Source organism: Oncorhynchus mykiss, chromosome 20 (genome assembly GCF_057628025.1).
Source record: "Oncorhynchus mykiss isolate SJ-2025 chromosome 20, ASM5762802v1, whole genome shotgun sequence".
NCBI classification, from domain to species: domain Eukaryota; kingdom Metazoa; phylum Chordata; class Actinopteri; order Salmoniformes; family Salmonidae; genus Oncorhynchus; species Oncorhynchus mykiss.
In genome coordinates, this window is record NC_143041.1 from 30,146,018 (window position 1) to 30,290,196 (window position 144,179).

Here is a 144,179-nt window from a genome sequence, read left to right on the forward strand (position 1 = left end):
TGGCTTCGGGACAAGTCTCTGAATGTCCTTGAGTGGCCCAGCCAGAGTACGGACTTGAACCCGATCTAACATCTTTGGAGAGACCTGAAAATAGCTTTGCATCTACGCTCCCCATCCAACCTGACAGAGCTTGAGAGGATCTGCAGAGAAGAATGTGAGAATCTCCCAAAATACAGTTTTGCCAAGTTTGTATTATCATACCTAAGAAGACTCAAGGCTGTAAGGCTGAAAGACTCTGCCAAAGGTGCTTCAACAAAGTACTGAATAAAGGGTCTGAATATTTATGTAATAAATGTGATATTTCAGAATTATATTTTTAATACATTTGCAAACATTTCTAAAAACCTGTTTTTGCTTTGTCATTATGGGATATTGTGTGTAGATTATAATATTATCAATTTTAGAACCTAAGCCATGTCCATCTTCATCCTGCCTCAGAGAAAACCCCAGAACAGGCCTGATGTCCATGCCAGGGCCGTTAGAAGGAGGGCTTGGGAGTTTACACCACTAAACCACCTCAAACAGACCCACACCCAAGCTTCGCCCCAGGGACAGGGGAAGGGGCAGAGGGAGGCAGGCCCTATAAGCCATGCAGGGCTGCTCTCATCAAGCTTGATTGGACTCAGTGTGGGTCCTGGATGGGCTAGAGGAAGTGGGAAGGCAGGGTGATGATTTCCAGACTTGAGGAGAGGATAGTGTCTGTTCACTGTTCAGTGAAGAGGTCTGTAGTAGAAGAAGACTGGAGGGTCATCTCACTCTGACATCACCCAAACATGGAAGGAAAGATGGTCTATTTCCCCCAGGGATTCGATACAGAATATTATCATGGAACACGCACTCACATACACACATAGACATACATAGACACCCACATGGACACACACAGACACACAAACACACACAGACTCACACAGACAGACACACAGGAGAGGAGTAGAGAGCTTGAGACGATAAATTAATTGAGAAAGAAGGTACAGCCTAAACACTCCCAGAGACTTAGGGAACCTTACTTCAAAATGTTATTTTGTCTATCTTCTACCAAATTTGATGATACTCTAATGCCTGGTGACAGAATAATAACCATTGGACAAAAACCACTGTTGGAGCTGAAATTAACTGATGAAATTGAAATAGAGGGAGAGAGATGAAATTGAAATAGAGGGAGAGAGATGTTTTTTTCTCTGACTGTCTCTCACACACATACTCGTAACAGCTGGACTGAACCCCCATTGACGAAGCATGAGATATTGCCTCATCTGTATGTGAATGTTTTAACCATTAGGCTAGATACCCTCTGTTTCTCCCTCACATACACATACAGACTCATGCAGGGGTCTAATGCTAATAATCACACATTATATTAGATGATACTCGCTCATGTGCCACACTAGGCTACAATCAACTGTTCTCAGGGAGGGTTTCTCATCAGATTGAAGATTGAAGCCATCCATCCATCTGTGGAAGATGTGGCATCCAACAGGGAGAGACAGTAGATTGTCTATCCCTGGTGATAGTGTGTGTGTGTGTGTGTGTGTGTGTGTGTGTGTGTGTGTGTGTGTGTGTGTGTGTGTGTGTGTGTGTGTGTGTGTGTGTGTGTGTGTGTGTGTGTGTGTGTGTGTGTGTGCGTGCGTGCGTGCGTGCGTGCGTGTGTGTGTGTGTGTGTGTGTGTGCTGGTGCGTGTATGTGTGTGGCTAGATCCTTGTGCATTCTACATTATTGATGGACGTCAGTCAGTGTGTCTCTGACCACATTTAAGTGTCTCCACGGGGGGTCTCACAGGAATCACAACACATACACATACTTATCCACACTCTTCACCCACGCTGACTCTCATCAAACACACACACACACACACACACACACACCACAGGCAGGTGGTGGCTCAACGACTCCTACTGTTTATCTTCTTTCCAGTATGTACTACGTGTTTATTGTCTGGGTTTGTTCTGTCTTCTATCTCAGTAACCTGTGATGGCTCAAAGCCTTGTTCTGTCTTCTGTCTCAGTAACCTGTGATGGCTCAAAGCCTTGTTCTGTCTTCTATCTCAGTAACCTGTGATGGCTCAAAGCCTTCTTCTGTCTTCTATCTCAGTAACCTGTGATGGCTCAAAGCCTTGTTCTGTCTTCTGTCTCAGTATCCTGTGATGGCTCAAAGCCTTGTTCTGTCTTCTATCTCAGTAACCTGTGATGGCTCAAAGCCTTGTTCTGTCTTCTGTCTCAGTAACCTGTGATGGCTCAAAGCCTTGTTCTGTCTTCTATCTCAGTAACCTGTGATGGCTCAAAGCCTTGTTCTGTCTTCTGTCTCAGTATCCTGTGATGGCTCAAAGCCTTGTTCTGTCTTCTATCTCAGTAACCTGTGATGGCTCAAAGCCTTGTTCTGTCTTCTGTCTCAGTAACCTGTGATGGCTCAAAGCCTTGTTCTGTCTTCTATCTCAGTAACCTGTGATGGCTCAAAGCCTTGTTCTATCTTCTATCTCAGTAACCTGTGATGGCTCAAAGCTTTGTGGAGCTTACAGCTCCTGTGCTCGACATTGACCAAGTACCTTCATCTATTCAGCTATTCAGCCAACCATCACCACTGAGACGTACACTTACGGTTCACTGGAGGAAACATGGGAAAGTATTATATGGACACACACATGCAGTACACACTTACTTACACACACAAACACACACTAACACAGACACACATGAAAAGAACACTGATGTTCTGATCACACTAGCAGCTGAAGACAGGACTGGCAGGTGTATCAACAGCTAAGTTTGACGTCCTGTAAGTGTCCACTTTGACCTATCTTTTCTTCAAACCCTTTTTTCTCCTAAAGCCTTCTCTTTGTTCAGCAGTGCCCACCTGGCACAAACTTATATTTATGTTTCCTCTAATGTCCCCCTCTAAAGGATGATGGGACGGCTTCACTTTGCCACCATGTGAAAGGCAGCTGCGTGATGGGGCTTGCCACTTCCTGAGTCTGAGTGTAACAGAGACACATCCTTTCATATCAGCAGGCTGCACCAGTGGGTACAGTAACAATATAGTACACTACATCTTTCAGTACACGTGTCAGACTGACTGACTGACTGACAAACAGACAGACGGACAGAGGGGGAAGGAGAATACCTGGAAGAGGGACAAGACCAGGGGTTAGCTGGGGCTTGAGGCCAGCGGAGGCAAAGTGTAATTGAATTATCTTGTAGATGCCAAACTGGATACGGTGTTGTTCATTAACCCTGCATGGCAGGTGTGCCAGCTAATCTCCTCCAATACCTGCGGTGATAAGATGATAAAATAGACTTCCTCTCCTCCTGCTCCCTCCGTGTCCTCTTTTCCTGTTAGTCTACCTGTTTCTCTGACAGCTGTGGACCAGCCGGTCCCAGCATGTTTGACATCTGTCAGCCTGAAAAGGGGCCACTGGAAGGGTGGAGGAGTAGAGGGGGCTCAGTGTGCCAATGAGGCCTCCAGATATAAAGGGTGTTTTAGTAAATAGTGAGGAAACTGTCTGTATGGGTGCCTGCATGGCTGGTGGGTAGATTCGCAGTGAGCAGGTATCATTCAGCCTGTTTGTTCCTAGAGAGCAAGAAGCTTGTTCTTCCAGGAAGAGGCGGAACCCAACATCATACAGATGTTTCTGTCTCATTGGATATGACTCTCCCTTTCTTTCTCTTCACCCATTCACTCTATAACAGCCTCTCTATCACTTTTCTCTCTCTCATTCACTCTCCCGCAATTGAAATGGAAATGCATTTATTTATAATCATAACGTGTATCACATCTGAAAAACGATTTAAAAATGTAATGGTAGACAATACCAATCCACTCTTTCTTTACCAAAGGAGGCGCAAATGCTTCCAAGCAAGCAGTTGAGGTGGGCTTGCCTTGCATGTGTGTGAGGAAAACCATCCCCCTTCCAGCCCCCATTTCCCTTCGTATGGATAGTGGCTCCATGTTGAGCTCTAAAAGGATAGCGGGGCCAGTGGGCTAAATTATTGATGGCCCCCCTGTAGCCCCATGGCCGTGTTCCATCCATTGTGACAAGACTGTTTGGATATTGTGCAATTGCTTTGCAGCTTGAAGTTAATAAGATCAAACACAGAGCATATACTAACCCGCTCTGGAGACGAGTTGGGGTGGTGTGGAGGGGATAAGAGATTGAGGGAGGGGGACAGGGAGGGGGGAAGGCGGGAGTGAGGGAATTGGGAAAGGGGGAGGAGGGGTTTGAGAGAGAAGTGAGAAAAATGGACAAAAAAAGACAGTGGAGAGAGGTAGAGAGACAATGGGGGCTTGGCTTGTCTAGCTGAGCGCTTAAGATCCAAACCTCCAAACCTCACAACAACAGCAGCAGCAGCAGCAGCAGCCTATCAGCAGAACCCTGGAGGGATACAGCCCAGAGGGCAGCGGTGACAACAGCAAGCTAGTATCAGCCATCAGCCGCCAGAGGAACACAGCAATTACACACACTGCGTTTTCTGCTGCTCCAGCGCCAACGTTAATTACACCAGTCAAACCGTTTCCTTTACAAAGATGATGACCTGGCAGCCTGCCCTGCCCTGATGATGTCTGACATTCCCAGGCCAAGTCTGAAATAAATATCCACTTTATAGTCCACTACTTTTGGTATTGTATTGCTTTTATAGTCCACTACTTTTGGTATTCTATTGCTTTTATAGTCCACTACTTTTGGTATTCTATTGCTTTTATAGTCCACTACTTTTGTCCAAGATGGGACTCTATAGGGAATATAGGGAAGAAGTCCCTGTCCAAAGTTCTCACTCTCTCTGTCACCTGTGAACAACAGGTTAATCAGGTTGGTAACCATTTGTTTAATCATACTGACGGCTGTGATTCAGCTGGAGGATACTGGTTGCGTGCCAACAAACAGACAGAGCTCTATTGCTGCTCCACTCCAACACCCCCCACATCCTGTTTCTCTTTCTCACCTCTCTCTCTCTCTCAAGTCTTTCACTGCTCCCCTTGTCAGCCCGAGCAATTATCCAGATCCAGACTTGTTAGTGTTTATGATGGTGTTGATGAGAGGTCTAGCTCTGCTTGTGACATGTCACTACTTGGGGACTGGGGGAGAAGAGGAGGGGAGGAGGGGAGGAGAAGAGGAGGAGAGGAGAGGAAGAGGGGAGGAGAGGATGAGAGGAGGAGGAGGAGGAGGAGGAAGAGGAGGAGGAGGAGGAGGAGATGAGGAGGAGATGAGGAGGGGAGGAGGAGGGGGAGGAGGAGGAGAGGAGTAGGAAAAGGAGGAGGAGAAGGAGAAGGAGGAGGAGATGAGGAGTGGAGGAGAGGAGGAGGAGGAGGAGGAGGAGATGAGGAGGAGATGAGGAGGGGAGGGGGAGGAGGAGGAGAGGAGTAGGAAAATGAGGAGGAGAAGGAGAAGGAGTAGGAGATGAGGAGTGGAGGAGAGGAGGAGGAAGAGGAGGAGGAGGGGGGAGGATGGGGAGGAGGAGATGAGGAGGGGAGGAGAGGAGGAGGAAGAGGAGGAGGAGGGGGGAGGATGGGGAGGAGGAGATGAGGAGGGGAGGAGGAGATGAGGAGTGGAGGAGAGGAGGAGGAGGAGGAGGAGATGAGTAGGGGGGGGATAAGGGGTTGGGAAAGCAGTGCTGCTGCTTTGCTCCTAGATTGGTTTACATTGTGTCACCTACTGTTGGTTTATATGCTACTCATCTGAATATGTTTTCCAGTGAGACTAAGTGCTTCAGTGGAACAGTGCAGAGGAAAGTACAGTTTTGTTCCACCATGGTGGGTAATATGGGTTTAGCTTTCCATGTGGAACAATAGCCTGAAGCGATGCAACTCTCCTGAGCAAAGAGGAGCTGTGATTGTTGCCACCTGCTCTTCAGCAGGTGGTCTGTGTCCCAAATGGCACCTTATTCCTTATGGGCGCTGGTCAAAAGAAGTGCACTAAATATGGAATATGGTGCATTTGGGATGCAGAATTGGCATCCATATTCCACCTGACCCAAACAAGAACACCATCATTGTCTACCTGTAAGGTCTTGGGCAAGGTTGACTCATCCACACATCCCTGGGCTAGACCTGTACAGTACATATTCTAGGTGCCCACATGAAAAAATAGTATAGTCTACTATAGTATACTCAAGTGTAGTATTCACTGTAGTGTTTTTGCGGAATAAAGTCAGAAAAAAACTACAGTGAATACTGTAAATACTGTAGTAAAAGAAAACTGTACTATATACTATAGTAATTATTGTAGTGTTTTTGCAGATTGCAGTATACTGTAGTATTTACCGTAGTTTTATTAAATTTGATATACGTAGAAGTGGTGGCTTTCTCCTTGAGGAAACTTACTGGAGAAATATAAAAGAGCCAATTTTTCATAACCTGTTGGTAGGTAGGACTGGGATCTGAACAGATAGTTTAGAGCTTCTGCTCATTTCTATATCCTGTAGGGTGCACAATATATGTATGGTCTATACTTGGCATGTAGTTTCTCACTTATGGGTGTCACAAATTGGAATATGGGGGTAGGGTAATGGGCAGTGTCTATGCAAATGAAGTACTGTAATAGCTAAAAAGAAAAATGTAGTGAATTTTGCGGACTGTAGTATTTCTGCAGACATTACTGTATTATTTACAGTGTTTTCAGTAGTGAATTACTTTGTTTTGCTATGTACCAGTGTAGCTAACTACTGGAACTACACACTACTTTTTTTGCTAAAATAAAATTTTGGTGAAGTAGGCAATAATGTTCTTTCTTTTTCGGCATCAGACCTACCTAATTTTCACTTGAAACATTGTTTTTGTGTTTAATGGGCTAAATTACACATTCTGTTAACATATGACCCCAAAGTGATCTGTCTTGCAATTTGTAGTCCTTGACATTTGAGATTTACATACAGTATAACACTTTTTCATGAAGTAGTTTGGATGTATGTAGTGAACTCATTTTTCAATGTAACTTTAGATAACTAAACTCAGTGCTGCAAAGTAACGAATAAAAATACTTTTGCAGTTGTCACACCCTGATCTGTTTCACCTGTCTTTGTGCTTGTCTTCACCCCCTTCCAGGCGTCGCCCACCTTCCCCATTATCCCCTGTGTATTTATACCTGTGTTGTCTGTTTGTTGCCAATTAGTTTTGTGTCATGAAACCTACCAGCATTTGTTCCCCTGCTCCTGTCTGTGTCTTGCTCCTGTTTTCTAGTCCTTCCCGGTCCTTCCCTGCCTGTCGTTCTATATCTTGCCCCACCTCACTGGATGATTGACCCCTGCCTGCCCTGACCCTGAGACTGCCTGCCATTCTGGACCTTTTACACCCTCTCTGAATTACTGACCTCTGCCTGCCTTTGACCTGTCGTTTGCCTGCCACTGTTTTAGAAAATAACTTTTGTTTCTTCGACACTGTCTGCATCTGGCTCATACCTCAAACCTGATAGAAGTACTACTTAAGCAGTATTTTGGGTATCTGTACTTTACTATTTACATTTTTGACAACTTTTACTTTTACTCCACTACATTCCTGAAGAAAATACTGTATGTACTTTTTACTCCCATACATTTTCCCTGACACCCAAAAGTACTTGTTATATTTCAAATGCCTAGCAGGACAGGAAAATGGTCCAACTGACACACTTAACACGTGGTCATCCCTACTGCCTCTGATCTGGTGGATTCACAAAACACAAATGCTTTGTTTGTAAATTATGTCTGAATGTTGGGTATCCGTAATTTTAAAAACAAGAAAATCATGCTGTCTGGTTTGCTTAATATAAGGAATTTTAAATGATTTATAGTATTTACTTTTGATACATAAGTATATTTAAAAGCAAATGCGTTTAGACTTTTACTCAAGTAGTATTTTATTGGGTGACTTTCACTTTTACGAAGGTATCTTTACTTTTACTCAAGTATGACAATTGGGCACTTTTTCCACCACTGAGTGAACTATATTTTTCTTAAGGATAGTTTTAGTGTAGCTGAACTTCTTTCAGTGTGAAGTAATTAGTAGCTTGGAGAACTATATTTTCAGAGTAGCTTCCCCAGATTATTTAGTAGACAATACTGTCGTACTACACCATTGTATAGTAAATTATACACATGTTAGAGGGATACTACAGTGTTTAGTACAGTATTGTACAGTATACTACAGTTTACTGCATAATTCTATAGTAAGTATAGTAGTATTCTATAGTAAACTGCAGTATGTTTCTATGTGGGATTTCATGGGAAAGTGTGACGGAGCGTAAAGAACACTCCTGGTTTGGAACATAGTTCCAGCATGTCAGCATCCCCGTCAGAACACAGCACCTCTGAAAGGGTAAATAGGGCCCTGTTAAAACATGGAGCTGTTCCATACACACGCACACACGCGCGTAGATAAACAGTCAGGGAGGTAGAGGTGTATCTCATTAGTCCACACTAGGAACTAGGACACAGTGTGTCTCTTTTACAGGGGGTGGGGGTGTGGAAGAGGGGGGCATTTCCGACATCAGGAATAAGACCCACCACTATACCCAAACCTCCCACGCTGCTCTGTGTCAACCCACAACCACAAAACAGAATAACATACACACACAAATTCACACCCACACAAAAACACACATTCTCATGTACACACACCCCACACGCTGATGCACGTACACATACACACACACACCTCCCAACCATTGTGGATGACACAGCATGCCCTTGGTCTGCTTCAGACCTCCTCTGACTACCAGTAATGAGACATTTCCCAGAAAGCCTCCATTTTAGAGAAAAGGTACACCACAGGAAAAGTACCATTGATCCAATTGTGCAATGTCTGAGTGCTCTAGGAACAACTATTTACTGTCTGAGTGCACTACTAACAAGTATTTACTAGCATATTTACTCTAATTGCTAGACAGCTAGACGAGCACTTTTTGCATTTCGTGTGGCGAGAAATACAGATCATTACTTTCTTGTGTGTTCTTTTGATGTGCAAAGATTCCATATTGTAAATGTTTTACATTTTACATTTTCATACTCTGACATTGACAATTCCATATTATTTTCATGTTTTCACATTGAAATTCAAAAGATGGAACTAAGAACGTGGTAAAATATATACTTTTTTATTTATTTCTTCATACAAAGAAATAGTATGAATGTTCAGTATTGAATTATCTAGAAACATCTGTTCCATTTTGCTCTTTCACTGTGTAAAATTAATTCATTTGATGTACATGATACCACAAAATACTTGATTTACATGTTCTTTTTCATTTTTTATACATACACAATCTGCTAAACGTCTAAGTTTTAACCATATTATATGCGGATGGGAATAAGACAAACATCACTAACATTTGTAGAGCTCTAAAAGGGTTGAATAAAAGTCAACCAGAATGGATGCAGCCGCGTGGACCATGAACATGAGTGCACATTTTTAAGATAGAATGCGTCCCAAGTGGAACCCTATTCCCAATAAAAGTGCACTACTTTTGACCAGATCCCTAAAGGCCCTGGTCAAAAGTAGTGCAGTAAATAGGGAATAGAGCGCCATTTGGGACGTAGCCCCTTTTCTCTTAGTAACATGACCAAGATCAGAATTCAAGTGCATTAGGGGAGACCGGAGGCAAATCTAACAGGGGGTAACTGCCCCAGCCTCCCCTAATCCAGCCATTACAGGGAGAAAGATCAACATTATTCCAATTCAGAATGTGATAGCTTGTATTCACATGGTTTCCCTGCTCTATATAAAGACCATTTTAAATGCTTTCCACAACCATTGCACTATAAGGAGAGAAGGAGAGATTGAGGCGTTATCCATATAGGCATGATAATTGAAAATAAGTGTCAATTCCTTGGTGGAAAAAAGCCACTATATGTGAATAAGGGACAGTACAATGTTAGGACAAGCCCTACCATCCACCTACCAAAGTATGCTACCATCCACTAGTTTGAGGTAAACACCATGGGCCCTGGTCACAAGTAATACACTATGGGGTGTAGGGTACCATTTGAGAAGCAGAATCAGCCCTCTTATCCTCTAAAGAGCATAGTATGACTTTGAAGTAGACACTACCTGCGAGGGTATGGGCCAGCATGTACATCGCTGAATGATAACGCCAGACTGTCTCTTGCATATCAAGAATTCAGACAGAAAGACAAACAATAACAAAGAAGCATTGAGAAAAACAAAGAACAAAAAAAAGAAAAGCTCAAAAGATAAAGATAGTGACTCAAGCTAGAGTGTAGCCTAGGTAACTTGTTATCTGAGCTCCATACTCTGAAAAAGTATTTTTTTGGCAACAAGTAGGAGCGAATTGAGATCCAATATGAAACTATGAAAGAAACAATGTTAGGATGAAGGGTTGAATAAGGCAAACTATATAGACCATAGACTTTCCATAATGAACAGTGATGTTCTGTATCTTCGCCCGAGGCCGTTCCCGCAGAGAGTACTTCAGAAACTCTCCCTTTGATCTGTGTAGGCGCTCCAAACGGCACCCTACTCCCTACATAGTCCACTACTTTAGACCAAAGGCCCAAAAGTATTGTCATTTGACATCTGGTAAAAAGCAGTGCACCATATAGGGAATAGGGTGCCATTTGGGACGCATTTCAAGATCTGATCTGAGGCCTGACGATCCTGTTTGAGGATGATGTGTTCCAGTGAAGCAGAGCGCTCAGTGGTTTTTCTATCATCTCTATCGTTATGCTCTGTATCAGACAGATGTATAGGCCACTGCTAGCTCCTACCTCAACTCAGGCCAAGCGCATGCACTGTGTCCCAGATGGCACCATATTTCCTGTATATTGCACCCTATTTCCTGTATATTGCGTTACTTTTGAGCAAGGGTCACTGGGCTCTGGTCAAAAGCAGTGCACTATATAGGGAATGAGTGTGCCAATTGGGATGCATTCAAGGACAATACTACAGTCCTCCCCTGACCCAGAGTGTCCTCCCCTCTCTGTCTCTTCGACAAATCAAACGTCTCTCAGAGCTAATTTAATTGGGACTTTGTATGACCTTTGGCTCTGAGCCAACAGTGTCTTGTAATGAGAGCAAGAGTATAGTGTAGAGGAGACCTGAATCGATGGACCTCAGTAACGTTATTCCATTAGCATCATGTCAACATGGAGCCCTATCAAAGTGATGCTGTCAGAAATAGGATTTAGGCCTTTGGTGGATTCATTAGAACAGGCTGTAGGAGCCCTACAAGAGGGAGGCCAGACGTACCCTTTAACCATGTCTGACACAATGAGGAGCAATTAGGCCAATTGATCCACCTGTTATTGAATGAAAGGGACATCAGATCAGCTGGTTAGGCCAATGACAGGGCAGGAGATCAGCTGGTTTGACCAATGGGACGGTAGAATAATGGGATGTGGATGGGGGTAACTCACAATTTGAAGCACAACATTTTGAATGGATGGAACAGAAACTCATAGGGGTAACTAGACAAGGAACAATGTGTGTGGGGGGGGGGAGGTTAATTATGGCTATTGAACGTGAAAGTGATTATGAATGTTTAAATCAGAATGCACATGAATGGGTTTTTCATCACTGTTCTGTGAACACTATACCTGTGAAATGGTGCCTTTATCAATATCCTTATATTCTTATTTCAGTTACCAATTATTACTTATCTGCTTTTTAATTCTACTGAGTTGACATGAGGGACCATTTTAACTCTACTGAGTTGACATGAGGGACCATTTGAACTCTGCTGAGTTGACATGAGGGACCATTTTAACTCTGCTGAGTTGACATGAGGGACCATTTTAACTGTGCTGAGTTGACATGTTAACTCTACTGAGTTGACATGAGGGACCATTTTAACTCTACTGAGTTGACATGAGGGACCATTTTAACTCTGCTGAGTTGACTTGAGGGACCATTTTAACTGTGCTGAGTTGACATGAGGGACCATTTTAACTCTGCTGAGTTGACATGAGGGACCATTTTAACTCTACTGAGTTGACATGAGGGACCATTTTAACTCTACTGAGTTGACATGAGGGACCATTTTAACTGTGCTGAGTTGACATGAGGGACCATTTTAACTCTACTGAGTTGACATGAGGGACCATTTTAACTCTGCTGAGTTGACATGAGGGACCATTTTAACTCTGCTGAATTGACATGAGGGACCATTAAGGGAAGAATAAAGAAACAAAATAAAATGTGGAATGTAAAAAAAAAAACAAGGAAATAAATGTGGGCCAGATGCTATGTATGTACAATATGGTTAGGCAGCTTAGTGAATTAATTGCTTAGAAATAAAAATAAATTATTATAAAATAGATTTCTGTACATTTTACATATATATATAGCAATATCTCGCATGTCTTTTTTTTGCCATTCATTGAATTACAGAGAGAGAAAAAAAAACAAGGTGTCTTCCCAAATTCACATCCATCAATCCCAACCAAAGTTATGTCCTGTCATCTGGTAGAACTTCATGTTGAAAGGTCTGTAGAAGTCCCGTAGCCTCTGCACCACCTCTGGGTGGATGTTGGGGTGGGTCCGCCCTTTGGTTTTGCCCAGGCAGTGGGGCTTGCTGCTGCCCTCAGCCTTCTTGAGGCAGGGGAAGCCCTTGGTCTGGTTGAAGTAGAAGTGTTTGTCTGTGATGATCCTCTTGAGTCCCAGGAAGTCCTGCACCCGGCCCAGCTCTCCGGCCGGGTCGCTTATCAGACGCTCTCCGCTCACAAACAGGATCTGACCCATGGGGAAGTACTGCAGCCAGTTGTCCAGGTGCTTGGCATAGATGCCGATCTGGATGGCGCTCCAGGATGTGTCGATGAGCCCCGTAGTCCTGTTTTTGAAGGTCAGGCTCTCGAAGGTGGGAATATCGGGGTTCTTAGACAGCGTCTGTGTGTAGTCAGAGATGGCCCTGGTGACGGGGTCCCGCACCACGACAATAAGCTTGGTGTCCCGGGACATGGCGGAGATCCGGGCCGGGGCCTCTCTGGTCACAAAGTAGCTGGGGGTCTTCTCCATGGTGATCTGGCCCTCCAGGGTCTTGGGCATCAGCTCCCTGAGGAGAAGAAAAGAGGACCGTGTTAGAAGAAAATCTATCACTCATGACTCTTAGAACTAGGAACTATTACATTTTTAAAGCAGCCAGAAATACACTTTGCTTGAGAGAGAGGGGGGGGACTAGGAGAGAGAGAGAAAGAGAGAGAGAGGGGGTAGGAGAGAGAAAGGAAAAGAGAGAGAGGGAGGGAGAGAGGGGGAGGAGAGAGAGAGAGAGAGAAAGAGAGAGGGGAGGGAGGGAGAGAGTGGTTAGGAGGAGAAACTTGCATAATGTAATCTATCTTGCATAATGTAATCAACCAGATGGAGAGCATTGTGTTCTACAATCAATAAGTCAGTCAGTCAGTTAGTGTAGGCCGCTTGGCCTTATTACAGGGCTCCCAACCTATTACTATAGGCAGCCTTCCAACATAAACACCACTCACTAAAAACATACACACAGGCTAGAGGCCCTCACATTGCTTGTAGTCATACAGCTATATTCCTCAGTAAATATCCACCTACAAGAAAATTCTGTGTAGCGTAGAATTTACAATCAAATTCTATGAAGAACCATTTTTTTCTATTAAACCTGGGCTATTTCATCATCTGATCAACAACACAGAGAAGTGCACTGTCTCATCCCTTCTGTCTGTCTCTTCTGGCTCTGCCAACCACCCTAATGGTCCAGTGAGGCTGGGCTTAAATCTTAATCCACCCTGCCTCTTTACACCATTAACCGCTTAGGCAGCAAAGCACAGCCTAATTTGCCTTTCACTGATTTAGCTAGAGCTCTCTGTGGCGTGCCCATGGCGGAGTGCTTCAACAATAAGCCCTCGAGCTGTCTGAAAGGAGACTCAACATGTTTCACTTTACCCAATGTTTCTAACAGGACCAGGGCCAACCAGTACGGCTGTGGTAGAGGGAGTGAGACGTATCAGTTACATACAGAACCTATGATCAAGAGGCATTTGAATGAAAAGTGAACATGTTCTCCGCTGCCAAGACGGTTTCGGGTTTCAGAAATGGTGGACAATCATAGAGAGTGGATTATGGCGAGGCAATAAGAGGGGCTTTGACGGACACCGGGACACGGATCCCCTTTCCCTCCCTGGCGGAGAGCCCCTGGAGCCTCTGGCAGGAAACCCTGTACGTCTCTGATGTCTTCATGTGATTCTGGTTCTGATACTCGCTAGCTGGAGGTGAGGGGTACTATTATAAACTGAAGATTACAGGAACTTGCACTCGTCTGTGCTTAGGCACACTCCTTAACACACACATGCACACACAGTCTTGATACATACAACCCTGCAGGACACATGTAGAAATACACACTAGAATACTGATACTATCTTGCTTGAACCCCAGTGCAAACAAGGCAGACAGTTAGTGAGAAAGCAAGGAGGAGGAAGATAGTAAGAGAGGGAGAGAAAAAAGACAGATAGAGGAAGGAGAGAGAGAGAGAGAGAGAGAGAGAGAGAGAGAGAGAGAGAGAGAGAGAGAGAGAGAGAGAGAGAGAGAGAGAGATAACCCAGGCAGACAGGCTATCAGGGTGCACACGGAGATAAGGGTTCCCGTTAGCCTATTGTCCCCTATGTAGGAGGCTGTGTTGTTGTGCAGGGCCAGAGTTACACAACCATTGTAAAAGACCCTGTCCAGACACTGTGTAATCCCACCGTGAGTGTTTACACACCATGTCTGCTGTAAGAGGCACTGGGGCTGCCATATAGACCTAGGCTTACCATTCTTTGTCCTACAGTTCCTTCAGTTCTATGTCCTCCTCAGTTCTGCTCTAGAATCTAGTTCATGTAAAACTACTGAACCTCATGGTTAATTCATTGACATGTACTACTGGCTGGCTCTCCTTTAATGCACTAGTGGTCACGTTTTATAGTGGAAATTGTGAGTAAAAAATAACTTTCTGGGAGAGAGAAAGAGAGAGAGAGTGAAAGAGAGAGAGAGAGAGAGAGAGCGAGAGAGTGAAAGAGAGAGAGAGAGAGAGAGAGAGAGAGAGAGAGAGAGAGAGAGAGAGAGAGAGAGAGAGAGAGAGAGAGGAAATGAAAGAGAGAAAGCCCAGGGTGATGTGAGGTAACTAATGAAATGGTTCATGGACATTTCTTGACAGATATGTATGTGTAGTATCAACAGAGTCTTTCAAGAGCCAGCCAGTGATCTAATTAGGATCATATCAGCTTGATTGCTGACACAGAAGAGGAGAAGGGAGCAGGGGAAAGAGAACCAAGGCTTCTTCCAAAAGCTCATTAACTGCCTATTGAAATCAAAACAGGGAGATGCACCGAATATCTCTGCAAGAGCATGACAGATCTCTCCTTAAGCAAAACCATTATTAGATAGAGAAGAAAGGAGTGTAAGCCAAACAGACTGATTATACACACACACACACACACACAAGCACACACACATACACACGGAGGCACGCATGCAGGAAGAAAGCAGTGCAAGCAAACACATGCACACACACACACGCACAAGCATTTGCACACAAACACACGCATGCTCACACACATACTACTGTTTCTTCAAGAGCGTTGATCCCACTTAAAGTGTTTACACAGGCTTCTCGAATGTCTTCAAGGAATATAAACCAAACATGTCAGCCTTAAAATACAAAGCATTAGTCACTAATTCTCTCTAGAAATAATGGTGATACTGCAGGCAACCTTTTTGTATTAGATAGTGCTAACATGCTGCATAAACTCCCTAGAAGCAAACCAACACAGAACCAGCACACAGCTCTCCTTCTAATCCGATTTCTAAGTGACAATGGGGCCTGGCGATAGGGAGGGATAGGGAGGGAGATCGAGGTAGAATGTGCATGCTGATAGATTATGGTGATCCTAGCTCAGGGAATCCCTCTTGTGAATCAAGTGTAGGGGGTTGGGATGGAGGGAGGGAGAGGGTAAAAGGAGGGTAGAGCTGGACAGAGAGAGAGGGAGCGGGAAGACGAGACCCTCTAAACAGACCTGCCAAATCCACCACAAGAGAAGAAGAGAAGGCCTTCAATAAAAACCTCCCCCTCTGACTTTACCCACTTCTCTCTGAGAAGGGTGCCAAAGAAGCAGAAAAGGGGGGAGTAGAATAAAAGAGAAGAGGAGGAGGGGGGCTCAGTTCAGTGGGAAGAGTAGGTCTTGGGAGGAACAATGCCTATTATGCTCTGTTTTGATTTATGAGGTAGTGCTTTTAAAGGTTCTGTCAGCAAACAGGCAATTCTGTGACAACGAGACCCTCTTTTTCCCTGCTTTCCTTTCAAATCGAGAGCATTGTCCTTTGGCGGCGGGGTGAACGAGGCAGTGGCCGGGCCATCGGGGCGGGGGTAAGGACTGGGGTAAGGGTGGAGGGGTGAGGTGGGGGGCTAGGTGCCTATTGAGGACTGATTGGAAGCACTTCTCGATCACTCTCAGCTTTGAGTGAGAGGAGCTTTTGGAGAGCTCTAGAGTGGAACGTGTGCCTAGAGATTGTCCCCTGGAACACTCAGCTGCCCCCCCTAAAGACTCCAGAAGTTCCACAAGCTCTAGGGGCCTTCCACTGCCTCCGCTTCTCTCTGCTCAATGACACATGGGACAAATGTCTTCACTCTAAGAAACCAACATCCATCTACGTTGTTGGTTCCTTACAATACATAACGACTTAAAGATGCACTCCAGGACCTTAAGCACAACAAATTCGTAACATACAGTACGAATTTGATTCGTAACATACCATACAAATAAAAATAAACATATCATACGAAATGAATGACGTAGTACTCAATTTGATGACGTAGTACTCAATTTGATGACGTAGTACTCAAAACAGGGACACTTCTGGCTCATGAGCACCACTTTCAAAACTACTGGCTGAAATTATGCAAACGTTTGAGAGTGCATTACGATATTCCAAAAATATTAGATATCTTAAAATTGCATGACAGACATTTACCATTAGGGTGAACTGCCCTTGTTCTTCACATCGGAACACACAACAAAACACCAGGTTTGTATGGGTTTTCCTTTCTAGAGCTGAGGATGTTCACTTTACAAAGCGGTTCAGCTGCTGGTTCTACTCCTTTCTTTCTCCCCCTCTCTTTTTCTCCCCTTTCCCTATCTCTCCCCTCTCTCTATCTCTCCCCTTTCTCTCTCTCTCTGTCCTCCGTCGAAGGGTTTTCTTTCCAAGTTGAAAGGGACGCCAAACAGTGATAAGACACAAAGCAGAAGCCCTCTTTGCATGCCAACTTCAAACGGGGGACTGGAGTGGCCCTGTGGCCTGCGTTTAACGGCCCACAACCCATCACAGATACAGTAAACACACTCGCACTCGCACTCGCACGCGCGCGCACACACACACACACACACACACACACACACACACACACACACACACACACACACACACACACACACACACACACACACACACACACACACACACACACACACACACACACACACACACACACACACACACACAGATAAATGCAGACAAGACAGGGGTTATTTCTGTCTCTCTATCTTCTGTCACGTTTGATTGGACGATAAGAGGCTGCCTCTGTTTCCATTGAACGAGTGCATCTGTAACAGCCGCAACAAAATGACCACCGGTCTGTTTAATTGACAGAAGAGAGAAAAGTTGCCCTGTCTTGGTGTTCCCTATTTGGTGTCTATATGATACAGGTGGCATTGGTTGTATGTCACTGCATGTGAAGTCTTTGTTAGTCAAGGTGTCCATCCCTTGTAGGATCATTTGTGTGAAGGCAAATCAAGAGAGATAGTTCTCGTCCACTAAGGACAGGAGAGACTGATGCACACCTTAAGTTGTTGATTAGACCTGCTCCCCATAGAGATAACACCAACACAAGACACACACAAACAGCTTAGGCTCTAAGTAGCTGTAGAGCTGTTTAAATTAACCCGAAGACCCGAAGTCAAAACAAATCAAAGCTAATCGCCCAATCATTTCCAGACTTTGAGTACTAAAGCTAGGTGATAGCTAAAACCAAAGACAGTCTACTCTCCATGTGATTCACCTCAAGATGGCTCACCAACGCTGAGTCACCTATCCAGGCTGTATCACATCCGGCCGTGATTGGGAGTCCCATAGGGTGGTACACAATTGGCCCAGTGTCGTCCGGGTTTGGTCGGGGAAGGCCGTCAATGTAAATAACAATTTGTTCTTAACTGACTTGCCTAGTTAAAGAAAATAACATTTTAAAAAATATATATAATCAAATAATTATAATTATTCTCAGAATTCTACTGTTGCAGCTTATCAGGTGAAAAACTTCTGCCCATTTAGAGCACTGAGTCCTCCCACTTGGTAATACTTCCTTGTAATGCTTTCTGAACTTATTAATTACTTCCTGGATAGCCACTACAAACACTTACCTCCTCTCCCAATACTCTATAGGCTATTGATCAGTAGCAGTCCCCAAACCGCTCAGAGACCAGCCTGGAGATCTGAGAGAAGCTAAGTGACACTTCACAGGAGGAGACAGAGAGAGATGGAGAAAATGAAGGAAAGAAGCACTTGAAAGACTCTCCTTCTTTTCTTCCAACCTCTCACCCAAGGTCTTCAGATGAACGGGAGTAGAGGAGAGATGTGGCTACAAAGTCGTCGGCTAAAAAACAAAGACTCTTCTGCGGTGTAAGATAGACATCTTGAGGCCCACTTGTTCCTTGACTGGCCACAAAGTTTGGAGGTTTAACCCCTGTTCTCGACAACTGGCTGACTAGCAATTAAGTCTACGCTTAAAGTGGTCTATTGAGTACTCTGTTGGAGCCCCTCCCTCTGTTCTGAATGCATACCAGATACTCATTCTGCATAGTTAGACTGGTTGTTTTCAAAAACACCATTTATCAATGCAAGGATGATGAAGGATCCATTCAACAATGGAAAGTATATTTTCTTCCAAGTCTAATTTGAACAAATTCAACAGCTTGTGAATCTCTGACTGGTAAATAAGCACATTATGAAGCCTCTATAGGGTGCTGAAAGTAATGTACTACAGTCTGTTTGTAATTGTCCAGCAGGAGAAGCTAGTCTGTCTATGAAATGAGATTGAAATATAAACACACACACACACACATACTGTGGATGCCACAGACTGAGCAGACAGGCAGGCATGCACAACACTCCTGGCCCACTACATACATATTCCCAAAGCAGTGTTGAGACACACACACAGAAGCCAGACGTTATGAAATATACCCCACTGAGCCCAGAGTATTTAACCGCAGAGCAAGGCTTTGGCTATAAATTCAAAATAATAAAGTGACGGTTTATGGCAGAGGCACTAGATCCATACTGAGAGAGTGAGAGGAGAGGAGAGGAGAGTAGGGGAGAGGCGTGGATGGTAGGTTCTGGTATGTGGCCACTTAGAGTTTCTTGACAGCTCATTTCCTGTATGAAAAGATCCAGGGATCTCCTCTTAACCTAAGGGCCAGGAGTGAATGTGCATGTGTGCATTCTCTTGATTGTGTGTGTGTGCATGTGTGCATTCTCTTGATTGTGTGTGTGTGTGCTGTCTCTATTTGTGACTGTTTGTTAGTAAATAACTCATGCTGACTGTGGGATGAATCCTATTTGATACTAAAGGACCATTAAGCCTTGAGAAGAAGCCCCTCTTCAGATTGTCAAGGTGCTTTCCATCCAGGCCTGGAGTTACACATTAACAGACCTCACTGAATAAATGGAGCCACTGGATCCCTGTGAGATGTCGGGTTGGATACACACATACACACACACAAACACACAGACACACACACTGATGGAGCGTGGAAGCCCCTGGAAGAGGCCGTCTGAGCTGTCTACTGAAGAGGGGAGATGAATAATGTAGATAGGCGAATCGTCCCAGACACACTGACCTGGGTGGCTGAGCCCAGCCTCTCTCAACCCTCTTTCGTCTTTCAGGAGTCAGACTCTCAGAGCATCCCATATAAATAATATCATTTTGGCTTCAACGTTAACAAACAGTTAACCTAAATGGCCCCATACATCACTGTACTCACTGGGAGAAATATGCCAACAAAGTTGCAATCTTATAAAAAAATGTTTTACTGCTAGTGTGTGTGTGAGTTTGGCCCAGGCCATGCGGTTTGGTTTGGTCCAACTCCATGGTTTTAGTTTAGGCTAAGGACCAGCCTGGTTCTTGGAGGGAACATCGGACACCAGCAGAGAAGAGTAAATAAACAGAAACTAAACGACCCATACAGAGTTAGGTATTGTATGTCAGGCAAAGTGTCAAAACGACACGCCAACACTGTACTACTGTAACCGCCAGCTTCAGATACTTGGTTGCATTCCAAATGGCACCCTATTCCCTTTATAATGCACCTCTTTTGATCATGGACTGCTCAGAAGCAGTGCACTATAAAGGGAATAGTGTGCCATTTGGAATCTCTGTTTTTGAACTGAAAACACTTAAATGAGGTTAGAGTGCTCCAGAAACCTCTCTCACAACCACAGTGGTTCCTTTGTGATGGGTTACCATCCCTGCAGCATGACACACACAAATCACTCAATTCTATAACTCAAGATTTGCTACCCGGTCTGTTTTGGGTTTATTTGTTGCTATTCAGTACCTCTGAAAGGACAAATAACAGTGAGAATGTGACATCTTTCTGCTTGGAGGGCCCGCATCGAGGTACATGCCTGTGGCCATGCAGGCTGAGCGGAATTACTGAGTGTTAATAACAAGACCATGGTGCAAGGAGAGGCAGCTCTCCATGTGGTATAAATAAAACAGTTAAGATGGTGGGGGAACAGGGTGGCGGGGGGGTGGGGGTAGAAAGTGCTGCCTTCACTTCCTCCTCTCATGCTTTACACATTCTGCCCACCGAGGTTATGTACCAAATAGCATTCTATTTCCAATGTAGGGCACTTCTTTTGACCAGGGGCCATAGGGCTCTGGTCAAATACGTAGTGCACTACATTGGGAATATTATTGACCCTGGTCATAAGTAGTGAACTACATAGGGAATAGGATGCCATAGGGAATAGGATGCCACTTGGGATGCAACCCTAGTCCCTACCCTGAGCTGCTGCCATTTTCAGTAGTACTTTCCACTGAAGAGGGAGGAATGAAGACTAGCTATGCCAAAAGGGTCATTGTATTTCACAATTCCTTTTAGAATGGCAACGCGACACCTCAACACTTGGATTGACGAGATACAACACAAGGTGTACACTTCGGGAGTGGGCCATGACAACAAGTACATCTACTCTGGGCACACAGGGTTCCACTGCAGGTACACACACACAAACACTAGCTGTAATCCAGTGCTGGGTCTGTATTATTATTTTTTTAATTTAACCTTTATTCAAGTCAGTTAAGAACAAATTCTTATTTACAATGACGCTGGGCCAATTGTGCGCCGCCCTAATGTACTCCCAATCACGGCCAGATGTGATACAGCCTGGATTCGAACCAGGGACTGTAGTGATGTCTCTTGCACTGAGATGCAGTGCCTTAGACCGCTGCAGCCACTCAGGAGCCCGACCCCGAGTTTGCTTAGTGCTGGTAATCCTCTGTGATCAGTGTGTTATGTTGTGTTTGCTGTGGGTGTTTGTTAAAGGTGTTAGCAGACCCGCTGGTGACCCCTGAGGCAGCCACAAACTCCAGCATCACCATCACCAGTCACCTTGTAGACTCAGGCCTCATCAGTATCATGGGGTCGTTCAGATGTGTGTTTGCGTGCGTGCCGCACCAGAAGCAGTTTTTGAAGGTATTTGACATGCTCCAAAGAACATTTTACTCTCTGATCTAGATACAGATAAGACTCTCTGATCTAGATACAGATATGACTCTCTGATCTAGATACAGATATGACTCTCTGATCTAGATACAGCTAGGATGAACAAAAGATGAAACGGACTATAGAAGAACATACATGTCACCACCACCATCCCCTAGAGACACACACACATATATACAATACACATATAAACAGTTCCAGACAAAGGTTTGGACACACCTACTTATTCAAGGGTTCTACACTTTAGAATACACTTTAGAATAATAGTGAAGACATCAACACTATGAAATAACACATAGGGAATCATGTAGTAACCAAAAATCTATTTTTGATTTTTGATTCTTCAAAGTAGCCACCCTTTGCATTGATGGCAGCTTTGCCCACTCTTGGCATTCTCTCAACCAGCTTCACCTGGAATGCTTTTCCAACAGTCTTAAAGGAGTTACCACACATGTTGAGCACTTGTTGGGTGCTTTTCCTTCAATCTGTGGTCCAACTCATCCCAAACCATCTCAATTGGGTTGAGGTCAGGTGATTGTGGAGGAGAGGTCAACTGATGCAGCACTCCATCACTCTTTTTCTTGGTCAAATAGCCACTACTAAGCCTGGAGATGTGTTTCGGGTCACTGTCCTGTTGAAAAACAAATGATAGTCCAACTATGCACAAACCAGATGGGGTGGCGTATCGCTGCAGAATGCTGTGGTAGCCATTCTGATTGTGTGCCTTGAATTCTAAATAAATCACTGACCGTGTCACCAGCAAAGCATCCCCACACCATCACACCTCCTCCTCCATGCTTCACGGTGGGAACCACACATGCAGAGATCATCTGTTCACTTACTCTGTGTCTCACAAAGGCACGGCGGTTGGAACCAAAATGTTCAAATTTGGACTCATCAGACCAAAGGACAGATTTCCACCGGTCTAATGACAGTTGCTCGTGTTTCTTGGCCCAAGCAAGTCTCTCCTTTAGTAGTGGTTTCTTTGCAGGAATTCGACCATGGGCTAATTCATGCAATATTCTCTGAACAGTTGATGATGAGATGTGTCTGTTACTTGAACTCTGTGAAACAATTATTGGTCTGCAATTTCTGAGGCTGGTAACTCTAATTAACTTATCCTCTATGGCAGAAGTGCTGGTCTTCCAATCCTGTGGGGATCTTCATGAGAGACATTTTCATCATAGCGCTTGATGGCTTTTGTGACTGCACTTGAAGAAATTTTCCACATTGACTGACCTTCATGTCTTAAAGGAATGATGGATTGTCGTTTCTCTTTGCTTAAAACTGATTGGCTTAAACGCATTAAGACGGAAAGAAATTCCACAAATTAACAAGGCACACCTGTTAATTGAAATGCTTTCCAGGTGACTACCTCATGAAGCTGGTTGGGAAAATGTCAAGAGTGTGCAAAGCTGTCATCAAGGCAAAGGGTGGCTACTTTGAAGACTCTCAGATATAAAATATATTTTTATTTAACATTTTTTTGGTTACAACATTATTCCATTTGTGTTATTTCATAGTTTTAATGTCTTCACTATCAGTGTACAATGTATACAATTGTAAAAGAAAAACCCTTGAATGAAAAGGTGTGTCCAAACTTTTGACTGTTACTATATATATATATATATATAGTAACAGTCAAAAGTATAGTATATATATATATATATATATATATATATATATATATATATATACACACAAAGCTACTTTGCATCTTGTTTGAATTGCCTGTCATCCGTAACTGCCTGAGGACTTTTTGAAGGCAGGTGAGCTACAAAGAGGGGATTTCCTCCCGTCAGTCAGTGTACACGGATCTATATTCGTGTTTGTGTGTTTGTGTGTGTGTGTGTGTGTGCGTGCTTGCATGCGTGCGTGTGTGTGTGCGTGTGTGTGTGTGCGTGCGTGCGTGTGTGCGTGTGTGTGCGTGCTTGTGCGTGTGTGTGTGTGCGTGTGTGCGTGTGTGCGTGTGTGTGTGTACCATTACATGTCTCTCCTCCCTTATTCCCAGACAGTACAGCTGTGGTGTAGGTTAATGGTTTACAAAATCCTTAAGACAAGCCGTCTTTCTGGCTAACGTATAATTAGCAAAATTGTGTAGCGATAGTTCCAGTAGTGAAATTAAACTGTTCATTTGTGAGGAGAAGAATGACAGCAGTGTTGTTGTGCTCCTGCATCCTCAGGCAATTCTAAAGCTCTGTCTTGGATGATAGCCTAGATATTGTCTGCTTTGATATCTCAGTGCATCTCGAAGACAAGATAATTGCTGAAAGTACAGTGAGCGAGCCGGGACCCACGTTGTTAACCCTTTCTACTGCTGCTAGTTCAAGTTACCGCCCAGCATTGATGTCCAAGGTGGAGTGCAATTTCAAGGTTTCATTATTTCATTTGGATGTCGGAGAAACGTTGGGAGCAAGATGACAAATGTTTTCATTTTTGGCCCTCCGCTGTCTCTAGCGAGGGCCTCATGGTTTGCAACGAAACTCTATCCACTCGCTCTCCACTCGCCAGAAAGACAAGTCGTTTGAGAGAAAAAAAGAGAAAGAGGCAGATTTTAAAAAGACATTTGAGAAATGGGCCCAGCCAGGGAAATATGTCAGCCTTAGCCAGAACACTTCGTTATTCTCCTCTTTGCTACTGTAGATATGAAAATCCAAATGTGTTGATTCTGTTGTTGCTAGCTATATTCATTAAAACATTTAAATAAATACATATACAGTACCAGTCAAAAGTTTGGAGACACCTACTCATTCAAAGGCTTTTCTTTATTTTTTCATTTTCTACACTGTAGAATAAAATTGAAGACATCAAAACTATGAAATAACACACATGGAATCATGTAGTAACCAAAAAAGTCTTAAACAAATCAAAATCTATTTTAGATTTTTGATTCTTCAAAGTAGCCAACCTTTACATTGATGACAGCATTGTACACTCTTTGCATTCTCTCAACCAGCTTCACCTGGAATGCTTTTCCAACAGTCTTGAAGGAGTTCCCACATATGCTGAGCACTTGTTGGCTGCTTTTCCTTCACTCTGCAGTCCAGCTCATCCCAAACCATCTTGATTGGGTTGAGGTCGAGGGATTGTGGAGGCCAGGTCATCTGATGCAGTACTCCATCACTCTCAGTGGTCAAATAGCCATTACACAGCCTGGAGGTGTGTTTTGGGTCATTGTCCTGTTGAAAAACGATGATAGTCCCACTAAGCGCACACCAGATGGGATGGCGTATCGCTGCCTAATGCTGTGGTAGCCATACTGGTTAAGTGCGCCTTGAATTCTAAATAAATTACTGACAGTGTCACCAGCAAAGCACCTCCACACCATCACACCTCCTCCTCCATGCTTCACGGTGGGAACCATACATGTGGAGATCATCTGTTCACTTACTCTGCGTCTCCCAAAGACACGGTGGTTGGAACCAAAAATCTCAAATTTGGACTCATCAGACCAAAGGACTGAGTTCCATCAGCCTAATGTCCATTTCTCGTGTTTCTTGACTCAAGCACGTCTCTTCTTCTTATGGTGTCCTTTAGTAGTGGTTTCTTTGCAGCAATTTGATCATGAAGGCCTGATTCACACATTCTCCTCTGAACAGTTGATGTTGAGATGCATTCGTTACTTGAACTCTGTGAAGCATTTATTTGGCCTGCAATCTGAGGTGCAGTTAACTCTAATGAACTTATCCTCTGCTCCAGAGGTAACTGTAGGTATTCCTTTCCTGTGGCAGTCCTCATGAGAGCCAGTTGTATCATAGCGCTTGACTGCACTTGAAGAAACATTCAAAGTTCTTGAAATTTCTCAGATTGACTGACCTTCATGTCTTAAAGTAATGATGGATTGTCATTTCTCTTTGCTTATTTGAGCTGTTCTTGCCATAATACGGACTTGGTCTTTTTCCAAATAGGGCTATCTTATGTATACCAACCCTACCTTGTCACAACACAACTCATTGGCTCAAACGCATTAAGAAAGACATAAATTCCACAAATCCACTTTTAACAAGGCACACCTGTTAATTGAAATGCATTCCAGGTGACTACCTCGTGAAGCTGGTTGAGAAAATGCCAAGAGTGTGCAAAGCTGTCATCAAGGCAAAGGGTGGCTACTTTGAAGAATCTAAGATATAAAATATATTTTTATTTTACACTTTTTTGGTTACAACATGATTCCATTTGTGTTATTTAGTAAAAATAAAAGAAGTAAAAATAAAGAAAAACCCTGGAATAAGTAGGTGTGTCCAAACTTTTAACTGGTACTGTATAAATATATATATATATATATATATATATATATATATATATATATATATATATATATAAATTGCGGACCCCCTGCAATATCTAAGCGGACCCCCGGTTTAATACCCATGCCATATCTTATTTGTGTATTTCTTTAACACATAATCTGTAACGACTTCTACAGAACTCGATGCCTCTCCTTGTTTGGCCGATGCTCGGCGGTCGACGTCGACGGTCTTCTAGCCATAGCTGAACAATTTTTCATTTTCCATTTGTCTTGTCTTGTTTTCCCACACACCTGGTTCTCATTTCCCTCATTATGTGTTGTGTATTTAACCCTCTGTTTCCCTCATGTCTTTGTGTGCTATTGTTTATTCTGTTTCATGTATTGCGCAGGTTAGTCTGTTGCGCTGGGTTATGTTAACCCATATTGTTATTCCGTGTTCACTTTGCCGTGTGTTTTTGGTTCGCCTAAATAAAAGGCTACACCACATCTGCTCTCCTGCACCTGACTCCTTTACAGCCATTTATGCATAGCTGACATAATCAAATTGTTCTGGTGGAGATTTGCAGATAAAAGGTGCACACCTGGCTGCAGCGTAAAATGATTTCTCTGAACTTTTTACGTGAAATGTTCAGTTTGGACAACTGCTATTGTATAGCTTTATAATTCCACAAGCGAAGAGTACAAGCTCCAAACACCCAGTACCTTCGATCAGTAGGAAAGACAAGATAGAGACAAAATAGACAGAGTGGAAAAGAATGAGAGAGAGCCAGAGGGAGTTTGTCCCCTGGGTTTGGCTTGCTGGGTTGCCTTGGAGCTGAGCTATTCTCACTGTTCTCCTCTGAGGCCCATTGACATACAGAGAGAGTGAGAGTGAGAGAGAGTGAGAGAGAGGGAGACCACTCAGGGCTCCTAATGAGCTGTGCTCTTTTATGGCCAAGGGTTAATAGAACACCTCAGGGGGCCTCCTAGTCTCCACTACCCAACTCTTACTTTCTCTCTCACAGCCCCAGCCCTGGTTTGAGCACCACACGCAGCCCCATCCACTGCCACACCTACCCACACCTTAATGGGGACAACCGAGACTTAATACCTGGGACAAGTCCAGGTCTAATGTCATCGCTTTCTCCTTCTCCTCACCCTCCTCCACTTTACGCCCACCCCTTTCTCACCTACCACTCTCTCATCTCTCAATATCTGGGGGAGCGATACCAACAGAACACTGACTGACCATGGTGTTGGAAGGAAAATTGAGTAAGAAGGAGGCTAATGATTAACAACGCATAGGAACGCTTGTGTGTGTTTTTTCTCTAATTCCAAGCCCCTGGGCTCTTTTAATGTGCCAAACAGTGTTTATTTAGCAGCAATGAATGAGCGTTAACTCAGGAGGGAGGTCTGGTATTGCTCTGACATGTGTTCCCACATCCAAATTATCACCTCGTTAAATAGGACCCAATTCACTAGTGGCACAGAAGGAGGGTCAGTACACAAGGGCCTATAGGAGAGAGAAAGAGAGAGGGGGAAAACATCACTATCTCAGAAGACCATAGCTTCTTTTCTTCTTCTTTTTTGATTATTTCTTCTTCTCCCAACTCTTTTCATCATTGCCTTCCTTGTCTTGCTTTGACTCCAGCTCTGGGGGGAATACATAAATTATTTCTCAAAAGGGAGAACAAAAATGGCATCAACAGACAGACACACAAGTGTCTCCTCTCCTCCGCCAGAGTGAATGAATGAGCGTATACAATAGTCAGAGTTTTTCAAACTTAATTTTGTGTGTGTGTGTGTGTGTGTGTGTGTGTGTGTGTGTGTGTGTGTGTGTGTGTGTGTGTGTGTGTGTGTGTGTGTGTGTGTGTGTGTGTGTGTGTGTGTGTGTGACACTGAGTTCCTGTATCCATAGTTCTAGCAGTAGGTTCCTGCTGCGGCGGCCATCTTCCCCCCACTTTTGTGGGAAGTGCTGAATGGGCCACTCACATGGGCCACTAGGCCACCACAGTGCTGCGCTAGCTAGCTGCCACTCCCCTTTCCACAGGTCACCCCTTTCACAATTAGCTGGTGGTAATTTGGGGATGAATGCTCAAAGCTGCCTTTCTCCAGCATCCAGCCCCCACCTCCACCTCATCCACCCCCAGTCTCTCCCTATTCTCCCCTCCATTCGGTAGGGCCATGCCAGCTTAGGCAGCGGGGAGCGAGGGCCTCTTCTCCCCTTCCGTGCTGACCACTCGTGGTCACTGAGGCCTGCAGGGAGACCCGCCCAGGATCGGGCGAACAGAGCACGACATGTGACACTATTCTTATTTGCCAATAGGCGGAGCGCACAGCTGAAGAATGGAGAAAGGAGGTTCATAAAAGAGGTTGTTTTGGGGTGGTGGGGGAGAAGAACGGGGGGGTGGGCAGCCAGGGCTGAGGGTTGAAGCCTGACCATAAAGAAAATAATCTGCTCTCATTTGGGACCGCTGGGGAAGCTTACCCAACACAGAGGAATGGTTTCGAGCGACTTGTTTTTATGTTTGCGGCTCCCGCTCTTTGAGGAGGGGATGTCAACCTGCTGTCAGCGGTACGGTTGGCTGGTCGGCCATGTTGGCCCCTGAAGAGGGGAGCTGTGGAGGTAGGGAAGGCCAGGGCAAGGATACAGGAAGCCATCACAGCGCCAAAGTATCAGATCGCCACAGAGTCAACATTCCTCTCTAGCTATAACTACAACATAATAGCATCCATCTCCAGTTGGGAGGTTTCACAGAAGATTTCAGATATTGTACTGTCTGTCAATGACTTTATCAGACAAAACTCTTATAGTGAATATATTTCCTATCTCACAGTTGGACAGTTGAAAAGTCGGGTTCCTTAAATCAGCATGTTGGTTTATACATCGACATAACAAATCATGTTTTCCTGTGTTGACAGGGGATGCTCTTAGCAGGTTAGTCTCTAAATCAACATAACTAACTGTATTTCCCTGTGTGGACCTGTAGCCCTGTAGGGTCCAGTAGCCCTGTAGGGTACAGAAGCGTTTTCCTGCTCTGCAGATGGTCAGCACACAGACCCTGTCAGTCAGCACACAGCCACACTAAACCCCAGTCAAAGGCCCTTAACCCATCTAACCTTTCCACACGCTTTACCTCCAATCAGGCCTGACTAATCAATACACACCACTCCCTAAGGACCCAGGGACAAGGCTCTGTGTCATCTGTGTGTGTATGGTGTCCATCTCTGTGTGTGTTGAGCATTCTTTTGACTTGAGAAGAAGAGTATACAGCTGAATATAAAAGCCCTACTGTAAGTCATTACAGGAGAAGACTCTGTGAAACTGGTTGACTCCTTCATTCTCCATTTAGTCTTTATTTTTTGGACAGCACACATTCAATTGACATTTTGTTGTTGATGATGTTATTTTGAACTTTGCCAGTGTGGCACTACAACCAGGTGGCCTTTCTTACATTCTGCCTGCCAGTGAGAGGAAGGAGGGAAAGGTCAGTGGAGAGCAGATGTGTAGGGTCACGTCACCTATATGGAAACAGGGGTGCTCCTGGGGTGAGGAGTTAAAAAGAAGAGGCATCCAACCAGAACTGTCGTTGACACGGACAGAAGCCCCTGTCTGGTCTCTGGAAGCAGGGAGCTGGGGGGGGGGGGGGGGGGGGGACCGGCAGGCCCATAGATAACAACTTTACACTGACTGACTTCCTTTCGCAGCCATCTCCAGTTTGATAGCGCAACAGGATTTTTTGACCCCCTCTGAAACTCCCCTTTTGAACAATGCTCCACTTGTCCATTTGTTGTGGTGGAGCTTCTAAGCAGGCCCTAGCTAGCTAACCGACACTAGCTGCCATTAAGTGCGTTTTTTTCTTTGGTTCTTTATCACAGGGTGGAGGGATACAAAGGTTCACCGGCCCACAAAGACACCCCACTCAGGGATGGCGCCATTTCAGTCCAACTACTCCTTTAACAGAAGACTGAAGCATAACCTTTGATCAACCACTGCAAACAAAACAGCAGCCAGATTAACTTGGCATGGCTGAGAAAGCCCATCCATGTTGGTGATCTTTTGCGGTCTCAAGGATCAACTATTTCAGCTTATATATCACATTAAACAGCCCTAATTTCATAATGTGCAATAATAAAAGTGACATTTTACAAGCACACTACATAGCCAAAAGTAATGTGGACACCTCGTCGAACAGCTAATTCCAAAACCATGGGCATTAATATGGAGTTGGTACCCCCTTTGCTGCGATAACAGCCTCCACTCTTCTGGGAAGGCTTTCCACTAGTTGGAACATTGATGCAGGGACTTGCTTCCATTCAGCCACAAGAGCCTTAGTGAGGTCGTGCACTGATGTTAGGCGATTAGGCCTGGCTCGCAGTCGGCATTCCAATTCATCCCAAAGGTGTTCAATGATGTTGAGGTCAAGGCTCTGTTCAAGCCAGTCAAGTTCTTCCACACTGATCTCGACAAACCATTTCTGTATGGACATCGTTTTGTGCACGGCGGCATTGTAATACTGAAACAGGAAAGGTCCTTCCCCAAACTGTTGCCACAAAGATGGAAACACATAATCATGTAGAATGTCATGCTGTGGCATTAAGATTTCCCTTCACTGGAACTAAGGGGCCTAGCCCAAACCATGAAAAACAGCCCCAGACCATTATTCCTCCACCAAACTTTACAGTTGGCACTATGCATAGGGGCAGGTAGCATTCTCCTGGTGTCCGCCAAACCCAGATGTGTCCATCGGACTGTCAGATGGTGAAGCTTGATTCATCACTCCAGAGAATGCATTTCCACTGCTCCAGAGTCCAATGGCGGCGAGCTTTACACCACTCCATCTGACGCTTGGCATTGCGTATGATGATCTTAGGCTTGTGTGTGGCTGCTTTCATGAAGCTCCCGACTGACTGTTCTTGTGCTGACATTGCTTCCAGAGGCAGTTTGGAACTCTGTAGTAAGTGTGGCGACCAAGGACAGGTGATTTTTACACCATACACGCTTCAGCACTCTGTTCCCATTTTGTGAGTTTGTATACCCCACCCCTTTGTGACTGAGCTGTTGTTGCTCCTAGTCATTTCCACATCACAATAACAGCACCGACAGTTGACCGGGGCAGCTCGAGCAGGGCAGAAATTTGACGAACTGACTTGATGGAAAGGTGGCATCCTATGAAGGTGCCACGTTGAAAGTCACTGAGCTCATCAATGCAGGCCATTCTACAACCAATGTTTGTCTATGGAGATTGCATGGGCGTGTGCTCAAATGTATACACCTGTCAGCAATGGGTGTGGCTGAAATAGCCTAATCCACTAATTTGAAGGGGCGTTCACATACTTTTGACCATGTAGTGTATCATAAGCACAATCATTAACCAAATATAGTACATGTCAACAAAGGAGTGCTGAACTTTCCCCAAGCACTTCAGTTCAAGGCAAGGCTCCACATTTCTTCATGACAAAAAGTTTGCCAGAAACTCAAGAGAAAATCTTGTTCAAACAAAGCTCAACAATTATCTTTCTCATGGGGAGATTCTGGGGAGAATGGTGATTATGTAGTGAACAAGCACAGATCGATCATTCCTCAGTTATTCACACAAGAGTGACAGACTCCAAATAGAGAGCGTGAAAGTTAGGAGCCTTGCGACCAGAAGTGTTCAGAACTACTCCTTAAACCATAAAAACACTCTTAGGGAGGAGCAGTGAACGAGCACAGTACATTACTGCATGGATCTGACAGGCAGCTGAGACGAAAGCCCATCACCCATAAGCAAACCACAGAACCATAAATGATATATCAGAGCCCCATCATGACCAATACATCTATATGGAATATGAACACAGAAAGGGAGGTAACACCACCGCAAACTGTCAGAATGACGGAGATTTAAAATCAACTCGACAAAAAGGCTGTTGTAAATAACAAAATATGTAAAAACGTTGACATGATGGAGGCAACAGGGAGTTCAGTGCAGTAAAATGGCAAGAAATAGAGACTGAAAAAGTGTGAAGAATTCATTGAGTAGCTAATGAAAACAGTCCAACTGAAAGGACCGGCCAACTCATCGGCATTCCGATCACACTGTAGCAGGTGCTAACAGTACCTTTGGAACTAATAAGGCAGAACCATAGAATTAGGAATGAAGGATATCTATGGGTAGAACAACAATGAGTGATCCATGTTCTATTCCAGAAAGTATAACACTGATACTTTCAACTGACAGGGCATACAGTATCTTCGTTCTCAATTGAACTGGTTGGTCCACACAGCACAGACTGCCCTGACCTGCTCTCTCTCTCTCTCACAAACACTCCTTAGGGGCTGTTCATGCATGACCTCACAGTGGAAATGTGTACCTCCTGATACAAAGCGCCCCCCTTGCACAAGCCTTGTGTTTTGTCTTTGACACCAAATAAAAACTGTCAAAGTACATCAGAGAATCACAATAATCCTGTTATCACTGCTCTATTCTCTTTTACTTTTGCAGCGCCCTCTCCTTCCCACTCTCTTTCCTTTTCTATTCTCTCCCGGGCTGCATTTAGTTGGTGAATTCCAAGGCTACGTTTGTGTGACCATTAGCCCGCGGAGACAAAGATGGTGCAAACTAGCCAGAGAAGAAGAGTGGAAGGCACAGTAGTACTGTGTCAATAAACATCGTGGCGTCAGAAGATCGCTTTACACTATTGCAAAAGACTTTGTAAATGGCCCACACATAACGCAACAATAAACTACGATTTAACGGAAAACTCCACCCAAAAACTATTTTTTTTGGTATGTGTTTCATTAGTCCATTGTTGATATATGTCAGCAATCAAGTTTTCAAGATCTATGACTTTCAAAATACATCCGGTGTGAGCTCTCTCTCATTTGGAAAGTCCAGTATGTGACACTAATGGGAAAGTTAGGAGTAGTAATCATGAAGTATGATTTCATTTATTTAGTTGATCTTCTCCTTGAAGACAAAAAAAGAAAGCTTATCAAAACGCTCCATGAGCAGCATGCAGGGAGAACTACATTCAGAACTACAGCCAGCCGGTTCACTCTGACACACACTCTCCTTTACTTCAGTAGGGGTTGGGTCAGTTTTACTGACCCTGCTTATCTTACTGTTAAAGCATCCACATGTGTGTGAGTTTCACATAATAAAGTTATATAAGAGCAGGACAGACAGAGGGAAAGCAACAAAACAACTCTTCACTTTGTTTGCGTGGCGTTTGTGTCTCGGGCAAAAACACCAGTGCCCAGATATAGAATTTGAGCGTGGCATGGTGTGTTTGACACACAACATGTGTGACTGCATGAGAGGGGAAGTCAGTACAGCTTACTAAAACATGAGATGCTTTCTGACAAACTGGGTTAGATGGAAAAGCTCAGCTGAACAGTGTGTGTGTGTGTGTGTGTGTGTGTGTGTGTGTGTGTGTGTGTGTGTGTGTGTGTGTGTGTGTGTGTGTGTGTGTGTGTGTGTGTGTGTGTGTGTGTGTGTGTGTGTGTGTGTGTGTGTGTGTGTGTGTGTGTGTTGGCCGATATATTAAACATACATTTGTCCACAGATCAAACTACACTGTGTTCCAATATTGTTACTCTTGTCCCATCAAATGATAAGCCAAAAGAGAGGCTTGGCTGGAGGGTATGATTTCTTGAGCAGATTTGAAGGATAACCGGAGGCCTGAGAAAAGCCTGGAGAATACTAAATTAAGAACCAGCCTCATTCTAGGTACAGATACGGGTTTATGGGCCACACAGCCAGAACCGCAGATAAAACGCTGGGTCATGTGTGTTTATTCTATCCGTTCCTCACACGGTGCCCGCCAGCAGGCAACCTTCGCGTCGTGTTTTCTCTGTAAACAACGGCCAGAGAGAGGGTTGAAACATCGACCCAAAGGAATTCACCGCAGCTATTTTCCTCATTACCATTATCATTAACTGCTCAATGTTCCGTTTTGCTCGTGTTTGTTCTTTCTAAAAGTATGCAATGATGAAGAGGAAATTGGGTTCATGGGAAATCTAAATAAAATGAGCTAGAATTAGCGCTTACCATTTGGATAACTTATTTCAAAGTGTGCAAAGTTTAATAAATAATTGTAGGCTATCAAAGCCAATTCAAATGCTCATGTTGGATCTCTGAATAATAAATTCAACATAAAGACAGTGTCTTTATTTGAATCAAATCCATATAGCCGGACACCCACTCCATACACACAGGTTTCTCATTCCGCTTTTCTTTCATTTCACTGCTCTACTTTAGTTGGGGGCCCTCAACTGCCTCGCATATTTAACAGCCCGGCTCTTTACACACAGCACCAAATCCGATTATTCAGAGGGGCATGCAATTGTTTTTATCAACTTGTCAGATGAGCTATTAGTTCTGCTCGCCGTCCAGGGAAAAGAGATGGAGAAACTCTCCTTAAACTAAAGCAATGTCCCCGGGGTTTAAGCAAGGAGAAAACCAACCACTATGCATGGTCCCTGATTTTCCTGCAAAGACCTTCAACAGCTACGCTATTTTCGGCATTTTACTGCGATGTTAAACTGGAATTAAAAACGCACATAGGCTGGCTGCATTTCATGCACTGACTTCATTATTTTAAAGTTTTCATTTGACTAATTCATTCAGGTAAACGGATTAGGCTACATAATGTTCCACTCATATGAATTCGATATGAGTTGCCATTGCTCAGTCGTCGTTGCTGAATATGATACTGAATATGACATCTAAATTATGTTAATAGGCCCTATTACTTTTCTAGGCTAAGTTAAGAGAATCCAACGTGAGGTAGAGCACGTTGTTTATAACGTTTAATTATGCATGACTTATATAGGAGGGGGTTTGTCATGTATTTCCAAATGTTGATCAAGGAATAGCTCATATACTGTTGGTGGGATTTTGTTTGATTTACTTTTGAATTAATTCTGGGGTACGTTTTTCTTTCATTATCCTACAGTAGCCTACTTAGCCTAGTGTATTAGTCCTCCTCCCACTCATTATCCGTTCAAAATGTAAATGACTGGTATAAAGGTTAGTTGGTAGTATACCCTCTTAAGAAACGTTTGAATCGTTTTTTTTTTGTACTGTTGTTCTCCGAGTAGCCCAGCGCTATTGTGTTGTAGATTACTGTTACTTTCGAGTGCATTTATTATGTATACATTTTGAAGGAGAGTGCTAGGACAAATCCGCTTAGCTTAGAATGTATTTAAGCTTAACATCATTTTTTTCCAACTCAAATAGGCCTAATTATAATAGTAAGTTCGTTGCATATTTATTTACATTTGAAAGTTTGAAATATACAAACAAATTTAATTGATCATTAAAGTAATCAAGCACATCTTATTTCTAATATATTAGGGCCTATATGGCATCCAATAAAAGGCTAATAATAATTAATCGATCTCGAATTCACAACTTGCACATTACCTGACCTTTTCAGACTGTAGTATAATAGACATATTAGTAACTTATATTCAGTTTATAATCACTAATTATTTAATTAATTATTTATGAAAAGTAACCCGTTAACTTGCAGTATTGCACTGTGTCCAATAGAGACCACTGTACGACGTGGAAACGGCTCAGCCCAGGCGATACTAAGACAGTGCATGTTCATTCAGGTATATTCTAGCCTACTACTGGATCATAAACTGAAGAAATAAAAATACAAACATATGCATTTGTTATCTCTTAATGCTATTCAATGACCCCACAGTTTTACGCATGTTTGAATATTCGATTATATGTCCACGTTGACCCCAAAACTGATTGGAGTTTGGAAAAGCACCATACCATTATACATAACTAAAAATCTATTAGAATAATAGTCTGTACTGTAGATTATAGATATCATATTTTCTATTGACCTTACCGTAAATATGGTCACTGACATTACCTCTAAACATTTATGCAGAATAAACGCATGTGGCAAATAGCGAATAGGATATGATCTAGGCATATTAATATGCATTATGGAACTAACTAAAATGACTTTTTGAACATATTTCGTTTTATTTGATATGTGATTAATACAAATCGTATTATAAAAACGTAGAGATATAATTATCCTGAATTATACTATCGAATAATTTTACATACACTGCATTGTTTAATTATGTACTGGTTTTAGCTTTATGATATATAAGATGATACAACTTTTCCTGTGATTTTAATATGATCAACTATGCTAGTCTAAGTGCATTTTAGACTGTTATAATGCAAAGAAACCCTCCACCGTTTGCCATCCAATATAATGTTTGTGGAAGATATAGACAACGAAACGAAAGGAATAGGCTGCTATGGACAACTATTGGAACGTCAACGTCTAGTAACTGGATGAGTAGCTTTGACTGTCATACATATTCTCTCACCGTTTCTTGTATAGCGCTGGTTCATCTATGGGAATCATTGATGTATGTATGATAACCTATCATCTTTAATGCACATTGAATGTGAGAGCATATAATGTAGATTAATTTACCTGTACCACTCCAGTCCATTCTCGTAGTTGCGGTCGAAGAAGTGCGGTTCGGCTCCCACAGCTCGGATGTCTGGATGCACGCGGAGGAACTCGAGCAGCGCGCGCGTCCCTCCTTTCTTTACACCGATGATGATCGCCTGGGGAAGCTTCTTGCTCCCTGATCCGTTGGAGAAACTTGACATCGCACCGGGCTCAGGAGCTCTCTGCCCCTCGCCCCTCATCTCGTCCCAGTCCTCCGCTCCTCTGTACGCGTCTATATCGTTATTGAGCAAGTCTCTGGAGGAGGTCCGGACAGAGGGTTCGTCGTAATCGGATTCTATATCCACCCAGGGTTGGGGTCTAGGGAGCAGTCTGGACATGAGGTCCACTCTGCCGTTATTCTCTATCCTTTTGCCGACCACAGACCCTGTCTCCTTTCCCCGGTAATTGTCCACGACCAAACTTGGCATGGTGGCACAGTAGCCCACGCAGGAGTAGAGCATATATACCCAGAGTAAAAACATGATGCCGAGCAGAAAGAGTTTATTTTTCACCGGGCTGAATGAGAACGCATACAGATTGTGACAAACCAGGCTATATTCCATAAGCCCTGCGAGTGCATACCATATTCCAGCGACACATATTGCCAAAACCACTCACTCCCGATGGCACATCAAGGAGCCTCGCAAAATGCACATGCCATTCATTTAAAGCGGACAATTTTATAAAGCAAGCAAATAAACTAAAGCGGATGTATCCACTGGTGCAAAGTCATTGCATGCTATAATCGTCATTCACCAGAGCCACAGTAAAGAATTCGGAAAATGATACGAACGACTGGTGCACTTCAGTGGTGCTACTCCACACCCTAGCCGTCTCTCTTCACACGCATCGCGGTTGCCAAACCTTCGAACAACTGCTAGTTTTGAGCCTTCTCTCGAGGACTAGACCTTTTACAGCACGAGGGGGCGTACCGATACATCTGATTGACAATCACCATGGCCAATTGACTCACGCACGCTAAATAATCAGTTGTTTGTTCGTAGAAACGGACCTATCACAGGTGAGTGTGGGAGGGCGCTCGCGTTGGGATTCTCGCCATAAAGATGAAACGCTCTTATTGGATGAAGAGACGAACGGTATTCTATATAATCACTAGGGAAATTCTATAGTTAAAACTGTATTTTTGGTGAGGCAGCTGCGAAGTCCACCTGCTGTGCTATTCCCTTTTTATCTTTGAGCATTATTTAATGTGTATACTAACTAACACAATGGATTGGGTAGGGGACTATTTTCTGCTTCTGTGTCATATAGCCTATAGGCCTACGAGAATAAATGATTTATTATGCATATCACTGAAGCGCATATCTGTGAAGTTATAGGCCTATTTATAACCTTTGTGGTCATCTCAAACTCATTATGACCAAATATAATTTTTGCTGTTAGAGATCTTCTGCTTTGCCAAACATATGGGGCGGGGCCATCGATTGTGCCAAGCACGGTATATAGGCTGCATTAGAAGTGAAACATTTTCTTCCATATTTTCAAGGAGAAAAAAATATTTTCGATGATTTAGCTTTTCCAAGAAAGATGTTTCGAGATATAGGCTACAAATTAGTATTCATAACAAAAAACAGTTTTAACAATGTCGTTTCCCAATTGTTTTGGCAGAGAACTTGGAGAAGATATTAGCTATATGCTTGACAATAATGAAGTTGAACCGTTGGTGAAATCAACTTGCAAGTCATTTTAGATGGAGAAATGAGCGGTTGTTATCAAAGGAATAGTAGACTTCGCCACTTAATTTTTTTACAGTGAACGTAAGTTGTCATTAATGAATAATAATGATTCATACCTTTATTATTGATAATAACACATTAATTATTAGCAGTTGTATTACAAAAACGACAAGATGATTATTATTATTATTACTAGCCTATCATTATTATTATTATCATCGAAAACAACAACAAAATGATGCCAATTAGATTTTTGAGTTATATTTTTTTCTTGCAAGAATTGCATGTCTTCATTCAATTGAAGAGGACTTTGGCCTATCAGTATATTATTTGTTAATATTATTATTTGTTAATATTAAACTATTTGTATGCCATCGGAAATGACCACGTTGTCCTAAATTCAATGTAAATATGCAGAAAAATGTCGACTTTAAACGAAAACAGTGTGTGCTGGAACTTTCGAACCAGTTTGACAAAAAGTCCCCAAACTGTCTGTTCGCGCTGAAGATGGCTGACTATTCATGAGGAAAGAAACGCATTTGTATATTTGAGAACTTTTTCACTCTCACATGGATATGAATGTTATGTGTATAATGTGTTATTTCTTCATGAATATGAACTACTCATACTCTACCCCATGAACTTGTGAACATTTTATTCATAAATAAGTCAATTAGACAAATATTTGGTCAATCAATCAAGTCTTTTTTCGTTAATTGCAAGGGCAACTGGTGTAGCCTAGTAACCCACAGACCGCCGCACCGCCCAACAGCCTACAAACTCTGTGATGCATGGTACAAGAAAACTAAACCCATTCTCCGAGGACAATAAACTACTTTAGGCTATTCTATATCAGGCTTTTATCATGATCTTTGTTAAAAAATATATTTTAAAAAGATCTTAACATGTCTAAATTACAGCAATATTTTAACAACTTTGCACGGCAGATATCAAGTCAATGACAACCCTAAAATGGATCAATTTAACTTCAAAGGACATCTACATTCGATCCAAAATCACACTAATTAGAGGTCCTAGCACCGAAGGTACTGGAAACCTTATTGTATAAGTTATATTTCTTAGTCTGAAAAATAACTGATAAACCTAACCTACTTTAGCCTGAACAATTTTGTCAAATACACATCCCATTGCAAAGGATACAGAGATGAGTATGCTAGATCATTTACAGGCCACTATAAACATATACAGGCATAAGCCTAGCTATACAATTTCATACTTTCGAGTCACTGAAATCTTTTCAACACTTAGTGTTTTTGTGTCTTGAGACAATCTCACAAGCCCCAAAAACATTTCGTAGAAGATCAAGTAATGTGCTCAGGATCTGTTAAAAGGCCCAAACGTGACTTCAAAATGATGCTACATTACCGAGGCATTGGAGGTAAATCCACGACAACAGAGGTAGGCCACTTTACATGACTGACCAGACACACTAAGGCAGCGCGGGGGGAGTCAGCCAGATGATACCGTCAAGAATCAACTCGGTCCTCCTTCGGGAGTCGGGAGTGCATCTCTGTAGGGCTGTATCTTCTGTTAATGGGAGCCTGTAGACGCTAAATTGACTCGGGTTCATTCTTTCGTATGTGTTTAACATTGGGCCATATAGACTAGCCCTACTAGACTATATTCAAATCAAGAAATCTTTTAAATATTTTTGCACATGCACATTTTTATTTAGGCTATACAATTCTAAAAAGCCGAATAATTCCAGAGCCCCTGAATCATGCGGAACCACTACATCCTGTTTAGACTACGCTACTACAGGCCTAGCAACCGACGGTAGGCTAGTGAACTTGATCGACCAAATAACATTGAGGGATCGACCCCATCCACGTTAGAAATGTACAGAACACGAAGAGCCTCGATCTCCTCCGATAGTAAAGTGGAAGACAAAAGGCAACTATTAGGCAACGTCTTTATGTGATCCATCAACTAGGTTGTCGTGAAATGTGAGCCATTTTCTCGTTTAATTCTCTGAGATCAGAGCCCAGATGTCGGGTCACTATGGACATAAAAGCCAGCATGCGTTCACAGTGGATGTCTGGATGGAAAGTTCCTTCCGCGTGTTTATCAATATTTCACTCTTTGTTGTTGACTCTGGCAAAGGCCCTGCTGCCTGACACTCTGGTGCCTTCAGTTGACGGTGATTTAAAGGGTGCATGTCAATGCGCTGTATAGAAGTTTTAAGTTCCAAATGGCACAACTCCCAATGCAGTGCACTAAATAGGGTGCCATTTGGGACGCCAGTAGAAGATACTTCTTTTAAATTAATGATTATGAATACATAACTTTGGGATAAAATATAGGAATTATTCTTACGATTAAATACTTCTAGTTCATGAACTCAAACCAAAACCACATTTTGATACATTTCCCCCGCCTCATTCCAAATAAAGGGAATAAATAGCGCTGAAATATTTATGACATAAAACACGCACGAGGAAAATAAGAACTTTTATGTTTAAGACTATTACTCAAATATAAAACTAGGCTACTTTATTAAAGATGGAACAATTGCCATCTTCATAGGATGATATCATTTACCTGTTAACAAGACAGCAGGTGAGGAATCAAGGCTTCTGTTTGACAAGGTCCATCAGCGAAGGGAGCTCCAGGACTGTAGAAATCTCAGAGTGGAGGCCTGGTAATACGAGTCATAGTCGCTATACACTTGTCATAGAGGCAACAGGTGAGAGCTGTATTAAATGCCTATGAAGTTTGTACAGCATCTGAGATAGGAAGGGAGAGCGAAGTAGAGGTCTGTGTCTACGTCCAAAATGGTACCATATTCCCTACATAGTGCACTGGTCAGCAGTTGTGCACTATTTAAGGAATAGGGTGCCATTCAGAAGGAACCGAGGGGCGAGAGGAAACCCCAGCAGGGGAAAGAGAGGGAGCCGCAGGGGCAAGGCAGACCCCCTTGCCTCCCCGTGGATGGAATCGAGTGAGGTCCAGTCTACCACACTGCTTTCACAGCCTCCTCTGAGCGGATGTTGTAAACGTGACAGGCAGGCAATCACACTGACTGAGCCCTCAGAAGGTTGGCAACTGACATTTCATCTACACACAGAGAGTGAGACACAGAGAAACACACAGACACACATAGGTTGCGGTGGTGTTTTTTCAGCCGATACAGTAACAGCTGTGCTGATATGGAACACTGTATCCATTCTGAGCCCTTTCGGAGGATATTACAGTTCTGTTCCTCTGCAGCATGCTTGGGACGAATCACACAGCCCACTTCAACTAAGGAAGGGGAGGTAAAGAGAATATGTCCCAAATTGCACACCATTCCCTAAATGGGTCCTGGTCAAAAGTAGTGCACTGTATAGGGAATAGGGTGCCATTTGGAACACCAGGATTGTTTAATGGAGGTGGGTGATGTTTAACGTAAACAAGCTAAGGGTAAAGAGTGGAAGGGGAGCATGTGTTGGGACTAAGTGACAGGTGCAGCAGTGGGTTGAGTTTTGCTAAATAGGTGTTGGTGATATTAATATTCATGTGACTAACAGGACATATGTATCTACTGAGGCTACGATTAACCTGAATCTTGACATTACCGAAGTTTTTATGCCCATGCCAACACAATTATCTAGCTGGCATGTGGTGGTGGTGTGTGTGTGTGGGTGATGAATATCTACACAAATGTGTAAGACTCATCCCTTTTATGTCAGATAGCACAATGACATCATCTGCACTGATAGGAATGACGCCCCCTGTGGGAAGGACTTGGTGTCACTAATGAAACCCCCTCTAAATTTGCTTTAATATGGATAACAATGACAACACACTTTTGACACAGTATAATGAAATTAGACAATCAACTGACTCAAAAGTAAATCAAACAAATTGGTTAAATCATAAGACATTTATTGTAAGAGAACATTTGTAATGATTTTTGTGTCTTACAAAAATGGTTTACAAGTTAACTTTTCTCTTTTGTTTTGGTGCAGGTGAACCGTGTAGAGTTAAAGCAGTGTGTTGCAGACAGAAGAATACCCTCCACTGAGATTGCTGAACAGCTAAAACCAAGAGGCATAGGCAATCGTTACAGTCAAGTAACATATAGGCAAGTAATAACTTATCATTGCATTTCAGTGCAGTGGCTAGGTTTCTTTAAAACGTATTTCCTTAATCGATTATTTAAAAAAAAATGGAACAAATATTGACGTAACTCAATGTACTGTTGTCTCATTTATCTTACAAGTCTTCATGTCCATCACAGTTCACTCTCGATTCTTTCTTGACTTCATCTTGTGTTGATACAATGCATGGGTTTTATTCAAGATTGGGGCCCAATTGCGAATCCATAGGAGCAATTTACACTGTACAACGTTCTTATTAACAACAGTCATATACAACATGGACAGGGACTAGAGGGCAGCCTTCCATTATAAATACATATATACACACACACTGAAATGATTCCTTACACTCTGAAGTTATTTCAGGAATTCACAATGTGTGGTTTTCATTGATCAACCATTTCAGCCATGTTGCTTCCACCCCGTCCCCTTGTCTTGAGGGCATGGAGAGTGCAGTTGGTGACCACCACAAGTCCACAGACATACATACACACAGTCCCTAGTACTCCCCTCTCTCAGGGTGCAGAGGCAGAGGGAGGAAGACATGGTAAGGTAATACCTCCATTTGTACGAAGGGTGGGTGGAGAAGTAATGGCCAGTGTGTTGGAGGTTGGATGTGGTGGTGGGGTCTAACGGGCTATCCTAGTTCTGCACGGCGAGGGGCAGGGGTGCTGGGGCTAGGCTCGAGGTCTTGGCCACGCCCTCTTTGTCGGTCCGGGACTTCTTACAGGTGAGCGCCAGCAGCAACAACATAGGCAGGTGCCACAGACTGCAGAAGAAGAGCTTGCGGGCGGAGCTGCGGTCTCCCTTCTGGTAGAAGCGGAAGGCCAGATAACTGATGTAGAGGTTGATGGGCAGGGAGACTAGAGGAAAGGTCCAGGTGGTGACGTCCAGCACAGGGCCCAGGGCCGAGAGACCGATCAGACCCAGGCTGTGGCGCAGGGCCACCCTCTTACACATGCCCGGGTGGGTGACGGACATCATACGGTAGCCTCCCCGGGAGTAGTCCTCACGCAGGTTCCAGCTCAAAGCGTTGAAGTGGGGAAACTGCCAGCAGTACAGGAAGCCACCCAGCAGCAGAGCACCTAGAGAGGGGGAGGGAGAAGAGAAGATATTGACAATGACTAGATAGAGAATTCACAAATCTCTTGGTGTTGAATTTCCCAGTCCCTCTCGCAGGGATTTGTAGGCAAAAATGCTTGATTTTGCTGCAGCAATTCTGACATTTTGGACAGCAATATGCAATGATTCTGTCCAATTTGTCACAAAAATGCACTGAGGGAAGAAGTTCATTGACATGTGGCTTGATTGAACCATATTACCCTCTTGTTTTGCTGCGGTGATGGGTCTGTTGTATGCCACAGAATTGGGATGATTTGACGTAAAATAGTGCGTTGCATAATATGCAGGAAACTGTTGACTTTGCACATTTGTTTTTTTGCCAACGCAGTATCCTGGAGGGACTGATTCCTTTTTGACTGAATCTACGTCTTTTTTCAATCAACTAATCCTTCCTGGACATTTCACTGCCCTGACCCCTATGACACAGCCTCTGTAGACGATACAGGAGATGTTGTGAGGTGAGAGAGTGAATGGGTAACTGAAAACGAGAACATGAATGTTGTAGACACTAGAGTCAGAGAGGAGGAATACCCCCAGTCATTCTGTCTGTTCTGTTCCTCTCAGACCTGTGGTTAAACAGAGCGAAAGAGACCAATTCATCAGCTCGCCTTGCACATCCTGTGTGTGTGTGGGGGCAACAAACAGCCCGGGGCCACGTGTACGGTGTGGCGTTGTAAACGTTCCACCAGAGAGCAAGAAGCAGTAGAGAGAGAAACAGGAGACCCGCCCCGGCCGCCGAGGCACAAAGACTTACTCGGCAGCGCTGCAGAGGCACCCGAGCGTTACATACAGGGTTTCCTTTTGTTTCACTCCGCTGTTCTTGCGTTTTGTAAACACAAAAGAAGCCTAAATCCCGTAGGAAAACAGGGCCTTAAGGCACCTTTACTGCAAACCTCTCCGATCTCACCAAATACAGTGATCAAACAGGACTATAGTGCAGCCTGTAGTTAACAGGACAGATGATGGTAACTATTGTCACTTTAGACTTACTTCTGTTCTATTATTTTATTACTTTATTTTTTGAACGTTTAAATGACCCCCAATTGACCTGGTTAAAATGCCAATGTCCAAGTCATACTTATAGCCGAAACTGAGGGGGTCCTTCTTACATAAAGGGCATGAATGTCATTGTATAGCATGAGAGCAGTCATTGAATCAAGAGGGCCACCAAGGGAAGAGAAAACCCCCAGCGGAAGTTCAATGGGAATAAAACACATTCACTCCCACGTGAAAAGCCCCATAGATTCATGATTAACATTTTGTTGAGAGCAAGTCCCAAGATCTTGGCTTGGTGAGTGTAAACTAGTGTGTGTACCCTACGGAGAGACCCCGGTGACAAGCTGCAACACAGTTCACAGTTGCCATAACAGAACACTTAACATGTCTGCCAAACAATCTGGAGAGGAGAGAGGAGACCCCCCTCTGCTCTGCCTTCCTCATCCACTAGAGATGTGCACGCACGCGCACACACACAGCTAGCCGAACATAAACACACACAATACTGTGTGTGTGTTAGCAACATGGGACTCTGGGTTATGGAGTATGTAAATAAAAGGCTGGTCGTAATGGGGGGGAGGGGGGGGGTCAGGCCTGGTCACAGAGGTCCTCGTCAACCCAGTGAAATACATACAAACTCTGTTGTGTTGAATGTCAGTTGTGAAAGAGGCCTCACGGAGTCAAGCAGAGACTAATTGTGTTGGAATGACAAGACAAACTGTAGAAATAGAATTGAACCTATAGAATAGCTGCAGTTCAGTGGAGACATGGATATACAACATGCAGAAATTCCCTCTAGTCTACACTACAGCCTAGCTCCTAAGTCTCCTGGGAGTGACCACACAGTAGGTTCATTTAGGCTGTGATAAACCGTGTATTTCCCACTAGCTGGATATCTAGTTTGGAAAATAATAAAATCGCTCTGAAGTGTCAGATTTGAACCACTTTATCAGAGTTTAACATATGTAACTTTAGGAATGAACACCAATGTATTATCATGAGTCTACACAGAGTCTAATATGGACATATGAACTTTAACACAACACAGCTGCTCTTTGACCCAATGTTGGAAGAACAAGTATGGTGTATCCTTTTCTCTCCTCAATCCCCCATTTACCAACATATTCAGTTTGAACAGCTCGTCATACACCGGCTGCTTCATCGTGAAACATAAGATGGGGTGTATCATTACTGTGTGTGTGTGTGTGAGGGAGACCCATAGGACCAAGTATCATGACTGTGTGTGTGGGAGAGGACACTAGGACCCAGCAGAGAGAGGCGTACAGTGGGTGCGTGTCCTCCAGTTCAGTACCTGGGTCCAGAGCACCTGTAGCGGCCGTCCAGCCCATGATGGGGGGAATGGCCCCCACCACCGCCCCCACCCAGGTGTTGATGATGCTGAGCCTCTTCAGGGGTGTGTAACAGCAGGTGTAGAGGAAGATGTTGAGGGCCCCCAAGGCCCCTGTTAGCGGGTTCACAGCCAGGGTCAACAAAGTGATACCAGGGACACCACAGACTAGGGCAAAGCCCACCGCATGGAGTGGACTGTGCGACGGAGGAAGAAAGGGAGGGAAGGAGAGGGAGAGAGGATAAGGAGGGAGAGATCAGGAGGGAGATAGAGACATCTCTTAATATAACTTCCCCACACTATTTCACCAACAACAAATTCAGCATACAATAGAGAGCTAAGCTTTCTTCAAAATACTGAACACCTGAAAGACACAGAATACTGAACACCTGGCTTAAAGACACAGAATACTGAACACCTGGCTTAAAGACACAGAATACTGAACACCTGGCTTAAAGACACAGAATACTGAACACCTGGCTTAAAGACACAGAATACTGAACACCTGGCTTAAAGACACAGAATACTGAACACCTGGCTTAAAGACACAGAATACCGAACACCTGGCTTAAAGACACAGAATACTGAACACCTGGCTTAAAGACACAGAATACTGAACACCTGGCTTAAAGACACAGAAAGACAGAATAGAACAACAATTGTTATCATGCTCTGATTGAGATATGTGGACTTGTGGAGATTATAGGAGAAGATGACAATAGTCCCATGTAAAGACACACACACAGCAAGTGCCACACGGCCGGGCCACACACTCGGAGACAGTTAGTGGCGGTCCGGCACTCAGTCTGAAAACATGGGCTTAGAGGAGAGCTCATGTGATCAGCGTTTGTCAGGGATAAAAGTGGCCCTGCAAGACAATGAGCATGTGGCTACGAGGCTGTACGCATTACGCACGCCCAGAGATCAAACCATCCTCAGCCCTAACCACAGAGGCTCCCGCTTTTAACCGGATGAAGACCTCCTCCTCCTCCTCCTCCCGCTGTCTTTTATTGAAAGCAGCTAGCTAGCGACTGACTCCAGGGCTGGTTCAAGTAAATATGCTGTAAATTAGAGGGAGGAGATTTGGAGATTAAAATCTTGAACAAACGCAGCAGGCCTTCTGAAGCGAAAACAGGCTTTTATTTTGGGAGATGGGGTATTAATGTGATTAGTGTGTTATGTCTGTTTTATGTGGCAGTGGTGTGTGTAAGTGTGTGTGTGTGTGCGCGCTGAGTTTGGGTAATCTCTGTGGGGGTCGAATTGAGGACTGCGTCTCCCGGCCTGTGGGGAGGGGGTTGTCTGGCCTTAGTTTACAGTTGGACACTGTCCCAGTCATAACGCTGTCAGCCGGGGTGGGGGGGTAGTCAGCACTTAGCCCATGTAGCTGGCTGGTTGGCTATAAGAGGGAACTTACCTTCCACAACTGGTGGCTAAGACAAGTTCTTGACCCAGGTTTACAAGTTCTTCACCCAGGTTTACAAGTTCTTCACCCAGGTCTAAAATAGGGGTACTAAACTCATTTCAGGGAGGGCTTAGTGTCTAGGAGGTTTTTGGTTTTCCTTTCAATTAAGACCTAAAACAACAACCAGGTGAGGGAAGTTCTTTACTAATTAGTGACCTTAACTCTTCAATCAAGTACAAGGGAGGAGTGAAAACCCACAGACACTCGGCCCTCCGTGGAATGAGTTTGACACGTGCTCTAAAAGTTCTTCAAGCTCGAGTGAGAGAATGAAGAGAGAATGAGGACTTAGACAAGAGCATACGTTGGGGGGTTGAAGGGGTGTCTTCAGCGTGATGAGAGGGTGGTTGGTGGCAGGCTGGCAAGAAGAAAGTGTCTGGAAGAGAGTGTCATGGCTTCTCCATTTAGATCAATGAGGGCTACACGAAGGAATGGCTCAGTGTTCAATTGAAATGAGATCCACACAAGAGTGTGATGTGCTAGAGGAGACGGTGGTGAGCCGAGTCCTCTCTCTCTCTCTCTCATCCATCTTACCAAAGGTCCAAAATCGCCACATGCTGCAACCTCAATGTCTTCAACCTCACACCACAATAGAGAATGAGTTCATCTCATTGAGATTTCAACAAGAGATTAGAGGGAGAGCTCTGCAAAGTTGTCCAAACAGATGATCAAAAAGACATCCACCAGTATGCTCTGCTATACATCTAGCTGTCTAAGGACGGTCTTCTAGAAGACCCAGATTAAACTAGACTAAAAATCACTTTCAATCAACTTTTCTTTATTGGACATACTTTGTGATCTAGGCTTGAGCTGGGTCCAGGGAGCCTCATGGAGAGGGTGGAGCGAGGATGGAGCGAGAGAGAGAGAGGATAGAGAGAGAGGATGGAGAGAGAGAGAAAGGATGGAGGGTGAGAATGTGAGATACTGAGGGCTTGCTTGACAGGGACTGTAAGTGTTGTCTGCGTCACAAATGGCACCTCATTCCCTATATAGTACACTACGTAGGCTATGGTCATATTCCCTACGTAGGAAATGGGGTGCCATTTGGGATGCTGCCGTAGCCATCCAGCTGGTCCACATCGGGCCACAGGTTGTGTGTGTGTCACACACAGTCCTCAGTCACGTCAACACCAGGATGTACGGACAAAGCCAGGCAGCGGCAGCACCCTGGGTCTGTTTGGAGAACAGTTTACATCCTAAATCTCCAACTCAACAAGAGGAGTGTCCCTTTAAACAACACATCACATGAGGATTCCACTGTGGACAGGAGGAGATGGGGCCAGGTCAGGGTTCAACACCAGCGCTTCAGCATCTCACAGTTGTTATGGTAGGAGTCTTCTCATTTACCCTGGAGTTCCCTATGCCAGGGATCATCAACTAGATTCAGCCCCGGGACCTTTTTCTTCTTTAATGGATGGTCATGGGGCCGGAACATAATTACAAATCATTTTATACTACAGATTGACTGCAAGAAGCCTAAACATGTATATTTGACTAAAGCATAGTCATTTCAAAACTTGCTTCGATTTGTATACAATCACATATCTCTATTATGAGTGGGAATATTTCAAAACAGATTTCTAAAATTAAAATCAACTGGAGCTGATTTGCTGGTGTTTTTACAGTCTTATGCCAAACAAAGAAAAACATTGTTGTATTTATTTTGCTGGCTAGAGCGAGAGTGAGTGAGAAAGAGAGGAGAGAGAAAGAGAGGAGAGAGAAAGAGAGGAGAGAGAAAGAGAGGAGAGAGAAAAAGAAGAGAGAGAAGAGAGAGAAAGAAAGAGAGCAGGTACAGGTAGCCTACACCCTCCTCCCAGCCTGCCAATAAATAGTATCAGGTTACACCTGGCAGGTGTGGAAGGGGAGGACTGGTTGGTCCTGCAGGCATACTATTTCTGATCTGATATTGGCAGCAACCTTCCTGGCTCCTGGCTGTACTCTGCTACTCTGTATAGACAGCCTGTAGCCTGTCCCAGGCTTGGCACCATAACTAATTGGGAAAAGAGTGTAAATGGATCTGTGATATGGGTGGTGTTGCTGTGCTCTGCAGCACTATTGTCTAATTGAAGGTGTGCTCCCTAACTCCCCTCGTTATCACGAGACATGCAATAACACAGAGCTGTTATTACGCCAAGTGGCAGGATCCAGTTTCTCCACTGGTAATACACTTGATCAGATAACCTACTCAATATGGAGACGGCATGATAAGGGAAGTGGCAATGTATTTGGTGATGGCAGCAAGGTATCAAAGTCAAGGGATTTTATCCGTGTGAAATAAAGGTCGAATGATTGTGAAAAATATATTTTATGCAAAATTGTTGTGAGACAGAAACAGAAGTAGACACAAAAAAACATCTCCCAAATAGCACCCTATTCCATATGTAGTGCATTACCTTTTGACAATGGCCCATTGAACTCTGGCCAAAAGAAGGACACTATATAGGGAATAGGGTGCCATTTGGGATAGAGATAACAATTGTAAGTTTACCTTATCTGTCCCCTGACCAGGGGCCGGTTCTTTGTGCGGTTCATGTTGGAGTCAAAGGGCACCTCAAAGTACTGTGGAGAGAGAAAGAGAGAGAGAACAGAGTATGGGTTAATGGAGAAGTCAAGGAAGGAAGGAAGGATGGAAGGAAGGAAGGATGGAAGGAAAGGAAGGAAGGACGAACATACAGCTCATATTCAGAGGCCTTTCAAGTTCTTCTTTGTAACCATTCATCCTGTCAACCCACCATTCCCTAAACTGCCTGGCTATGTCACCCATCACCACATACACCTGGTCAGTGGCACTTTCATAACCCTATCTCTCTGGCATAGTTTTGGTCTTAACCAATATCATCTTCTATGGGAGCATGAGAGGCTTTGCTACAAAACTTTTAGGGAAAAGTTTTCTGATATTGTTCATGACCAAAATGAGGCTAAATTGTGGTAAACATACAGGGGAAGATACACAGCAATGTATTCGTCGGACATCTGCAGTGAAAGAACGTGAGGGGAGCAGCTCAAGACAAATCTCTGAGCAGAACAGCGGCCCTTCACGTCGCAGAACGGGGACTGAGGTGGGATGTGGTTAGGAGGAGGTTGCTGGGGTCTAGGGTACATAGGGGGAGGATTATGTGAAAAACAACATTTTTCTGTTTTATGATCTACTCTGCTTCAAAGTGGCCCCAAGAGATCAGCTATGTGTGACTAAAACGCAAACACATGGGGCGCTTAAATGCAGGAACCAACTAGTATGTGTACGTGTGTACATGTGTGTAGGCCTATGTGTGTGTGTACATAAATCTGAGCCAGCACACTAATGATGAAAACAGACAGAGCACTCAGACCAGAGTCCAGACAACCAGAGAATATTAAGATCCATTACTTCTGAAATATGGCTGGAATAAAATAAATAAACAGATAATACACTTCTCTCCTCCATCTCCCCCTTCCTTAATTTACGGTCCTTTTGACATAGAAAAGCCTCTATATTTAAAAACACCCGTGGTGGGTAATACGTTTCATATAGAGTACATTTATATTTCGCTAGAGGCCTTCGGAGAGTTGGGTCATACCACTTTAGTTGCAAAGCGGGGGGGGGGGGGGGGGGGGGACACTTCTTTGCATTATCTATGACAGGGAAGTCTGTCAGCTTGGCCTGTCGGTGTGTCCCCTCTGGAGACCTAAAGGAATGGATCGTCTTGACCTGATATGCTGCTTTCTCAGGAAAGGAAAACCTTTTTGGATAGATGAGAGGTTGCATAGCAACTTGCAGGATTCACCCGTGTTCTGTGTCTGCCTACGAAATACGTTATAAAAGGGGAAGGCACACTGAATTGTTCCTCAAAAGAATCACTTGTACTACAGATATGACTAAAACATTCCTGACTACTTCATGACCAGTCTAGCAGGTAGGTGTAACGAGGCCCTCAACAAAACTTGTAGCGTACGCATAGCAGTGTTTTAGAATACTGGACCGTTGGCCTTCATACTTTTTGAATTCTCCGTGCAGCTTAAGCAATTTCTCCAACTGTTAACACATTCAAATAAATAGAGGACGCGTCCCGGAACCGCGTTGGCTGGGAATTATGGCGAGGTGCACGGTCAGACTTCGTATCCTCAGCCCCCGCGGATGGTGTTCTCAGAGCCGCGTAGCTATGTCACAATGGGATGCTGGACTATCACGTCTCAGTGTCTGTGGACTACGATATACGCTTGAAACAGGTGGGCAACTGGTCAGGCCTAGGCTTCATACAGAGTGTGGGGTTGATAATTGATGCATTTCATTTTGTTTCAGTGGCAGGTTGTGTAACATAAGCTCACAGCCACCCAAAGGGATAAAGTTAGTGGTGGGATAAGCTAAGCTCCATATAAAGTCAGTCTTCCCCTTCCCTCTTGAGCTGAAGTCTGCTGTGCTGGGGCTGATGACGGGCTGGCCTGGGTTGGGAACAGCTGTGGCTGCGGCTATGGGACCCAGGACTCAGGCTGAGGTGTTAATTCTATTTCCTGGGTCAGGAAACGCGTCAGGGGGTCAGGGGCCGCGAGAGAGAGGGAGAAGAGAGGTCTGTATTGCAGTTGGAGCGGCAGCCAGGGCGAGAGCAGAACTGTCCCTCGTGCAGACCGAGAGCTCACATGCAGGACTGTCCCTCGTGCAGACCAAGAGCTCACATGCAGGACTGTCCCTCGTGCAGACCGAGAGCTCACATGCAGAACTGTCCCTCGTGCAGACCAAGAGCTCACATGCAGGACTGTCCGTCGTGCAGACCAAGAGCTCACATGCAGAACTGTCCCTCGTGCAGACCGAGAGCTCACATGCAGAACTGTCCCTCGTCATGCAGAACTGTCCCTCGTGCAGACCGAGAGCTCACATGCAGAACTGTCCCTCGTGCAGACCAAGAGCTCACATGCAGGACTGTCCCTCGTGCAGACCAAGAGCTCACATGCAGGACTGTCCCTCGTGCAGACCAAGAGCTCACATGCAGGACTGTCCCTCGTGCAGACCAAGAGCTCACATGCAGGACTGTCCCTCGTGCAGACCAAGAGCTCACATGCAGGACTGTCCCTCGTGCAGACCAAGAGCTCACATGCAGAACTGTCCCTCGTGCAGACCGAGAGCTCACATGCAGAACTGTCCCTCGTCATGCAGAACTGTCCCTCGTGCAGACCGAGAGCTCACATGCAGAACTGTCCCTCGTGCAGACCAAGAGCTCACATGCAGGACTGTCCCTCGTGCAGACCGAGAGCTCACATGCAGAACTGTCCCTCGTGCAGACCGAGAGCTCACATGCAGAACTGTCCCTCGTGCAGACCAAGAGCTCACATGCAGAACTGTCCCTCGTGCAGACCAAGAGCTCACATGCAGGACTGCTCGTTGGTCACATAAAATCACAATCGTTTCAGTTTCCAATAACGACGTCATTCTGACCTGCACATAAAACTCTGACACCCACATAACTGTACCTCTGCTTTGCTCCCCCTTCCCTACAGGCCTGTGTGCAAAAATACCAGGAGTGCAGAAGAGAGGAGTGTATCCTGGAATACAGCCCTAGCGTTTGGAGCAGGGTTGGGGTCAATTCAGATTTTTTTATTTATTCACTACAATTCAACTCATTAATTGAAATTCAAAATTGGCCACAATCCCACAGGATGTAGAATTGTAATTTGTGTTTGAGTGACAGGAAGTATAATTTAATTCCACTCAGTCAGTCATAGAACATGAGTTTCTATGACTTCCAGTTACCAAAGAATAAATCACTTCGAGCCCGACCGATAAAAATCGGTTGATCTTTTCACAGACACACTTGTATCGGCCTTTATTCCACAGATAAAGCGCCTATATTATATACATAGAATAAACAAATGACGGTCAATTTTTGACATTTTCAATGGTAGCCTGAAGAGGGCACTCTACGAGCTGTTCATTGAACATCATTCAGCCCGAGGTCACAACGTGAAAGAACGTAGGCATGGTGAGTAGCTTGCCACAGCCAACATATTAGAATATGTAAATAATCAAAAGTAAACATCACCAAGCAAGCAGCCCTGTCCTCATCACATTCTCACTTGGTTAACATTAGCTGGCTAGCTAGCCGGCAAGGAGGTTAACTTAGCTAGTTAGCAATCGGTGCTACTTATGTGCCAAAACTGGACAGGCGCCAAAGTGAAAACTGTTAGTGTCTGGGCCTAATACCTTAGCTAGTGGGGCTTATTTTGTTAGTTTTCCGAAATATGAAATAATCAAAAAGCAAGACAGTTGGCGCAGATCTATCCTTCAGGCCATGTGCACTAGCTAAATCAGAATGTGTGACAAACCAGTGCGGCAAGCATTTGCCTGCATAAATGTTCTGCCATCAACGCATTCCATTTGCAATTGAAATGTATAGCCAATACCTTTTGTATTGAATAACAGTGTAAAATAGATATGGTTCCTGTAAGACAAAATTGTCGTAATGACCAGCTAGCTTTTGCTTGTTATAACCAAAGACTATGTTATGGATAGACTGACAAGATATTTGTCTCTCTGCCCTAACAATGGGTGTCGCTGTCCACAAAGCGGTACGGTGGGCGGGCTAGCTCCCACCTATCCTTTCTTTGGATTGGTGGATACATCTCATTATTGTTACCATTTTTTGAATATTTGATGAGGGTTGTTGACGTCAAACGCCTGTATTCAATGGAGAGAGATGGTATGCTACTAGCCTCATGCCAATAATATGCATAGCCATCGAGACAACAATATATTTTTTTTTGCCGGGATGTCACGTACACTAGTTATATCAGTACACTCGTAACAACTTAAGCGTAACAAAACTTATATTTGATCAAATCAACCATACGTAGCAAATAAGCCATTCATTTTTTGGACCAAATTCAACACTCATTGACCTCCATACAAAAACTCCTTGCGTGGTGGGTGAAACAAAAAACGCCACCTGCTGGAGGGAGACAGATTTTCCACTGAGTTGAATGGTTGCCATAAAGTGTTTGTTTACATGACCTTTGTTGTAAACACTGTAGTAAATCTACTCAAGACAAATGCTGATACTGACATCTAGTGGTGACATTATGAAAAGCATGTTAGTGCATTTCAATACTTATTTGTGAGCTTGTTAAATTCCTTCAACAAGCCACCCCTTGTGGTGGTTTAGTACAAACACTTCTACATACTGCTTATCCACTGCCACAGACAGGTACAACTTAAATATGTGTCCAAGGCAAAATAAACAAGTTTTGTATTTACTGTCGTCTTTATAAAGGATATACACTGAACAAAAATATAAACGCAACACGTAAAGTGTTGGTCCCATGTTTCATGAGCTGAAAGATTCCATACATTTTCCATATGCACAAAAAGCTTATTTCTCTCAAATTCTGCACCTTGTACTGAGGACAATAAAAGGCCACTAAAATGTGCAGTTTTGTCAAACAACACAATGCCACAGATGTCTCAAGTGTTGAGGGAGCGTGCAATTGGCATGCTGAATGCAGGAATGTCCACCAGAGCTGTTGCCAGATAATTTAACGTTTATTTCTCTACAATAAGCCACTTCCAACGTTGTTTTAGATATTTTAGCAGTACGTCCAATCGGCCTCAGAAATGCAAACGACGTGTACCCACACCAGCCCAGGACCTCTACATGAACCCAGCAGAAAAATAAACATTATTTTTTCAGGACCCAGTCTTTCAAAGAAAATTCATAAAACTCCACATAACTTTAACCTCTTTACAATGAAGATCTGTAAACACAGTTTCCATGACACTAATAGCTTACAGATGGTAGGCAATTAAGGTCACAGTTATGAAAACTTAGGACACTAAAGAGGCCTTTCTACTGACTCTGAAAAACACCAAAAGAAAGATACCCAGGGTCCCTGCTCATCTGTGTGAACGTGCCTTAGGCATGCTGCAAGGAGGCAAGAGGACTGCAGATGTGGCCAGGGAAAAATTGCAATGTCTGTACTGTGAGACACCTAAGACAGCGCTACAGGGAGACAGGACGGATAGCTGATCGTCCTCGCAGCAGCAGATCACGTGTAACACCTGCACAGGATCGGTACATCCGCACATCATAACTGGGGGACAGGTACAACAACAACAACTGCCCGAGTTACACCAGGAATGCACAATCCCTCCATCAGTGCTCAGACTGTGCGCAATAGGCTGAAAGAGGCTGGACTGAGGGCTTGTAGGCCTGTTGTAAGGCAGGTCCAACACCAGACATCACCGGCAACAACTTTGCCTATGGGCACAAACCCACCGTCGCTGGACCAGACAGGACTGGCAAAAAGTGCTCTTCACTGATGAGTTGAGGTTTTGTCTCACCAGGGCTGATGGTCGGATTCGCGTTTATCGTCAAAGGAATGAGCTTTACACCGAGACCTGTACTCTGGAGTTGGATAGATTTTAAGGTGGAGGGTCCATCATGGTCTGGGGCGGTGTGTCACAGCATCATGGGACTGAGCTTATTGTCATTGCAGGCAATCTCAATGCTGTGCGTTATAGGGAAGACATCCTCCTCCTTCATGTGGTACCCTTCCTGCAGGCTCATCCTGACACCTGACATGACCCTCCAGCATGACAATGCCACCAGCTATACTGCTCGTTCTGTGCGTGATTTCCAGCAAGACAGGAATGTCAGCGTTCTACCATGGCCAGCAAAGAGCCCGGATCTCAATCCCGTTGAGCACGTCTGGGACCCGTTGGATCGGAGGGTGAGGGGTAGGGCCATTCCCCCCAGAAATATACGGGAACTTGCAGGTGCCTTGGTGGAAGAGTGGGGTAACATCTCACAGCAAGAACTGGCAAATCTGGTGCAGTCCATGAGGAGGAGACACACTGCCGTACTTAACGCAGCTGGTGGCCACACCAGAAACAAACTGTTACTTTTGATTTTGACACCCCCCCCCCCTTTGTTCAGGGACACATTATTTCTGTTAGTCACGTTAGACAAACTGAACTTGTTCAGTTTATGTCTCAGTTGTTGAATCTTATGTTCATACAAATATTTACACATGTTAAGTTTGCTGAAAACAAACCGTTGACAGTGAGAGGACGTTTCTTTTTTGCTGAGTTTATATATAGCAACATGTTTGATGTATTATGTACAAGATACACTATATATTAAAAAAGTATATATTTCAACCACACCCGTTGCAAACAGGTGTTTCAAATCGAGCACACAGCCATGCAATCTCCATAGACAAACATTGACAGCAGAATGGCCTTACTGAAGGGGCTAGTGACTTTCAACATGGTACCATCATAGGATGCCACTTTTCCATCAAGTCAGTTTGTCAAATTTCTGCCGTGCTAGAGTTGCCCCGTCAACTGAAAGTGCTGTTACTGTGAAGTGGAAACGTCTAGGAGCAACAACCGCTCAGCCGCAAAGTGGTAGGCCACACAAGATGACAAAACGGGAACAGAGTGCTGAAGCTTGTATGGTGTAAAAATCGTCTGTTGTCGGTTGCAACACTCACTACAGTGTTCCAAACTGCCTCTGGAAGCAACGTCAGCACAAGAACAGTCAGTCGGGAGCTTCATGAAAAGGGTTTCCGTGGCTGAGCAGCCACACAAAAGCCATCATGAATCATGCTTCACCATCTGGCAGTCCGATGGACGATTCTGAGTTTGGCGCATAGCAGGAGAATGCTACCTGCTCAAATGCAGTGCAAACTGTAACGTTTGGTGGAGGAGAAATAATCGCCTGGGGCTGTTTTTCCATGGCTAGGGCTAGACCTCTTCGTTCCAGTGAAGGGACATCTTAACGCTACAGCATACAATGACATTCTAGCTGATTCTGTGCTTCCATCTTTGTGGCAACAGTTTGGGGAATACCCTTTCCTGTTTCAGCATGACAATTCCCCCGTGCACAAAGCGAGGTCCATACAGAAATGGTTTGTCGAGATTGGTGTGGAAGAACTTGACTGGCCTGCACAGAGCCCTGACCTCAACCCCATAAACACCTTTGGGATTAATTGGAATGCCGACTGCGAGCCTGGCCTCATCTCCCAACATCAGTGCCAGACCTCACTAATGCTCGTGGGTGAATGGAAGCCAAGCCCCAGCAGCAATGTTCCAACATCTAGTGGAAAGCCTTCCCTGAAGAATGTAGGGTGTAAAAACAGCAAATGGGGGGAAAAAACTACAGTAACGTCCATGATTTTGGAATTAGATGTTCGACGAGCAGCTGTCCACATACAAATATACAGTTGAAGTCAGAAGTTTACATGCACTCAGGTTGGAGTCATTAAAACTCGTTTTTCAACCACTCCACAAATTTCTTGTTAACAAATTATTGTCTTGGCAAGTCGGTTAGGACATCTACTTTGTGCATGACAAGTCATTTTTCCAGCAATTTTTTACAGAGATTATTTCACATAATCTCAATTCCAGTGGGTCAGAAGTTTACATACACTAAATTGACTGTGCCTTTAAACAGCTTGGAAAATTCCAGAAAATGATGTCATGGCTTCAGAAGCTTCTGATAGGCCAATTGACATCATTTGAGCCCATTGCCGGTGTACCTGTGGATATATTTCAAGGTCTACCTTCAACTCAGTGCCTCGTAGCTTGATATCATGGGAGAAAAAAATAAATAAAAATCAGCCAAGACCTCAGAAAAACAATTGTAGACCTCCACAAGTCTGGTTCATCCTTGGGAGCAATTTCCAAACGTCTGAAGGTACCACGTTCATCTGTACAAACAATAGTATGCACGTATAAACACCATGGGACCACGCAGCGGTCATACCGCTCAGGAAGGAAACGCTTTCTGTCTCCTAGAGATGAATGTACATTGGTGCGAAAAATGCAAATCAATCCCAGAACAGCAAAGGACCTTGAAGATGCTGGAAGAAACATGGCCAAAAGTATCGATATCCACAGTAAAACGAGTCCTATATTGACATAACCTGAAAGGAAGTAGCCACGGGTCCAAAACCGCCATAAAAAAGCCAGACTACGGTTTGTAACTGCACATGGGGAGAAAGATCGTACTTTTTGGAGAAATATCCTCTGGTCTGATGAAACAAAATAGAACTGGGGGAAAAAGGGGGAGGCTTGCAAGCCAAAGAATACCATCCCAACCGTGAAGCACGAGGGTGGCAGCATCATGTTGTGGGGGTGCTTTTACTGCAGGAAGTACTGGTGCACTTCACAAAATAAATGGCATCATGAGCAAGGAAAATTTCCCTGGATATATTGAAGCAACATCTCAAGACATCAGTCAGGAAGTTAAAGCTTGGTCGCAAATGGCTCTTCCAAATGGACAATGATCCCAAGCACACTTCCAAAGTTGTGGCAAAATGGCTTAACCTCTCTTGGGTAGGGGGCAGTATTTTGATGTCCGTATGAAAAGCGTGCCCAAAGTAAACTGACTGTTAATTAATCAGGCCCAGTAGCTAGGATATGCATATAATTGGTAGATTTGGATAGAAAACACTCTGAAGTTTCTAAAACTGTTAAAATTGTCTGAGTATACAGTACTGATATGGCAGGCGAAACCCCGAGGACTTCCACTAGATGTCAACAGTTTTAGAAAGTTTCAGGCTGTTTTTGGAAAAAAATAAGCCAGAAATTGTAGTTTTTCTAGGTGGCTCCCATTTTGGCTGTAGTGTTTCCAAGCGCGTGAAAGAGAGCGCGTTCTTTGGTATTTTTCTCCGGTAAAGACAATAACGATTCTCCATCTAAAATTTGATAGTTTATTTACGTATTAGGGTACCTAAGGTTTGATTATAAACGTTGTTTGACTTGTTTGGAAAAGTTTATTAGTAACGTTTGGGATTCATTTTGTATGCATTTCGACGGAGGGAATCTGGATGGATTATTGACTGAAGCGCGCCAGCTAAACTGAGTTCTTATGGATATAAAGAAGGACATTATCGAACAAAAGGACCATTTGTGACGTAACTGGGACCATTTGAAGAGCCAACAGAAGAAGATCATCAAAGGTAAGGTATTTTTTATATCGCTATTTCTGACTTTCGTGTTGCACCTGCCTGGTTCAAATATGTTTTTCATGTATTTGTACGCGGGGCGCTGTCCTCAGATAATCGCATGGTTTGCTTTCGCCGTAAAGCCTTTTTGAAATCTGACACAGCGGCTGGATTAACAAGAAGTTAAGTTTTATTTTGAAGCATTACACTTGTGATTGTATGAAAGTTAAATATTTATAATACTGTCGTTTGAATTTCGCGCTCTGCAATTTCACTGGATGTTGGCCAGGTGGGACGATACCGTCCCACCTGCCCATAAGAAGGACAACAAAGTCAAGGTATTGGAGTGGACATCACAAAGCCCTGACCTCAATCCTATAGAAAATTTGTGGGAAGAACTGAAAAGTGTGTGCGAGTGAGGAGGCCTACAAACCTATGCTCTCTCTAATTCTCTTTCTTTCTCTCTCTCGGAGGACCTGAGCCCTAGGACCATGCCCCAGGAATACCTGACATGATGACTCCTTGCTGTCCCCAGTCCACTTGACTGTGCTGCTGCTCCAGTTTCAACTGTTCTGCCTTATTATTATTCGACCATGCTGGTCATTTATGAACATTTGAACATCTTGACCATGTTCTGTTATAATCTCCACCCGGCACAGCCAGAAGAGGACTGGCCACCCCACATAGCCTGGTTCCTCTCTAGGTTTCTTCCTAGGTTTTGGCCTTTCTAGGGAGTTTTTCCTAGCCACCGTGCTTCGACACCTGCATTGCTTGCTGTTTGGGGTTTTAGGCTGGGTTTCTGTACAGCACTTTGAGATATCAGCTGATGTACGAAGGGCTATATAAATACATTTGATTTGATTTTGATTTGTCAGGAGGAATGGGTTAAAATTCACCCAACTTATTGTGGGAAGCTTGTGGAAGGCTACACGAAACGTTTGACCCAAGTTAAACAATTTAAAGGCAATGCTACCAAATACTAATTGAGTGTATGTTAACTTCTGACCCAGTGGGAATGTGATGAAAGAAATAAAGCTAAAATAAATCACTACTATTATTTTAATAGTAGTTATTCTTAAAATAAAGTGGTAATCATAACTGACCTAAGACAGGGAATTTTTACTAGGTTTAAATGTCAGGAATTGTGAAAAACTGATTTTAAATATATTTGGCTAATTTGTATGTAAACCTCCGACTTCAACTGTACACTACATGACCAAAAGTATGACTACACCTAATATAGATTAGAAGAGGCATTTGAATTTTATTGAATGCAACTATATTTCCTTTCATTAAAACTAATTGCAATTCTGTATCCTGCTTACTACTTAAATTCAAATTCTAGAATTGAAATAGATGAGGTATTCTCAATTGATTTCTGAATGAGCTGACTGGTTTGACTTTGTGCTGGTCCTCCGTGGAGCCCTGGTTTGATGTGGGTGTCCTATTCTAGCTACTCAGTGAGCCCACTGTGTGCTGACAGTGTGTGTCGTCATTTCACAGCGTCCCCCCTCTATTAGCCTTCCTCCTCTCTGCCTTTTAAGTTGGATCATCTGGATCACATCACTACCAGCCCTCTCCTCTCAGCCCCTTGTCATTACTTCCCTACAACCACACAGTCCCATATGCTCCAAACATGGGTCCACGGCTTTAAACAATTATGCCATTCCATTCTACTGTGTGTGTGAACACACGTTTGTGTAGGTGCAGGTAAAGAGAGCCGGAGCAGTTCAAATCTGTTTAAAGTAATGGAGTATCAAATCAGCTCTTTAAATCTGATTGGCACAAAAACATGACCACCTGACAACTTAATCACTTCCTGTTCTCCTAGTCTCTTCCTGTAAAACAGAATGCTCGGAGGGAGAGACTACGTCCTACTGGCCTAAATCACATCACCAGTGCCATGAATGTCAAACTGATATCATAATGAACAAGTCATTCTACCTCAAAAAGTACAAGAGAATTGACACCCACCATCTCAGATTATTCCAAATACATTGTTGTACATAAAATAAATAAGATTAGCATTTCTAAAAACATTTGGTGAAATATAATTTGATTTCTGAGAAATTAAGCCAATTGATTGTACCCAAATTGGCCATTTTAATTTATAGGATTCATATAATCTACAATATAGTACCTAACATCCGATTTGGACCTTCATTCTCACTAACAATAAGACACAAGGTATCCCCAAAAATGATCAAAAGCCACCCATGGACCCCCACGCCAAGCCCACCCCAGCATATAGTATCGGTTCTCTATGTTGACAAGTCCAATGGAGCTGCTGCTTGTTGTATTGTTTCTTCATATTTTTTATGTATTCCCTGTGAATCTGGTGATGTTTTTTTTCTCCCTATTCAGAGAAATTAGCCATTGAAGTGATAAGTCGCTTGCAATATTTACCATAAATTAGTGTGGAATGTGCCCACTAGATGACGCTCTTCCTGTTACTTTTATACATATTGCAGTTTCCTGTGTTCATTAAAAATGGATCACATCATTTTTTTGCAACTTTGGGTAGAAAACCAATACCTTTTGCTCATGGTGAAAACAGATTGTATGGTCATCCTCACAACTCAATCCAGCCCTCCATGAGAGCAATTTAGTTTGTCATTCTCTTAGGCTTAATTTGTGTCCAGGAAACGGTCACAAAGGTGTATGAATCATACACAAAGGTGTATGATTTATCCCCTTCAATTTTTTTTTTCTTTACAAATAGTTAGTCCATTCCTGGTGAACAAGCAAACCACATGGCAACAGCAGTTCTAATGGTTTCAATGTTTTGGGCTGCGTTTTAAACCCAAAGTAGACAGCCCTCGGCCCTCAGCAGAATCCCCGTGGCCATGTTTGTCATCTGTCCAACGTAAAGCCCCTCAGCCGTAGTTTTTAATGGAGTGTGCGAGTGTACAATTATGTTCACTTCGGGGCCTGAAACGCCCCAGAATTCAATTCGCAATGATTGTACATACGCTAAGAAAAGCCAGCCAAAACTTAAAACCTCAACGTCAATATGGAGTCAACATTCAAGTGTAAGTAAGAACAAATGTAAATAAGTTCGAAATTGTGCTACTAATGCACAAACACGTCTTGTAAAAGTAATTCTGTTTTTGTTCATTAGCTTTTGGAACGTTTTCCTTCTTCAGAAGTAGCTAATGTTAGTTAGCCAGCTATCACACAGTAGGTGTATATTAATATTTATATAGTTCATATAAGTAGACATGCACTCATAATTGACTGTAGCGCATATAAAGAACCCACAAGCTACCGGTGGCTGAAAACACAATCATTGCGCGATGAACAAATGACAACTTTCCAGGTAAGGGTGTTCCATTTAAAAACCATTCCTTCCTCCCTCTCCCCTTGCCCTACAAGTGTATACTCATCAGACATCATCAGTCGTGTCCACTTCATTTGAGGGCTGAGGGGATAGGGCGTGTCTTTTAAGTGTTTGGAATGCAGCCATGGTCTTTATTGGTCAGAGATGTGGACTCGAGTCACGTGACTTGGACTCGAGTACCACCCGAGTTGCAAATTCTGTGACTTGAGACTTGACGAGGCAAAGAGAAAAAACACTTTCCACTTGAGCATCTATGACTCGTGACTTAACTTGGACTTGAGCAGTATGACTTGAGACTTGCCTATCTGTCCTTTATTTCGGAGTGCTGCAGGTTCTGCACCTTTGGTTGTGTCTTTACCAATCAGATTCACAGTAAATCGCAGGTTGTGCAGGCCGGGCACAAAAGCACGTCATCTAGCAAAGTGGTCGCCGCTACACGGTCCTCCGGTATTATTTAGCAAACTTGATAACACATCACTCCCGACATACACGAGCAAAAACTATTGACAGATATGTTGCAGCAGCCTACACCTAAACTGTATGGGAAGAAAAGGAGACGATTTCTCAGTCTGATCCACTAGGCTACTTATAACCGCAGCCCACAGCTACATAGGCTACAGCCAATGCGCCATGTCCCCTCTCGGCCAGAGGACAGAGTAAACAAAGTGGTAATGTTATGTTGCCTATTTATAGCCCATTTATTTGTGTTTGGAGAAAATGTGAATGTGATCAAATTTGGTTTGGGCTACATTCAAACTGGCTGGCTGGCTACGCTACCTTGACATTTTCAATCCAAAATGATTAACTGAAATTAATCAAACAATACTCAGTTACAGAAATAGAGTTACTTTTTAATTGCAGTTGCATAGGCCTATATGATGCAAGCCTGCATAAAGCAAGCTCAGTCCTGTGAGTTCTATTGCAGTCATTGTGTCCGTTACGAGATTAGGAAAAGCTCTGGGTCCCAGGGAAAACAATTTGCCCCACCAATCTTGGACCTGTGGTGCCACATTTGCATTGGTCCCAAAAATCGTTGCATTCAAAGACTGTGTGGGAAAAAGGGATGCAGTTTGTAAAACTTGTGGGTCCAAAATCACTGATGCATTGCAATGAAATTAGTAATAAACACTTTACCATTGATTTGTGGACTCAAAACCCAAAATGATGGACTTGTGACTTGACTCCACCTGAGCTGTGAAATGTGGGACTTGACTCAAGACTAAAAAAAAGTTGAGACTTGGTCCCATCTCTGCTTAGTCTTTAATGGTAAAAATCTCAAAACACACACACACACACACACACACACACACACACACACACACACACACTGCATAGTGTTTTGCTATGGTAATGGTATTGGGTTTAATGGTACATTTCACTAAAATCACACTACATATAGAGATGTTTTCTAATTATTTTATGTAATACATTTTATTCACGAGACCATTTCTCCATAAAAGTTTTGGGCTTGTAGGAAAAGTCTTCACATGAGAATTGCACCATGTAGGTAGCCCTCAGAGAGCTGCCATTTGTTGGACAATTCAAAGAGTTGGGTTGAAGCATTTAGGTTGCTAAGAGAATGACAAACTGAATTGCTCTCATGGAGGACTGGCTTGACCACACAATTCATTTATTTTGATAATGAGAAAAAGCTATTGGTTATGGCAAACAACTTCAAATGGAAAATTTCTCTAAACGGGGGAAAAAAACAGAACCCGATTCACAGAGAATATATTACAAATGCTGAAGAAGCAATACTCCAAGCCACAGCTTAATACTACTAGTCAACATAGAGAACGGATACTGTATGCTGGTTGTTGGGGTGGGATTGGCGTGAGGTGGGGGGGTCCGTGGGTGGCTTTTGACCACTCCATAAAGAGCTCTGTAAAAAGTCTGCATCCCAAATGACACCATTCCCTTTATAGTGCACTAATTTTGATCAGATACCATAGACTGTGTGTCAAAAGTATTGTAGTGTAAAAGGTAATAGGGTTCCATTTGGGACGCACCCATTAAGAGGCTCACAGCTAAAGCTGTAAGTTTTATGTCTAGCCTGTCATTGTGATATGATACAGAGTCAGTCTCTAGACTAGTATTCACATCCTCTGAGGTTTCACAGAAAGAAGACAGAGCTCACAGCGATACTCGGCGTGGTTTGATTGATGGACATGGTGTAAAACTGAAAGGGGGTCCAGAGGGGAGCTGCACCGGAAGCTATGGAGGGGTTGTGCTGCTTTTGATTACACACACACACACACACACACCCTGACACCGCTGCAGGGACAATTATCCACCAGATGACGAGGGCGGAAAACAGAGGCGAGACCATGGAGAGCAGGGGAGATGGGGTAGCATACAGACACTACAGCTGCCAGATCCAGGGGGAATCAAAGACAAAACGTGATCCTCCAACCACCACCAAGTCTCAATTGACAACAGGCCTTGTGAAGTATGTGTGTGTGTGGCAATTCCTCTTCCTGTGGTCGACTTAGAGGAAAAATATATGCTTTTTTTTCACACTGATTTATAGTGATGGTAAAAAAAAACAGCGGGTCTTCGAGAACTTTCATGTCTGGCGAGATGAACAGACTTTGCAGTGCCATTGTGTCTAAGTGGGTGAGTCTGGAGGACGCCGCTTGGCCGGAGTATATAATGGCTTAATAAAAGGCTAGATGGAACATACCTGTCACTTAGGAGATAAACCATGTGGATGCCAAAGCTATCAGTCCCACACACATACACCCTCAAGGGCAACGAGCGAGAAGCTGTTTGTGAATGTGAACTGTGTGGGCCCCACTCTAACCATTCAGTCTTGTCAGAATGGACACTATTACAACACACACCTCAAAGCAGCTGCCTCCCTCAGGCGTCAATCATAACCACGGTGCTACAGTGTTTAAACAGTAACCGCATACCTGTGTCTATGAGGCCCGCACCCATTGTGCACCGCTCACTCCAACAGGGAGAGGGGTTGCCCTACCAACCCCCCACACGACAAACAGCCCGCCAGACAGGCCACACAAAAGCAACAGGAGTGCGACAGAAGTCGGGGAAAGAGAAGAGATCTGCTAACATTACACACACGCAGCTGTACAATATCAACCCCTCTCTCTTTTTTTATCTTTGTACTGAGGGAAACGCAGGTGCACTGTGTACATATGGTAAACTCAACAAAAACACCAAGTCATCACGTGTTGGGGCTGTCACCTGTTTGTACTGTAGTGTACACTGGAGCTCAATGGAAATGGAGACTGTTCCAACTACAAACATCCGTGGGGGGAGGGGGTTTCTAGCTTCTTGTATACGCCAGCTCTCTTTAAAACAGCACCTGATAGCGCTCCAAAAACCCCTCAACCTGTAGGGTGAACTCTCTCCAATATACTGTTTGGACAAACCCAGACACCCAATAATTTAGAATACCTAGCACGAGCCAACATTTGCTAACATATACAGTGCCTTGCGAAATTATTCGGCCCCCTTGAACTTTGCGACCTTTTGCCACATTTCAGGCTTCAAACATAAAGATATAAAACTGTATTTTTTTGTGAAGAATCAACAACAAGTGGGACACAATCATGAAGTGGAACGACATTTATTGGATATTTCAAACTTTTTTAACAAATCCAAAACTGAAAAATTGGGCGTGCAAAATTATTCAGCCCCTTTACTTTCAGTGCAGAAAACTCTCTCCAGAAGTTCAGTGAGGATCTCTGAATGATCCAAAGTTGACCTAAATGACTAATGATGATAAATACAATCCACCTGTGTGTAATCAAGTCTCCGTATAAATGCACCTGCACTGTGATAGTCTCAGAGGTCCATCAAAAGCGCAGAGAGCATCATGAAGAACAAGGAACACACCAGTCAGGTCCGAGATACTGTTGTGAAGAAGTTTAAAGCCGGATTTGGATACAAAAAGATTTCCCAAGCTTTAAACATCCCAAGGAGCACTGTGCAAGCGATAATATTGAAATGGAAGGAGTATCAGACCACTGCAAATCTACCAAGACCTGGCCGTCCCTCTAAACTTTCAGCTCATACAAGGAGAAGACTGATCAGAGATGCAGCCAAGAGGCCCATGATCACTCTGGAAGAACTGCAGAGATCTACAGCTGAGGTGGGAGACTCTGTCCATAGGACAACAATCAGTCGTATATTGCACAAATCTGGCCTTTATGGAAGAGTGGCAAGAAGAAAGCCATTTCTTAAAGATATCCATAAAAAGTGTTGTTTAAAGTTTGCCACAAGCCACCTGGGAGACACACCAAACATGTGGAAGAAGGTGCTCTGGTCAGATGAAACCAAAATTGAACTTTTTGGCAACAATGCAAAACGTTATGTTTGGCGTAAAAGCAACACAGCTCATCACCCTGAACACACCACCCCCACTGTCAAACATGGTGGTGGCAGCATCATGGTTTGGGCCTGCTTTTCTTCAGCAGGGACAGGGAAGATGGTTAAAATTGATGGGAAGATGGATGGAGCCAAATACAGGACCATTCTGGAAGAAAACCTGATGGAGTCTGCAAAAGACCTGAGACTGGGACGGAGATTTGTCTTCCAACAAGACAATGATCCAAAACATAAAGCAAAATCTACAATGGAATGGTTCAAAAATAAACATATCCAGGTGTTAGAATGGCCGAGTCAAAGTCAAGACCTGAATCCAATCGAGAATCTGTGGAAAGAACTGAAAACTGCTGTTCACAAATGCCCTCCATCCAACCTCACTGAGCTTGAGCTGTTTTGCAAGGAGGAATGGGAAAAAATTTCAGTCTCTCGATGTGCAAAACTGATAGAGACATACCCCAAGCGACTTACAGCTGTAATCGCAGCAAAAGGTGGCGCTACAAAGTATTAACTTAAGGGGGCTGAATAATTTTGCACGCCCAATTTTTCAGTTTTTGATTTGTTAAAAAAGTTTGAAATATCCAATAAATGTCGTTCCACTTCATGATTGTGTCCCACTTGTTGTTGATTCTTCACAAAAAAATACAGTTTTATATCTTTATGTTTGAAGCCTGAAATGTGGCAAAAGGTCGCAAAGTTCAAGGGGGCCGAATACTTTCGCAAGGCACTGTATACACCTATGGGCCCTAGTCAAAACTAGTGCACTACACAGGGAATAGGGTGCCATTGCCATCCCAAGTTGCTTAAAAACTTCTTAGGGCTGCAATCCAGTTAACGGGATTGATATGACAACAGCCAGTGAAAGTGCAGAGCGCCAAATTCAAACAGAAATCTCACAATTAAAATTCTTCAAACATACATGCATCTTATACCATTTTAAAGGTAATCTTGTTAATCCCACCAAAGTGTCCGATTTCAAATAGGCTTTACAGCGAAAGCACCACAAACGATTATGTTAGGTCACCACCAAGTCACAGAAAAATTCAGCCATTTTTCCAGCCAAAGAGAGGAGTCACAAAAAGCACAAAGAGATAAAATTAATCACTAACCTTTGATGATCTTCATCAGATGACACTTATAGGACTTCATGTTACACAATACATATATGTTTTGTTCGAAAAGGTGCATATTTATATAAAGAAGTCTCAGTATACATTGGCGCGTTACATTCACTAGTTCCAAAAACATCCGGTGATATTGCAGAGAGCCACATCATTTTACAGAAATACTCATTATAAATGTCGATGAAAATACAATTGTTAGAAATGGAAATATAGATACACTTCTCCTTAATGCAACTGTTGTGTCAGATTTCAAAGAACTTTACGGAAAAAGCAAACCATGCAATAATCTGAGTACAACTTTCAGACAACAAAGCAGCCAAAAAGATATCCGCCATATTGTGTAGTCAACAGAAGTCAGAAATAGCATTATAAATATTCACTTACCTTTGATGATCTTCATCAGAATTCACTCCCAGGAATCCCTTCGTCTTCAGAAGTGCGATGGAACAGAGCTCCCTCTCATGTGAACGCGCATGGTCAGAGCATGGTCAGCTCATGGCAGACCTTACTCATTCCCTTCTCATTTGGTTCCAATTCACAGTAGAATCCTCAAACAAGTTTCTAAAGACGGTTGACATCTAGTGGAAGCCTTAGGAAGTGCAACATAACCAATATCCCACTGTGTATTCAATAGGGGCTGGGTTGAAAATTGACCAACCTCAGATTTCCCACTTCCTGTTTGGATTTCTTCTCAGGTTTTTGTCTGCCATATGAGTTCTGTTATACTCACAGACATCATTCAAACAGTTTTAGAAACTTCAGTGTTTTCTATCCAATACTACTAATAATATGCATATATTAGCAACTGAGGACCAGGCCGTTTACTCTGGGCACCTTTCATCCAAACTACTCAATACTGCCCCTGCAGCCAGTTAATTAAGGCAGAGTCAGTAGTGTATACCGAGCGTACATTAGGAACACCTTCCAAATATTAAGACGCACCCCTTTTTGCCCTCAGAACAGCCTCAACTCATCAGGGCATGGACTCGATAAGGTGTCAAAAGTGTTCCACAGGGATGCTTGGCCCATGTCGTCTCCAACGCTTCCCACAGTTGTGTCAGGTTGGCTGGATATCCTCTTTGGGTTGTGGACAATTCTTGATACTGCTGAGTGTGAAAAATCCAGTAGCGTTGCAGTTCTAGACACACTTAAACTGGTGTGCCTGGCACCTTTTACCATACCCCGTTCAAAGGCACTTAAATGCTTTGTATTTTGTCTCCCCTTCATCTACATGGATTGAAGTGGATGTAACAAGAGAAAATAAGGGATCCTAGCTTTCACCTTGTCAGTCTGTGTCATGGAAAGAGCAGGTGTACTTAATGTTTTGTATACTCAGTATAGTGTTGGAGCAATGCAGTATAGTGTTGGCAGTATAGTGTTGGAGCAATGCTATGTGAGCGATGCTGTGGTTTCTCACTAGTGCCTGAGTAACCTGTTTACCAGATTACAGTCTTCCAGAGTGCTTATTAAACTGTGAGCACACAGCAGGGGGTTAACAAGAGGACTGTCTGGCATTGAGCGAGAGAACGAGAGAGAGAGAGGCTGTGCAAAGGACAATATTTATTCAGCTCCACTATACTCGTCAAGTTGCCTTGCCATCAGCGTGGCGTCAACGTGATGACTTACCTGCTACACAGAGCAGAGAGGAAGTGTCTCTATTCTATTTTGCCTCATGTACTGTAGCATATTCATTGATTATGCGTAAGCACAATAGCTTTGGTACAGTTTTTCGCAAGTAGCCTCTCTAAATTGTTGCTAGTCGAGGTCATATGCAATCAAAATCAACTTCCTTTCTCATTGGACGTGACGCAACGCGGCAGTGAAGCAGCTGTCATTGATTTCAAAGGACGCATTTCCTCAACGGCTGATGGCAATGCGGTTAGTGGCGGCCATGGGGTCAGAGATAAAACGGAAGACAGGAACATCTGCCAGCCGTCCCGTCTCAGGTTCTACAGCTAGCCATTTCCATAGTCCTCTGATCCTGAGGCGTGCTGACATGACTGGGATCACCAGAGTGGAATCTAAGGGGGTGTGTGTGTATTGCACTCTGCCCCATGTGTGTGGAGGTTATGGGGGACATTAACAAAAGGCGCAGAGTTCAGAAACACACTGAAACATTTGAACCAGATCTCTCTCTGGTCCGCATGGCACCATGTGCATGACATAGGCCACTGTAGAGACGGACTCAGACCAGACATATGGAGCTGGTAAGGGTTACACCTCTCCGCCTACTAAATCCCCCAACCATGGAAGTATAGATTAGCTGTACGAATCGTATTTTGGGGTTCCTAGTGCTAGGCTACATCCTGTCACTTGTGTGCGCGCTCTCTCTCTATCCCTTCCTCCCTCTCGGTAGTGTAACACTGTGTTGGCAGAGGTTCAGTTGGCTGTGAGTTGGCACGGCCCATCTCAATTAATTGGTTGATTAATGAGGATAAAGATGTGGAGGGGACAGGGATGAGGAGGAAGAGATACAGACTAGGAGGAGGACGAGGACGAGGGGAGGGGGGGGGGTAACATTGGGATGTGGAAAACGGAGGTCAGGACAAGTCCCCAAATTCCTACTACAATTGCAATTCCTTTTTTCCCCTGGCATACTGCTGTTTTTCGTCCAGCCCCACTGACCCGAACACAGACTGTTTTCACGGCTGTCGCTCCCGTTGTTAAGAAAACATAAAGGACATTTCCCAGGTTCTCGACTCTATCACTGGTGTCTCACGATGGACGAGTGTTGCCTATTCTGGTTGGATGTTGGAGGCAGTTGGAGACGGCAGGGGTCCTGGGTAGGATGGGGAGAAGAGGGTCTTTAACCTCTCTGGCAGGGGTCCTGGGGTAGGATGGGGAGAAGAGGGTCCCGTGTTGAGGTGATGGAGACCTAGTTCACCATACAAGCAACAGGATGTCACATCGCGTCACTACGCTCAGCGTTTAGGGCAACACCACGACCCGGCTACAGCGCCTCCTACTGAGAGGAAGGGTTCCGGTTACAGTCTACAGTGTGAGTGCGTGTGTCATGTCTATTGTGTGAGAGCGTAAGTGTGTGTGTGTGTGTGTGTCATGTCTCACCCACTGAGCTCTCAGTGGATAGCAGTGGGGATGATGAGATGGTGATTAGGTTAGCTATGGCTATAGAACACCCACAGGGAGGTATTCTATTACAGGGCATGTTTATAGGGTCTCACGCAGCAGGTAGACATACCTTCCTGTTTTGACCTCACTGCATATTTCAAGCCATCTGTAAACAAACTACTCAAAACAGTCAAATATGCTTCCCACCATGAAGTTATGGGTGCTACACAGTGCACTACTTTTGACCAGGTCTAATCTGGAATAGGGTGCCATTTGGGAGGCAATTCATGGCTCTGAGTGGCATCAGAGAGAACAGGTCTGAATGTACAGTGCATATTCAGACCCCTTCCCTTTTTTATTCTAAAATGGATTAAATAAAACATTTTCCTCAATCTACACACAATACCCCATAATGACAAAGCATTTACATTAGAATTTAGACACTTTGCTATGAGTCTCGAAATTGAGCTCAGGTGCATCCTGTTTCCATTGATCATCGTTGAGATGTTTCTACAACATGATTTGAAGTGCACCTGTGGTAAATTCAATTGATTGGGCATAATTTAGAAAGGCACACACCTGTCTATATAAGCATTGTATCGAGGCACAGATCTGTGGAGGGGTACCAAAACATTTCTGCAGCATTGAAGGTCCCTGGGAACAGTGTCCTCATTCTTAAATGGAAGAAGTTTGAAACCACCAAGACTCTACCTAGAGCTGGCCGCCCGGACAAACTGAGCAATTGGAGGAGAAGGGCCTTGGTCAGGGAGGTGACCAAGAAATGGATGGTCACTCTGACAGAGCTCCAGGGTTCCTCTGTGGAGATGGGCGGACCTTCCAGAAAGACAACCATCTTTGCAACACTCCACCAATCAGGCCTTTATGGTAGAGTGGCCAGACAGAAGCCACTCCTCAGTAAAAGGCACATGACAGCCCGCTTGGAGTTTGCCAAAAGGCACCTAAAGGACTCTCAGACCATGAGAAACAAGATTCTCTGGTCTGATGAAACCAAGACATGAATGCCAAGCGTCACATCTGGAGGAAACCTGGCACCATCCATACGGTGACGCACGTGGTGGCAGCATCATGCTGTGGGGATGTTTTCCCAGCGGCAGGGACTAGTCAGGATCAAGGGAAAGATGAACAGAGCAAAGTACAGAGAGATCCTTAATGAAAACCTGCTCCAGAGCACTCAGGACCTCAAACTGGGGCAAAGGTTCACCTTCCAACAAGACAACAACCCTAAGCACCCATCCAGGACAACACAGGAGTGGCTTTAGGACAAGTCTCTGAATGTCCTTGAGTGGCCCAGCTAGAGCCTGGAACCCGATCGAACATGTCTGGAGACCTGAAAATAGCTGTGCAGCGACGCTCCCCAGTCAACCTGACAGAGCTTGAGAGGATCTGCAGAGAAGAATGAGAGAAACTCCCCAAATACAGGTTGCCAAGCTTGCAGTGTCATACCCAAGAAGACTCGAGGCTGTAATCGCTGCCAAAGGTGCTTCATAAAAGTACTGAGTAAAGGGTGTGAATACTTATGTAAATTTGATTTATTTTTTAAATACATTCAGAACATTTCAAAAAAACTGTTTTTGCTTTGTCATAATGGGGTATTGTGTGTAGATTGATGAGGCAAAAAAGATTTAATCCATTTTAGAATAAGACTAACGTAACAAAATAAAAAGTAAAAGTCAAGGGGTCTGAATACTTTCTGAATGAGCAAATCCAAGATTACAATACGAGTTCCAATTTCAAGGATTGTCACAGGTTTAAACTTCTATCTTGGCTAGTGCCCTGGTCCTCCTGACCTGATTTGGTACGATGTCCCTACAAGGAAAACAATGAATCCCTTCCCAGTTCCCTCCCAATCAGACACACCCTGGCAAAGTTAACAACACAGTATAGAACCGGATTAACTAGGTGATAGGGCTGCCATTATTCTCACTCCACTGTAAACATAAATTGTGCTAATAGGACAAACCCCTTTCTCTGGAGCACTGGCTGGCCGACCATATCTATCTCAGACTGATAAAACACACACACACACACACACACACACACACACACACACACACACACAATAACAATAGCATTCCACTGAGGCTCCTGTTAATCATTAACTCTCCACACTAGATTAGTCTTTACCCAGACTTGGTGTGTGTGTGTGTGTGTGTGTGTATGTTTGCGTGCACACTCGCACGTTCCAATGTTCCAAACACTTCACATGTTTTGAAGGGAAATATACACCACTTTCTGGGATTTCACTATCACTTGACAATAACTGTGAAGGTGTGTGAGTGAGATGACATGTGTTTCGCAAGTTTGTAATAGTACGTCTCAACAGTTTGGTTAGAGAACAGGCATGTGCATGACTGTGTATAGGGAGAGAGAAAGAGAGTGTTTAGAGTACCTCCTTCTCCTCCAGCTGTGTGGAACAGTAAGAGGTTCCTAGGAAGGGTTCAGCCTGAATCCTGCACTCGGTCGTATTCATTCGGCACCAGATGAAGAAAAAAAAAACTAGGAACTAATTGTACTTGCCCAATTAGAAAAACAATTTTGTTTTCTGTTACAAAACATTTTGCTACGGTGTGCCCTAATGAACACAACCCAGATATGGTGGGCCCTTGGTGGTCTAGGGAGGTGGGGCGCTCCTCTTGGGAGTTCTACCAATTCAGTCTGAGGCGACAAGTGTCAAACATCTGAACGAGGGCCTCCCTGGCCTGATCTCTCTAAATATGACGGCGCCCGTCAGCACCTCTTGCAGGTTTGTGTTGAAGCCGTGGACACCAGCGACCCACAGTTATATCCACATTCACCTAGATAGGGTCATTCATCAAGCTGATGGAACGTCATGGAACTCTCAGCGAAGACCACAGAGAGAACTAACACTGTTCCCTAATCTTTGTCACGCAGGGCCCCCTTCCAGCAAAGGAAAACTGATGATGCACTACCCAATTTCTATTATAACACAGCTGAACTGGGGGGGGGGGCAAGCACAAATGCCTGTCCATTTAAGGTTTTAGACATCAGACTTTGGAAATTATATTTGGTTTGATTGGATACAGGGCGAAGAAAAAGGACAAATTGATACAAATCCAATGAGGCAATTGAGAAAACAAACAAAATCTATCATTCTTAGGTGCCTGTTAGGACAAGTTGGTGAGTTTGTGGTAAAAATGTCAAACTGACAGGCTTACAGACATATTAGGCTATTTAGTTAATTGGATCTTTTTGAGTGATCGACAATAGAAATACACAGCCTATAGTCTTAGGCTTAGTCTCTGACACACAAACACATCGGCACACACGCACACATCCTACATCCCTCATAGAAAAACGTATTCAATTCTTCTGTGTTTATTTTTTCAGTTTTTTTTTTCATCAGGGTATTGTGGTAAGCGCTCTGGCATGCTGAGACATGGATCACATGCCTCTAGTGTTCTGTCTAGTCTCAGGGCTCCTTCTGAAAACAGCCATACAGTCCTGCCGCTCACACAATGAGACCCAGCTAACGCTGCCTTCCATCACATTCCTCAATCAGCTCTGCCTTTCTTCTGCCTCCCGCTCTTCCTTTATTTGTCCTCTTTCTACCTCCCTTTCCCCCTGCCTGCATGTTCTGTAAACTGAACAGCTGATAACACACGATACAGAAGCCCCAAGTCCAACACAGTACAGAAGCCCCAGGTCGTTTTGGGATGCATCCCAAAAAGGATGCATCATTTGGGACGCGTCCCTAGTTTTTGGATGTGTCCTCCTCAACATACTATAGGTCACATCCTCCAGTATAGCAGAGCAGCTTTGATGCTGATGGGAGAGAAAACAAGAGGATATAGTGTTGTAGCACAGAGCCAGCCTGCCAGAGAGCACATGGTTAATATCAGGGCTGTGTCTGAACATGGCCAACATAGGGAGGGAGTGGGAGGGAGAGATTCCTTCAACCATCACATGGAGACTGGGGCTGGAGAGTTGAAGAAAATAAACGTCCTCCCACCATCTTTATAATCTCTAATTATGAACCAGGATGTATTTGTGGTCCCCCCCCCCCCACTCTCTATATGAGGGGGTTGAAAGATTGCATTGATCCGATGCCCCCCACAAACCCCCTATTATTTCAACATGCATTTGCTTGACAGGAAATGGAATGAGTTAAAGGTTAATTTAATGCTGGCAATGGGGGTGGCAGCATATTAACTGGTAAAACAGGAACCGGGAGTTTGAACTGAGGGGGTTAAACTAGTGAGGATAAATAATATTGTACAATGATATTTGCAAAAGCAGATGGGAAGTCCCTCCATGAATAGACAAACTGAATGGTGAGTCCCTGTCATAGCCTCCTCATGTCCACTTCATGAGCGACACCCCAGAGACCTAGGCTCTCTCTCTGTCCATCATCTACTCCAGTTAGCTCCTTGGATAGCTCCTGAGACGGAGTTGTCAACAGTCTGTCCCTGTAAAGCCACAACATGGTTTTTGACAGACATGGAGAGAGCGGGCTCTCTCTGTCTGGGTCTCTCTGTGTGTGTGTGTGTGTGTGTGTGTGTGTGTGTGTGTGTGGGGACAGTGAGCTGAGAGCAGTCAGTCAGTGGAGACCCCAGAGGACTGTAGCCAGGGTCCATGACTTAAGGACTGGGACACATCTAAATGGCTGAGGACAGGCTTGCTGACATGTGTGATTTTACAGCTATAATGTACTGGGGATAGTGTTGGCTGATGAAATTGGAGCTGCTTTTCTACTACCTACCCTCTATCAGTCAGGAAGCATTTACTAGAAAGAGGAAGTGGGCTATCAGATAAAAGGCCTCTAGGCATCAAAAAGCCAGAGTAAGAAGATAGAGACCCACTTTATTAGACACTTTCAGACAGACATAGCGGAAACAGTTAATCCCCAGGATTTGGATAGGAGAAACAAAGGCAGTTTCAAGTTCTATCCTCTCCATTACAAAACGTATCTCTCTCATATACACAGACACCTACTAGGAGGGGAAAATACAGCTGATCACAGAGTCCCTGCAACTACCAATATGAGGGTAAGAAATGAATGGGCAGAGAGACTCAGTGCCCTACCTGAATGACTGGCTACAGAACCTTTCATCTCTAGCTAAATGTGGTGGTGGTGTGTGTTTATGTTCAGGAGTCGTATTTTTCTTGGGAGTATCACGTGTCTGTATTGAGCGACGAGGAACAGGTCGGCAGATCGAGTTCGAAGACAAGAGGATCCAACGAAAGGCGCTACTGGATCAGGCCCGGTTTGATTATATAAATACCCTTTCATCGCGTGCCAACAAAACAAAGGATCATGAAAAAGATGACACCAACTAAGTGTGTTTAGCTATTGGTTTAGTGAAGCTAGAGAAAACACCACAGACATAATGGCAGCAGCTCCTTTAGATAAAGAAACAGCAAATAGTGGTGCCTGCCTGCCACACTCCAAAGGCTTTCAGGTTTCTTTTGTTCTTGGTTGACAGAGACAGGGAGATTTCTAAGAGGAGAGGCGAGCTAGCAGGTGAGCCATGGAGAATCCGGAAAACGGTTATTAAGCATCAGTGTATGGAGAACTAATGTGATTTCACACTGCTAGAAGGGGGAAAGATTAAGAAACGCAAAAACAAAGAGTTGCATTACAAAAACAAAAGTGTGGTATTACAGACGCTGTGTGCCCGAGATGGCGAGAGCTGTAATGAGTAGAAGGATTAAAGAGGGAACTTCTACACACACTACTACCTGTCATGTGGACATTCCTCCAGACCACCTGCAGTCTACCCAGAGACACCCCACCTGGGCCAGACAGAAAGGCAGGGCCTCTCGTGCCTCCACACCGCCCAGCCCTACATCGCCGCACCCAGGGCCCCAGCCTGGCAGGTAAGTCTGCCCCAGGTGAGAGCCAGCTGACTGGGAGAGGAGAGCAGCTGGGATCAGAGAACAAGAAGACTAGACAGATCAATGGTAGACTGTAGTAGCATCTCATGCATTGTTACATGTGTGCAAGCATCTCACATTGGTTTAGAAAGCAGGTGGGAGCTAGTTTGTGTGACACCATCCCAGTCGTTTTACTACATTTTTTTGTCTGCATTGCACACACAGATCATATGTCTTCAAAAATGTTGCAATCTGTGTTGTCAAAGGTAGCTTTTCAGACTGTATAGTTTCCTGCTTTTAGTTGTCAGTCAAATAAAACACTGGAAAATATATGTCTAGTTTTAGTCACAGTCTGCATACTTATTTTCTATTAAATAATTCATATTTAGTCTACCTTCCATCACGTGCACGTTCAGAAAGCCTACGATCACCTCGTATACCTTAGCCGGCAGCATTGGTATTGTGGCTATAATATACAGACTATAAAGCCTTGGTTAAACAATTTCCGGCTCGGATTTTCTCCCCATCATAACAGTCAAGGGGGTAAATAACAGTGGTTTCTAGGGCTGGGAACTCACAATATCATATTATCATGATATTTCGGTGCCGATACGATATATTGTGATTGTCATGATTCTATACAGTGCCTTCAGAAAGTATTGATACCCCTTGACTTATTCCACATTTTGTTGTGTAACAGCCTGAATTCATAACTGATTGAATATATTTTTTTCTCAGCCATCCACACACACACACACACACACACACACACACACAATCCCATAATTACAGTGAAAACATGTTTTGAGAAATGTTTGCAAATTTATTGAGAATGAAATTCAGAAAAATATGTATTATATGCATTTACACCCCGAAGTCAATACTTTGTAGAGGAACCTTTAGCAGCGATGACAGCTATGCCTTTTTCTGGGTCAGTATCTAAGAGCTTTCCACAAGATCGTGCAACATTTGCCCATTATTCTTTTCAAAATTCTTCAAGCTCTGTCAAATTGATTGTCTTTAGCAAGACCTGAAAATGGTTAAGTCAAAACCAACTAAGCCATTCAGTAACACTACCCGTCTTCTTGGTAAGCAACTCCAGTGTAGATTTGGCCTTGTGTTTTAAGTTATTGTCCTGCTGAAAGGTGTTTTCCTCTACCAGTGTCTGTTAGAAAGACTGAACCAGTTTAAACAATATTATTGCACACAGAGTGAGTCCATGCAAGTTATGTGAATTAAGCACATTTTTACTCCTGAATTTATTTAGGCTCAACAAACAGGGTTGAATACTGATTGACTTAAGACATTTCAGCTTTAATTTATTAATTTATAAACATTTCTAAATACGTAATTCCACTTTGAAATTATGGGGGTATTGTGTGATGCCCAGTGACCCAAAAATAGCAATTTAAACCATTTTAAACTCAGGCTGTAACATAACAAAATTGGGGGAAAGGGGTATGACTACTTTCTGAAGGCAGTGTATGTAATGCAACTCGATCCTGTGATTTTATTGCAATTCGATGTTCCAAACATATTGCTCACCATGTGTCTGCTGCAGAGGGACAAGAGAGAGAGAGAGCCAGGAGAAAACTAGTTTTGATCAGTCATGGAAATAAAAGCACTGAAAACAAAATTGGCTCCTTATTTCAGAAAGAAGATTGAGAAGAAGCTATGAAGGAAAAACACTGGAGATTTTGTGCAGGTACAGCCAACTAGCTCAAATGAATAAATATTGCAATATTGTCAACACTATACAATATAATCGTCACAAATAATATCCCTATATATAACTGTATCGATTTCTCCCCTATCACTAGTGCTTTCCTTGAAGAGGGGGGAATTTGACCTATATAAAAATGCAAGAAGTATTACTGTACTCCATATAGTCAACAAATAGCATTTGTTTCTCCCCATAGGAAAAAAGCAACTGCAACTCGCATTTTGCGGACCGCGACGACACAGATGAATGAATAACAGCGCATGGGGAAATAGAGCTTCTGATGGGATCAAAGCAAAATAGCCTACATGAAAGTAAGAGAGATTTCGAGTTATTTACAAGTCAAGTGTCCTGGCTTCGCATCAGTTCAAAAGATTGATGAGTGATTGAAGTGACCGCCTGGTAGCTGCGTGGGATAGCTGGGCAGATCTGCTCAATTAAGACAGCCAACTGAAAGATTCTGCATACATGCATGCTTATGATTGGACAAAACAGATGAAAAGGAGCTTCAAGTCAAATGCCCATTCGTTTTACATGGAATACTGGTCACATTTTTGTAGACTAATATTAAAAGTAATTTGTAATAATTCTTGACTAAATTAACACTGGATCAGACTAAGTGCAACATAATGCTGGCCTGTCTAGATCAGAGCCTTGTATTACTGCTCCGACTGTGCTTTGTAGGAAATTCTTAGAGGTAGAGGGTGTTCCAAAAAATGGGTTACATGATGTCCAAATCTGTCCAGAAATATAGCTAGCAACACCCAGACAATGATATTTCCAAACCTCAAAGCCCTAATACCTCACAGGTCAGTAGATGCCTTGAAGCATTGGGACAGTTTGACAAGGCACATATTTATGCCCTACATTTGTTTTTGTTGTTGCTAAACCACTCTCTCACCATCTGCTGTACCGCAAAATCACCTTAAATCTCCTTTATGCAATCTAGAAGTGTTACAGCTCCATCATTAGCACATCAGAACAACTCGGTCATTAATACATTAAGCCTCCCGCCAAAAGAATCCTGACGATGCCACATCTGACTAAACGAAGCCAAGGTTCATATGGCGTCAGGTGCAACCAAAGCTCGAGGACAGTCCCAAACAAGGCCCAAGGCATGAGGACAGTTCTTGGGCAATGCTGCCAGGCAGCCATCTTGGTTTTCCAGGCAGCAGCGATGCCCTTGCCCCATAAGCTGCTTGACTGAGTTAAAATTAGCATGAAGTGTTGGCTGGCGGGCAACACCATAAAACAGTGCTGCTTTTGTTAATTATCCACGCATCTCAACATTAAATGGAGGGGTCCTGTTTGCCGTTGGCTGTGTTAGCTACCTTCGAGAGGGGAGTTTGAGAACAAACAAGTGCCCCCAAATGGTACCCTATTCCCTATATAGTGCACTACATTAGACCCTATGGGGGTAAAAAATCAACCATGGGTAGAAGACGACGACTAATGAAGTAGCAAAACAGATCTTAAAGTGGTAGCTGCTTAATAAATGACCTAGATTTGGGAACATTGGGTCTCTGTGTTTTTATGACAACCACTACCTGGTCATTCCTTAAAACTGTGTCACTAGTAGCCTAGTTCACCATCAATGCCTTGGCTAAGGTACATCAGATACGTTTCAATGGAACCAATCCCCTGCGACATCCTTTCCAAACATAAGAGCATGTAAACAATTACGCCTATGCTTTATAAAACATTTCTCAAGCGGAAAACAAGAGGGCGGAGCTGAATGGAAGGTTTGAGATTCATCAATACAGAAGCATCAGAGGATGCTACCGCAATCAAGATTTAGGCCTAGATAGAAATCCCTAGGCATATAACAATGCTCGAGTCTTGAGACCCAAATCTTGGCCCGCGTAAGCTTTGTTTGTGAGCACTCACCTAGTCTGAATTTCCACTCTGGTGCACATTTCACTATGCGCAACTGTTGTTAAATAGAACAGACAAGCAACAACTACCCTGATGCGCCTGACAAGGCTAGATATTCATCTAATCTGATCCAATAAGGTAAACCAACCTTAGAAGCAGACCAAGGGGGAAAATGGCTTAATTGTAATCCTTCAACGATGACAGAACTAGCAAGTGATATCATTCATTTCCTATCCTATTTTACTTTCACTGATCCTTGTAACATAGTATCACACAGAATATATGCATGTACTCATATTGGCCATCCTAGCATGGTAATTGAACGTTCTGCACCAGTGCTTAAGTTATTACTTTGTAATTTCATTGTAAAAACGCGGCAATTTCTGACTACTCAATAATAACAAAGAGCCGTCCTTGGATGCAGACTTGCTAGATCAAATATGCAACACATGCATTGTTCAAGAAACGGCTCCCTCATGGATGAAATTACTGTCGTTTTCTGTGCTGTAGTTTGTGGAAAATGTTGATGGGGAATACAATGGTAAAAACCATCTTTCCATCAGAGGGGAAAGGTTTAACAGCAGTACTTCAGTAACACAACCTTCAACAAGGCAGCAGGTAGCCTAGCGGTTAAGAGTGTTGGGTCACTAACCGAAAGGTCGCTGCTTCGAATCCCCGAGCCGATTAGGTGAAAAATCTGTCTATGTGCCCCTGGGCAACAGAATGTGAGCTTGAGAGATCAGGATGGTTTGTACAAGGCTACCTGAGTAAGGCACTTAAACCTAATTGCTCCTGTTAGTCGCTCCGGATAAGAGCGTCTGCTAAATGACTAGAATGTAAAATGTAACAAAGGGCAGTAAAGGAACCTCCTCCGATAACAGACAAGGGGTCCGCGAAGGGGCTGCCCATTTAAACATGCATGATGTGAACTTATGGCCTCAACGTGTTAGTGCTGCGGACTGAGAGGGCATCCGAGTGCAATGAGGAGAGTCAGAGGAACACTTCTAAAAGGAGTGCATACTCAGCAGTAGCCCATTATCCACACACACTCAGGTGCTGAGTGACGGTAGGGCCAGTGTGTCCTTTAGACTAGAAAGGGGCCACTTCACCACACTGGCCGCACCAGCAGGCACCTCTAGAGAGGACCACCAAGGTGCTGACCAGTCATATCCTTTTCCATGAGTCAGAGAACACAGACATGAGGTATGGTATAAGACATTATCAGGGCCAGTTTCCAGGACCCAGATTAATAGCATTAGCCTCTTCTAGGATTGTCCATTTAGCATGCTTTTTAGTCCAATCGTTTGTTTCAATCTGGGTCTGGGAAACCATCCCTATCCGTTTACTGTATGACTCAAGCAACTGCACTGTCATACAGGTATGGGGTCGGTCTCGTCATTTTGTCACCATAGACTTAAATAAGGAAGGAAGTATTGATTGCTGTCCTTCTCTGTTCGACCATTTGTAATTATATTGACAGCTGTTTCAATCTGCAGCAGGCTGGTGGCCTGCTGCATGTCTCGCTGGTCACTGAAACCCAGAATCACAGCACTTTGTCAGAACCTGTAAGGCTGAGTTGAGACAGAGAGCTGCCTGCCCAGTCATTCAGCGAGTAAGTCATGAAGTCTTCCTCGCTGGGTGACGGCTGGTTCTATTGTAGACAAGTGTGTGTACAGTAAACAGACCAGGGCGATGAGAGAGGAGGGACACCTTGCGTGCGAGGGGGAAGTGTGTGTCGCTGCAAACACACGCCTTTGATCAAAGAAGCTGATGACTCGTTGTGGATCCTCCTGGGGCAATTCCCATGAAAGTATTCTCAGCGGTCTGACTCACAGTTGTAAAATGAACCTGGATATCCACTTTTTATTCTGGCACTTGCAACACAAAGATGCCCATACTTTAATACTGCAGTCAAATAGGTTAGGCTAATAGGTTGTACAACTGTAGTCATATGCAGTGCCTTCATTCAGACCCCTGGACTTTTTCCTAATTTTATTACGTTACAGACTTTCTCTAAAACTGATTCAAATAGTCCCCCCCCCAAATCTACACACAATACCCCATAATGACAAAGCAAAAACAGATTTTTTTTTTTATACATTTGATCAAATGTATAAAGTAAAAAACTGAAATATCAAATTTACATAAGTATTCAGACCCCTTACTCAGTACTTTGCTGAAGCACCTTCGGCAGTGATTACAGCCTTAAGTCTGCTTGGGTATGACAATGCAAGCTTGGCACACCTATATTTGGGGAGATTCTCCCATTCTTCTCTGCAGATCCTCTCAAGCTCTGCCAGATTGGATGGGGAGCATTGTTGCACAGCTATTTCCAGGTTTCTCCAGAAATGTTCAAGTCCGGGCTCTGGCTGGGCCACTCAAGGACATTCAGAGACCACTCCTGCTTTGTCTTGGCTGTGTGCAGGAAGGAATAAATGGTATGGGGCGTTTTTCATGGTTCGGGCTAGGCCCCTTAGTTCCAGTGAAGGGAAATCTTAAACGTTACAGCGTACAATGACATTCTAGACAATTCTGTGATTCCAATTTTGTGGCAACAGTTTGGAGGAGGCCATTTCCTGTTTCATGGTCTATGGAAGAACTTGACCGGCCTGCACAGAGCCCTGACCACAACCCCATCGAACACCTTTGGGATGAATTGGAACGCCGACTGTAAGCCAGACCTAATCGCCCAACATCACTGCCCGACCTCACTAATGCTTTTGTGGCTAAATGGAAGAGTGGAGGCTGTTATAGCAGCAAAAGGGTGACCACCTCCATATTAAGGCCCATGATTTTGGTATGAGATGTTCGACGAGCAGGTGTCCACATACATTTGGTCATGTAGGCTAGGCTCCTGTAATATTGTAGTCGTATAGGCAAGACTACTGTAATATTGTAGTTATAGATTAGGCTACAAGAGCTCATGAGGTTAAAGGGCAGACTAATGCAACAAGAACTCTTGAAATGATCCAATTGGTCAATTGAGGGAAAACCACAAACCCTTGACCCATGTTAAGGTTACAGTGCTTTAGGCTGCCTGAAAAGCTGATATACTTGAAACCACTAATCAAATCATCCACTTGTCTTCACAACAAAACCAGCCAATTCTGACATCCAAAACGTTTATACAGTTGTCAAAAACTCCACTCTGGCGCTGTAGTGTTGTCGGTTGTGATACAGCCTGGATTTGAACCAGGGTGTCTGTAGTGACACCTCTAGCACGGAGATGGTGCCTTAGACCGCTGCACCACTTGTGAGGATATGAAGCTTCATCAGTTCAGCTTCTCCCAAATAAGGCCTGGACTATGGACATACATTAAAAGGAGCAAGTCAATGGATACCAGAAACGACCGTGGTCTGACCACACATTTGTTTAAGGTCATGTTCCTAACCACCTGCCTCCTAAACTACTTTGTAATGATTTGAAATCAGTGAGCACACTTGCATTGCAACTCAATATTTCTTCCTGTTCATTCACACAGATTGGCCAGACGTGATGCATGCTATAATTACTGTATGACTGCTCCAATGTGCATGTTCACTGCCACCAGCAACTCAACGGTTTCTGCACATATGATATTTTATTAATGTGCGTGTTTTGAAAAAATAATGTTATTCCTGGAACATTTTGCGTCATTGGATTGGCTGGCTTACTGTGTTCTAGAACAGTCATGAATGTAGGTGCATTAATTTCAACTGTGAGGTGGGGAGGTCAATACAGTTGGCCTATATAGGCCATTTACATATTCTAGAGCCATTTATTTCAGATGTCATCATAAAAACAAAAACAAAGAAAATATCAGTGGATCTCATAATATTGCAGCCTTCCACACCAGTGAATACAAAGCTAATAATTTAACTAGCCCAATATCTAGCCAAGGCCCCTCTTTTCCCCAGGCGTTTCTCTTGAGGACACAGATCTATGATCGCCTTTACAGCATTATCAAAGGCAAGCGTCGGTCTCCTCCGGTCTCTCTCAAGCTGCATAAGATCCAGTCGTGTACAGTTTGACATGGATTGGCACCCCGCAGCTCACACAGACAGAATTTAAGGAAATTAACTATTAAACAGTGCCGCCTAGTTAAATATTCATTTTAATCCAAAGCAGAATGAATGAAACCCATCGGGGCTGCTCTCGTGCCTTCCTGATCCGACCAAGCGATTAAACAAGGGACTTTCCATCCTCATAATAAGGCTCCCCAGTGAATTCACTTCACAGCTTGGTGGAAAAGGAGAGAGAATACAAAAATCTTTTAAAAAAGTGGCAAAGGCTAGTTAGCTCTATTGTTTTAACAAAGCTGGTGGAAAACAAGAGCTCTCACACACACACACAGCAGCAGCAGCGTCTGTGCAAAGGGATCAGGGTAGTGTTAAACCTCTCCTTAGGCAGCCTACTGATGTATCTGACCTTTACCATCAAAAACCAAAATGAGAAAAATAACCCCCCAAAAAACATGTGATGCAGACAAAATACTCAGTCATTACACACAGTCAGAGCGGAACTAATATGATGACCAAATGATGGATTGATTACTAGAGCTAGCAGTCCATCGGTCTTTCTCATGCTTTCTTTGAAGCCCACCACACAAACGATTAGTTAAACATAAACAATTTGACCTCAGCATAGAGGTTATTTTGAAACAGTCTGTTGCAATTCTTCCAAGTGGTGGAGTGGAGGCATGGGGTGTTTAAATGTTTTATTCCATCTCAAAGTAGCTTAATGTTTAGAGGGAGTGTGTGTCATGGTTTCCGTTAGATGGCAATAGCTGGCTTTTGTCCGCTAGATTTTTTTGCCGATAAATAATAAATTGCCTGCCGGACAATTGTCCAGGATAAGAAAAAAATCCCATTGCAAAATGTTATTTTTGCCTCTTCATTGATGGAAATACATTTGACCGGTCATGCTTATCGGTCTATGTCAATTTGCATAATTAAGGGGAATTAAATTGGTGCGTATTTTCATAGTTATGTTTATCAACACGGGCAGCATACAGATTATGAGTGGAAAATCCAGCAGACAGCACGAGATCTGCTGCTACAGCTTCTCAAACAGCTCATTCGTTGCTGGAGTGAAATGTGTTTTTATAAGCCCAATCATTGAGTAGCAATTCTAAATGCAACCGTGTGTTAAAAGCAGTTCTGATGGCTAAGATTAAAAAGAGCTACTATTTTTATTTCTCAACTGGTCATTTAAAAGCGCTTCACATTTGCCATTCAAGTGAAAATAGGCAACTTTAGGCAGGCTTCAGCGTGTCACACACCACTGACTTTGCTATGAGCTGGAGGCAGTACGCATTTTGAACACACACACTTAATTGTTTGAAACCTGAACATTTTACTTCATATTATGAGGCAAGTCTTACCTTGCTTCAAAGTAAAAATCCGACCATAGAAACGTGGAAGCAATCATTGAAACCTGTAGCCTTTTTATTAATGTTCTATTGGGTTTCTTTCACTTTCTTTCATTTTCCAGTAGCCAGTAGACACTCCTAGTCATATTAGCAACCCGTGCTAGTTGTTGCATCTTTAGGATTTCCTCTCTTTCTAAAAGTCAAATAGATATTTTAATCTTAGTCACATGAAACCACTCACATGAGCGGTGGGCTTTTAACAATGGTGTATTCCCGCTAACTGCATTATGGAACAAAATGTGTATGTAGCCTACTGCCTTGTGTGCATTGCTGTGCTTATGTGAAGAAATAAATAGTTTAACATTTTAAGATAAAATGTTCTGATCTGTTGCATCAGCCTTATTTTTTTTGGTAGTCTAGGGCTACTGGGTTGTATGAATTTGGGATCTATCATCCCACAACTGTCCCAGAGTCCATTTGGAATAGGCCATTTCTTTCTCGCACAGAATGACAAGCTGACCAATATAATAGATACATACTTTTCTACTATGGGGATATTAGATTGCCGTTCGTTACTCATCTTGTTGCTGAGGATAAGCAAATGTGACAGTTATTCTAACACCTTCAAAGTGTGCATCTGAAATCGCTAAAGTCGCATGTTCTGTTAAGAATAACCATAATCTAAATGTAATGCTGTCATTCTGAGCACCGTGGGTGAACGCCCTAATGGGGTTACACACCCAATGCATATGGGTCAGTAAATGTATCAAAATCTCTGTTCAATTAAAATGCTGCCGGGTCAAGTGTCCGGCACCAACTTTCCCTAACAGAAACCCTGGTGTGTGGGGATGTTGTCATGCTAGTGGTATTCATGCTCTGTTTGAAAGCGTATCTTCTGTCACTACTGCTCACCAGGGGACAGATAAAACTCTTAGAGCAGAGCATTTTCATGGTCTTTGAAGAGTGTTCTTGTTGGAGAGGTTGAGAGGTCCTGTTACTACTAATGGTTCCTCTTCTGGAGGTAGAATGTCACAAAGGGTACCCCAAAAGACATTAAAACCTTGAAGGGTTTGTGCAACCCTGGGAGAGGACTTGTCAGTTGAAACCCACCGGGTAGTTGAGTAGGCCTACCCCAGGGAGGGTAGAATGCCCCGTATGTGGCTGGCACCAATACTGGAAGAGGACACCTAGTTGACAGATTTAGAACTGTGGTGACATCCACCTGATTGTATCTCAGAAGATATGACAGCAAGGTATCCACAAACTGTAGGCTATTCAGTGCCTGATATGACCTTCAATAGCCTGACCTTATCTACCATTGTGTCAATACAACGCCTAAAGGAAAAGCAAATAGCAGCAACAATTGAAAAGCACTCAGGAAGTCATTGGAAATTGATGGTGGGATATTACAATGGTGAATAAACAAATGTTCCACCACCTTTAAAGATGAATGATAACATGCATAGAATAAGCCTGCTATGTGGATGTTATTCTCACCATTATATATAAAGCATTAGGCTCTGCATTTAGAAAATGTCTGAGATAAAAGTACGTTTTTAAATGAAAGTATGAATATTTACTGACTGTATAAGTTGCTCTGGATAAGAGTGTATGATGCTAAATTACCTAAATGTAATGTAGTAATTAAAATAAAGCAAAATAAATGACTCCATCTATTTATAAGATCTCAATTTCTTGTACACAACTAGGCTGTTTCTGTCATCTCTCACACACTGCCATATCTCTGAGTCACAGTACATTGCCTCTGATGATGCTCCCTATGCATGCAAATGTGGATTTAAAAAATGCATGGGAAGCTATGGGGATGCATGCATGAGCCACTCATTCTCCAACCAAATGACAGGCGACAAAGTGTGTGGGTGTGGGGAAATTGCCTGTGGAGACAGAGGGTGCCTATCCCCATCTATGTTACCATTGGAAACCTCATAAGTAAATTAGTCTAATCACCAATCAGCTCATTATCAGATCCACAGGTGTTCTAGAACAAGCATCAGCAACATGCTGATTTTCAAGGTTTTGGAACGAGAGAAATTGAGGTAATGGGCCACATAAAAAATGCAAGCCTTGGCAGGCTTCATTATTGCATCAAGCTCAATAGCATGATTAGGACCCCATGCCAGACAAGTCAAGTCTAAATTAAACAATGATCTGCTCAGTTCAAACGAGGGGAATATAACCAGAAAACCAAAGACAAAATGTAGGCTCTTGCACGTACAGGGATTTCTTCAAAAATGCACTTTTGAAGTAGGGCATAACCAGACAAATAAAAAATAATTATCACAATAATTTATCCTATAATGATTTGTTTTTGTTTTGTGGTTACAGCAAATAACTAAAGTGTGATTCGAAATGGCTTTCCTTCGGACAAGATTTAACATTTGCATCAGTATAGCTCTTTAAATGCCCTTACAGACTCACAAGTTAGAGGTGGGGTGCCCAAAGGAGGGTTCAAGACATTGTATCCCAGTGGGTAATTTTCTGACTCATTTCAGGGCCCAGTCATTCCAACTAGCTAGCACCTCAATTTGACCTCCAAGCGTTTGGGTAAATATGATTAAAACAGTTGATTGATGGCGTCCGGGCAAGCGGTACAGTGCATCAAGGATAAGACAAACAGACTCCTAAACAGCTTCTATCCCATTGGCCATAAGACTTAAATGGCAAATAACTACTGCTCTCCCGCTCCCAGAGTATCCACATTGATTATATACCAATCCACAAGTCTCAACCCCCTCTCACAACCTACGCTGCTGCTAAAATTACTATTGATTTGATGTATTACTCCTATACACTACTATCCATTGATTACCATTAGTATGTATCCTGCTACTGGTCACCATTACTCCTGATTACATGTATAACCACTAGTATGTTAACATAAGTATTTACCATTCCTGCAACCAGTCACTTTCAGCCCCAATTACATGTCAAGTATATCCTCTTCATAGGACAAGGTGGAATCATATTACACCGGCTCCGACGCTCGTTGCATGTGGCAGGGTTTGCAGACGATAACAGATTACAAAGGAAACTCAGCCATGAGATACACTCTCAAACGAGCTAAATGCTAACGTCGAGGAACACAGCACTGTCTTGCGTGAAAGCCCATTGTTCCAGATGCTTGTGTAATTACGCTCTAAAATCAAAGTGTGTTCATCGCGTATACAGATGGTATCGCAGGTGTAGTCAAATGTGTTTCTTGCTCCAACAATACCTAGGAAACACATAATCCAAAAGAGAGAAATTAAGAAATATCACAACGAGCAATGTCATAATCCGGAATAGACAGACAGCATTCGGAAAGTATTCAGACCCCTTCACCTTTTCCACCACAATTTACATTACATTTTAGAATAAGGCTGTATTATGTATTTTATCAAATCTACAAACAAAACCCCATAACGACCAAATTGAAAACAAGTTTCTTGACATTTTTGCAAAAAGTATTCAGACCCTTTGCTATGAGACTTGAAATTGAGATCAGTTGCATTCTGCTTCCATTGATCATCCTTGGGCTGTTTCTACAACTTGATTGTAGTCCACCTGTGGTCAATTCAATTGATTGGACATGATTTGGAAAGACACGCCTGTCTTATGAAGGTCCCACAGTTGACAGTGCATGTCAGAGCAAAAACCAAGCCATGAGGTGGAAGGAATTGTCCATAGAGCTCCGAGACAGGATTGTGTTGAGGCACAGATTTGGGGAAGGGTACCGAAACATTTCCGCAGCATTGAAGGTCCCCAAGAACACACTGGCCTCCATCATTCTTAAATGGAGGAAGTTTGGAACCACCACGACTCTTCCTAGAGCTGGCCGCTCTGCTAAACTGAGCAATCAGGGGAGAAGGGTCGATGGTCATTCTGACAAAGCTCTAGAGTTCCTTCCAGAAGGACAACCATTCACAATTTGGCCCGAATGCCAAGCGTCATGTCTGGTGGAAACCTGGCACCATCCCTACGGTGAAGCACGGTGGTGGCAGAATCATGCTGTGGGGATTTTTTTCATGGACTAGTCAGAATTGATGGAAAGATTAACAGAGCAAAGTACAGAGAGATCCTTGATGAAAACCTGCCCAGTGCTCAGGACCTCAGACTGGGGTGAAGGTTCACCTCCCAACAGGACAATAACCCTAAGCACACAGCCAAGACAAAGCAGGAGTGATCCCTGAATGTTCTTGAGAGTCCGGACTTGAAAATAGTTGTGCAGTGATTCTCACACACGGGATGGACCAATATGGCAATTTTGGCAGATACAGATATTCAATATTTCCCCCCAAAAAATCAAGCAAAGCTCGGCTTTTCAACAGACATAAACTGAACAAGTTCCACCGACATGTGACTAACATAAATGGAATAATGTGTACCTGAACAAGGGGGGGGGGTATCTGGTGTGGCCAACAGCTGCATTAAGTACGGCCGCACATCTCCTCATTGACTGCACCAGATATGCTGTGAGATGTTACCCCACTCTTCCATCAAGGCACTTGCAAGTTCCCAGACATTTCTGGGGGGAATGGCCCTAGCCCTCACCCTCTGATCCAACAGGTCCCAGACGTGCGATTCCAGACGTGGGATTGCGATACAGGCTTTTCGCTGGCCATGGCAGAACACTGACATTCTTGTCTTGCAGGAAATCACGCACAGAACGAGCAGTATGGCTGGTGGCATTGTCATGCTGGAGGGTCATGCTGAGCCTGCAGGAAGGGTACCACATGAGGGAGGAGGATGTCTTCCCTGTAACGCACAGCATTGAGATTGTCTGCAATGACAACAAGCTCAGTCCCATGATGCTGTGACACACCGCCCCAGACCATGATGGACCCTCCACCTCGATCCCGCTCCAAGCCTCTGTGTAATGCTCATTCCTTCGGCGATAAACGCGAATCCGATCATCACGCCTGGTGAGACAAAACCTTGACTCGTCAGTGAAGTGCACTTTTTGCCAGTCCTGTCTGGTCCAGCGACGGTGGGTTTGTGCCCATAGGCGACGTTGTTACCTGTGATGTCTGGTGAGGACCTGCCTTACAAACAGGCCTACAAGCCCTCGGTCCAGCCTCTCTCAGCCTATTGCCGACAGTTTGAGCACTGATGGAGGGATTGTGCGTTCCTGGTGTTTTTGTTGCCATCCTGTACCTGACCCGCAGGTGTGATGTTCGGATGTACCGATCCTGTGCAGGTGTTGTTATACATAGTCTGCCACTGCAAGGACAATCAGCTGTCCGTCCTGCTCCCTGTAGCGCTGTCGTAGGTGTCTCACAGTACGGACATTGCCATTTATTGCCCTGGCCACATCTGCAGTCCTTATGCATCCTTGCAGCATGCCTAGGACACGTTAACGCAGATGAGAAGGGACCCTGAGCATCTTTCTTTTGGCGTTTTCCAGAGTCAGTAGAAAGGCCTCTTTAGTGTCCTAGGGTTTCATAACGGTGACCTTAATTGTCTACCGTCTGTAAGCTATTAGTGTCTTAACGACCGTTCCACAGGTGCATGTTCATTAATTGTTTATGGTTCATTGAACAAGCATGGGAAACAGTGTTTAAACCCTTTACAATGAAGATCTGTGAAGTTATTTGGATTTTTACGAATTATCTTTGAAAGACATGGTCCTGAAAAAGGGATATTTCTTTTTTTTGCTGAGTTTAGTTGTCAATTTGTTGAATTAATCTGAAGAGATTTCACCCCATGCTTCCTGAAGCACCTCCCACAAGTTGGATTGGCACTTCTTACGTACCATATGGTCAAGCTGCTCCCACAACAGCTCAATAGGGTTGAGATCCGGTGACTGTGCTACCCACTCCATTATACACATAATACCAGCTGACTGCTTCTTTCCTAAATAGTTCAGAGCTGTGCTTTGGGTCATTGTGCTGTTGTAGGAGGAAATTGGCCCCAATTAAGCGCCATCCACAGGGTATGGCATGGCGTTGCAAAATGGAGTGATAGACTTCCTTCTTAAAGATCCCTTTAACCCTGTACAAATCTCCCACTTTACCACCAAAGCATCCCTAGACCATCACATTGCCTCCACTATGCTTGACAGGTGGCGTCAAGCACTCCTCCAGCATCTTCTCATTTTCCTGTCTCATAAATGTTCTTCATTGTGATCCGAACACCTCAAACTTATTTTTGCCTGTTAATAACAATTTCCCAATCTTCCTCTGTCCAGTGTCTTATTTTGCCCATCTTAATCTTTTATTAGCCAGTCTGAGATATGGATTTTTCTTTGCAACTCTGCCTAGAAGGCCAGCATCCCGGAGTCACCTCTTCACTGTTGACGTCGAGACTGGTGTTTTGCGGGTACCATTTAATGAAGCTGCCAGCTGAGGTCTTGTGAGGCGACTGTTTCTCAAACTAGACACTAATATACTTATCCTCTTTCTCAGTTGTGCACCAGGGCCTCCCACAATTTATATTCTGGTTAGAGCCAGTTTGCGCTGTTCTGTGAAGGAAGTAGTACACAGCATTGTATAAGATGTTCAGTTTCTTGGCAATTTCTCGCATGGAATAGCCTTCAGAACATGAATAGACTGACGAGCCTATGTAGACATTCCATAAAAAAATCAAATAAGCTATTTCCAGCTACAATAGTCATTTACAACGTATTTCTGATAAATTTGATGTTATTTTAATGGACAAAACAAAATGTGGATTTCTTTCAAAAACAAAGACATTTCTAAGTGGTCCCAAACTTTTGAACGGTAGTGTACATCACACACACACACACACACACACATAGATACATTGCCGTGCGAAAGTATTCGGCCCCCTTGAACTTTGCGACCTTTTGCCACATTTCAGGCTTCAAACATAAAGATGGAAAACTGTATTTTTTTGTGAAGAATCAACAACAAGTGGGACACAATCATGAAGTGGAATGACATTTATTGGATATTTCAAACTTTTTTAACAAATCAAAAACTGAAAAATTGGGCGTGCAAAATTATTCAGCCCCCTTAAGTTAATACTTTGTAGCGCCACCTTTTGCTGCGATTACAGCTGTAAGTCGCTTGGGGTATGTCTCTATCAGTTTAGCACATCGAGAGACTGAATTTATTTTCCATTCCTCCTTGCAAAACAGCTCGAGCTCAGTGAGGTTGGATGGAGAGCATTTGTGAACAGCAGTTTTCAGTTATTTCCACAGATTCTCAATTGGATTCAGGTCTGGACTTTGACTTGGCCATTCTAACACCTGGATATGTTTATTTTTGAACCATTCCATTGTAGATTTTGCTTTATGTTTTGGATCATTGTCTTGTTGGAAGACAAATCTCCGTCCCAGTCTCAGGTCTTTTGCAGACTCCATCAGGTTTTCTTCCAGAATGGTCCTGTATTTGGCTCCATCCATCTTCCCATCAATGTAAACCATCTTCCCTGTCCCTGCTGAAGAAAAGCAGGCCCAAACCATGATGCTGCCACCACCATGTTTGACAGTGGGGATGGTGTGTTCAGCTGTGTTGCTTTTACGCCAAACATAACGTTTTGCATTGTTGCCAAAAAGTTCAATTTTGGTTTCATCTGACCAGAGCACCTTCTTCCACATGTTTGGTGTGTCTCCCAGGTGGCTTGTGGCAAACTTTAAACAACACTTTTTATGGATATCTTTAAGAAATGGCTTTCTTCTTGCCACTCTTCCATAAAGGCCAGATTTGTGCAATATACGACTGATTGTTGTCCTATGGACAGAGTCTCCCACCTCAGCTGTAGATCTCTGCAGTTCATCCAGAGTGATCATGGGCCTCTTGGCTGCATCTCTGATCAGTCTTCTCCTTGTATGAGCTGAAAGTTTAGAGGGACGGCCAGGTCTTGGTAGATTTGCAGTGGTCTGACACTCCTTCCATTTCAATATTATCGCTTGCACAGTGCTCCTTGGGATGTTTAAAGCTTGGGAAATCTTTTTGTATCCAAATCCGGCTTTAAACTTCTTCACAACAGTATCTCGGACCTGCCTGGTGTGTTCCTTGTTCTTCATGATGCTCTCTGTGCTTTTGACGGACCTCTGAGACTATCACAGTGCAGGTGCATTTATACGGAGACTTGATTACACACAGGTGGATTGTATTTATCATCATTAGTCATTTAGGTCAACATTGGATCATTCAGAGATCCTCACTGAACTTCTGGAGAGAGTTTGCTGCACTGAAAGTAAAGGGGCTGAATAATTTTGCACGCCCAATTTTTCAGTTTTTGATTTGTTAAAAAAGTTTGAAATATCCAATAAATGTCGTTCCACTTCATGATTGTGTCCCACTTGTTGTTGATTCTTCACAAAAAAGTATAGTTTTATATCTTTATGTTTGAAGCCTTAAATGTGGCAAAAGGTCGCAAAGTTCAAGGGGGCCGAATACTTTCGCAAGGCACTGTATATCTCTATATGAGAGCGAGAGAGAATGTATGTGTGTGTGTGTGTATATAGATAGATATATCTCTATATATGAGAGCGAGAGAGAATGTATCTATACACACACACACACAGCTCCAAAAGTATTGAGACAGTGACAACATGTTTTTGTTTACATCGCATCATAGTCAGACTGTCAGCTTTAACTTGAGGGTATTTTCATCCATATACCGTTTAGAGACTACAGCACGTTTTGTACATGGTCCCTTAAAATGGGGGGACAAAAGTATTGGGACAAATTCACTTACATGTGTATTAAAGTAGTCAAAAGTTTAGTTGCATATTTCTATTACGCAATGTTTACATCAAGCTTGTAAATATACAAATGCATGCAATATACAAATGGATGCATTTGCGGTTTGTTTTGGTTGTTTTCAAATGATTTTGTGCCCAATAGAAATGAATGGTGAATGATGTAGTGGGGTCATTTTTTTGTCACTTATATTGTAAACGAGAATAGAATGTTTCTAAACACTTCTACATTAATGTAGATGCTACCATGATTACAGACAGTCCTGAATGAATCATGAATAATGATGAGTGAGAACATTACATACACACAAATGTCATACCCCCAAGACATGCTAACCTCTCACCATTACAATAAAGCTTGAAGGAGCCCACTAAGAGGAGTTAGAAGCCAGAGATCCTGTAGGAGGGTTAATAATACATGTCTCCACAAGACAAGAGCGAAGGGCGTCGCTCACAGTGGCGGTAATAGCGGACGGGCCGGGGGGCTTGTGGGGGCTCGCCGCTCGCGTGCCACCATCCTTAGACAGCACTTCGCAGGAGACAAAGACACAAACTAGACAGACAGGCAGGCACAAAAGAGCACTCAGTCGCCCTACAGGGAAAATGACATGCCAGACAGCCACAAAAGACAACGTTTTATCCACAACAAAAACTAAAATCACACAATCTTTAAGACTCAGTCACACTCACATTTTTATTTAACTCGGCAAGTCAGTTATTAAGAACAAATTCTTATTTACAATGACGGCCTAGACCAGCCAAACCCGGAAAATTGTGCGCCGCCCTATTGGACTCCCAATCACGGCCGGATATGATGCAGCCTTGCTTCGAACCGGGGACTGTAGTGACGCCTCTTGCACTGAGATGCAGTGCCTTAGACCGCTGCACCACTCGGAAGCACTTGGTGTGTGTGTGAAGAATAACACATACTAGACTGAGACACTTCATTCACACACTAGAAGGCTGAGTCCCAAATGGTACCCCATTCCCTATGTAGAGCACCACTTTTGACCAGATAGCTATGGGCCCTGGTCAAAATAAAATGTTTTGACACGTGCCGAATACAACAGGTCAATGCTTACTTATAAGCCCTTAACCAACAATGCAGTTTAAATAAACATTTACAAAATACCTACCCCCCAAAAAAACTAAATTAATAATGAGGGTATATACAGGGGGTACCGGTAACGAGTCAATGTGCAGGGGTACAGATTAGTCAAGGTAATACATACATGTAGGTAGGGGGAAAGGGACTACGCATAGATAATAAACAAAAAAAAGTCCAGGTAGCCATTTTATTAATTGTTCTGCAGTCCTATGGCTTCGAGGTAGAAGCTTGTTAAGGAGCCTTTTGGACCTAGACTTAGCAGTCTATGACTTGGGTGGCTGGAGTCTGACAATATTTTGGGCATCACACCACCAAGTATAGAGGTCCTGGTTGGTAGAAAATTGGCCCCAGTTATGTACTGGGCTGTACACAAAACCCTCTGTAGTGCCTTATTGAGGGATGCTGAGCAGTTGCCATACCAGGTGGTGATGCAACTTGTCAAGATGTTCTCAATGGTGCAGCTGTAGAACTTTATCTGGGGACCCATGCCAAATATTTTCAGTCTCCTGAGGGTGAATAGGAGTTGTCGTGCCCTCTTCACGACCGTCTTGGTGTGTTTGGACAATGATAGTTTGTTGATGATGTGGACACCAACAAACTTGAAGCTCTCGACCCGCTCCACTACAGCCCCGTTGATGTGAATGGAGGCATGCTCGGTCCTCCTTTTCCTGTAGTCCACAATCATCTCCTTTGTCTTGCTAATGTTGAGAGAGAGAATGTTATTCTGGCACCACACTGCCAGTGATCAGACCAACCACCGTTGTCATCAGCAAACTTAATGATGTTGGAGTTGTGCTTGGCCAAGCAGTCGTTGGTGAACAATGAGTACAGGAGGGGACTAAGCACGCACTCCTGAGGAGCCCCCGTGTTGAGGATCAGCGTGGCAGACGTGTTGTTGCCTACCCTTACCACCTGGGGACAGCCCGTAAGGAAGTCCAGGATCCAGTTGCAGAGGGAGGTGTTTAGTCCCAGGGTCCTTAGCTTAGTGATGAGCTTTGTTGGCACTATGGTGTTGAAGGCTGAGCAGCATTCTCATGTAGGTGTTCCTTTTGTCCAGGTGGGAATGGGCAGTGTGGAGTGCAATGGAGATTGCGCCATCTGTGGATCTGTTGGGACGGTATGCGAATTGGAGTGGGTCTAGGGTTTCCAGGATTATGGTGTTTATGTGATCCATGACCAGCCTTTCAAAGCATTTCATGGCTACAGAGATGAGTGCTACGGGGCGGATGTAATAAAGGCAGGATACCTTGACGTTCTTCGGCACAGGGACTGGGTGGTCTGCATGAAACATGTAGGTATTACAGACTCGGTCAGGGAGAGGTTGAAAATGTCAGTGAAGACACTTGCCAGTTGGTCCGTGCATGATCCGAGTACACATCCTGGTAATCAATTCACAACCCGTGGCGTTGAGAATGTTGACCCGTTTAAAAAGGTCTTGCTCACATCAGCTACGGAGACCATGATCGTCCGGAACAGCTGGTGCTCTCGTGCATGCTTCAGTGTTGCTTGCCTCGAATCAATAATAAAAAAGGCCCATCTGGTAGGCTCGCTTCACTAGGATGGGTTTCCCTTCCTAATCCGTAATAGTTTGCAAACACTGCCACATCCGACAAGTGTTAGAGCCGGTTTTGAAGGGTTCCTTCTTAGTCCTGTATTGATGCTTTGCCTTGTTTGATCGTTCGTCTGAGGGCATAGCGGGATTTCTTAGTGTCCCACTCCTTGAAAGCGGCAGCTTTAGCCATTAGCTCAGTGCAGATGTTGCCTGTAATCCACCAGCTGTAGTAGGGCACTATACAGGGAAGAGGGTGCCATTTGGGACAGAACACTACTAGACTGCACTTTTCCTCCTGATTTGACAGTACAGGCCAGGTCCCGTTTGTTTAGCTGAGGACCTCAGGTTACACCCGGGGTCTTTAGACCCAGCTTGAAACAGTCTTCAGTCCCAATTACTCAATTAGCTGAAATTAGGGCTGGAGAGTGGGGAGTTAGTGATGCGGGGGAGATGGGCCCGAGTGGCCTTCTGATGGCTGGAACACCCGGGGAGTCCTTCCCTGCTGTAACCCCCAGGGGCTTGGAAAGCCAGACCACCTCCGGGACACTAAAACACTCAAGGCCCTGTCTCCAGACCCATTACAGAGCTGTTCAACCATCTGGCAGGTTTGCAAGGACACAGGGAGCTCTGAGGGAAAACCACAAGCTCAGCCCTCAGACGAGGCCATCACCACCTCATCCCACAAGCAGGTTCCAATACTACTACCACTAGGTTTGAATATTCTCCGGTTTTCACAAAATGTTTTATCCCGAGAATAAAACACTTTTCCCAGGTAACCCGGTATTTCCCACCAAAAACCAGAAGTATCATAAAGCATATAAATGTATGGATTGGATTAGAGTTTTGATCGGCATGAAAATTCAAACCCGATGCAACATGAGCCTAAAGGCATAAAATATCTTCAATGTCAGAGCTAAAGTCATTTGACCCCAAGCACAAAAAAGCCCAAATAATTGTGCTGTTATCCAGCACATGGATAGCACATTTCTACTACAGAAACAAATAGATGTAGCTATATCTTCTGGGTAAATAAATGAAACATGCTCCAGTAGGCTAATCTTTGAGCGTGAACTGTATTATATACTGGAATTATACACCACATTCCAACCATGAAGCTAGGAGAAAACATGCAATGCTGGTGCAGGACATGCGGCCTACAAAGTTACAAATATGGGCTAGCAAGTTTGACTATAATAGGACCAATTTTACATTTAGTAAGCCTCGATATCATAATATTTACCCTAATGTTGTGTGTATTACTTTCTCTAGTGTTGCTTCATGCCTTCCTCGCTGTCAACAGTTAAATTAAATTAGTGTCATTGTCCTCATCTTCATTGTCATGACATGCTTGAACAATAGTTGGACTAGAATAAGATGCAGATGGAATGGTCATGAGTCTGAATAAATAACTGCTATAGCCTAACGCCATAGCCTGTCCTCTTCTTTCAAACTCCTATTGGCTGCTGTGTTTAACATTCATCAAACAAGATGAATGTCAAATCATCGAATAGTTTATTAGTATAAGAAATTCAAATAAATATATGTCCATCCAGCTATTCTCGTCTATCCTTTCCTGGGACTCCAAGAGCTAAGCTTTTTTTATGAGAGGAACCAGCGGAGTGCCGGTGCATTTTGCACAAGAAACAGAGGCTATAAGTTAGAAGCGTACGCATAACCCACCATTCATTACCTAAATACAAGGCTAATACTGCATAGAATGTATTACCTGAAAGAGGTAGGGTAGGACATCTATATGTACACTGTATTATCTTGAACAGGATTATCTACTGATGACATTTGAACGTAACGGAAGGAAAGACTGCTCACTGATTTAAAGCAACGATATTCGAGTGATAGGCTGTTTTAGAACTCTGCAGCTGTAATTAAAAGAAAATCATCTTCACAAAAATATGGGGGAAAAAAAGTGTCCCCCGAAAGCCAGACTGATGTGTAAATTAGACACGCATTCAGTCCTTATATTGCTATAGTATATGCTAAGCTGCAGCAAATGCAGGCCTTCCCGTCACAAGAAAAAAAGCTACCATGAGGGTACATGCCTTGTGAACTGCAGTCCATACCGAGATGTGCCGCCTGTCCCCACAGTGAGCGTTAATGACTGATCATACAGAGAAAGCCGTAGAGAAGCCAGATTCAGACATTGCATACAATTTAACACTTCCATTTCGCGTAATGCTGCTTATAGAAATTATTTATTATAATTTTCTGGTCTCTTGCAGTTATTTATCCTAGGAAAAGGGAGTGGGTTTGGGCGGGAAATCTCGGTAACCAAGTTCCCGCTATTCAACCCTAACTACCACCTTGTCCGTGAAATCAAATTGGGCACATTTCATCTGGTGAGGTAGTCAGAAAGTTTGTCATGAACCACGTCAAATCGTGTCCGCAAGGAAAGCACACAGACAAACAAACTTGGATACCCGGTTTAGCAAAGCTGGTGATCCAACTGCCAAGCCAGCTGTTTAAGTTTTGTTGGGAACTCTTGCGGAAAAGCCCACTATCCTTCTCTGGCTTGCTGACTCGGGGTCAAATCACATGACTGTCATTGTGTCTTTTTAGTGCAGTGAGAAACTCCAGACGGTGCCATGCCATTGTTACATGACTCCAGGCGCTTACACCCTTGCGTCAGTTTCCCGAAATGGGGATGTTTAAGAAAAGAAACCACAACATTTCTGTCTGTGAGAGCGCCTGCCTTCGGGCACTTCCCCCATGGGAAGAACAGCAGCCTTGGCTTTGATAGCTGCACTACTGAAGGTCTGGCTTCCCTTTGCTGGCTTCATAGACAGGTTAAATCCCAAATTACACCCTATTCCCTGTATAGTGCACTACTTTTGACCAGGACCCATAGAACTCTGGTCAAATGTAGTACTATACAGGGAATATGGTGCTATTTGGGATACAAACCCAAGACAGGCATTCTTCTTCCCCAAAGACATTTTCTTTTCTCCCTTTCCTGAAGGTAATTCAACCACAGTTGTTTTATGTGGTCTCACACACACACACACACACACTCCGTCCGCTGCCGACAATTCAGTCTTCAGGGCCCAACACATTAAAGGATTAAAGGGTGGTGGGGGAATTCATAGGAAGTGGATCTTTAGTGGGGGGGGGATCTACCCTCGGCTTACTTTGATTTGAAGCTGTAGTTTTATTTGTCAAATCAAGAAAATAAGTGTGTGCTTTGATCAAGCCCAACCACTACACTGACACTGTAGCAGCACTACTTGAAGAAAAGAAACACTTGGCACCACATCTAAAAAATATATATATAAAAAAAATGTGTAATTTTCTTCGTACCCCTCCCTTTCTTTTGGTTTTATTATGAAAACCAAATGGACGACCAAAGTGTTTAGATCAATTACGCCCAGGTGAGGGTGTGTTTCTTTTACGAGACAAAACCTTGACAGATGATCCGGTGTGTCAAGCCGACACAGCGGAGGATCAGAGAGTCACCGCGGAAGCAAAGTGTGTGTGGCAGCGCACCGCAGTCTTACGTGTCACACGACAACCCCTAGGCCTGTGAGTGTGTGTGTAATTACACAAAAGAAAATGACATTCTTTTCCAAACAAAGCAAAAACAACTACTTGGCAGTCACGTGCATAGACATACGTACAGTATAACTTTTTTAAAAGGGGGAGCAACTACCAACTTGTAATTAACTGGCTTTTTTGTCTAAGAATTGTGTTACCCTGTTAGAGAAACAAATACAAATACTGTAAAACCCTAATCTCTCTATGGGCTCATTGGATATCTTTTTTTAGGAAAGTATCACTGGCCAGCCAGTATCATTCAGTAGGCATACTACCAGCATAGGTAAGGTTAGGTCTGCATCCAAAATGGCACCCCATTCCTTATATAGTCAAAAGTAGAGCATTATGTACGGTAAAAAGGCCCCATTTGGGACACCAACTGGAAGAAATGGCCTCCTTGAACCAGGTGGCTCTTTTCCCTTTCAACTACATTTAATTCAATCCCTCAATCTTGCCAATTAAAACGGATGACATCACAGGGATCTGTCACCACAGAGGGACATTGAGAAAGACAAGAAACATGGAGGCAGACAGGGCCTGCCTTGTGTGGAGTGAAGCCCCGGTCTGTCTGACAACTGGTGCTGGCCACAAGAAAGAGAAGCCCTGGCCTAAAGATTTAATGCCCTCAGATTCCAGACAGAACCGTGAGGAGACGCGGGCTCTGCTTACATAAGGTCTGAAAAAAACAAGGCCATCCACATAAAAAAAAGGAAGGAAAACATGTTGAGGTAAGACAGTCCTACAAGAGCTCTGTATTTACTTTCAAAGACAATTTACTGCGATCCAATGACAATGGCATTTTTACCTCATCCACAATTTTCTTCCTGTATGTCTCTTTGCCAGCGTGAATAAATGACTGTCAGTTGGCCAAGTGCACGCCGCCACCACCCATAATGCACTGGCCTGGCTGGCGGGCCCATTAAGACTTCAAAGCGGAGACACATCAAACAAAACAAATCAACATGAATTCCATTTGTCCTGCTCTACTGTAATACTACCTCCCAACTCTACAACTTAGACTACTACCTTTCATGTCCGGTTGAAGGAAGTCCACATGTTCCACACTGCCCACTTCAGAACAGCAGCTAACCCACACCTCAAGCCTACCCAAACTATAGCCACACACTCCCCTCTAGGACCCAATAAAAACTGAGTTGGCGTAGACGGCGGACGGAACCAAAGAATCCAGACATTAAAACAAAATTCAAAAATGGATTGAACTTAGTAGGAAATCAACTAAAATGTTTTTAACTTTAGAAAATGCATTAATTTGCCCAAGATTATCATAAGACATAAACAAAATGCATCAGTGATTCGTATTTTCCTTCAACTTTCTGAAATGGCACAGGGATGCCCGCGTCTGTGTGCGTGTTGGTCTACCACTAGAATGAGCTCATGATTATTTGCGTCAATCCAGTGGCCATTTGTCGTACAAACACTGCAATCAGATGAGCACTACAGAAACATTGTTAACATCGGTCTAATGACTTTTAGAGCGAAAAACGGAAACCTGGAAAATAAAACCAAATCAGACTAATTTAACTGATTTCGTAGGGCCCGAGACCCGTCACCTAAACCCAGTCTTGGTGGGTGGCTCCCTGGACTTCACCTTCACCCAAGCCCCAGGCTTCTGTTCTGACTAGGCCTGGCTGGTGACTGCTGTGCTGGGAGGAGATGATGAAAAGAGAAAGATCTAGTACTCTAAATAAAAGATGAATCATCATGTCCTTCCTTGCCCCGAAACAATATCTATAAAGAAAATTAAGAATGACAGCGGCTGACTTGATACAGACAGGGACGGACGTACAGGGACGGACGTACAGGGACGGACGTACGCACAGAACGGACGGACGCACAGGACGGACGGACGCACAGGGACGGACGGACGCACAGGGACGGACGGACGCACAGGGACGGACGGACGCACAGGGACGGACGGACGCACAGGGACGGACGGACGCACAGGGACGGACGGACGCACAGGGACGGACGGACGCACAGGGACGGACGGACGCACAGGGACGGACGGACGCACAGGGACGGACGGACGCACAGGGACGGACGGACGCACAGGGACGGACGGACGCACAGGGACGGACGGACGCACAGGGACGGACACACAGACGGACATGTGGCGGCTACCGCCTCTCCCATCTCTCAGCACTGAACTCCTCAGGGCTGGGGCCCTGGAGCCCTACAGCTGGGGATTAGTGAGTACCAACCTGCCACTGCTTTTAGAGAAGGAGACATAATTGTCAACCTATAGGATATTTTACACACCTGCTCCAGTGTAAGGTAGATGGGTGAAGAGGTAAATTGAAGGGGCAAGGCAGGCAGAGTTTCGTTCCAAGAAGTCATTGACGGGACAATGCCATTTTTTGTTTGTTTGATGGATTGACGCTAATCATATTTCTACAGATGTCACACTGACAATGAAACGCTAGACTAGAGAAAATACTACATGCCTGCACGGAAAGGTCAGGTCCAAGAGCTTTGGATTGTTGGGACAAATTATAAGTTCCGTTCATTGTGACCCGGTTGAGAAAATAACCTAATTTCAGCTCTAAACGAGAGAGGGGACACTGCCTGGAACTTGGCTGTTGAAGGCTGGGCTAGTGTTAGGGCTAAGGAAGGGTTTTTACAACCGAACACATTTTGCAACAAAAACAAGCATTTCTCATTGGACTAGTTCAGGTTAGTCCCTCCCAGTTTTAGTCGGTTTTCTTCGGTTTGGAGCCTACCTGAGTGAACATAACCCTGCTGTCTGGCCCCTAGGGCAGGAACCTGCAGTGTAATCAGGGCCCTGGACAAATTACAGGCAGAAGGCTGCAGCTAATTGGGGTTCAACCCAGGGCTGAGGGAGAGGTTGTCCATTAAACTAATATTCTTAAGTCATGGAGCGCATTCCAGCGCACAGCGTCAACACTCAGCGAGGTCTGATTATTCCAGGCATTTTAAGTGTCCAGGCGCAGCGGTCACTTTATTTTTTGGCACAAAAAAGCCTTCAGCAGACAAATAATAACAGTATTCCAGTTTGAGTCGCCTGTTAATGCATTTTTTAGATACGCAGCGAGAGAGGAATTTAACTAAAAGTTCAAAGGTGCTGTCAATGGCTCCCGCAATGTTTTGTAGAACAACAAGAAGTGCACGACGAGGGGACAGTACTGTGTGTGTGCATGTCTGTCAGCCAGTGAGTTCATGTTTGTGTAAAGTGCAATGAAAATCTATTACGCGTTTCAGAACCCAACTGTAATCTTGCCAGCCGTTGAAATGAGACCTCATCCATCTTTCAGAGAAACAACTTAAGAGGGAGAAATACAAGTAAAAAATGGACCACACGGGACCGATTACAGTGATTTTAATGTTTTGTAAGTCTGGGGTTGACCAGGGGAAGATGTTAAATGCAGAATCATTAAGGTTTTGAGCTATTAACCACCCCATACAGTGCCAGAAACCAAAGATTTGGCTTTTGTTCTCCAGGTAAAACAAAGTTCATCACGGGGAGGGGATATAGTCCACAATAATACATGCATTAATAATACAGCAGGCCTATATACACAGCTAATTGTGCTTTACCGATGGTCATATCTCACTGCAATAACAAGACAATGTCTGAAACCAAACCAAGAATGCCCACGCAGGCTACTCTGCATGACAATTTTGACACATGCGCACACAGCAGTGACGCAACTGACCTGGTTGATGGAGTTGGCAGTGCAGGAGGCGAGCCCTGTCCCGAGGGATGCCAGGAAGAAGGTGGCAGGGTCAAAGGGCACTGGAGCCATGGCAAAACCAGCTGCTGCCGTCCACACTACTAACGCTGAAACAACCAGACAACAATATCAACATCATACCTACACACACAAGCAACATGCATGCTTATCATACTTGAATACCCGCCATAATTTCCATATCAATTATAGGACTACAGCTTTGGGCAATTACTGGCAGAACAGGATCAGGAATGCAAACTGGTGAGTGACAGAAAAGGGTGACACGGAAACAAGAAAGTTCTGTGTAGACTTAATTGCGGAGTGGGGTTGTCACGATAACAACATTTCACTAACGATGTGATACAAGGTCAGTTTTCTATACATAGTTTTCTATACATTCTGCACCTGTGCTACACAAAAACCGGTCCCTGATATTCACACCTCAATACAATACAACACATTGAATGGACTCCTGCAGAAAATGGCCGATTTGCTCATATCCAAAGGCCTACCTGTGATTTGGCAGGAGGACTGTAATCAAAAAATATTAACACATATTGATCTGCATTTTCATTGTGGCAGTAATGCAGTAATATTATCACGATACTTGGCTGCCGATGAGATATGAACTGCAATTCGATGTTCTAAACATAAAAAAAAGTAATGGAAAAAAAGTGCTGAAAACAACAATCAGCTCCTAAGAAGATGGAGAACAATATATGAAGGAAAAATAATGTTTTTGGTGTTTTGATAATAATAAAATAATAAAATAATGAGTTTTGGTGCAGGTCCAGCTAACTAGCGGAAAAATTATATTGTGGCAGTCAAAACGATACACCGTCAAAAATAATATCCGTTACGTAACTGTTATTGAGACCCCCCACCCCCATTACTAGCCTATTCTTCAGACAACTTTACACACTCACACCCCCCCACCCCCATTACTAGCCTATTCTTCAGACAACTTTACACACTCACGCCCCCCCACCCCCATTACTAGCCTACTCTTCAGACAACTTTACACACTCACGCCCCCCCACCACCATTACTAGCCTATTCTTCAGACAACTTTACACACTCACGCCCCCCCACCCCCATTACTAGCCTATTCCTCAGACAACTTTACACACTCACACCCCCCCACCCCCATTACTAGCCTATTCTTCAGACAACTTTACACACTCACGCCCCCCCCACCCCCATTACTAGCCTACTCTTCAGACAACTTTACACACTCACGCCCCCCCACCCCCATTACTAGCCTATTCTTCAGACAACTTTACACACTCACGCCCCCCCACCCCCATTACTAGCCTATTCTTCAGACAACTTTACACACTCACGCCCCCCCACCCCCCATTACTAGCCTACTCTTCAGACAACTTTACACACTCACGCCCCCCCACCCCCATTACTAGCCTATTCTTCAGACAACTTTACACACTCACGCCCCCCCACCCCCATTACTAGCCTATTCTTCAGACAACTTTACACACTCACGCCCCCCCACCCCCATTACTAGCCTATTCTTCAGACAACTTTACACACTCACGCCCCCCCATTACTAGCCTACTCTTCAGACAACTTTACACACTCACGCCCCCCCCACCCCCATTACTAGCCTACTCTTCAGACAACTTTACACACTCACGCCCCCCCACCCCCATTACTAGCCTACTCTTCAGACAACTTTACACACTCACGCCCCCCCACCCCCATTACTAGCCTATTCTTCAGACAACTTTACACACTCACACCCCCCCCACCCCCATTACTAGCCTATTCTTCAGACAACTTTACACACTCACGCCCCCCCACCCCCATTACTAGCCTACTCTTCAGACAACTTTACACACTCACGCCCCCCCACCCCCATTACTAGCCTATTCTTCAGACAACTTTACACACTCACACCCCCCCACCCCCATTACTAGCCTACTCTTCAGACAACTTTACACACTCACGCCCCCCCACCCCCATTACTAGCCTATTCTTCAGACAACTTTACACACTCACGCCCCCCCACCCCCATTACTAGCCTATTCTTCAGACAACTTTACACACTCACTCCCCCCCACCCCCATTACTAGCCTACTCTTCAGACAACTTTACACACTCACGCCCCCCCACCCCCATTACTAGCCTCCTCTTCAGACAACTTTACACACTCACGCCCCCCCACCCCCATTACTAGCCTATTCTTCAGACAACTTTACACACTCACACCCCCCACCCCCATTACTAGCCTATTCTTCAGACAACTTTACACACTCACGCCCCCCCCACCCCCATTACTAGCCCATTCTTCAGACAACTTTACACACTCACGCCCCCCCACCCCCATTACTAGCCTATTCTTCAGACAACTTTACACACTCACACCCCCCACCCCCATTACTAGCCTATTCTTCAGACAACTTTACACACTCACACCCCCCACCCCCATTACTAGCCTATTCTTCAGACAACTTTACACACTCACACCCCCCACCCCCATTACTAGCCTATTCTTCAGACAACTTTACACACTCACACCCCCCCACCCCCATTACTAGCCTACTCTTCAGACAACTTTACACACTCACGCCCCCCCCCACCCCCATTACTAGCCTACTCTTCAGACAACTTTACACACTCACGCCCCCCCCACCCCCATTACTAGCCTATTCTTCAGACAACTTTACACACTCACACCCCCCACCCCCATTACTAGCCTATTCTTCAGACAACTTTACACACTCACACCCCCCCACCCCCATTACTAGCCTACTCTTCAGACAACTTTACACACTCACGCCCCCCCCACCCCCATTACTAGCCTACTCTTCAGACAACTTTACACACTCACGCCCCCCCACCCCCATTACTAGCCTACTCTTCAGACAACTTTACACACTCACACCCCCCCACCCCCATTACTAGCCTACTCTTCAGACAACTTTACACACTCACACCCCCCACCCCCATTACTAGCCTACTCTTCAGACAACTTTACACACTCACACCCCCCACCACCACGACAGCTCCCAAAAGTTAGGCACCAAACCGAATTTAAGGAGCACCAGAAAAATAAAATTATATTGATTCGGCAACTGCTTCCTAAATTTGAAGATATTGGATAAAGCACTCATTCTGATAGGACATCCCGCTCTGAACTCTGATATTCTCATTGAAGGATGCGTGAGGATTCATTCTGTGCTCAGTCAATATTTTCAATACGAGAAACATACCCCAAACCTTTTTTCTTAGGATCTACACGATTCATGTGGACAACCCATTTTGAAATCAAAATGGCGGATATCGCTGGAAAGTGACGAGTTTGCATCCCCGAGTATATGCGAATGCTACAAGTTCCCATCTTTGTGAAAGGTGAAGCAATACCCTAGACCAAATTGTGCACATGCTTGATTAAAAATAAGACATGCTTTCATACATGTTCCTTTGGTTTTACGGACAATTTAAAAAAAAAGCCTAAAATCATAACACTGTCAATGCTTGCTAAAGTTTGATCACTAAGCATTTAAGACTTGATTTTGGTTACCAAGTAGTCTGGCATGCATAGCCTAGTCCTTAACATACCTGTGAGTTTGATTTTGGAAAGTTTGGCGTACACATCTGGAAGCTCAGCCAGGTCCACCTTGAGCTCCTTCCACTGCCTCTCCAGCCGAGCCTCCCTGGCTTCATCAGACTCCACCTGCACATGGGGCACCTCTAACATCTCAGTCCCAGACTCAGCTGCACTGGACACAACCTTTGTCTGTGGTGGTGACACAGTCTTGCTGGAGGGAGGTTTCAACACAGCAAGTGCTACCACAGTCGAGACAGGACTTGAGACAGGTGTTGCAGTCATATTTGTGGTTGTGGTCTCTGGCTGTGGTGTGACATCGGTGACCATAGGCACATGGTCGATGGTTGGGACTTGCCGGATCTGACTGTCCATGCCGTCATCACGATGGTCCTCGAGGACGGTCAAGATGGCTGTCTGCTTAGGTTTAGCTCTCTGATAGAGGGCATTGTTACTCCTCATCACATACTGGGAAGAGGGGGGTAGAGCAGATAGTGGGTGTGAAGATAAAGGCACTCTATTGGCACATTATGGCACATATTCCTGCTTCGAAAGTACAAGCAGTGAAAGTCATACTTGTACATTGGCACACAACATGGTTAGGTGGCACTGGCATAACATGCAGCTGACAAAAACATGTAACACATCGAGCTAGTCGTTCTCTTATTTTTTATCAATAAGTGGCGGCTGCCCATGACATAGCCTATACAGCTGCAAGTATAATACAGCTAATCCTGTGTACATGTCCTGACATTACCTGGTACATGTAGGCCAACTAGGTTACATGAGCATGGACTGAGAAGTCAATTGGTATGATAGACAACATTCTGTCCTTAGATTGTGCCCTATCACTTACAAAACAGTGTTGTTGTTGCCTGATAAAATGGGCGGTATGCGACTTACCTGGCGCTTCAAGAAGTTGAGGTGGTGAATCCATTGTGATGGGTCTCTCCTGGACATCTGGAGGAGGCTGCGAGCACTCTTGTGATTTCTAATGGCATTTCTACCAAATAGTTTCTGGTTCACACTCACACCAACCAGACCTAAAAACACAAAACAACCCTGTTCATGACATGAATATGCATCATCTGACAAAAATGTCCACTGTTTTGGACTTGCTAGAAAAGTAATGAATGCTGCTCTGCTATAACAGAGGCTAGCCCAACAATGGACTAAAGGAGCCTAACATTACTCCTTATAGTCCAAGGACTTTACATGGTTTTGTTAAAAAGCGAATTGGCTCTGGAAGAACTATGAGGCAATACGTCAGTATAGAGACAAAGTGGAGTCACAATTCAACAGCTCAATCTTACCTGACACCCTAGATCCACTACAATTTGCATACTGCCCCAACAGGTCCACGTACAATGCAACCGCCATTGCACTACACAATGCCCTAACCCACCTGGACAAGAGGAATACCATGTAAGAATGCAGTTCAGCCTTCAACACCATAGTGCCATCCAAGCCCATCACTAAGCTCAGGGCCCAAACCCCTCCCTGTGCAACTGGATCCTGGACTTCCTGACAGGCCAAGCCCATGTGATGAACGTAGGCAACAACACCCCCGCCACGCTGATCCTCGGGGGTCTAGGAAACCGATGGACAATATTTTAGGATGAAATTCAAAATTACATTTGACAATGTTGAAGACAAACATTTCCCAGACAGCCTGGTATGCATTACATACATTTTCAAATCAAACAATACATTTTACTTTGTTTTTACCAAAATTACATAACGGTAATTTTGTTTGAATCGTAAATCTCTTGATAAACTAGGGAAATTTAGATGGCATAGTCTTACTCCCAATACATGCAAATGCATATTCAATAGGAGTATGTGTATGCATTGAGTTATTTAGCTTTTTTTGGCTGATCAGTGGAGTCTATGGTGCTACAGATGCCAAACTGCTCGCCTTCCGTTCGAGAGCCAAACTGCTCGCCTTCCGTTCGAGAGCCAAACTGCTCGCCTTCCGTTCGAGAGCCAAACTGCTCGCCTTCCGTTCGAGAGCCAAACTGCTCGCCTTCCGTTCGAGAGCCAAACTGCTCGCCTTCCGTTCGAGAGCCAAACTGCTCGCCTTCCGTTCGAGAGCCAAACTGCTCGCCTTCCGTTCGAGAGCCAAACTGCTCGCCTTCCGTTCGAGAGCCAAACTGCTCGCCTTCCGTTCGAGAGCCAAACTGCTCGCCTTCCGTTCGAGAGCCAAACTGCTCGCCTTCCGTTCGAGAGCCAAACTGCTCGCCTTCCGTTCGAGAGCCAAACTGCTCGCCTTCCGTTCGAGAGCCAAACTGCTCGCCTTCCGTTCGAGAGCCAAACTGCTCGCCTTCCGTTCGAGAGCCAAACTGCTCGCCTTCCGTTCGAGAGCCAAACTGCTCGCCTTCCGTTCGAGAGCCAAACTGCTCGCCTTCCGTTCGAGAGCCAAACTGCTCGCCTTCCGTTCGAGAGCCAAACTGCTCGCCTTCCGTTCGAGAGCCAAACTGCTCGCCTTCCGTTCGAGAGCCAAACTGCTCGCCTTCCGTTCGAGAGCCAAACTGCTCGCCTTCCGTTCGAGAGCCAAACTGCTCGCCTTCCGTTCGAGAGCCAAACTGCTCGCCTTCCGTTCGAGAGCCAAACTGCTCGCCTTCCGTTCGAGAGCCAAACTGCTCGCCTTCCGTTCGAGAGCCAAACTGCTCGCCTTCCGTTCGAGAGCCAAACTGCTCGCCTTCCGTTCGAGAGCCAAACTGCTCGCCTTCCGTTCGAGAGCCAAACTGCTCGCCTTCCGTTCGAGAGCCAAACTGCTCGCCTTCCGTTCGAGAGCCAAACTGCTCGCCTTCCGTTCGAGAGCCAAACTGCTCGCCTTCCGTTCGAGAGCCAAACTGCTCGCCTTCCGTTCGAGAGCCAAACTGCTCGCCTTCCGTTCGAGAGCCAAACTGCTCGCCTTCCGTTCGAGAGCCAAACTGCTCGCCTTCCGTTCGAGAGCCAAACTGCTCGCCTTCCGTTCGAGAGCCAAACTGCTCGCCTTCCGTTCGAGAGCCAAACTGCTCGCCTTCCGTTCGAGAGCCAAACTGCTCGCCTTCCGTTCGAGAGCCAAACTGCTCGCCTTCCGTTCGAGAGCCAAACTGCTCGCCTTCCGTTCGAGAGCCAAACTGCTCGCCTTCCGTTCGAGAGCCAAACTGCTTGCCTTCTGTATAGCCTACTGATCAACATTTGCATAGAGAAGCGTCACTCCAGCATGTCACGCCTCTGTGGAAGGACATATGCACAGCTGTTTTTTTATTTTTTATTAATTAAAGGTTAACTAGGCAAGTCAGTTAAGAACAAATTCTTATTTACGATGGTCTACACCCGGCCAAACCCAGACGATGCTGTGCCAATTGTGCGCCGCCCTATGGGACTCCCAATCACGGCTGGATGTGATGCAGCCTGGATTCGAACCAGCGACTGCAGTGACGCCTCTTGCACAGAGAGGCAGTGCCTTGGGCTCCCGAGTGGTGCAGCGGTCTGAGTTGTTTCACTTATACATACACCTATTGAATATGCATTCACATGTATTGTGAGTAGGCCTATGTCATCTAAATTGACCTAGTTTATCAAGAGATTCATTCAAATACAATTATAACCATTATGTAGTTTGGTAAAAAAACAATGAGTTAATGTATTGTTTGATTTCAAAATGTATGCATTAATGCATACATGGCTGTCTAGGAAATGTTTGTCTTCAACATTTTCAGTTTAGTTTGAGAATATAAAATATATACTCAATGGAAAAGGGTTCAACATAATGTCAGATGTTCTCATTGCTCTGTGATAACGTGCGGTCATTTTCCGCGATGGCGGATTTTTCTTTTCTTATTCCCCCACTGTCAGGACGCATCTCTAAACAGCTCAGCTGCCAGGATGAAATTCGAAACTAATCAATTGGCTAGTTCAGCCATCTGTCAAGAAATGGGCGGGAAGTAACTGCTACGATTGGATAGAGCGAGGTATCTAATCACATTCTTCGCCGTCGCTCATATCAGTTGCTGCAGTTTCCTGCTACTATGAGAACTAGCTCAATGGCGATGACATTTTCTACCAAGCCATAAATGTGCATAATATCTAAAACATGAAGAGTGAGGGTAAAATGAAAACGAACATTGTCTGAATGACTCAAATCTGCCTATAGTTTAAGTTATCACATATCACAACCTGCTACAATAAAGATTTTACAGACTTACAGCTCATATGAGGAAACCAGTAAATATAAATGAATTCATTAGGCCCTAATCTATGGATTTAACATTACTGGGAATACAGATATGCATCTGTTGGTCACAGACACCTTAAAAGAAATGGGCCTCGGGATCTCATCGCGGTATTTCTATTAATTCAATTTGCCATCGCTAAAACGCAATTGTGTTCGTTGTCCATAGCTTATTCCATTCCAAACCCAAACGCCACCATGGGGCACTCTGTTCACAGTGTTGAAAATCAGCAAACCGCTCGCACACCCAACGGCATGCAGTTGAGGCCGGTTGGGCGCTCTGCCAAATTCTCTAAAGCGACATTGGAAGCGGCTTATGGTAGAGAGATGAACATTCAGTTCTCTGGTAACAGTGCTGGTGGACATTCCTGCAGTCAGCATGCCAAATGCACACTCCCGCAAAACCTGAGACATCTGTTGCATTGTGTGACAAAACTGCACGTGCTGTTTAATCAGCTTCTTGATATTCCACACCTGTCAAGTGGATGGATTATCTTGGCAAAGGAGAAATGCTCACTAATAGGGATGAACAAAGTTGTGCACAAAATTTTAGTGTAACAAGCTTTTTGTGTAGCTCATGAAACCAACACTTTACATGTGAGAGAGATCTATCTATACACACACGGCAAATGTTTGGAAACACCTACCCATTCAAGAGTTTTTCTTTATTTTACATTGCAGAATAGTGAACACATCAAAACTAAGAAATAATGTAGTAACGGTAAAGTGTCAAAAGTCAACATATATTTGAGATTCTTCAAAGTAGCCACCCTTTGCCTTGACAGCTTTGCAAACTATTGGCATCCTCTCAACCAGCTTTATAAGGAATGCTTTTCCAACAGTCTTGAAGGAGTTCCCACATATGCTGAGCAGTTGTTGGCTGCTTTTCCTTCACTCTGCAGTCCAACTCATCCCAAACCATTTCAATTGGGTTGAGGTCGGGGGATTGTGGAGGCCAGGTCATCTGATGCAGCACTCCATCACTCTCCTTGGTCAAATATCCCTTACACAGCCTGGGAGGTGTGTTTTGGGTCATTGTCCTGTTGAAAAACAAATTATAGTCCCACTAAGCCCAAACTAGATGGGATGGCGGATCGCTGCAGAATGCTGTGGTAGCCATGCTGGTGAAGTGTGCCTTGAATTCTAAATAAATCACTGATAGTGTTACCAGCAAAGCACCCCCAAACCACCTCCTCCATGCTCCATGTGTGGGAACCACACATGCGGAGATCATCCATTCACCTACTCTGCATCTCACAAAGATACGGCAGTTGGAACCATAAATCTCAAAATTGCACTCATCAGACCAAAGGACAGATTTCCACCGGTCTAATGTCCATTGCTCGTGTTTCTTGGCCCAACCAAGTCTCTTCTTATTGGTGTCCTAGAAGCGGTTTCTTGGCAGCAATTCGACCACGAGGGCCTGATTCACGCAGTCTCCTCTGAAAAGTTGATGTTGAGATGTGTCTGTTATTTGAACTGAAGCATTTATTTGGGATGTAAACTGAGGCTGGTAACTAATGAACGTATCCTCTGCAGCAGAGCTAACTCTGGGTCTTCCTTTTCAGTGGCAGTCATCATGTGAGCCAGTTTCATCATAGTGCTTGATTGTTTTTGCAACTGCACTTGAAGAAAAATGTAAAGTTCTTGAAATTGTCCAGATTGACTGACCTTCATGTCTAAAAGTAATGATGGACTGTTGTTTCTCTTTGGTTATTTGAGCTGTTCTTTCCATAATATGGACTTGGTCTTGTACCAGATAGTGCTATCTTTACAACTGATTGGCACAAAACACATTAAGAACAAATTAACAAGGCACACCTGTTAATTGAAATGCATTTCACCTCATGAAGCTGGTTGAGAGAATGCCACAAGTTTGCAAAGCTGGCAAGGCAAAGGGTGGCTACTTTGAAGAATCTCAAATATGTTTTGATTTGTTTAACACTTTTTTGGGTACTACATGATTCCATGTGTTATTTCATAGTTTTGATGTCTTCATTATTATTCTACAACGTAGAAAATAGTAAAAAGAAAAACCCTGGAATGAGTAGGTGTCCAAACTTTTGACTGGTACTACACATACTAAAGTATGTGGACACCCATTCATATTTCTGGATTTGGCTGTTTGAGCCAAACCCGTTGCTGACAAGTGTATAAATTCCTAATAGGCCACACAAACTCACAGAACGGGGTTGCCGAGTGCAGAAGCATGTAAAAATTGTCTGTCCATGGTCGCAACACTCACTACAGACATCCAAACTGCCCCTGGAAGAAACGTCAGCACAATCATTATTTTGGCAGGAACTTCATGAAATGGGCAGCCACACACAAGCCTAAGGGCAATGCCAAGCGTTGGCTGGAGTGATGTAAAACTCGCCGCCATTAGACTCCGGAGCAGTGGAAACGCGTTCTCTGGGGTGATGAATCCCGCTTCACCATCTGGCAGTCTGACAGATAGATCTGGTTTTGGCGGATGCCAGGAGAACGCTAGCTGCCCCAATGCATAGTGCCAACTGTAAAGTTTGGTGGATGAATAATAGTCTGGGGCTGTTTTCCATGGTGCGGACTAGGCCCCTTAGTTCCGGTGAAGGGAAATCTTAACGCTACAGCATACAATGACATTCTAGATGATTTGGTGCTTCCAATTTTGTGGCAACAGTTTGGGGAAGGCCCTTTCCTGTTTCAGTTGCCCTTCTGTGTACAAAGCAAGGTCCATACAGAAATGGTTTGTTGAGATCGGTGTGGAAGAATTTGACGGGCATGCAGAGAACCCTGACAGAATGAACACCTTTGGGATGAATTGCAACGCTGACTGCGGGCTAGGCCTAATCGCCCAACATCAGTGCTTGACCTCACTAATGCACATATCTGAATGGAAGCAAATCCCTGCAGCAATGTTCCAACACCTAGCGGAAAGCCTTACCAGAAGAGTAGAGGCTGTTATAGCAGCAAAGGGGGGCCAAATCAACATCAATATTTATTTCTGCATTTTAAGACACTTCTTTCCCTATTACGACAATCTAATCCGACTATCAACTGTCAATTTACGGATACAATTGCTACTGGTCAGATCAGTACACCATTAAATAGCTAAAGTTACACTGCTAGTCAGATGGCTCGTTGCCAAAAATGGTGCATGTTCAAAATACTAACCAGCTAACATTAGCTAGCTATTAGATCATATCTGATATCTTAGCACCAAAATCACCTAACCAGCTAGCTAGCATAGTAGCTAATAACGCCACAGATGAAAGGGATAGTTATCGTAATCTTTGCTAACAGGTCACATAGCTATTTCATTAGCTTCCTAGCTTTCTTTTTGCATGCATATCCGAACCTGTTCGACACAAGCTTTATTATTTGTGAATTAACTAAACCAATAATTTGCAACAGGAGTTTGATTTTTGGTCACTGTGCCAATTCATCCACTTCTCAATAAATCATATCTCTGTTGGAGAATGAGTTGGCTTGACGCTTTCTGCTGATTTTCCCAGCTAGACATTCCTAGGCATTGAAGTACACATGGCACAGGCGGTGAGTGGCGGCTGGTATTTGCTATATAAAGTATAATATCGGCCCAACATATTCTCGGTCATTCTCTAACGGGCACCCCCTGGGGTACGTGCTCAGCCCCCTCCTTCACTCCATGTTCGCCCACGACTCCATGACCAAGCACGTCCCCAACTCCATCAAGTATGCTGATGACAGGGAGGATGTGAGTGCCAAAACAAAGTGGCTGATCATGGACTACAGGAGACAGCAGACAGAGCACGCCCCATCCACATTGATGGGGCCGCAGACAAGTAGGTCAGAAGATTAAAGTTCCGTGGTGTGCACATCACTGACGACCTGAAATTATCCCTTTACAAAGTGTGATGAAGGCGCAACAGCGGCCACAGACACCTGAACCACAGACACCTTAGCCACACCTCAAGCCATGTCTAGACTTAACAGTTAACAGTTCATGCAGCGTTAATATTCTGATCACAAAGTTCTGATCATAGAATTCCGAACGAGTAATGCCTCTACACCTACATATAAAATGTGTCTACCGTGTCCAGATTCCCTTTTCCCGCGCTATATTCAAATGCCAGTATGCATTCTACAAATGGTGGAATAGGCTAAATATGATAAACACTGACGGTAGTAGCCAAATACTGTAGCTAACTAGCCAGCTAACCAGCAAGTGACGCTAAAAGGACCGCAAACGGGTTAGCATAAGTGTAGCCAAAAATAATTATACTTATAAACATTAGCTAGCTGGCTAGAATTTATTAGGCCAGCAAACATTCCTTACACACTAGGAACGCATTTTCTTCAACATTATAATGAAAAGGTGCCTCTCTTTCTCTTGTTGTCTTGCCTGTGTGCTTAGGGTCGTTGTCCTGTTGGAAGGTGAACCTTCACCCCAGTCTGAGGTCCTGAGCAGGTTTTCATCAAGGATCTCACTGTACTTTGCTCCGTTCATCTTTACCTTGATCCCAACTAGCCTCCCAATCCCTGCCGCTGAAAAACATCCCCACAGCATAATACTGCCTCCACGCATCACCGTAGAGATGGTGCCAGGTTTCCTCCAGACGTGATGCTTTGCATTCAGGCCAAAGAGTTCGATCTTGGTTTCATCAGACCACAGAATCTTGTTTTTCATGGTCAGTGTCTTTCAGTGCCTTTTGGCAAACTCCAAGCAGGCAGTCATGTGCCTTTTATTGTGAGGAGTGGCTTCCGTCTGGCCACTCTACCATAAAGGCAGAGATGGTTGTCCTTCTGGGAGAATCTCCCATCTCCACAGAGGAACTTTAGAGCTCTGTCAGAGTGACCATCAGGTTTTTGGTCACCTCCCTGACCTCATGGCTTGGTTGTTGCTCTGAAATGCACTGTCAACTATGGGACTTTTATATAGACAGGTGTGTGCCTTTCCAAATCATGTCCAACCAATTGAATTTACCAAAGGTGGAATCCAGTCAAGTTGTAGAAACATCAAGGATGATCAATGAAAACAGGATGCACCTGTTTTGAATTCTTATGTAAATTATGTATCTGTTTTTTATTTAACAAAATCAGCAAACATTTCTAAAAACCTGTTTTCGCTTTGTCATTATGGGGTAGTGTGTGCAGATTGATGAGGATTACTTGATTTAATCGGTTATATTAGAAGGCTGTAACTAAACAAAATGTTGAAAAAGTTAATGGATCTGAATACTTTCCGAAGGCACTGTAATTAACGTTAGCACAGGTACTGTATGCCACTGTTTCCTAAACAAAAAATGTAAAACGGAAATATGGCGTGTGGGAACAGTAACATTATAAAAAGGTGTGTAGCAATGTAACTTTTTTATTTTTTTCTCGCTGATATTAAAGATAGGCTCCTTATGTTTCCCAAACCGTACCGCAAACGATGCGTGTTAATGTTTAGACCAAGCGTCGGGGCGCTTAACAAACACCCATGGGCAGAAGATATTATCGTTAATGGGGTATCGAGTTACAGACAGCCTAGCTAACATCAGCAACTTGTTATAGTGCTAGCATTTGCTAACTAGGCAGCTAGATAACTCTTCAACGCAAAGTATAGTTGAGGGATTTGGTGCTGGCACTGCAACACCACACGATGTGTATAGCGATATGTCAAATGACTAGAAGAATCGAGAGTAGATTGGCACACATTGGCTGGATTAAATCGAAGGTCATGCAGCATTGCTAACTGACAGACATATACATAACATACCGGTACATAGCTAACAGTTTTATGTTAGCAAGCTTACCTAACCGAGCAAACGTTGGTATTTTCGACCAGCAAAACCACAGTAATTAACATTTTATTCGGGTGCATCAGAAAGATAAGCACATTATCTATGTGTTCACCTGTGAGTCTGCTACATGTCGATTTGTACATGTTTTTGTAGCATAAAGCCGGCTCCCTTATGTCCTCTTCACATGTAGCAAGTCGCCATTTTGACCTCGTCTGAGCGTGGGAATCACTTCCGGTGAGACAGACTGCGCAAGCGCATTTCAGATGCCTCATTTGAACGCATAATCATTTAAAGTCATACGTGCACCTTAACACACACAGCACAAGTATGTGACACTGGCAGGTGTTATGCAGTTCAACAGAGACAAACATGGAACTCATGTAGCACATCTAGTCCTTTTCTAGTCCTTAGCCTATCTCAGGTTGAAACTATGTGCCCACTAGGTTACATAGTTGCCTGAAAAAGAGCACACCATTGACAACAAGAAACAGGAATTCCAACACAAGTAAACGCCCGCGAGCAGTGTGGGTGCAATGATTGAATAAAATGCATGTGTACATTTATTTTGCAACACTCGCACACGTGAAGCGAGCAGTGTGGTCAGCATATAGGCAGAAAAAAGCATGTTGACTCACCCTGCTTGTAGAGAAATGCCAATGCCATCCTAATCTCTCTTGTGTTGCCGAAATGGGCTATGACTCTATTATACAGTACATGCTTTCACTTTTTGTCGTTCTAGGCTACCTGGCTAAAATGCTTGTTTGCCTAACTTCCATTCATGGGCAACGATTAAGCCAGCTAACATTAGCCTACTACATCTAGCTACATATTGAATTTACATCCTCTCAGGCCAGAGGCACAATGTATGAATTAATGGTTGGATTAGAATCACCATTATAATCTTTGTCCAGTATGGATAATTAAGTAAAACCACAAGTCTAAATCCCGTTCTCAATGGCTAATTCAGGAAAGTGACAATTTTAGCCAGCTAGCCACCGGAGGACAATAACACAAGGAGATGCAAACATGCACATTTTTTCTGTCAATGATATTGGCTTTTGATGTGATGTGATTGGTGTGAAGCCAAATACAAACTGTCTTTGCTTGACACTTTTTATTGTATCATTTTTCATCAAGGGAGGCCAAATGCTCGCTGGCTTCCCTTGCATTCAATATTACGGCGGGAACAATGTAATACTCTTTTTGACCAGACAGCATCAGATAGATGGGCTGTACATACAGAGACAGGTGGGCTCTGTTTTGCTCACTCGGATGCTTTCTCCGGTGAGATACATTCAGCCTCTGACGAATTGAAGGACAATTATGAAACACAGAGAGATGAAAGATAAATTATTGTATGTATTTTTTTTTAAATACATTTGGGAGAAGCCTGGCTTGCCTTGGCATCCATGAATACATGCCAATGTAGATCACATGCCTGATGTCCTAGAGGAAAATAAAAAAGCGTACCTGTAGACTTCCAGTCATTGCTCTAATTCCAAATTATTATTGGCTTGCGAAACCACCCCTAACTTCCGTCATACTCCATGCAGAAACATAAAAATGGTATCCACGAGTTCATCTGACTCTGGGTAAGTAGATCAACTTAATTGCCAGAATCTTGCAGTATCCCTTTAATTCATGTGAAACTTGATGGTCCTGATTTCAATGAAGTCTACTGTTGTTTGTTTCTGCTTTTTTGCCAACTCCTCCTTATACAGTGCCTTGCAAAAATATTCACCCCCTTGGCGTTTTTCCTATTTTGTTGTATTTCAACCTGTATATTAGAATTATTTTTATTTGGATTTCATATAATGGACATGCAAAAAAATAGTCCAAATTGGTGAAGTGAAATGAAAATAATACCCAGCGTCTTCTGGGTTTATCCGGTGTACTGTAGGCCGCCATTGTAAACAAGAATTTGTTCTTAATTGATTTGACTAGTTAAAAAAAAAAAATTGCGTGGGAATACTTGGGAACAGATTTCTTAAATTAAAATCAATTAGAAGTGATTTCCTGGTGTTTCTACAGTCTTTTATGTCCAACAATAAAAAATTATATTAATAAAAAAAGATTTCATTTTTCTGCTCAGAGGCAAATAATACCACCTGTGTGTGGGCCAAATTCAGTCCACGTGCCGCCAGTTTGAGAATCCTGCTCTATACCCTCAAAAGTCAGATCCAGTCGTTTTTAATTCAGTCTATTTATTTGACAAATATTCCAGATATCATTTGAATCCCTTGTTTAGCCATCGAGCCAATCATATAAATTCCTATAGTCATGATAACTTTGAGTCTTATCCCGTCCGTTACTGTAGATCAGGGGCATTCAACTATTACTCTGTGAGGGTTTTCTGTTCTACCTGAAAATTAATTGCACCCCTCTGGTGTCCCATGACTAAATCTGTCCCTGATTAGAGGGGAACAATTAAAAAATGCAATGTAACTGGCTTCAAGGTCCAGAGTTGAGTTTGAGGGCTGATGAGTTTGATGGATTTCCTCAACCGATCAAAGGTAACAAATCCACTGTTTGTTCCAGATCAAACAACATATTTGTTTTAGCAAGTTCACCTGTTTATTTAGATATATCAGTTTGTTTTTAATTTTGTTGGAACTGAACTAGTGGTTTATCAACCAGACAAACCCTGTCGCTGTCCAATAAATCTGAGTTGCAGATGAGATTTGTTTAACTCTAAATTGCCTTCTAATTCAATGGCTGGCCTTTTGCCTCCCTGCCCTTGCGTGTCCTCTGTGTAGCCCCACTGCTTGGCCTGTTATTTATGTGTGTGATCATCCTGATGGCCTGGGCTGCCAATGGTGGCTGCCTGATTAATATCCTCAGCTCTCTCCTTTCCTGCCTTGACTTTGAGCCTCAGTTACCCCTGTGTTACTGCAGAAGTTTTGGGCAGAAAACATAACAATAAAGCCTAATATACTGTGTAGGTGAAAATCAAATCAAGTTTATTCGCCATATGCACAGGATACAACGAAAATGGTGCAGTGAAATGCTTATTTGCGAGCTCCCTCAACATACAGTGGGTATCCAATACAGTGGGTGTCACGGTCATCATAGACACAGTGTGATAAGAATACATTCTTCTTTAATGAACACTAAACAAAATAACCTGACGCTAATTGCATATCTGACATGCAACTTCTCATAAACAATAACCCACAAAACCAAAATGGAAAATGGCAACCTAAATTGGATCCCCAATCAGAGACAAGGATAAACAGCTGCCTCTGATTGGGAACCAATTCAGGCCACCATAGACCTACATTTACCTAGACATACTAAAACCCCATAGATATACAAAAACCCTAGACCTGACCAAACACACATACTGTACCACCCTCGTCACACCCTGACCTAACCAAAATAATAAAGAAAACAAAGATAACTAAGGTCAGTGCTTGACAGTGGGTATCATAAAACGCTTTGGATTTTTTTCACAGAATACTTAATAATGTCAAAGTTATAAGAGAATGCTCCACATTTGCTTCACATTTTTTCAAATGAATAAAAATGAATGAACTAAGATAAAGTTGTTCCATAAGTATTCACCCCCTTTGTTTAGGCAAGCCTAAATTAGTTCAGGAGTAACATTTGGCTTTACAAATCACAAAATAAATTACATGGACTCACTCTGTGTGAAATAATAGGGGTTGACATGATTTCTGAAAGGCTGCCCCTTCCTCTGTCCCCCATACATCTGTAAGGTCCCTCAGTCATGTATTGAATTTCAAGCACAGATTCAACTACGAAGACCAGGGTGCTTTTCAAATCTAAGTTTTTTTGGTTGCGTACACAGTTTGGCAGGTGTTATAGCGCGTGCAGTGAATTCTTATGTTACTAGCTCCTAACAATGCAGTTAAACGTCAAAAAAGTACACAAATAAACTAAATGTAAGCAAAAAATACAAAAGAAACAAGCTTGTAGGTCATAGGAAATAATATTGCACTCTTAGAAAAAGACGGTTCTCCGGCTGTCCCCACAGGATAACCCTTTTTGGTTTCAGCTAAAACCCCTTTTTTGTTCCAGGTAGAACTATTTTGGGTTACATGTAGAACTCTCTGTGGAAAGGATTTACCTGGAACCAAAAATGGCTCTTCAAAGGGTTCTCCTATAGGGACAGTCGAATAACCCTTTTGGGTTCTTGATAGCACCCTTTTTTTATAAGAATGCAGAAACTGTCTACTCAAATAGTGCACAATAACACTAAAAGAAACAAAAGACTGCAAAGTTGACTGGGAGCTAGCAATAGGGCGTCCATTTTCGGCACCAACTTGTCTCATGAAGCCAATGAAGGGCAATGATTGGTGGATGGGCAACAAGAAAAAATCAAACATTGAATATCTCTTTAAGCATGGTTAAGTTAATAATTATCCTGTGGACGATGTATTAAACCAGGCAGACACATAAAATATACAGTCGTCCTTCTGACCTGAGCTGCAGGACAGGAAGGAAACGGGTCAGGGATGTCACCATGAGGCCATTGGTGATTTTAAAACAGCTACAGAGTTCAATGGCTTTGACAGGAGAAAACTGAGGATGGATCAACAATATTGTAGTGACTCCATTATAATGACCTAAATGAAAGTGAAAAGAAGAATACAAATCTACCGAATGAAAAATATACCAAAACATGCATCATAAAGTTAAATAGCATTACTAAAGCAATACTGCAAAAAATCTTTGCAAAGGAATACACCTTTTGGCCTAAATGCAAAGCCTTATGTTTGTGGCAAATCCAACACAACACATCACTGAGTAACTACATCCTTATTTTCAAGCACTGTGGTGGCTGCATCATGGCATGGGTATGCTTGACCTCAACAAAGACTGGGGAGCTTTTCAAGATAAAAAGAAACAAGATTGATCTAAGAACAGGCAAAATCCTAGAGGTAAATTCATCTTTCAGCAGGACATTAACCCACAACACAAGGCCAAATCTACACTGGAGTTGCTAAATTGCACTTTTAACTTAAATCTTGAAAATCTATGGCAAGAGTAGATCCTTGATCTTGAAGAACTTAGAAAATAATAATAGGCCAATATTTCACAATCAAAGTTTGCAAAGCTCTTAGAGATTTACCCAAGAAGACAGACAGCTGTAATGGCTGCCAAAGGTGTTGCTAACATGTATTGAATACTTATATAATCAAGGTATATTAGTAAATTATTACATCTATTTTAATCCCACTTTGTAACACAATAAAATGTGAAGAAATCCAAAGAGGGTAAATACTTATGATATAAAGTGTAGACTATTATATAAAGTGTAGGCTAGTATATAAAGTGTAGGCTAGTATATAAAGTGTAGGCTAGTATATAAAGTGTAGGCTAGTATATAAAGTGTAGGCTAGTATAAAAAGTGTAGGCTAGTATATAAAGTGTAGGCTAGTGTAAAAAGTGTAGGCTAGTATATAAAGTGTAGGCTAGTATATAAAGTGTAGGCTAGTATATAAAGTGTAGGCTAGTATATAAAGTGTAGGCTAGTATATAACGTGTAGGCTAGTATATAAAGTGTAGGCTAGTATATAAAGTGTAGGCTAGTATATAAAGTGTAGGCTAGTATATAAATTGTAGGCCAGTCTTTGCTGACGTTGCAATGTTTCCATGTGTTGTTTTGAGAAATAGCCTATTTGGCTGGGTTATCAACATGATTATGATAACAGAAAGTAGACTCAGTGAAAGTAGTCTTAAAGGAAAAGTGTTGTACTAATCAATATGTTCCAACTGAGCATACCGTTGCTACAGAGTTGTTACCATTGGAATCTATCCTAAATGATGTATTTATTTCAGCCAATGTATGGCTAAGACTACAGTAAAAAGGCTACTTTTTGTATACATATACCTAGATATGATAGATCCTATTTGTTTATTTCATTATCAAATTGTTTTGCAGAAATGTACAGTATCTACCATCTTGTATCTTACACCATCATGCTGTGGATCTTTTATATGATTGTAGATGGTTTCATTGAGCACAAAAGGCACTGTGCTGTAATCCAATCAGATCCGGGCATCCCATCCCAATCCAGCAATCCCTTTCCCTGATTCATCTAATTCATTACAGCTTCCAGCTGCATGGACCCTCCCCTTCTCTCCTCTTTCCTGGCAAGATTACTCCATGTAATCTGGTTGCTCCATCAAATGTCACCCTATTCCCACGTTTGACCAGGCACTTTTGACCAGAGCTCCATGGGGCCTGGTCAAAAGTAGTGCACTACCTAGGGAATAGGGTGCCATTTGGAACACATCCCATCCTAGACCCAGCTTCACAGAACCTTTATTACAGGAGATAATGATTGTATGCTGTACTACAAGATTTGATTTGGCTCTGAACCAGTCAACCTCTTTTGTGTGATTTTGATATGTGTGATAAAGTGTTTTATTACGTTGTTATACACCACATCTTTCTTTTGCAGTGGAATTCATATTGGCTCCTGTCTTGTTTCATATTGCCTCTCTAATGACGTCTGGAGTGAAGTTGTGGAGGGTCCAAAGTTTAAACCATATCTTCATGCTGTGGATGTGTGTTGAGCTGTAACCTTACCTCAGACCCTGGAGTTTCAGTATAGCAGCCCCCCCCCCCCCCCCCCCCCCCCCAGATGTGATGAGTGACATACAGCCCCAGTAGAACATTATAGGGCCTCTCACATTAACATTAACATTAACAATCAGACTCATTCATAACCACGAGGAGCAGAGCTGGCTGTTCTGCCTCCCCCAGCCCATGATGGGAATAATATTTGTTTATATCATTTAGGAATAATTGATACTTGTCCAATGCAATACGAAGGCTTGGATAGAGGAGAGGAGCCATAGGGAAATGATTTCCAGCATTCAGATCTCCCCATTTCCCTGGCTGGCCATGAGGGCAAAAGGAGAAGTAGTACTGTGGTCTATGTTGTTGACCTGGATGGTTTAGATTTAAGGTACTTTGTGGAGATTTCATTCTAATGTATTTAGGTGATAATGTCTTCCCTTGGTGACAAATATGGCTATAATGTCAGGCTTCATGGCATACTTATGTGGAGCACAGGGACGATTTATATAGCTATACATGATAAAGATGCAACCCTTTATTTTCTCAACAGTTGAAGAGTAATGGCTCCAATTGTCCAACAAAGATTGGATAATTGCATGAGATGCTCAACAGAGGGAAGACAGAAGCTCTGTAGAGGTCAGAAACCCAGACATGCCTCCACTTCCTCCTCTCCCTTCTTCCTTCTCTCCTATCTGTGTTGTGGGGTCTCCTCTCCTCCTCGTGTACTCTATTCTCCTACCCTCTCTTCCTCCTCTCATCCTCTCCTCTGTGACGTGGGGTCTCCTCTTCCTCTCCACAATGTAGGGTCTCCTTGCCTCCTCCTCTCTCCTCCCCTTTCCTCCTCTCTGTGATATAGGGTCTCCTCGACTCCTCCTCTCTCCTCCCCATTCCTCCTCTCTGTGATGTAGGGTTTCCTCACCTCCTCCTCTCTCCTCCCTTTTCCTCCTCTCCTCTCCTTGATGTAGGGTCTCCTCACCTCCTCCTCTCTCCTCCAATTTTCCTCCTCTCCGTGATGCAGGGTCTCCTCGTCTCCTCCTCTCTCTTCCCCTTTCGTCCTCTCTGTGATGTAGGGTCTCCTCGCATCCTCCTCTCTCCTCCCCTTTCCTCCTCTCTGTGATGTAGGGTCTCCTCACCTCCTCCTCTCTCCTCCATTTTCCTCCTCTTCTCTCCTCTCTGTGATGTAGGGTCTCCTCATCCCCTCCTCTCTCATCCCGTTTCCTCCTCTTCTCTCCGTGATGTAGGGTCTCCTCGCCTCCTCCTCTCTCCTCCCTTTTCCTCCTCTCCTTGATGTAGGGTCTCCTCACCTCCTCCTCTCTCCTCCAATTTTCCTCCTCTCCTCTCCGTGATGTAGGGTCTCCTCGCCTCCTCCTCTCTCTTCCCCTTTCGTCCTCTCTGTGATGTAGGGTCTCTTCGCCTCTTCCTCTCTCCTCCCCTTTCCTCCTTTCTGTGATGTAGGGTCTCCTCGCATCCTCCTCTCTCCTCCCCTTTCCTCCTCTCTGTGATGTATGGTCTTCTCGCCTCCTCCTCTCTCCTCCCTTTTCCTCTTCTCCTCTCTGTGATGTAGGGTCATGTGGGGTCTCTCCTCCTCTCCTTTCTGTGATGTGGGGTCTCCTCTTCTCCTCCTCTTCTCTTCAAGCTGTTGGGTCAACAGCGAGGCAGTTCCAGGACCTCAAGAACAGATGGGCACTGTGTGGAAAAACAATGCCCACAAGGCCCAAGAACAATAGGTTGAGTTGGAAAGGTCTGCTCAACACAAGGAACCTCTCAAAAGGCCTATACAATGATTTCATCCACAGCTGACAGTGGTCTCAATGTGCAGCTCTTTTATCACGCCACCTTAGCATCTTGAAAAAGACTGTAAACATCCTCTTTGAGAGACAATGAAACACGAGTAGTCCGTAAAGCGTTACAGCATGTATTAAAATTTGGACATTTCGGAGTGGTGACGGATCAGTGTTAGACCACCGTAATCTAACAGTTTGCTGAGGAGATGTGCTGTAGGCTATGTCACTGAAAGCGGAAAATACATCTGGTGCAGGCGGTACATATTTTCTTTGCAAGATGAATTTGCCAGGTTGGCGTCTTCAGGGTAAACAAGACTGGAACATTGCAGCTCTCAGAGAAGATTCTGAAAGAAATATTTATCCGCTCAGCTCTTATGAAAACAAATGGGAACACTAAGATAGTGTGTGTTGGAAAATAACTATAAGCACATTTGGAAAATCTTTAAAAATGAAAAATAATAATCCTCTATTGGTCATTGGATAACCTCTGATTAACTCCTATTAATTTATGACAAACAAAGTAATATGTCTGGGCAGGGTTGTGTAGCCCTATACTCTGCATGCTATTGCTGAGACAGCTATAGCCTAATATCTTGGTTTGAGTTATTTTGTTGGGGGGACTAATTTCTCCCTAGCAGGAGACTAACCTTGCCCAAATGTGCAGCACCATTGAGATTAAAGGTGAACAAACATGGGAAAGCAGTCATTAGGAAGATTGATGGACCAGGACTATGTTAGGGTCTCTTCAGTTGTCTGGGTTGCTGTGAAATCGATGTGGCCAAGCAGCCAACGGGAAAAGGGGGTCTCTATAGTGAATTTCAAATGGCAGAGGAATTTACCCAGCTTGTTAATTTAAACACATATCCCTGGCGCTCTGCAGTGGAAAGGTGACATGTTGAATCAATTGAAGGTAACTTTGGCCCCAGGTTGTGTAAGCAAAGTGCTGAAGGACCATTAATAGACTTCAATACTTAGGGGCCTCTAACTCCAGTCCAGAGCAGCACCCCACATGGCATTCTACAACGCCCAACAGTCCAGCTTGTTTGGTGTTTTTTGTTTAACACGTCCAATGCAGCAGAGAAAGCACTGAGCACAGATAATGAGGAGGACCCCCCCCCCCCACCCCCCACCCCCCGAGTGTGTATGTGCATGTTAAACCCTCTAATAAATGGCCCAGTGAAGTAACATTGGCCTCCTGGACCTGTCATCGCACCATTTCATCCTGCCTGATTTACAAGCACTGTCCCACAGGCTTAAGTGCCATCACTAATCCCTTGGAGATGGCCATTTCAACTGCTGTTATGTGGAGTCCGATCTTTAAAAAAGGGGTTAGAAGACAGAGACAGACAGACAGTGACTGGCTGCTACTAAAGTCCCAAGCAGAAACAGATGCAGCCAGGTCAGGCCAGGGAGGGAGGGAAGCTCCGCTGTTTATAATTGATTTTCAAGGGCAGCGTCTTGTTGTCAGAGTTTGTCTAACAAGCCTCCCGGCTGGCGCCGCTGGAGCTCGTCAACTACAGGGTGTCAAATGGAACGGCTATCCCACCCTCCACCCCCCTTCCCTTCTGTTGGAGATGATGGCACCGTTCCGGAATACCGGGATCAGCCATGGAATTAGTCTGAGGCTGGGATTGTCTCTTGTCTTGGTTTCATCTTATGGAGGAGGGAAAAGAGAGGCATGATGACATTTGTCCAAAGTATTTTGAGGCAATGAAGTATTTGAAACCTCCCAAACAGGGCTTCTGTTGTTTTACATAGCGATTAAGTGTGCCTGTGTGCTTGTGTGTCTTGTCCCTCAATTCTGCTTTATATCCCAGAAGAACACATATCCGCAGGAAGAAGGGGTGCTGAGAGTGCTGCAGCACCCCGTGATAAAATTTGAGCCAATCAGTTGTGTTGTGACAAGGTAGGGTTGGTATACAGAAAATAACCCTATTTGGTAAAATACCAAGTTCATATTTATAAGGGTACATGGCGATACCCAGATGCAGACAAAGGAGGCAGATGGTTAGAGTCCAAGATGTTTTTTAACATTCCAAAAGGGGTAGAAAAGAGAATGGTCATGGACAGGCAAAAGTTCAAAACCAGTTCAGAGTTCCAGAGGTACAGAATGGCAGGCAGGCTCGAGGTCAGGGCAGGCAGAATGGTCAGGCAGGGGATAAAGGAGTCCAGAAAAACAGGCACATTTCAAAACCGGGAGGAGTAGTTTAAGAGAATAGAAAAGCAGGAGCACGGGATAAACACACTGGTTGACTTGAACACACAAGACGAACTGGCACAGAGAGACAGGAAACACAGGGATACATAAACCAGGGAAAATAAGCGACACCTGGAGGGGGTGGAGACAATCACAAGGACAGGTGAACAGATCAGGGCGTAACAGGACCCCCCCCCCTCCCTCTACGCCACCGTCCTACCTGGGCGCATAACTGGCTGCCTGGGGTGATGGTGGTGAAAATCGGAAATGAGGGCCGGGTCCAGGATGTCTTTAGCCGGAACCCAGCACCTCTCCTCCGGGCCATAACCCTCCCAGTCAAACAGATACTGGAAAACCCTGACCCGTGGTCGAACCCTCAGGAGTCGTCTCACCGTATACGCTGGCTGGCCATCGATGACACGGGGGGAATGGGCCTAGAAGCAGGAGACAGAGGACAGTGAGACAAGGGTTTAATCCTGGAAACATCAAAAGAAGGGTGAACACGGAGGGTACGGGGCAACAGCAGACAGACAGCAGTGGGACTAATGACTCTAGAAATGGGGAAAGGACAAATGAAACGGGAGGAAAGTTTACCGAATTCTACCCAGAGGGGTAGGTGCCCAGTGGACAGCCGTACCCTCTGCGCAACCCAATAGCGAGGAGCCAGAGTCCGGTGGCGGTCCGCTTGTCGACAATATCTGGAGGTGGTCTTGAGAAGAGGTCTTTTCCAGATACGCCGACAGCGACGGATGAACATCTGGGCTGAAGGTAAGGTTGACCTTAACTTCTTGCTCTGGGAAGAGCGGGGGCTGATTCCCCTTTCAAATGCTCCATGGGGTTAGTTCAGTAAACCCAGAGGACAGGCTGGCTGACAACCCAAAAGAGTGCAGAATGCCTTCCAGAATTGGGACGAGATCTGTGAACCCCGGTCCAAGACAACGTCAATCGGGAGTCAATGGATACGGAAGACATGCTGCACCATAAGCTGGGACGTCTCCTTGGCTGAAGGTAACTTCGGAAGAGGGATGAAATGGGCGGCCTTGGAGAATCTGTCCACCACTGTCATAATAAATCCAGAGAAATATGGGACCAGGGGTGATGAGGGACAGGATGTGGCTGAAGGAGTCTTGCTTTGCGCGCACACCATGCATGCGGCAATGAAGGCTGAGACGTCAGGAACCATGGTAGGCCACCAGAAGCATTGACGGAGGAAAGCCAGGGTCTGACGATTACCAGGATGACCGGTAAACCTGGAGCAGTGAGCCCATTCCAAGACCTTAGACCGGACTGCATCGGGCACAGACAGATGGTTAGCTGCGCAGATGGTTGTTCCTGGGAAGATAGCTGGGACAGGATGGCCCCCACTCCAACATATGAAGCATCCACCTCAACCACAAATTGACATGACGGGTCTGGGTGGATGGGGATGGGTTCTGTTTTGAACCGATGCTTCAGGTCCACAAAGGCTTTGTTGACAGCTGGAGACCATGTAAACGGAACTTTGGGAGAGGTGAGTGCAGAGAGGGGGGCCGCCTGGGTGCTGTAACCACGAATGAAACGGTGGTAGAAGTTAGCAAAACCTGGGAAACGTTGCAACTGCACCCTGGACGTGGGTTGAGGCCAATCCACCACTGCTTTCACCTTTCCAGGATTCATCTGGACATTTTCCAGAAAGGAGATGGTAGAGCGGTGGAACTCAAACTTCTCGGATTTTAAACACAATTGGTTCTCCAGGAGACGCTGAAGGACCTGTCTGGCATGCATAGCATGTTCTTGGGCAGACCGGGAGAAAAACAGGATGTCATCAAGGTATATAAACACAAACTGGTTTAGCATGTCCCGGAGCACATGGTTTACCAGGGTCTGGAAGACAGCAGAGGCATTGGTGAGTCCAAACGGCATGACCTGGTACTCATAATGTCCGCTGGCTGTGTTGAATGCTGTCTAACACTCATCTCCTTCACTTCGCGTATCCAAACCAGATGGTAGGCATTCGAAGGTCTAGCTTGGAAAAAAATGGTGCCCCCCTGGAGAGGTTCAAAGGCCGAGGAGAGGAGTGGTAGTGGGTAACGATTCTTAATCGTAATATCATTAAGACCCCGGTAGTCAATTCACGGAGGCAGGGTTTTGTCCTTCTTCTCCACAAAGAAAAACCCTGCACCGGCAGGAGAAGCAGATAGACTGACAGCCCCAGTAGCCAGAGACTCCTCTATGTACTCCTCCATGGCCTTGGTCTCTAGCCGAGGTAGAGAATATAACCTACCACAAAGTGGTGTGGTACCTGGGAGGATATCAATGGCACAATCATAAGGATGATGCGTGGGAAGAGAAGTAGCCCGTGTCTTGCTGAAAACCTCCAGGAGGTCATGGTGGAGAAATCCGAGATTTGACTTAAGCCCTGAGGAGGCTGTCTCGGGGAAGGCTTACCTGCGTTGAGGCAATGGGAAAGGAAAAACGGACTCCAACCCATGATTGAACTTGTGGTCCAATCAATAACGGGATTGTGTTTTTTTAAGCCAAATAAATACCAAAACAACTGGAACCTGTGGAGACTCAAGGAGAAGCAGCTGTATAGCCTCACTGTGATTTCCTGAAACCCGTAGATTAACAGGAACAGTGACTACCAATGGAGCGACTATCCAGTGCTCTAGTGTCCATGGGAACAGAAGTTGAGTGGGAATACCTCATTCAGAAACTAGAGTAGCATCCATAAAACTCTCATCTGCCCCAGAGTCAATGAGCACCCGTAGAAATTTAGACTGGTCTCCCAACAGCAGTATAACAAAGGAGGGAGTACGGTTAAAACTTATTAGGGCTAGGGGTTCCGCGACAAAATCCGCTGAAAAGGCAGAGCGCGAAATTCTAAAATATTTTTTTGACATTTTTAACTGTCCCAAATTAAAGCTTAACTTCATGTTAATCTACCTATCGTGTCTGATTTCAAAAAGGCTTTACAGCGAAAGCACACCATATGATTATGTTAGGTCAGAGCCTAGTCACAAATACACACACAGCCATTTTCCAGGCAAAGAGAGGAGTCACAAAAAGCAGAAATAGAGATACAATTCTCCAACCGGAGAATTCCTTTGTCTTTAGAAATGCAATGGAACGCAGCTACCTCTCAAGGGTGCGCGTGTGATCAGCTCATGGCCTTCTGCCAGACCTCTGGTTGAAACAGCTCTCATTCACCCCACTTCACAGTAGAAGCCAGAAACAATGTTCTAAAGACAGTTGACATCTAGTGGAAGTCTTAGGAAGTACAATAGGACCCCATAGACACTGTATATTCGATGGGCAATGAGTTGAAAAACTACAAACCTCAGATTTCCCCGTTCCTGGTTGGATTTTTCTCAGCTTTTTGCCTGCCATATGAGTTTTGTTATACTCACAGACATCATTCAAACAGTTTTAGAAACTTCAGAGTGTTTTCTATCGAAATATACTAATAATACTGTATGCATATATTGGCTTCTGGGCCTGAGTAGCAGGCAGTTTACTCTGGGCAAGCTTTTCATTCAAACATGAAAATGCTGCCCCCTATCCCAAACAGGCTAACCTCTTTGTGCTAGGGGGCACTATTTTCACGTCCGTATTAAAAGCGTGCCCAAAGTAAACTGCCTGTAGCTCAGGCCCAGAAGCTAGGATATGCATATAATTGGTAGATTTGGATAGAAAACACTCTATCTGTTAAAATAATGTCTGTGAGTATAACATAACTTATTTGGTAGGTGAAACCTCGAGGTCAAACCATCCAGTAAAAAAAGATTAAGGTCACTGTTTTTTCAATTCATTTTCAATGGGAAACTATATTTATGAGGCACCTGGTTGCAGTTCCTATGGCTCCACTAGATGTCAACAGTCTTTAGAATTTGGTTGATGTTTTTCTTTTGAGAAATTAAGAAGTAGGGCTGTTCATTGTGAGTGTCAAGCCAAGTGGACTCTATTGTTTGTTGCGTAATACCTAGAGCTCGCTCCACGTTGATTTTGTCTGCTATTGAACACAGTATATTCCATCTTAAATTGTATCGAATATTTACATTTTAGGATACCTAAGGTTGGATTAGGAAAGTTGTTTGAAATGTTTGGACCAAGTTTACAGGTAACTTATTAGATAACTTTTAGTCATGTTGGGCGTGTTGGAACCGGTGTATTTCTGAATCAAATGTGCCAAATAAATTGACATTTTGGGGATATAAAGAAGGAATTTATCGAACAAAAGCACCATTTATGATGTTTCTGGGAATTTTTGGAGAGTCAACAGAAGAAGATCTTCAAAGGTAAGGCATAAATTACATTGTTATTTCTGACTTTCGTGTCGCACCTCCCTGGTTGAAATATGTTTGTCAGGCATTTGTATGATGGGGCGCTGTCCTCAGATAATCCCATGGTTTGCTTTCACCGTAAAGCCTTTTTGAAATCTGACACTGTGGCTGGATTAAAAATAAGTTCACCTTTATTTTGATGTATTGCACTTGTGATTTTATGAAAATGTAATATTTCTAATAATTTAATTTGAATTCCGCGCTCTGCAATTTCACCGGATGTTGTCGAGATGTTCCACTAGATGAACGTTTAACCGTACCATGCTAACTCCCTGATTTTCTCCATAATAGTCTTAAACCCCTGGTCGTGGCATTCCATCAGGGAATGAAGCCCTTCCAGAAGGTCCTGAAGTAGCTCCAGATAAACAGGCAAAGGTCAAAACCGGTAGGACTAGTAAAAGAGAATAGAAAAGCAGGATCATGGGAAAAACATGCTGGTTGACTTGAACATACAAGACGAACTGGCACAGAGAGACAGGAAACAAAGGGATATATACACCAGGGAAATAAGCGACACAGGGAGGGGGTGGAGACACTCACAAGGACAGGTGAACAGATCAGGGCGTGACAATATTATGGAAAGACCCGCTCAAATAAGCAAAGAGAAATGACAGTCCATCATTACTTTAAGACATGAAGGTCAGTCAATCCGTAACATTTCAAGAACTTAAAATAGTTGCAAAAAGCGTCAAGAGCTTTAATGAAACTGGCTCTCATGAGGACCGCCATAGGAAAGGAAGACCCAGAGTTACCGTTGCTGCAGTTCACGAGTGGCGCAGCGGTCTAAGGCACTGCATCTCAGTGCTTGAGGTGTCACTACAGACACCCTGGTTTGAATCCAGGCTGCATCACAAACGGCTGTGATTGGGCGGCGGACAATTGGCCCAGCGCCGTCCGGGTTTTGCCAGGGTAGGTCGTCATTATAAATAAGAATTTGTTCTTAACTGACTTGCCTAGTTAAATAAAGTTTTTTTTAAAGTTAATTTGAGTTACCAGTCTCAAAAATTGCAGCTCAAATAAATGCTTCACAGAGTTCAAGTAACAGACACATCTCAACATCAACTGTTCAGAGGAGACTGTGTGAATCAGGCCTTCATGGTCGAATTGCTGCAAAGAAACCACTACTAAAGGACACCAATAATAAGAAGAGACTTGCTTGGGCCAAGAAACACGAGCAATGGACATTAAACCGATGGAAATCTGTCCTTTAGTCTGATCAGTCCAAATTTGAGATTTTTGGTTCCAACCGCTGTGTCTTTAGGAGATGCAGAGTAGGTGAAAGGATGATTTCTACGTGTGGTACCCACCGTGAAGCATGGAGGAGGAGGTGTGGGGGTGTTTTGCTCGTGACACTGTCTGTAATTTATTTAGAATTCAAGGCACACTTCACCAGCATGGCTACCACAACATTCTGCAGCAATACGCCATCCCATCTGGTTTGCATTTAGTGGGACTATCACCTCCAGACTGTGTAAGGGCTATTTGACCAAGAAGGATGATGGAGTGCTGCATCAGACGACTTGGCCTCCACAATCACCCGACCTCAACCCATTTGAGATGGTTTGGATGAGTTGTACCGCATGGTGAAGGAAAAGCAGCCAACAAGTGCTCAGCATATGTGGGAACTCCTTCAAAACTGTTGGAAAAGCATTCCAGGTGAAGCTGGTTTGGAGAATGCCAAGAGTGGGCAAAGCTGTCATAGGGGCGATGGTTGGCTTCTTTGAAGAATCTCAAATATAAAATATATTTTGATTTGTTTAACAATATTTTGGATACTACATATGCGTTATTTAGTAGTGTTGATGTCTTCCCTAGTATTCTACAATGTAGATAATAGTAAAAAAATTAAGAAAAACCCTTGAATGAGTAGGTGTGTCAAAACTTTTGACTGGTACTGTATATATATTTTATTTCATTTATTCCCCCCCACAAAATTAAGGAACTAGGTCTCTATTACTCCTGTATTAGCATACTCCTGTGATTTGGATCTCTTGATTTAATCTCATCATAATGCCCCTGAAATGGTCATTCAGGGGAAAATTAATTGTCCATCTGTCTCCAATCTATTAGTCCTTTATTTGGCTGTTTTCACTTGAAATTGTTTCCCTTCTGTTTTATAAACTGGGTGAGAACAAGTCTGTTTTCTTTCATTTCACTTTATTATCTTGGTTTGGATGCTAGCTGGACTTGTGGCTGTAACTGGGTGGAGGGCCTTGAGGGCAGTTCCATGTGGTGCTGGAGAAGGTGACAGCCTGTGGACCTCTAGGGTCAACGAGGCCAGCCCATAAGCCAGAACCATACTCCATACTGGGTCTAAAAGGGTTACCCCAGAGCCACTATACTTTTCGTGGTCTATTTGGTTTGGCTGAACTCTCGCTGTCAGTCCAGGGTTTGAGGCCACGCACAGGAAAACGTTGCAACGAAGGGCCCACAAATTTGTCAATAGGAAGAGGGGGAAAAGTACCACAGCACATGAGGTTTCTGCTGGGGTCACAGCAATGTCTCCATATTTCTCCACATCCATCCAGAGAGATTGCCTGCATGCGCAATGCAACCCCTGGCTTGCTTCAATGTGGCTTTCCCATCAGTCTGTACACATGTTATTTATCTACCCTAACAAGTTCAAATTGGCTTGTATTTGTCCAACAACGGAGCCTTGCTGCTTCAGGGGGCGTGATGGGGATTAGGTGGACGTTGGGTGGGGGAGTGGGAGGGGTGAAGCCACCTCTCGCTGGAGTATGAGGTGAGGATGTGGAGAGGACGAGAGGAGAGCAGTCTCTGCAACAATGTCGCCCCTGGTATATTCATCCTGTTAAAAAAGAGGAGAAAGCTGAAACTGGTCCCATGTCCAATTCTCCTCATTGTCCGAGAGTAATCAACTGTGTCATCCTTGTCATAAATCTCGTCTGACCAGCGGTGGCTCCCGGCCCAGATGGGAATGAGCTCTCTTCACTCGTACTCTCCTCCATGTCATAAATCCACAACCATCTATAACAGAATCTGTTTTCTCTGCTGTGTATTTCCCCTGAACGACCCGACGGATGCGGGAATAAGCAAGGATATTGCAAGACCACAGTCTCCTCCAGAAAGAGTCAATAAGCAAAATGGACTAGGACTATATTCTCTTCCAAGCTGCTGAAATAAAATTGGATTTTTGAGGCGATGATGGTGTGCGATTGAATGCAGATTCCAAAGCTTGGGCCCTGTACTGTCGCTGGAATCACAACAATAGAAAATCATGAGAACAACATGCATGCTTTCAATTACTGCATTCTGCATATTTCATTTTTAAGCTTACTTTTTTTTAAATGAAATGAGTTTTAGTCTAGTTTTAGTCACAGCTAAATAGTTCTGATTATAGGACTCGACCAATGTCTCTACCACAATAGTAAACTTAATAACAACTAAAGCTTTCATTCACACATATGGAAAACATATCTGTCTTACTGCTTGTCCCTTTTTTATCCTTCTTAGGTCAAACAAACAGAATTCACAGACATGGACAATCGACGAAAAACAAAAACAGATCCTGTAGTAAAATGTCATTTTTATAGAAATCTGTCCCCAGTTTGTCTGATGTTTATTGGTTTAAGAGTGAGATAATTTCCCATCAATAAAACCATAACCTAATCCATGCTGTTTTTAGTTTGGATTTCAGAAACAGCTGTGGACGTCTCCATAACCCAGTTTTACATCCCTGGGTAAACTAAATGTCCCTTTTATATGATAAAATGTATTCATTTGGGGACGCTAGATTTAGGCTACATGAAACCAAGCTTTTCTGTATAATATCAATATCAAGCATATTGTTAGAAGAATATTCCCCTGTACAACAGATATGTGAGGTTCAGCTCTATTTGATAGTTGGACAAATATGTGGGCTTGATTTCAGTATTGATGCAATCCACCTTGTGCTGGTCTTGTACCAGCACGTTTCCAATAAAGAGTTTTGAGTATTGTATAGATCACCATTGTGGCTGTGTACCAAATGGCACCGTATTCACTTTATATTGCACAATTTTGCACACAAGTAGTGCACTACATAGGGAATAGGGTGTCATTTGGGAGTCAACACCACTGTGACCCCAGGTCAGTGTGCATGGTTAGCCTTATGAAGGTTTAGTCTGAGCAGCTGTGGTCCATGGAGTCCTGTCTGTCGGAGTGTGACAGCTAGGGAGCATTCCTGGATTCTGCTCTCATTCAACAGGGACCAAGCTGTTTCACACATTACATTACAGAACTCCCTCTCTGCCTCAGAGTGACTGCACAGCACCCCCTGTACTGATGGTGTAAGACTGTATTGTACATCAGGTACCACCGACCCCCACTCCACCCTGATTCAATGGTGGTGTACTGGCTGTACTCTACATTACCACGACCCCCACCCAGCCTGATCCCTGATCCACTGGTGTTCTACTGACTGTAGTCTACATCACTTAATTTACCAATACCAGGGTTGGGGAGTAACTGATTACATGTAATCTGATTACAAAAAAAAATGGTTATGTTACCAGCTATAATATCGCAATAAGATTACAGATCATTTTGAAAAACTAGATGATTTCTTCTTGGATTCATTTTTAAATTCAGAAATGATGTTTGTGGAAAAATTCATTATGACACATTTCTGTTTTCTCAATGACATTCAATTCAGCATTGAAGTTTAAGTTTGTTCCACCTGAGTGAGTCTGACCACAAGTCAGAGACCACTATAATGATATTGGCTCTTAAGGGGTAAGTAATTCAAAAGTAACGTTACTGATTACAATTTTGGACAGGTAACTAGTAATGGTAAAGGAATTCATTTAGAAAGTAACCAACCCAACCATGTGTAAGGAACGACGCTGCAGAAGAGAAGCAGGTACAGGGAGTTGACATTTCATTTGGAACGGACATGCAACTGGACAGGAACAGCGTCAGAACTGGGAAACATAAAGACAGACGACAATCAATGCAGCAGCTGGGAAGAGAGCTGGGGAACTGACAAATATAGGGGGGGTAATAAACAGGTGATTGAGTCCAGGTGAGTCCAGTATCACTGATGCACGTGATGAGGGAAGGCAGGTGTGCGTAATGATGGTGGCAGGAGTGCGTAATGCAGGGCAGCTTGGCGCCCTCGAGCACCAGGGGGGAAGATCTGGAGCAGACGTGACACCCTGACCACGACCTCGACCATGACCCCGACCCTCACCCCTGATCCACTGATGGTCTACTGAATGTACTGTAGCTACATCATTCATCACCCCGTTCCATAACCACTACCCCTTTTGTTCCTCCAGTTCCTCCAGTCGCCTCGACCCCCTCTTCGTTCAGAGGTGGAAGTGACAGAAAGACAGAGTACACCAGAGAGGCAGAAAACAAGAGGATCCTATCAGTGGATGAATTGAATTACCCCTCCAACGGTTTGGGATAATGAGGAAAACGTAGATATGTAATGGTATTGAATAATTCATTCATTGCAATTTTTCTCATTTAAACTTCTCTCTTTACCCCATCCTCCTCCCCTCTTCCGCCTCCTTCCCTCCCTCCTCCTCACTCCCTTTCCTTTCTTTTCTATGTGACACTACATTTTTCTGAACTATGGTCAATAATTTATTTGTAACAGAAAATGTTTTTATATAGGGAATTATCTGCGTGCCATGCGTGTCACTGAGATGGAATGTGCAGGCCTCGGCCCAGGAGGGAGCACAGCACAGGTGGTTGAAATCAGCTTTATGTTGTGTTCTCTTCCTCTGCACCTAGTTGATCTTTTCTTCTGCAGTAATGGATTGCAAAGTGGCACTGCACTGTAGTTAGTTTCCTGTCCTTTCTCCAGATTCATGACTTGAAGGCTGTGGGCTCGAGCCCAGCATTGCTTCTGTGCTTTGAAGAGGACCAGGGACCAACAGTTTGGGATTAGTTTTAGAATGAAACCGAAATGTGGTGTTAGATTGAAGAACCAACATTTTTTTTTGTTTGCTAGTTTTTCAAACATCCCCATACATGCACACCTAAGAAATTAGTGCAGGACAAACAACATACAACATATTGTTTTTCAAACTAGATAATAATATATGTTGTTGTCCTGCACAATTACTTAATAAGGGTTGGCGATCTGACATCAGATGTTGAACATTTCATTAAGATTTTTTTGGTCAGAAAAGTTGCTTATTATTTAGGCCTACTTTATGAGCTGGTTTCAAAATGTATTTTAGCCAGTGACCTATGTATCTGTATGTATGTGTATACCTCTCTTGCCAAGTGTCTTTCAGAAGACCTCTGGGTTCATTTTACCTCATTTACAGCTCATTTGAACGTTTCATTAGGCTGAATTCCCCTGCTTATTACAATAAACTGACCATGGTCTGGCTGTCCACTTCGTTTTACATATGGTGTGTGCATATGTTTGTGCATGTATGTGTATGGAGGTTAGAAGTGGTTGTTTGAAACGTGATGCTGCAGGGGCCAATTAGATCCTTATAAAGGCACTCTTTCATGTCCTGTACCCTTCCAGACTTTGTCCCAAATTGAGTGCACTACTTTTGACCAGGGCCCTTAGGGTCCTCTGTAGCTCAGTTGACAGAGCATGATGCTTGCAACGCCAGGATAGTGGGTTTGTTTCCCGGGGTTGCCCATACATAAAATGTACGCACACATGACTGTAAGCTGCTTTGGATAAAAGCATCAGTTAAATGGCATATTCCATTATAATTAGGTAGTGCACTTTAAAGGGAATAGGGTTGTCACTTGGGACACCTGCCTGACTTGTCCAGCCTGAATCAAGTGCTTCCTTATGCCAAAGTGTTTACCTACTACTTAAGAAAATGAAACAAGTCTCTCTGTGAGTAGGTATTGGGTGAAGACATTTATAGTGTGCGAGTGTATGTATACATGAAGGTGTCACTCAAACACCTACGGCTTTCAAGAGAAAATAGTCAGTGTCATGATGTGTTTCTCCTTCCTACCTAAATGACCCTCTCTCTGACTGCGTTGCAATTTCCTCACTGAAGACCAGTTTCTCATAACTGAAGTAGAGAGACCCGTGAGGAGATTTCATAAGGCATAGATGGATGTTGACATCAGCAGAACAAATTGTATTCATATAGGTTTTATAGGTTTTATAGGTTTTTATAGGTTCTTTATTCTGTTTCTGTTTAGAACTAAAAGTTCCAGGTGGATTTGTCATTATGTGGAGTCTCAGCCGGCTAGACAGATATTTGGAAGGGAGGAAAATGAGAGGGATACCGACGGACATTCCATATACTCAGGAATGCTGGGATATTTTATAGGGCTGTGGTTCTCCTGTGACAGTGTCCCTATAACCTAACCATCCGTCCCCTCTGGAACATCAGCAACACCCTACGTCTGTCAATATCTGTATCGGGTCGGAGGCTCTCCACAAGGGTACACCAAACTGAGAAGATAAAGATGTCCACAAATGTTCCTTACTACTGCCTCACAAATGATGTCTGTGTCACAAATGGCACCCTATGCTCTATATTTCACGGAGCCTTGATCAAAAGTAGTGCACTCTGTAGGGAATAGGGTGCCATTTGGTATGTCACCTATATCACTGGGTCATAGGAGGAGGTGACTTAGGATATCTCTGGTGTTCTCCCCTGGATTTTTCTATCAAGGTGGTGCTGATTATCGATGTGAGGGGAGGCCCGGAGGCCTTTGGACTCAGAGAGCCTTAAATTATCACAAATAAAATAGCAAAGTGAGGAGACTTTGGTATATGAATTTCATGTGATCACTTGTGGAGTGTTCCAAAAACACATGTTTTCATGTGATCACGTGATCTTATGTGAAGTTAATGTGATAACATGTGACAACATGTAAAGCAACGTGGTAACATTAAACTACACATGTTTTAAAACATCCTCACATGTCAAATGTTCGAAAAACAGGATTTCACGTGAAATACCAAGTGAATTCATATGATTTTTCTGTAAGGGAAGCCCATGTGTGAGCACATACAACAAGAAGCCTCCTATAAACAGTGGAGGGTTAATTTGATTTAAACTGAAATGGAAACTTGTTGTGACCTCTGTGAATTACAAACGGCTGTTTGCTGGGCCTGGTAGCCAGGTTGAGTACTGTAGTTTTTTTTTTTACTGCAGTGGTCCATCATGTCCAGCTGTTTTGCTTTTAGCAGGATACAGCAGGGCTCTTTGATAGTCTGGCCATTTTGTTACACTTGCAGCTCATCAGGCTACAGTCTGGATTTGGAGAAATTGTTAGCAGGTTTGGAACACCTGTGTTCTGTTCCCCTCAGCTCCATGTTGCTTCAGTGCTCTCTGTTCTATAATGAACAAAGAATGTTTTAGATGGCACTTTCAGATGGGTATTTTTTCCTTCCTTTATTTTCCTACTGTATGATTTATTTGTGTAATTAATCTAATTATTTATTAGCTTGTTATGAGATGGAAAGAATGTTGACTGGAAGAATTTTCCGTACAGGTTGTGTGTGCCTGGGCATACAATACTGTTATGTGCTCAGTTGTTCTTCATACTCTTTTTTGAGATGACGTGAGATAGCAAGAGTAGAAGTAGAACAAGACCTCCGCAGATGCTCTCTGTTTGTGTGGTCTACTGGGACACATCACCAGGGAGTAGGGGAAACCCCCCTCCATGAACCCCTCTTTTGCCGCCTGCACCAATCCCAGGAGCCTGAGCCTCAGGAGACAGGAGGGAATTGGAGAGGATTGTTCATGTTTTGCCACCGTAGCGTTTCGACCTCTGCTCACCCACCGTGTGAGGGGCCTCCATCAACTGCCTGTCTCTCTGATTGATTTATCAGCATGGAGGAATGGTGTTCTCACGACACCCATGTCTAAGTGTGGCTCACCACTCTCACCCACATAGAGTATCAGCTCTCTTCTTCAGGACAATTCAACCTATTCAACTGTCTAAAAGGAATCAGAAATCACTAATTGTGTTTTTAACCTAGGGACATTTTTCCTCCTCCTTCACAGAAGGGCAAGGTGAGGCTTGTTCCTGAAAATGTGAATGTGTAAACAAACATAGTTTTCACTGTGATGCTCCCAGGCATGACAATATTAGTATATTAATCTTTGTTAACAAAATAACTTAATCATGTTAAACAGTTTGAACTGCTCAATAAGACACTCTGGTTGGTCAAACTTTTTCTTAGATATCTGTACACAATTACAATGTTTACTGTCAGTGTTTCAAGCTTTAAATGGAAAAATGACTCCCAATGTCTCACCTCCAATTCTGAGATCAGAGCTGAGAGTGATTGCATGTTGTAGGCTACAGACAGAGCACAAACGCAGTGAAACAAAAACAGTCCCATATAAGCATTGACTACCAGGACCACATAATTAAAATCAATCCATCCAGCACCGACATTTGTGCCAAAAGCAAATCTGTTTGGTGGAGCTCAGTAATGGATGGGGTGCATGAATAGAACATAGAGACAGGTCCAACCGAACGCAACCATTCTCTCCCTTACCATGAATGGCTATCTTTGGCTCTGAACAAGCTTAGACATTTTAATTGGCCAATATGGTTCTTTGGAGCATGATTGGGATTCTGGAATTCCACGGGGTTGCGGAATTAGTCCATCATTAGGCATTACAGGAGGCTGTGCCAGTGGGTTGGAGCCCGTTCAAATGGGGCCTTCTGGAGTTGGCGGGCCAATCAATTGGCTGGGGTTTGGGGAGGTAGAGAGAGCTTTGTCTCAGAAAGGAGTGAGACTGTGTCAGGGAGACTGGTAAGAGATGGAGGTCAACAATATGATTGAGACTAGGGCTCTTAGCATCAATCAAGTCTCTTCATCTCTCCTCCCAAGAGGAGACGGGCCATTATGAGGCTACACTGGAGAGTTTTATTCTAACTAGTGCTGAGAGCCTTCGTTCAATGGACAGCTATTCAAGAGAAATGAGAACTTGACAGGATCAATGATGGCCTTGTGCGTCTGCTCAAACACTTGATGTAGTGGCACGTTGGATCAGTCTACCCTCTTTCTTTGACATCTCACTACCGCTCTTTGATTTCAAAGCTACTTGAAGATTGTGACATTCTGTTTTCCACTTCTCCCTCACCGGACTACATGACCAGGAAGTGTGTGTCTCATCCTTCTTCATGCAGTACCGGACAAAGATCCCCAGTTGTCCTCTCCACAGCCATCCTCTGTTTGCCCTGTAGAGGAAATGCATTACATATCATTTTAGTTCTTATATGAACTACTGTATATATTCACTAGAGCAGCACATTTATCATAAAACCACCAATATCCTTTATATCCATCTAGCGCTGTGGTCACCAACCAGTGAGGCATTACTAGTCGATCGCATTTCTGTGAAAAACAACGATAAAGCCGTTGCAGTTGGCGGTAGGTGCACCTGATTCAGCTGCTCTGCATGGCGGGTAGGCGAAGTGTTCCAATTTTGAACAATTTCATGTGTCTCAAGGTACAAACTCTGCCTTCCTGGCAGGCCCAGAGAAATACAGTGCACTATTGGCCAACTGCTGGCCAATCGGATGGCTCAGATTACTGTGTCTGTAGTGACGTTGCAGGCGTAAAAGAAAGTTACAACAAAGTTGATACTGTGAGATTACTGTGAAACTCCTAAAAACATGACTAGAGACAGACTCAACAACTACAGCAAAGAGCTGATGATTTTATGAGTGAGTAAATGTTTAAGCACTGACAGCACTTTTTATTCAACGCTTTTATAAGCCATAAAATGTGCGTTCTTCCTATTTCCACTCAGCGCTACAACAAGACCTGCAGCAGTAATGTACATAGGCCATCTGTAAATAGTCCATCCAACTACCTCATGTTTGTTTATTCCTTGTGTAACTCTGTGTTTGTCACGACTTCCGCCGAAGTCGGCTCCTCTCCTTGTTCGGACGGCATGTCGCAGTTGTAAATGAGAACTTGTTCTCAACTAGCCTACCTGGTTAAATAAAGGTGAAATAAAACAATAACATAAAAAATGAGTGAGTAGGAAAGTGTATTGATAATCTTGTGTTGTTGGGTCTTTTTTAATATCAAGGAATATTACACCTTCTCTTGTCATAGGAGTAACAACATGAATTTGTGCATAAGGCAGAAATAATGCGGTGCGACTCGAGTTTCACCGCCAGCTGGAAGACAGTGTCCCTTTTTGGTCTGTGTCATCAGAGAAAAGGGGGAGTGAAGGGATGTTGAGAGACGGACCCTCAGTCTGCTGCTCTCTCCCTCTGCTGAGACTGACCATCAGATGCAGGCACCATCAGCCCATTAAAATTAAAAGCAAATTATTTAAATGTATGCTCACTCAGCTGTGCTTCCCAAGTAATATAACAATGGATCTATTACCGGTGGGATCATATAGCCTACTTCAATTTTTTAAAATATAATTTTAAAAGACCAATTACTGGAAAAAAAGATCAGAATTGGGCTGCATGTTTAAACGCAGCCATGGAGTCTCACATGCTACACCATCCAAATAAAAAAATATCAGAAT

At 43.8% G+C, this 144,179-nt stretch overlaps 2 protein-coding genes across 3 annotated transcripts; both read right to left on the bottom strand.

The window, feature by feature from the left end:
* Positions 1-11,906: 11,906 nt before the first annotated feature.
* Positions 11,907-37,514, bottom strand: hs3st3b1b (heparan sulfate-glucosamine 3-sulfotransferase 3B1b). The gene is made up of 2 exons (XM_090212868.1): positions 36,394-37,514; positions 11,907-12,970 (listed from the first exon to the last, which is right to left on the bottom strand). Exons 1-2 carry the CDS (start codon positions 36,975-36,977, stop codon positions 12,352-12,354), a joined length of 1,203 nt encoding a protein of 400 aa, XP_090068994.1. The 5' UTR covers positions 36,978-37,514; the 3' UTR covers positions 11,907-12,351.
* A 4,468-nt stretch (positions 37,515-41,982) lies between these two features.
* LOC149974562 (protoheme IX farnesyltransferase, mitochondrial-like) lies at positions 41,983-118,118 on the bottom strand. 2 transcript variants are annotated; one of them, XM_090212870.1, is made up of 8 exons: positions 117,977-118,105; positions 109,301-109,485; positions 108,799-108,938; positions 107,910-108,363; positions 104,313-104,437; positions 49,628-49,698; positions 45,645-45,877; positions 41,983-43,299 (listed from the first exon to the last, which is right to left on the bottom strand). In XM_090212870.1, the coding sequence occupies exons 3-8, from the start codon at positions 108,853-108,855 to the stop codon at positions 42,857-42,859; spliced, it is 1,383 nt and encodes a 460-aa protein (XP_090068996.1). In that variant the 5' UTR covers positions 108,856-108,938; positions 109,301-109,485; positions 117,977-118,105; the 3' UTR covers positions 41,983-42,856. The 2 variants fall into 2 exon arrangements, with proteins under 2 accessions (XP_090068996.1, XP_090068995.1); XM_090212869.1 differs by lacking the exon at positions 109,301-109,485 and having other exon boundaries at positions 117,977-118,118.
* Positions 118,119-144,179: the final 26,061 nt, after the last annotated feature.

Excerpts from the sequence above, each read along its gene's own strand:
- hs3st3b1b (XM_090212868.1), bottom strand. The coding sequence starts at position 36,977 with ATGGAATATAGCCTGGTTTGTCACAATCTGTATGCGTTCTCATTCAGC. Across the intron at positions 12,971-36,393 it reads AATGGACTGGAGTGGTACAG|GGAGCTGATGCCCAAGACCC; the intron begins GTAAATTAATCT and ends TCTTCTCCTCAG.
- LOC149974562 (XM_090212869.1), bottom strand. The coding sequence starts at position 118,007 with ATGTACAAATCGACATGTAGCAGACTCACAG. Across the intron at positions 108,939-117,976 it reads GACATGTAGCAGACTCACAG|GTCTGGTTGGTGTGAGTGTG; the intron begins GTGAACACATAG and ends TTGTGTTTTTAG. Across the intron at positions 43,300-45,644 it reads TACAGGTGCTCTGGACCCAG|GTGCTCTGCTGCTGGGTGGC; the intron begins GTACTGAACTGG and ends CCCCCTCTCTAG.